The 131,208-nt window shown below is 38.1% G+C and overlaps 2 protein-coding genes across 18 annotated transcripts; one reads left to right on the top strand and one right to left on the bottom strand.

Annotated features, from left to right (window-relative positions):
* The first annotated feature begins 10,203 nt into the window (after positions 1-10,203).
* On the top strand, positions 10,204-58,334 carry EZH2 (enhancer of zeste 2 polycomb repressive complex 2 subunit). 16 transcript variants are annotated; one of them, XM_021382287.1, is made up of 24 exons: positions 10,209-10,416; positions 11,942-12,007; positions 19,322-19,448; positions 23,098-23,147; positions 26,740-26,815; positions 28,659-28,782; positions 29,295-29,423; positions 32,099-32,215; positions 33,850-33,970; positions 35,894-36,034; positions 36,611-36,713; positions 37,210-37,373; positions 44,508-44,599; positions 45,568-45,808; positions 46,227-46,396; positions 46,762-46,856; positions 51,980-52,020; positions 53,091-53,216; positions 54,538-54,716; positions 55,384-55,479; positions 56,042-56,123; positions 56,881-56,961; positions 57,073-57,157; positions 57,915-58,334. In XM_021382287.1, exons 5-24 carry the CDS (start codon positions 26,778-26,780, stop codon positions 57,973-57,975), a joined length of 2,286 nt encoding a protein of 761 aa, XP_021237962.1. In that variant the 5' UTR covers positions 10,209-10,416; positions 11,942-12,007; positions 19,322-19,448; positions 23,098-23,147; positions 26,740-26,777; the 3' UTR covers positions 57,976-58,334. The 16 variants fall into 16 exon arrangements, with proteins under 16 accessions (XP_021237957.1, XP_021237959.1, XP_021237969.1 ...); XM_021382285.1 differs by having other exon boundaries at positions 19,322-19,484; XM_021382294.1 differs by lacking the exon at positions 26,740-26,815 and having other exon boundaries at positions 10,208-10,416.
* A 3,532-nt stretch (positions 58,335-61,866) lies between these two features.
* On the bottom strand, positions 61,867-114,918 carry CUL1 (cullin 1). Of its 2 annotated transcripts, XM_021382299.1 has the most exons (23): positions 113,973-114,918; positions 103,792-104,078; positions 92,912-93,086; positions 91,692-91,859; positions 90,575-90,625; positions 89,423-89,513; positions 88,504-88,667; positions 83,607-83,769; positions 80,385-80,515; positions 77,256-77,363; positions 77,062-77,168; positions 75,840-75,888; positions 75,219-75,350; positions 74,625-74,742; positions 73,663-73,739; positions 72,820-72,951; positions 71,546-71,638; positions 70,223-70,270; positions 70,063-70,145; positions 68,562-68,667; positions 67,251-67,364; positions 62,372-62,420; positions 61,867-62,294 (listed from the first exon to the last, which is right to left on the bottom strand). In XM_021382299.1, the coding sequence occupies exons 2-23, from the start codon at positions 103,929-103,931 to the stop codon at positions 62,287-62,289; spliced, it is 2,307 nt and encodes a 768-aa protein (XP_021237974.1). In that variant the 5' UTR covers positions 103,932-104,078; positions 113,973-114,918; the 3' UTR covers positions 61,867-62,286. The 2 variants fall into 2 exon arrangements, with proteins under 2 accessions (XP_021237974.1, XP_021237972.1); XM_021382297.1 differs by having other exon boundaries at positions 61,867-62,420; positions 113,973-114,757.
* Between the last annotated feature and the right edge of the window lie 16,290 nt (positions 114,919-131,208).

The raw sequence follows: 131,208 nt of genomic DNA, 5'->3' as shown, positions 1-131,208 counted from the left end.
TTATTTTTATTTTATTTTTATTTTATTTTTATTTTATTTTTATTTTATTTTTATTTTATTTTTATTTTATTTTTATTTTATTTTTATTTTATTTTATTTTTATCATTGCTTGTTATATTTTACTATTTAGAGTGTAGTGTAAAATACATTACTGGATATACATTGTGACCAAATTAATGTTTCAGTAGAAGCTCAGCATTTGCATTTTGTGATTGCTAACATTCTGCATTAGGGAATTATAGGAAAATTCTGTTCTGAAGGATAATTTTTTTTTTTATTCTACTTATAACCCAAAGTGAAAAATACCTAGAATGTTACCAATGAAGAGAGGATTCCTAGTACCTTTCTGTTAAAGGTACTTTGAAATGTGTACCCTTCTGAGGACTGTTGAAAGATCTGTTCTAATCAGTATGTTGTTATTCATTGAATTATAAGTGATATTTGACAATTTATCATCTGAACAACTGTTCATGCGCAGTAAAACATAAATAAAAGTTTGGGACCTGGATTAAGCGGTTGGACACCTTTTTGAAGTAATTTTATAACAGAATTGATGACTACTTTTGTATACTCTGCTCAATACATGAAAAATTGGACTTAAGCTTGTTTCATTTGGTGTATATTAATAAAATTTTTCATGGAAGTTGACTGTTGATTAAATTTTTAAGGGACTAAACATCTGAACCCTTACTATTACTTGTGTGCATAATGCTGCATATTAAATTTGCCTGAAAAGACCAATAGAAACTACGTGAACAGAAAATCCTCAATTATGTTAGAAGGATGAACGCTGTGCTACTGCCCCAAAAACCTACTTATAGTTTCTAGTGTAGTTTTCTAGTTGAAGTCATCTGCCAGCAAGCAAATTGTTCTATTTAGTAGCAACAATCTGACATTTTAAAGCTTGATTTACAACCGAGCTTGCAAGTAGACATGCCTTGAAAATTAATGTTTCAAATAGTTAGTTCCAAACTTCTCTTGTAAGTCTGCAGTGCGTAGTGAGTAAAGAAAAAAGCAGTTTGGAGAAGCAAGTGCAGACCTTGAGTAGTTGTTATTTGTTCATTCAGTATTCATTGCTTATAACCAATGGCGGTAAAAATGTTTACTTAGGATTAGCAGTGTAAGAATCTGTACAAAAGCATTTTATTTTCCACTTATGCTTCAGTTAGTCTCTAAAATTTTAGCCAACTCTATGTTTCAAAACATGACAAGCAATGGGTGTGTAAAGGAGTCAAGGCTTTCTTGAGCAATGCATGTAGAGTATAGAATATGCCAATTAACAAACTATCGTAAAATTTATTATTTTGTCTCAAACATCTGACCCTTCTCTAATCTTGTCTTTCCTGAGGAAAAACATCTAGAATTCACATTTACCTAAAGTGGGGAAAAAAAAAAAACCAAAAAAACCAAAGCCTGTACATGCACTACTCACAGAGTAGCAGCGGAAGGGATCCTGTTAGTTGAATGAACTAAATTTCAAAGTCTAAACTTTATCACTAGATGGTGAATTGGACCCAAGTTTGAAAAATGCTCAGACATAGTCCCATACACCCTCAGCAATTGTGTGAGTGACACTGATCTGAGTGGTGCTGATGACACAACAGAAGGAAGGGATGCTTGAAAAGTGGGCCCACAAGAATCTAATGAGGTTCAGCAAGGCCAAGTGCAAGGTGTTGCACTTGATTTGGGGGCAATCCCACATATGTATACAGACTGGAAGAGGAACTCATTGAGAGCAGCCCTGCAGAAAAGGACTTGGGGGTCCTGGTCAGTGAAAAGCTTGACATGAGCTAACAGTGTGTGCTTGCAGCCCAGAAAGCAAACCATATCCTGGGCCGCATCAAAAGAGGAGTGGACAGCAAGACAAGAGAGGTGATTGTCCGCATCTGCTCTGCCCTTGTGAGGCCCCATCTAGAGTACTGCAGCTAAGATTAGGGCCCCCAGCACAAGAAGGGTAAGGAGCCGCTGGAGGAGGTCCAGAGAAGGACCACAAAGGTGATCAAAGGGCTGAAGCACCTCTCCTATGAGGAAAAGTTGAGGGATCCAGGCTTCAGTCTGGAGAAGAAGAGGCTCCAGGGAGACCTCACTGTGGCCTTCCAGTACTTGAAGGGAGCTTCCAGCATTCTAGATTATTTCTTTATATACATATATCACACCTACTATTTGATTAGATTATAGCACCTAGTGTTCGACCTCATTTTCTTAATTGCCTGCAGCTAGAAAAGTGACAATAGAGAATGAATTATAAATGACATACTAGAGCAAGGTTTTATTCTGGTTTTGTTTGTGCTACATAAAGAAGTAAGCTTTTAGGATGCCAAAATTATTGCTAGGCTGGTTAACTACTTTGAAAAAAAAATAGTTGACAGATAGCCAAACCTGTTCCTTTGTAAAAGTGCAGTAAGACAAAAAAAAAGATTCCACTGTCAGGTAATTCTTCAGTTTATTTTTCACAACTAGATTTGCAACCAACTACATAAAGTTTGGATAACGTCACTGGTAACAAGAATCCTGGAAGAGGCAATAGTGTACCTCTCATGCATATCAACACTAGTGGGCTCAAAACAACCTACTTTGGAACAGGTTTGGAACTCAATGCATAGCTACATGTATGAACTGAAACCAGGTTTTGACATGTTATTGTTCCATTTTTAAATTTGTCTCCAAACTACATAACAAGTTTAGCTCTATTTTACATATATTAATATTCCAAACACTTGACTCATTAGTCTAATCAGAAAATGGAAAGACCACACAGATACGTGGATTGTTCAGCAACCCTGACCCCATTCATTCTTACACATGTAATAGCCCTGCCATTCACTCACGCATAAAAATGATCACAAAAGCAAACAATGGCATGTTCATTCACTTAATTAATTAGTCACTGTTTCATTCACTTGGTTGACTCAGTCTTTCATACTTAGAGCTTTAGAATGTCATCTCATTTTGCAGTGAGACACAGGAGTAGTGCCAATTAAAATTCACTTAAGACTCACATAGATTGAAAAAAAAAATCAGAATTACACTCTCAGTCTGATTGGTACTAAACCTCATGAAACAATCCCTCAATATAACCTGGAAATATTGTAAAATCTGAATGTAAATATTCAGTGCTGCACAAGTCTTGTCTGACCTTCTCTTCTTCTCTTTTTACTTTGTTTGCTTTGAAAGTAAAAATGAATTTCTGCCTTTGGTATTATGTATTTAACTAAGCATTACTGAGAACAAAATGTGGCCAGCTGCATGTGAATTTAAGTTTTAACACTTCTATTTTCATCAGCTATCAGTCTTCCATAAAGCACTTCTCAACATCAGTCTGAAAAGATACTCATTTATTTCAAAATTTTATTGGCTACAGTCCAGTACACGTAATTAGTAAATAATAAGTCTTAAGAGAAGGAAGTGTAATATAATATTTCAAAATTGTTACACCAGTGTCCTTTTTTATTCTATGATACAAGTTTGATACAAATTCAAACCAGTGATTTTTCCATTAGGCATCTGACTAGCATATTCACCTGGTCAAACATAAATTCACCAATTCATCTCATGACCAAATGATGCCTTAGTATATGATACTTTAATGTATAGGTATGTTTGTATTTGTATATACGTATGAAACTCTGCAATGGTGATTCTTACTGTCATAAAACATCAAAAAAACTTTTGTATCACCCTCTGATTTTAGAAACAGAACACCATTCTACCAGCAACAGCTTTCTGAGAACAGCAGGAGAGGTATTTCTGTTTTTACCATTTTGATCTTCACAAATATGTGTATGATAAAGAACCACACATTTGACAAAAAGACTGCTAACAAACTACAAATCCTTGAGGCTATTAAGTAAATTCATTTATACAAAGTCACAGCAGTGAATGAGTCTGCATAATAATTTTTGAAATTAGCATTTATTTGAGAATAAACCCTCACCCAAGGCTAAGACTGAAAAACAAAAAGCCAGGGGTATTGTAACACTTGCTTTCTGTTGGAAGGGAAAGGATGGGCATCTTGACTCGCTTCACTTTCTTTACACACGACAGACAAAGAACAGGAGCAGGGCACCGGCTTAATATGGTCCCTGACTTCACAGAATTTTTCTGCAACCAAGGCCCAAGAGATGAAATTTGGAATGTGCTATCATCTAAAAATCCTCCTGAATCACAAGAAACATAGCATATAAGCACTAGCACAACCTATAAGCACATTCAAATAGCATACATACTTCTACTGTGTATGTCTCCACAAAATGTGGTGAAGAACCTCTTATTTTAATGACTCAATTTGAAGTCTGTTTGTGAGTTTCAGTTTTTAACTTCCATTGTAAACTCTTTATCATGCATCTTAAACTGACTTTTTGACAACATAACTTAGTAATTCTGGAAAGATTTTAACAGATACTCAAATCCATCTACAAAATATAGATTTTCCCAGTTTTGTCCAGTAAATGATTTTTTTTTTTCAATTTTAATCAAGTTTATGTTGCTAAACAATACTTTCATTTTCAACTTTTATGAGATAACTAAGATGGAGTATATGAGTTCATGTGTATTTACACATATATATAATTATATAATTACCTTAATAAAAAATTTAGCTCGGGTCAACACCTTCTACTATTTTATACGTCACAATTATGCAATTCTGATATAGGACTGCACCTTTACAAAAAGAGAACTGAAGGTGGGCATATGAGAAAGAGAGAATAAGAAGGGGCAAATAAAGCATAATGTAGCAGTATACACATAGAAAATTCTCAAATACATAGGTTGCTCTGAAAGTAATGCCTCCTATTTATTTCCATGGAAACTACAACAAAGAGCACAATAACACTATTTAATAGAGCAAATTCTCAGCTACAAAACACTGTTTTTCAACACAGTCACTATCACTAACTATGTATTTTTGCCAGTGATGAACAAGAGCCAGTATGCCACATTTGAAAAATCTGTAAAAATGATTTGTCTTTCATGTTGCTGTCATCACTGCTGAAACGCACCACTCACTGCCTCCCTATGCTAGCATCCACTGGTCACCATGAATGTTCATCAAGCATTCATGAATGTTAGCAGGAACAATTTTTCCTGCATGGAGGATCTCAGTCACACACCTTTGCCTCATATGCATTTCCATGTCAGACGCCCTTTTGTCAGACTGCCTCTCTGCTGCCATCAATCACATGGCAACAAAATGTAATCAAATTTTTGTGGGACGATTCAACTTCTACTGCCATACTACCAACATCCGCCTCTGATATCTTAGGCCAACATAATAAAATAGGAGGTGTTACTTTCAGAGTAGCCCTCATAGAAGTGGAATACTCACAGCTCAGGCTTTTAATCCTGGATGTGGCTCAAAGGGAGACCATCTATTAACTCCCACTGAATGCCCACTTGAAGCTTTATATTTGCAGCTCTCTCCACCACTCTCTGGGCCCGGCCCTCCAGCAAGCTCCTTACCCAGCAAAGAGTGTACCTGTCCAAGCCACGGGCTGCCAGTTTCTCCAGGAGAATACTGTGGGAGACAGTGTCAAAGGCTTTGCTGAAATCTAGGTAGATCACATCAGCAGCTTTTTCCTCATCCACCAGGTGGGTCACTCAATCATAGAAGTGGATCAGATTTGTCAAGCAGGACCTGCCCTTCACAAACCCATGCTGGCTGGGCCTGATCCCCTGGTTGTCCTGCAAATGCCGCGTGATCTCCCTCAGGACAATCTGCTCCATAACCTTCCCTGGCACCGAGGGCAGGCTGACAGGCCTGTAGTTCCCCAGATACTCCTTGCGGCCCTTCTTGTAGATGGGAGTCACATTGGCAAGTCTCCAGGCTTCTGGGACCTCTCCAGTTGACCAGGAACGCTGATAGATGATGGAAAGCAACTTAGCCATCTCCTCCGCCAGCTCCCTCAGTACTCTTGGATGGATCTTGTCCGGCCCCATGGACTTGTGGCAGTCCAGGTGGAGTAGCAGATCTCTGATCATTTCCTCCTGAATCGTGAGGGTTTTATTCCACTCCCCATCTGAGACTTCCAGGTCAGAGAGTAGAGCACCCTGAGGATAACTGGTCTGGCTTTTAAAGACAGACGTAAAAAAGGCACTGAGAACCTCAGCCTTTTCATTGTCCTCAGTGACCACATTCCCAGCCATGTCCAGTAAAGAATGGAGATTCTCCTTGGTCCTCCTCTTACTGTTAATATATTTGTAAAAGTGTTTCTTGTTCCCTTTAATCCCAGCAGCCAAGCTCAGTTTGAGCTGGGCCTTTGCCTTTCTAATTTTCTCCCTGCACATGCTAACAGCCTCTTTGTACTCTCTCCAAGTTGCCTGTCCCTTCTTCCACAGGAGGTAAATTCTCTTTTTCTCCTTAGCCTCAGGAAAAGCTCCCTGTTCATCCACGCTGGTCTCCTTTCCCGCCAGTTCATCTTGCGGCTCAGGGGGACAGCCTGTTCCTGCGCCTTCAGGACTTCCCGAAGGAGCAACCAGCATTCCTGGACCCCTTTACTCTCCAAGACCGAATCCCAAGGGACCCTCCCTTACCAGCTTCCTGAACAATTCAAAGTCTGCCCTCTGGAAGTCCAAGGTAGCAGTTTTGCTGTCCCCTCTCCTGGTTCCACCAAGAACTGAATACTCTACCATTTCATGGTCGCTATGTCCAAGGCAGCCCCCAACCTCCACATCTCCCACTAGACCTTCCCTGTTTGTGAACAGTAGGACTTTACTCCTTTACAAATTCATTTAGGCTCCCGTTTTAGCTCTGTACATACATTTCCAAGTTTCCCTTGTCAAACCTTGTCAAATTCACATGGACTAAAGTTCAGGATTTGATCCGCAAAATACGTCAAGATACCTGCAAAAGTACAGATTAGAGTTAGGAATTGAATACTGAATATTGAATGTGAAGTACATCTTCCAGTGCAGACTTGGAACAGCATTACAAAGCTAAATAAATTCTGAACAGCCTACTGGATATCATTTTCAGTACAAAAGGCTTTACCTGTAGGGCAGCACAGTGGTAGTTGTAAAAAGGGCAGGGTGTGCATCCTCTTTCCCTCTCCACCACAGAACAATTGAGTTCAAAACCAGCTAGAACAGAACTTTCAAAGCTATGCGACTAATACATGAAGTCCACCAGACCGCACTGCAGAACGGATCCACCCAAAAGTTAAGCACTGCTTTGTTACAGCTAGATCTCCAAGTATAAATGGAAACAACATTATGATCAGCGAGTCAAAATGTAATTTATGAGAATGACAAACCCAGCCACCAAGATGCCTGCTCTGAGTGGCTAACAGTGGGGCAACCTGGCTGTACCTGTCTTAAACAAACAGGGTAGGCAATGGAAAAACTGGCCAATGCTTGTGCATATTTCAAGGTAAGGCAGTTCCCCAACTGTTTTTCTGGGTCTCCTGACAGATGGAAGAAACACCATGTGATTCTGACCGCAGGAGTCAGCAGATTATCAGGATAATAATTAAGATAGCAATGCATAAAGAATAATCTCTGTCTTGGAAATACTACCTTATTCGAGACATCAAAATCTTTAAAATAAATCAGTCAGCTATTGAATTTGCCTTGTAGCAGTGTACCTTTTTTTCTTCTCTGTATTCATATGCCACCTTTTTTTTTTAAAGTGACACACAAGTACATCTCAATGCAAGCAATCATGATTAGAAATATCCTATAACTTCATTAAACAACTATTGTGTCAAATCAATATTAGCAAACCAGCACTAACAAATCCTTATTCTACGGTTTTAGTCATACCTGAAAAACCTGAACAGTTATCTTTCATCCATGTACTGGGAGCATAGAAAAATCTCTTCAAGAAAGTTATTTGTAAAAATAAATATTTGTAAAAATATTTGTAAAAAAAAGAGGCAAAAAATTTCAACAATTCCAGAAGGATCCAAGCCAAATAAGATCCTTTCTTCCAGAGTCTAATTTTATTTTGATTGTTATGTAAAATATGTATTTCTTTAACATCAGCTACTTTTTTCAGAAGCCCTATTACATGCTGCCCCCAGAATTGACTCCTTTCAGAATAACTCATCAGAATACCAGATTTCATAATTATTTCAGAAACCTTTGTAATATTTTTTGCCCATAGATCTGGTCTGAATGCCTATTCATAAAGCAGATCAGTGTTCAGACATTCTTTAATCATGAAAATGCAATAGAAACAGAAAACTGTTTGGGTAGTTTACTCTGTGAAAACAGAAAGTCTATAAGGAGCTCATTGCAACATTAAACATCCATGTACAGAAAAAAAAAACCCAAAAAAAACAGCTGCCAAAATTCTCCAGGTTATTTGAAATAGCCTGAATGATCAGAAAATTGGCACTTAATGGAGATCCTCGCTGAGGATTCATCATTTTAAGAGTCAAGAACTAAAACTCAGTGTGGAAAGATTGTTTTCACACAGTGCAAAACAGAAAGAGTAGTTCCATTCAAAATATGTTTTATTTCCTAGTAAGCATTAGCTTCACATAGTAGCAGGTGAATAATTTTCTGTGCAAGACAGAAAAAGTGAAGTCTGTACTGCAGTCTAGTTCAGTGTTGGCTCTGCAACACATTTTTTCCACCTTGCGACTGACTGTACTACTTACTTTAGGTTACGCTACGCTTATTTAGCAATGAGGTGGTACACTTTTGACTAAAACCAGATCTCACGAAGCACAATTCTAACAATCAAAAAAACTATAAGTTCCAAGCCATGAAGAGACTGGGTAGCCATTTTGGTGGTGGCAGCCATCTTGGGGCAGAATAGATTTAAATAGCTGAATTTAAAGGAATGACTGATATTTTGCAAAGTTGACAATTTTAACATAATCTTGGAAAAGGTCATCTACTCTAGAAGAATCAGAGTATGGCAATATATCATTCTGCAACACGTAAACATAAGAAGAAACCATTTCTGTTCCACATTAAAAGAACTCTGAGCCTTATCTGGCCTATAATGCAGCTGAAAGATTTGGGCATGAGGCTGTGTTAGTGATCTTCTTTCATAACATTTTTATCACTCAGAACCTCATCATGGTGGACAGTGATCATTTTTGGGTTTTACACAAAGATGCCATAGGGTTGTTGAAGGTGTCATAAGCGATTTACAAGGGAAGGGGAAGGTGATACTCAGTAAAGACCAACATCGAGAACAGAAAGTGAGGGGAGAAGGCTCACAATCTGTTCTACCTCAGAAATAGTGCTCAACACAGGAGGCACAGGAAGAAGAGATGGTTACAAATGCAGATGAAAGGTCAAGGTGGGAAGCTTATCTTGGCAATTTTTTTTTCCCATCAGTGAAGAAAGGCTGGAGTGGCCAAACAGTGAGACAACAGAGGGCTAAAGTGGAATTAATTCTTGAACTTTAAAGCACAACCTTGACCAATGACTGAGTATGGGTCACAGAATAGAAATGAGGGAAAATGGTAGCAACCTTAAGAGGCTGGAGACAGCAGATCACTAGCAGCAGGATCCCAGCCTGATGCAGAGTGGACACCTTGCTGTTGCTGTGATTTACCACCATTGCCAAGATGAGACACAATGGGATTTTGACAGTGAAGAACCCATGCTGGATGCAGAACAGCAAGGCACCAAAGTTCGTGAGGAACAGCATGAAACAAAAAGGCAGATGCGTGCTAGGTTTGGGTGCACAAAGGTCAGATGACATGGCAGACGGGTGCATCATGTACTCTGGGAAGTGACTCAGCCAGGCAACACTCAGCACGGCGCGAGGCAGGGAAGGAGAGAGCCTGCCGCGGAAGCGACAGGCAGGGAGTGGGCCATGCTGAACTAAGCAGCTCCCGCCAGCACCATTTCCATCCCCGCCTGTCCCTTCCCGCCCGGTCGCCGCCGCGCCTCTCCCACAGTTCTCCGTCCCGTCCCCTCCCCTCTTTGCCGCGCGCGGAAGCAGCAGCGCGACTGTTAAAACCGTTACAGCTCCCACTTTCGAACTGATTCAAACTCGGCAGCACTGAGACGCAAGGCCCCTCCCCTCTCACGTCAGGCCCCTCGCCTCCTTCCTCTCCCCAGTCCCCATGAGGCGGCGGCCGGAGCACCTCAAACCCCGACCCCGCTGCCCACTCAGCTAGGCGGACGAGTAAAAAGAGCAAAAAACCGACTGCTCCAGCGAGCAGCGCGAGAACAAAGAGCTCCCCCACCCCTACTTCCCGCCAGCACGTGGGGCACGGACCCCCGCCCCTCGCCCCGCCCATCGTCGTCCCTGATTGGTGCGGGGCGCTCCGTCCGCGTTCGTCCAATCGGGGCGGCGCTCGGCCCTCGCCAATGAACGTGATACCGATTGGGCCCCTGTATTTGGCGCTCGGTCCGGGAGGGTGAATCCGGCAGCCGAAGGCAAAGGGGAGGACGAGCAGGCGAGCGAAGCGGAGCTGGTGGTGGTGGCACGAGATTGGAGCGAAGGGACGGGTGAGCGGGTGGCGGCGGGACCACGACCACAACCACCATACGGGCTGCGGGCCGGGAACGGTTATTTATAACCGGCTCCCTTTGTCATGAGTGGGTGGGGGGGGCAGACAGGGAGGGCGCGACCGCCTCGGCCCCGAGCGGCACGCCGCGCCTGAAGGAAGGGGATAGGGCGGGGGGCGGCAGGAAGCTACGCGCTCGCTCTGCAGCCGTTGACAGCTGAGGGAGCAGCGCGGAGCCGGTAGTGCCTTTTGTCTGAGTTGGCTCTGTCCATCCTGGCCGCGCCGCGCTCGACGGAGCGGAGCCTTGGGGCGGGGGGGCGACTGGCGCCGTGCGGGAGAAAGAGCGGGTAAAAGCCGGCTGCTTCCTCTCCTCCCTCTCCTCCTCCCCGTTCCTGCCGGCCTCCTGTGGCGGCGGCTGCCTCTGGCGCGGTTTCAGTGAGGGGGCGGCGGGGAGATTCATGTGTTTAACGTATGGCAGGTGAGGTCTCGGTGAGTCCGAAACGCGAAGAGGAGTCTGTCCTGTCCACCACAGGCCCCCGAGAGAGAAGCACGGTGCAGAAGTTCTTACGCGGCGGTAGCTCCCGCCCAGGGGTGCGAGTAGGTTCGCGGCAGCCCCGTGTGCCCGCGGTGTCCCGGAAGCGGAGCGCGCCCACTCCCGCCCTCGCACGTTGCTGTCCCGCCGGCCAGCCTGCGACGGAGCGCTCCAGCCCCCGGGCTAGCTTCACGGGCACCGAGAGCGGGAGAGTGCGGAGGGCGAGGCGGGGGTCAATCTGTTCAGCCACCGCTCAGCTCCTGGCGCTCCGGAGTGCCGCACCAAAGTTCGGAGGGAGCTGAAACTGCTGAGTTGGAGACCTAATGTCACCAAACGCGGGTGTGCAGGGCGATCTCTGAAGTCGGCGTGTTTTGGGAGGTGTGAAAGGGACAGAGTTGTGCTGGAGTAACAGGCATGTGTGTGATCAGACAAAGGTGATGAAATCGGTGTATTGTAGCGTCGTATGTGTATCTGGTGTTAACCAGTATAGTGATCCGAAAATTATTAGGAATAGGCAAAAAGAAAAGCAGTCTCAGCACAATGCAGCAAGAACGGAATAATGAACCTGTACCTGGCTCAAGTTACTTTTTCGAAGTTACGAAACGCTATTTCGTTGGAACTAGGGACTTCTATGTTGTTTTTTTTTAATTTAAATTATCGAGCTGGAAGTTCAAATTTTTTGTCTCTCAGTAAAAGCATGTAACAATTTGAAAAAGTCTGTTTAATTGTTGCAGAATAGGTTTGTCTTTGCGCAAGTCCAGCAATTGCAGATCCAACTGTTCTGTATTTCAGTAAAAGACTTTACTGTTTTTTTTTTTAGTACAAGCTTAACTTCTAAATTGAGATTTCCTCATATATAAGTCCTTTCTCTCATTTTCTTTCTTCCTCCTTCCCTACTGCCCCCCCTGTTTTTTATTTATTTTTTTAGGGGTTGGCACATTCAGGTTCTTTGTGATGTGTAAAAATTAAAAGGTCATTCTTTGTTTGTCCCCAGTGTCTGTATCAAATTGAGAGTCCGGGGAATGTTTATTTGTGATAACAATAATGCATCTTCAGAAGGGTGAGTATTACCTGTCCACAGTGTATGATAGCTGCTCTTGCTTTAGATTAGATCATTAAAATATAAATAAGATTTACAGTATCTTTCAGAAAACATGCTTCCAGTACTTTAGGAGATATTATTCAAAAGTTTTATGCAATGCGTCAAGTGTTTTTTAACTTTTAGAGCTAGTGCTTTATCACTTATGTACTTTACGTTTATTACTTCAAAATGTTGTTTCTTGTTACAGAGTATTCATTTTAAAAAGAGAGTGAGATAAAGTACCTTTTTGTTTTCCCTCTGTTGAGAGAAATCTGTGACAGTAAAATATTTATGAGATGTCAACAACTACTGTCTTCTGGAACTTTGTAAGAATTCAAGGTTGTAATTCAGGAGAAAAAATGGAAAAATATTTTTTAAGACTTTTTTTAATATGTAATGTTGTCAAAAGAACATTGGATGTCTTTGCTCAGTTTAAAATCGAATGAAGCAATAGTCTGTAAGCTTAGGCTGGAGACTTGAAATTCAAACTTTTTTGTTTTCCATGTGATATTTTTTTCCTTTCTACCTAGAATTGCCAAGAAGTTGAAATATGGTAGGTGATTTTGTTGAAAATATGCCTTCTAATGGGTTTATGTTTGTTTTGTGATATTGTGGCATTCATAGGTGAAATGTAAATATACTTCAGCTTATCTGCAAAGAAACTTTGGCTTAGTAAGCAGGGGATTCTTGTAGTACATTAGTGAGTGCACTAATTGTATATATGGAGAGTGCAAGCTAACTGCTACTTTCTGTGAAGCAACATATGTCAGAATAAGCTACATGTAGCATCTAGTGCACTCCAACAGTAGTGGTAGAAGTTGGTACATTTCAAAGATCCTCTGGAAGTTAGTTTAAAAACAAACAAAAACCTTTCCTTGTCACCATTCTTAAGAACATTGTGCTTCTTTAGCTGTATATATCATAAGTACACTTCAATAAATTCACAGCTATATCATTAGAGTTGAAGAACAATTTTAAAACACAGTGTTATGTTCATTTGATGAAACAGGGAAAGTTACTTTTCAAAATGGCTGTAATACTGACAGACAGCAAATTTAACAAATGCTTGCTCTATGTTGTGCTGGAGCAAAAGTATTGTGGAAAACTTTAGTGATGGATATAATCTGCATGTTCTGTTCTTCAGTTAGCTACGATTCATTGTAGCTGACTTGAAGAAGTACCTGAAATTTCAGGGGGAATAACATTTTTCTCAGCAAGGATGCTGAGAATCTCAAGATCAAAACCTGTCAGTTTTTGCTAAACAAGAAAAATTCAGAAGTTTACTGAAACAAGTAGATACTTACAGAATTATGCGTCCAAGGAAAATTCAGGTGACCAGATTAAAAATAAAAAAATTATAAACAATTTGAGAAAATGGACTATGTACTGTGAATACTCAATGAATTTGTGAGGTGTTTGTATAGCATTTACGTGAGAAAACTATGACTGCTCTTAAGAAAAGCTATTGGATAGTAACGAGAGGATTATTTTTAATAGTAATGTTTTTTAACAATAATATTGCAACCACCCTTGTAGTTGGATCATAGTATGAAGGTGGAGAGTGCTGCCGAGCAGCTATGTTGCCTGTGTCTCCAAATGTATTTATACATGTATCTGTACATTTAGCATCAACGTATATGACTTGCACAGACGTTCTGGAATGACTAAATTAGTCTTTAAATGGATAACTTACTTCGTGGTGTTCATCATAGTTCAGATGATAATTTCAGTTAAGCCTGTACGTTTGGGGAAAGGAAGATGAGACAGAAAAGCTTCGTATAAAATAGATGCAAAACAGGGAGAGACCTTTTTGGGGAACAACAAAGATGTTTGCTCAACTTGGCTGATTGCTTGGGTTTGCTTTTAAGTATGTGCCCATGACTTCTGTTGAGTTAAAGATTAAAAGGAAAACAAAAAAGAATTATTAAATAAGTATTTGACCTGTTCTAAGAGATATCAGCTAAAGACTTTGGGATGTATTGCTAACTATGTGTGAGGTAGAACTAAAGTGAAATTTGTTGGAGGAGGAAGTAAATTCTGATGAGGCCCAAACAAAAAGCAGTGATGTTTTCTAAAAACACAACAGTAGAAATGCAATTTTCTATAACTGACAATAGCAGGTAATTTGATTGTTACAAGCTTGTTTTATCTGTACATCTAGATTTCCATTAACTGTGGTCTTGTTCTGGGTCATCAATGAACGTAAGAAAGCTACTTCCAAAACTGGAGTAGATAGCTTGAATTCTTTAAGTAAACTTAGATAGAGGCAACTCTGAAAAATAGTGAAAATTCAGTACTATATGCAAATAATAACCTTATATTTTAAACTTAATTATAAAAATTGGTGAAAAAGAGGGATTTTTAAATATATAGCTAATTATTTAACTGTTGACTTCTAAATTGATTACCACTTTAAAAAAAAAAAAAAGGAGAGATAAAGATGCTTTAGTTATTCTTCCTGTGTCCATAAAAATGTGGAAAAAAAAATAGGTTGTTGTGTGTCAGGCCCTCGTTTAGGCTATCTGGCTGAAATGTGTGTATAGAGTGTTTCAGTGATTGTACCTCTCAGTTCAGTGGGTGAAGAACACTTATCTTCTTGGAAAGATTTATAATGCTTACTTTGTTCCATTTAATGGTAAAATCAATAGTACTTATAAGGTGAGATGACCATGCGGAAATCTAGTTATATACTATGTGTGTCCTAAATGTGGATAAAAGTAATGATATGGTGATATGAGTGGATCAGTGCAATATTTGCAATTGCTTGAAAATATGGCACAGTATTTCTAAAACTTCTGATTTGGATATATAAAATTATATTTACAAATGAGGTAAATCTGACAGAATATACTGTCATAATTCTGTATGCAAAGTAAAGACTTCTTCTGCGTGCTATTGCAAGGAATACTTCAGAATTTTTCTTTTGTTATATATGCGTATGGTACCTGCTTAGATTACGTTGTATGCAAACATAGCAGTCCATGTCCTGGACTTTCTATGATGTGTTGTAAATTTACAGGAAAAAAAAAATCTTCACAGGAGTGTCTGATTGATTTATACTTCGTTAAACTAGAACCATCTCTGTTTCTTTTGTCATTTTTTGTTGCATCCGTTTTTTTCTCTTATTCTGCCTTTTATACGGTTGGTTTCTCCTGCCATGCATTCAGCTTTTCACAGCCTACATGTTCAGTTTATCTCTTTAAAGTTGTTGAAAGGAAAGAAACTCGGATCTTAATAGTAAAAAATGTAATTTCTTATAAATGCATCCACACAAATGTATTTATATATACAAGGGAAGCTCTGACAGTAATACGTCCTATTTTATTGTGTTAGCTCATGATATCCGAGGAAGATGATGGTGGTCTGGCAGTAGAGGTTGAACCTTCCTGCCAGTATTCCGTTACATTTTGTTGCTGTGCGACAGATGGCAGCAAAGGGGCAGTCTGACAAAATGATGTCTGACATGGAAATGCATATGAGGCAAACGTATGTGATTGAATTCCTCCATGCAGAAAAATTGCACCCACTGACATTCATAGATGCTTGATGAACATTTATGGAGACCAAGCAGTGGATGTTAGCACAGTGAGACAGTAGGCGGTAAATTTCAACAAAATTTAAGGTTAACTACTGATGGATTAATCATCCTATGTGTACTTTCAGAGATGCTGTATGCTATTCCCGGTTATTTTGAGGACTTCAAAATGAGAGGTGATTAAATGACCCTCTTGGTTGCTTTCATTGCTTGAAGCTTGTTTAGGGACTATTTTAGACAACTTTACTAAATGTACTAAATACAAATTCAGCCCCAACATTTACATACTTCCCTACAGTAAATTCTGTATGAACTTAGTGCATACATAGAAATCTAATAATCATTTTGAAATTTTCAGCTTTTTGCTTATGCAGAAAAAGTAGTATGTTATAGCTGTCGAACTGCTTAATTGTTGTGTGGCAGGGCTTTTTCAGTATGGAGTGTTGTTTGTGTGTGTGAGTTGAAAAACTCTTAGATATTTTAGTCTTTAGAGTAAAAAAAGGTGTATCCACAAAACAAGGTAGGGTGGAATAGTCCCTGCGCTTCATTCATACCCTAAATTATTTTGCCTGTGTAGACATGCCTTAAGCGCTGCAAGTGCTATTTCTTCTGCCAGATTTATCCAGGATATCAAAAAGCTTTACATTTTAAGAGATGGAGGTGTTAAACAACAGAGTCTGTGGATGAGTGTGAGTAGGGAAATGTGGAGGTGTGCATTTGTAGAACTAAAAGTTTGTCAAAGACTTTACTATATTCTGACAAATAGCCACACGTGGTCTTGTGCAAGAGACGTGGCATGGTTTTAATGGTGACTTGTAAAGAGTATCATCAAAATCAGGCCTGAAACTTAGTTCTGTTCTACTGTTTGGAGTTTAAAAATGTTTAAAATGTTTTTTGATCCAGATAGATTTGTAGGCACAAATGAGACTATTTAAAAGCATTGTTCATGTAAATATCCAAACAAATAAACAGTTGGATTACCTGCTACATGGTGTTTTGCTGATGTTGCCCAAACTGAAGTAAGTTTTCAGTTAGAGCCAATTTTGGTTTCACCTTTAATATAAATTACTTGGATATAATTTCCTGTTTTCTGCTCTCCCTTCTCTTTACGTCTCCAAATGGACAAGTACATAAACTTGTCATTTTTATTTCCAAAACAGTATTCTTCAGAAAGTGTCAAATGTTTTAGAATAAAATAATAAGGGGAATTTGGGAACTTTATCACTGAAATGGTTTCTACTTTCATGATATTTGATAATTACACTTTGTCTGTTCTTGTTTGCTTGTTTCTCTGCTGCTGAAACTGTCCGGATACAGAGAAAGAAATTAATTTTTGAAGGGAAGCTTTAGAAGCTATAGGTTTGCATGGGCAAATAGATTCAGCAATCTAGTAAAGAATCTTATATGAGGACTGCTTCTAAAGTAATGCTTCCTATTTTATGTTGGTCACGACATAAGAGGTGGGTGTTGGTGGTAGATGTTGAACCAATATTTCATTACATTTTTTTTATGTAGATGTTTCTTTTTTTACTTATTTTTTGAATGAGACTCTTGAGAAGTACCTGTGCCATTGTTTCTTGGTTAGTAACTGTGGTGAATGGAGGACACCTGTAAAATGAGATGATATAAATGTAGATCTAAATGCAGTATACTACCAGTAAAAGTTCACAAACTACTACCCTTCTTTATGATTGGTAGAAAATGTGAAATTAGCTTGATTTCTTGTACAGTTCTGTTCTTGGATTTTATTCAAGTATTTCACGTTCATTCAACTTAGTAAGAAATATTTAAAAATGATAGGGGTGTTTTGTCAAGACCAGGTGAGTTCTTGCCTTTTGCTTTGTTTGCCTCTTTTAATGTTTTTGAATTATATTGATTGCATGTTAAGGACCACAGAGCAGTTCTGGATAAGTTTTATGAAGCATTTATAGAAGTTTTTCTCTCTTTCTTTGAGAAGTACTCTGAGAGAAAAGAGTGATCTGTATCTCTGCCTGGTCAGTTTACAATGATGGTAGAAACTCCTGAAAAGAGTATTCAAGCAATATGGCTTTAAACTGTGTGAATGAACTATTAGAGAAGAAAACAAGATATAAAATACCATGGGAGCCAAATTAATACACTTAAAAAAAATTATGTGGAGAAAATGATTGAAGAAAATGTGATCACTAGGATTGTTGTGTTTCCTTCCTGTCTTGATTTACTCTGCAAGGTATTTCAAGTAATAAATGGTATGAGTTTCAGTATGAATTGAGTACACTTGCAGAATTATCTGCAGTCTTAGGTGTTTAGCACTCTGGGGAGTTGAAAATTGAATCTATAAGGCCATAACTTCACAGTGTGGTTAGATGGGGACAGTGGGCATGGATGTCTCACTTTTCTTCAGTACAGAGTCCTGTTTTTAGCCAGAGGACTTTCTCACTTTTGTCAGCATCTGGCACAAAAATGCTGGTGCCATCTGAGGGGAAATGATAGCACAGATACAGTAACAAGTGGCAGGTAAGTGTTTCTTTTTGTAGGTAGCAATGCTGGCAGAATGTCATAGTGACACCTAGAAGTCCATGCCTCTCCTTCTGCGTACAGCTTTTGTATGGGATAATGTTTGCTCAGTAATGAGAAATAGTGTTTGAAGAGATCCATCCAAGTGTTAAAAACAAGTTAGAAAGGAAGCTAAAGAACCTATCTATTAAAAGATCTATTAAAAAAAATCTATCTATTAAAGATGGATGTGCTCCAAGCAAGCATGTGGATGGAAACAGGGATTGCTACCAAATCTGGACATTGGATCCCAACAAGATCTAGGGGTGCAATGTAAAGCAATTTATGTAATTATGTTACAGAGCTGGAACAGAGAGCAAGTATATCAGTGAGTCTTCTGAATTGCAGCTAACTGCAGTGGCGTTATATGGTTAGAGGTATACTGCTGTTTGACAAGTTTGCATGTTTTTCATGACCTTTTTTTGTGTTTTTTTTCCATAAAATGTGAATTCATTCTGCAGTGTTTCATAATGCCAGAGCACTTGCAGATCTTCGAATCCATTGCAGAAGCAATAAATAACTTAGTTATACCTAAGCAGTCTCACAGTTGATTTATGTGTGCTATTTGTGTCAGGAATGATTTAAGGAATATATGGAGAATGATGCTGTCAGGCATGTTCTCATAGAAGGGCAAAAAATCAGCCATTCAGAGAAAATGATTACACTGATGAGCTCATTTTCAAGGTCTTACCTGTGCTATAGTGAGTTAGTAAACATTCCATCTAATTTTAGTTTGAGGATACTGTAAACAAAAAAGTCATTAAAGTTATTTATTTAGTTCAGCATATGGTTTTGAGTTGTGTAGACTAGGACACAAAATTTAACAGCATGAAGAAATGGGGGAACAGTGGGCTATCAGTTCTTACAGAAGAATGTCACTTGATTGGATTAAGTATATTATGAAACTCTTAGTTCAGTGATAGTTGTTCATGTAATTGTAAGAAAAAAGGGTGTGTGCAATTTTTTTCTATATGATGACTATCTGGGTCAAGGTAGCATGTGATGGCTGCCAAAAGAGTGAATCTGCCACAGTGTGGTGATTTTATTTATTTTTTAAGTGTCTTTTGAAGGAGGGATGAGATGTAGGGGATTGTTTCTAACAAAGAAATTTGAAAAAGGGAGGAACTGGCTTAACAAGGAAGAGTAATTAACTTAAAAACTTGAAATTAAATGTAAAACTGATGGTTTCTGAAAAACTTGTAACTATGTTCTCCAAACTACAGAATGTTTCTGAAGATGTAAGGATTGATAGATGCAGCAGAAGGATGCTAGTTACTCTAGCTTAAGACTGAATACAATAGGACTGGAAAGATTCTGGAAGTGAAAACAGAAAAATCAGTTGCTGACAAGGTGAGAATAAGCTTCTGGATGAGTAATTCCTTACAGGTAAGTGTAAGGGAGTGGGAAATTTTTGAAGTAGTGAAGAAAAATATGATTTGGACTTGAAATACTTGCTTAAAGAACATAGAAAAAAAAAAAGTGAATTATCTTGGATATCCTAAAGTATCAACAGGAACTATCAGCCCAAGGGGCTACTGAGATAGTAACAAGTGAGAGCCTGTTGTCTTCGTACATTAATTCAGACAGTAAACAATTGTTTCTTGAAGAACTTGCAAAGTTACTACTTTGCTATGTTCTAATTTAAGGAAAAGTGGTCTTTAGCTTAGCTTTGAGAGGAGCACTGCATCTAAAGTTCTTTATTTTAATGTTGGTAAGTTTATGGAGAATGTATAGTATTGTAGTTACATTACATTCTTAATTAGTGAAGTGCTTTTCTAATTTGTCTTTTTAAGATTTTCAAAAAGAGAAACTGAAGGTTCCGATTGTACTGTTAAGTGGAGAAGGCCTCATTCAAATTTACAAACACAACAGGACTGTAGTGGGAAGAAGTGCATGAAGTAGCTAGTTGTGGAGTTGTTAAAGGAGACTATAACATAAGGGGTGTTTATACTAATTAGAGCAACCAGTGATTATACACTGAAGTAGAGCTCAGTTTGATTAAGCTCTTAAGCATTTTAATTCAGAAATTATTGTTCCCATTATAGTACTAGTGTTTTCCAAATTCAACTTGTAGTTGATTGAAATATCAAGAATTTTAGAGAGTAGTGGTGATTGTTTTCATCTTCTGAAATGCTAAATCAGAATTTAAAAGGCAATCAAGCTCTATAGCATCAGCTGTAAAAGTGTTGTGGCCCTTGGTTTTGAGATGGCAGGCCTACTACAGAATTCTTTCACATAATATTTTAGGTTGGTAGGGAAACATGGAAATTATCTGATCCTGTCTGCCTCTCAGACAGTGCCAACACTGAAATTGAATCGGGCTATTCAGTCCTGAAATTTCTGTCTTTTCCAGGCCACTTTTTAAATGTTTTCAAGAACGGAGATCCCAGAATCTCTCTGCTTAGTGTATTTCTCTGCTGGGCTGTACTCAAAGTGAATAATTTTATCTCTGTATTTAAGTGAAATCATTGCTGAGACTTGCCTGTTGCCTCTTGTACTCCCATTTAGCATAGATGAGCATTCTCAGTAGAAAGGGTAGAACACTACTTAACTTCTGTGATCATCTGCATTTAGCTCTGATTTGTGTAGGAGAGCACACTGATCATGGTATTGAATCTTTTATGCATTTGCTGAAATTCTCGAAATGACTCTTCCAATTTTGATAAGGTCCAGAAAAGGCAAAAGCACTTGAAAGATTCTATTTAGGAGGTTGTATTCCTACATGTGGTTTTCTTAAATAATTTTTGAGAGTTGATAGAACTATCATCTTGAAGACTTAGATTTGTACTGGTAATAGGTAGTGAAAAATTAACTGTTGGTTTGAAAGTATGTGTGTATGTATACACACAGACGAACGCACACCATTACCTATTTTTTATATATATATATGTATATATATGTATATTTCTGTGTGTGAGGCAGAACTGAACTATAAAACCCCGGGGTCCTTCTTAACCTCAGTTAAAGTGCTGGCAGTCAAAGGGGAAGCATCTCTACTTGGAGATTACCTCCTTTGGGAGTTTTCCAGTGAGCCTTATGCTTGGTAAGCTCTTCCTTTTTTATTACGGAATTGTGACCACTGCCTGTCTTGGGTGATCTGAGAACTGGTCAGTGGCAGCTATATCCTCTGCCTTATACAACACAAAATGTGCTTCTTGAAAACAAATCACTTAGAAGTAGATCACCATGTTAACTGATTCGATTGTGCAAGGACTTGGGAGGAAAAACAAGATTACACGGTGTGAATATGTATGCTGTATGTGGTATGGAAGAGAAGTGTTCTGTTCTAATGCAGGATGATAAGATGCTCTGGCAGATTGCTGATATTGACAAGAGCAGCTTTACTTTGTTCCCTTAGCCCTGGTTGCATGGCTCTTCTTCCCTCCCAGTTTGGGTGCTAATCAGGTCAGCATGAATAACTTTGACTCTTTGGTCCAATTAGGAAACTGTATTTTGAGGGGAGAACAAGTCTGATTTAGCTTAACAGATCGCCATAATAAAATTTACCATATTTGCCATGTAAATTCTATCTGAGATGCAGAAGTATCTATACAGATGATGAAAAGAGGAGGGGTATGCTTTTAAGGTCCTATTCCTCTTCCCAGTCCTAGCCAAGAAGTACATTAGGATATATTTTTTATCAGCTTCTAAAAACAAGTAGGTAAGCGAGTGTGCTCAGCTTAAGTTAAGTTGAAATGCTCGTAAAAATTAAATCATGTTAGGCAGCTGTTAATACACTAGTAACTTGATTATGCCTGTGTCAGGAAGGAGAGAGGGCACTGGCCTCAAATTTGACAACTTTCAAGCTATTGTTGCATCAAAAAACAATACTGTGATAACAGATTGCTGATTTTAAAGGGATTTCACTTTATCTTAGTGTTGTAAGTACTAACTGCAAGTAACTAACTGTATCATAATAAATAAGAACTTACTTGCGGTGAGAATGGTCATAATAAATGTAGGCCTGTTTGTAGAAGCAGACTTCCTGCCCTTGGTGATGCTGTACTATCTGGAAGATCTGTCTGTGACTGTCATTGGTCTGTCTTGCATTAAGGCTGATGCTAAAATGTCTTGGTACCCACACTACTATTGAAACACAAGCTGTTAATTCTGCTTGTAAGCTGGGGTGTTCTGGCATAAAGGGAGAGTGAGAATAAATATTCTGAGAGTTGGATACTTGCGTAAAGGCAGACATTTCCTTCTCAGTTTAAGGTTATGACACTGGTATATCTGAAGCTGTTGATTGTTCTTGTCCTTACATTAAGTTTGTTAAACTTAATCATTTTTTTCTGTTGGTGATAGCTTGTCTAACAGTTTCCATCTCTTGAGAAATCAAGTACATTCTTGCAGAACGTGGAATCCTGTTAGAGTTGGTCATGAATGTTACTAACCTACATCACTCACAGCCACTGGTGTTCCAAAGAATGAGGAAGAACAAGTGAGCTTTTGAGAGTTAGGCGGATAGCAAAGATTCATGAATTGATCTAGTTCTTTATTGCACTCTTTCATGGTATCTAAGAGGTTAAGCCTTATAATTCTGCTGGCATTTATGTGGCCAAAGAATGGCACAGCTGGCATGGGTGGCTTACTGAATATTTCCTCTTTCTAACTGGTAAGAATAATTTTAATGTTCTGATACATCTGTGTGGCAGAGAGATGTCTTTATGGACCTCCCTGTTGAAAGCAGGGCTGGCCTGATCTCCTGCCCTGTTCTTTGCCTCTTGTTTCTGCCTCAGTCTTGCCCTCTTTCCTTAGTGTTGATTCAAGTATTTCTGTGGCTACTGAACAAGCCTGTTTGCAGAATTGATTTTGTTGAAAATTTGTACTTAAAAATGAAGTGTGCTTATGGGCTGTTCAGACAGATTTATTTTTTTTTCCCCCCGACCTAGTTTGTTTAATAGAATTGTAAGTACTTAAGTTCTCACAATAGAGAAGGTTGAGCAGAGGTGGAAGTGAGCGATGTAGGGCCTCTGATACTGTGGATATATGTTTTTTCTAGGAGAAACTGATGCCAAACTGTCTGAAGATGGCTTAACTTTAAAATAACAGGTAATGTTAGCCACATGTCTTAAATGAAGTATTCTTAATGATGTAGAACTTCAGCACAGAAAATAGCATGAAGTATGTTTTAAAGCATAGATATGTATTTCTTGGTTAAAAATAAGTTGAGCTGCACTGTACACTTAAAATACTGTTTCTATAATATAGAAAAAAAAAACCTCTACGGTGTATTCTCAGCTACCTCTGTGACTAATTCTATGAAGTGTGAACATGCTGTATTTGGATATTGTTAATGAACTTGCTAATTTTTCTGTTGCTGTACTTACCTAAGAGATTTTTTGTTGGTGTGGTTTAGCGGCTGAAGTACGCAAGGTGACAGTGGTCTTGAGAGTATTTTTCTTTCCATGGAAATGAGTGTGCAAGTTTACTTAGGTAAATTTGAAAGAGATTTCTTTTCTCCAGGAAATCTAGAAAGTAGAGCAACAAGCAACTGCAAAAGTTCTAGGCATATTTTTGTTTTCTGTTTGTAGCACAGGTGCAAAGGCTGTTCATGTGCTAGGAGCGTCTTGTTCCCTCACCCTCTTCTCTTGCATAACTTAACATGGAGGCAGTTAGCAACTCTGAAATGGCAGCAGTGAACAAATTTTCTTGCTTTGCCCAAGAGTAAGACTGTTTCTTGACCACAGTTTTTCATCGATCTGTGCATTAATAAAATATTGGAATAAATGAAGGAGACAAATACTTGCCCTGCAGATTACAGCAGTAATTTATAATTAAATTTGATACAATTTTTTTTTGAAGTCTGGCATTATGTGTGTGTTTTACTGATGGTTTATTTTCATGTGCTTGATAATTGTAATAAGAGTTTCCAGTAAACTGCTTACCTTTTGAATAGATTCATTAAAAAGTATTTGCTTGTTCTTCATTTAGAGTATGTGAAGTAAAATACTAAGGAGTACATTTCCAAGAGTTTCAAGTAATAAAGTTTGGCTAACATAGCTGGTAAATGCATAGCTGCAGTTTAGCAATCATTTGACAGTATTTAAATGTTGTTACTTAGTGCTATAACAAATCCTGCAATTGAAACATGATTTGAGTGTTGTTTGTATTTTTTATTAGATGATTTTTGGAAGTCGAACATTCTGGGAAGATAGACATTTAGAATACATTGATTTTGGTACTTTACCTTTGGTTTTGTTTAATTTTTTAGAAAGGTGGGCTTTTTTTTTAATGTTTATGGAGAAGTCATCTTAATGCTTTTTCTCTTCTGTTACTAAAATTCTGCTTTTTGAGCTGAATGTGGAAGTTGTACTAAACAGTTTTGTTTTATTTTAATTTGAGGAAAAGCATGTGAAGTGTGCTTAGACTGAGGGACAAATACTGTCTGGATCTGCTAACCACTTATGGTTAAATAGCCAGTCTGCTATTCCAGAGCAAACCAGTGTGTGAAAGCTGTGCTTCTTTATGGTATAATTGTGTGCGCTATTTTTTTCTCAACATTGATCAGAGTTCTTAACAATTCCTGCCTGATTTATAGTCATGAACAAATTGCTCCCATGAAGTTACCGTTGTGGGTAGAATCACAGAATGGCTTGGGTTGGAAGGATTGTCTAGTTGATACCCAGGGCCCCATCATCGAGCAAATTGTTTTAGAAAAACAAAACAAACAACAAAAAAAAAGCCAACAATTGTAAAAGTGAAGTTTTTACTTATTTTTGGTCAATTTCATCCAGCTTACCATCCATGCCTTCAAAAAGAGTGGCTACAATTCAGCAGGCGCTGTTTGGAAGGTTGGGCTGATTGTAAACTGCTGTTGCTGCTGAGGAAATCACTTGAATCAGTATCTTCATTGTGTAGTATTGAATCTAAATGGACTATCACTTCAGATGCCATTAAATTTGTTAATGAAGCCAGCTCAGATGCATGCTTTGAGCTTACTAGTGCATCCAGTCAAGAGAACTTAATGAAAGTATGTCGCAGTATTCATGTTATCAGTGAAGTAGAAGAGATCTAGAAGTGTGATGCAGTTTTCTGAGTAGGGCTGTGCAGTTCTGTAAGTTCCCCTAGAATGTGAGGTACTTAAGAGCAACTGTGAATGCATGCACAAGTGGCTTTATGTGAGGTTCTCAAAGTCCTATGTTCCCCAAACAGAATTATTTTATTCTTTCGTTACTGCAGGCAACAGAAACATTATAGAAACAGAAACAAGTAATAACTTGTTTGTTCACTGGTTTGCATCAGGCTGCACGTACATTTTCTCTGTTGGGTTTTACATTCTCTTTCCCCTCACACTTTCAACATCGAAGCTGTTGGTTAAGAGTGCTCTGAAGTGCAGTACATTATCACTTATATACATACATTTAAAGTAGATGAATAACTTTTTCAGTTTAGATTAACTCACTGCAAAGACCTGAGAAGTTGTGCTATGCACAGTATGTTTTAATTTTTAAATATTTCTCAATTTTGGAGCAGTCAGAAGATGATGTAATTTGTTATATTTGAAATATTGTGTAATATTAAGCGTAATTATAGAACTAATAATAGCTTTTTAAAAGAGCAGACCCTTGCATTTATTCCCCATGCTTTCCAATTTGAAAATTGTTATTTTTCTGAGATTTGACAGGGTAGCCAGAGGAGCTTAAATATAGTTCCTGACAGCAGTATGACTGCTTGAATAGACTGCCTGATTTATAGAGTTGTCTATGTGCTTGTCTATTACTGATGGATATTACCAAAGTGACCAAAGAAAAATGGGATGTTGTTTTTAAATAAGGCTATTCTTATATTCTATAGGCAAAACAGTAGCAATATGAAATAGTATTTTTTCCTGTACTTCATTGTCTCTTGTGAATTGCAGATACATTGTAAACACCTTAGTTGCTGACGGGTAGTAGTTGCCTGACTTAAGCTAATGCAATTTCTTTAAAACTTTCAGTAAAGCCTATGGATCTTGTACGTAATTTAATTATGAAATGCATAACAGAGTTTATTTAAAACACAAGCATGCATATCCTAGGACACTAGTTTCTTGTTGCCTTTCATTTCCAGCATGAGTGGAAACTTAAAAACAAAACAAAACAAAAAAACAGCTATGCATTTCTTTGTTTTCTTGGAAGGTGTTTTTTCTGTCAGTGTTTCGGTGAGTTCACTATGATCTCGTTCCTAATACCATAGTTCAGGAAGAGATGTTATTAGTTTTAGTTTGATAGTTCTCTGCCTCAAATTATGTCCTTCTTCTCGTTAGTGTAACTATCTAATGGCTAATCCTCCACACACTTAGTTATTCTGTAAAATCATTATAGCTCAGGCAGTTTGTAATATTACAAGAAATGGAATAGATGGCAGTGGAGCTGGAGAGAAGGGTGTAGAAATGCTTGGCTGTATGGAGCAGGCAGTATGGGTCACTTGAGTTCTGCAGCATTGCTGTCTTGGGAGGACTGGCTGGGTTATGATCAGTACTGGGCCCAAGGACTTAAGGATTTGCATTTAGATGAAAAACATGCATTTCCTTGCTTTTCCTGGCATGATGATGGTTGACCAGTCTGGAGTGAGATAGTTTGTCTGTCCTTGACTGGCCAAGTGGAAATTAGAATTTCTTGGAGATGACTTGCTGCATTTCTTAGCCTTCCCTGTTTTGCAGAGGACACATGGAGTTCTGACAAGGTTTTCCTCATTAGTATGAGACCATATAAGATCAAGCAAGATTACGTCTGGAGGTGAGCTTTCTCTAGAGACAGTATAACTGCTTTGGAGTTATGCTTTCTTTCTCGTATCTATTTTGGAAATGATATAAACTGCCCATAAATAATAACTGAGTTGACTGCATAGTTTGCCTTATAGATAAAAATTTTCAGGACTTAGACTGTTAAATGGTTTCTGTAGACTTTTTGTATAAAGAGGATGAAGAAATAGGAAAGAAAGATTTGAAGCAATAGAAATAGCTAGCAGAATCCAGAAAGGATAATCAGACAGAAGGAGGAGATGACCTGGGGGCTGTCTGAATTGGACCATTACACAAAAACAGTCCAATATCATTTTTTAATTTGTTAAATGGAAACTTTAACATTATACTGTCTAAAGATAGGCTTCCTTCTGTAAGAATTCATCTGACTCATTTTCTTCATTTCCTACCCATGACCCAGCATAGGCTATCCTTCTCTATGCAACTAATTATCCCAGTTTCTGAAGCATAGTTTCTTAAATGCATAGATTTTTTTTTTGCAGACCTTTTAGTTAGTGTTAATAAAATGCCACTCACAATTCCTGTAGTCCTAATATAAAAGTGGCAGACCAGCTGTACTGTGAGAATTAACTCTGTCCTGTATGAAAATGCTTTTTCTTACAGCCTGCCCTCCCCATTGTTTTTCATATTCTCCTGAGATTGAGAACAAAAAAAAACCCAACAACAACAAAAACCAAACAAGAAAACCCAGTCAATTCTTTCCTCTTATGTGTTGAAACCCTGTTGTTCTACCTTTGAGATGTTCAGCTGCCCAGAAGTATACAAATGTGGCTCACTTGTTTTGAAAGACTTCTGCTAAAAGCCAATATTAATTGAAAAGGCTTTCTCACTGTTTTTCAAGGTTAATATTATACAAGCCTGTATCTGTAACGCTTTGCATTTTTCTTAGCTGTAATTTTTGTATAACATATACGTGTGTACGCTTCCTTTTCACTCATGTTTTTTGTCTTGCTCTGGACTTAGCATTTAAAAGGACATCTCTAGGCTCTTTTTTTACACTTATTTGACTTAACCGCACTGTGTGTATCCCACTTATCTTTGCAGATTAACATTATTACTTTATCTAGAAGAACTTTTTCATAAGCAATATTGTATTTTTTATTTTCTGTCATTTGTTATTTGCTACCTTCCAAACCAAGTTAGTTATCTGTGTTGTACCCCACACGGCAGCTCCTTCAAGAAAAATGTTCTTGTAAGTCTCATTGTTTTCAGATGAGTGACCAGAGTGTGCAGTGTGTTTATTTTCTTGTCAAGTATGAAGTATTTCAATTATTTTCCTTCCCATTTTATTATATCATTTAACAATTATGTTAATTACTGGAAAACTGATTATGCTAGATTTGTTTTTGTCTCTTGGGTTTTAAACTGTAGTTTTGGGATTTTCTGAGACTGTGTTTCAGGTATGTGAAAGAATTATGGGAATTCTATTTTGTGTTTTTTTTGTTGTTGTTAATCTAATTGTATGTGGTTTCCATATAGATCTATTTTTGATGGGTAGGGCTTACGTGGCAGTTTAATTTTCTTTAAGAAAACAGTAAGTAGCAGTTAGTAGTGCTTACCAAATATTGAATGGCCCGTTAATATGTAACTAAAATTACTTTTTTTCAGTGTCTATCACTTAAGTATGAGGGGGTTGTTGGTTGTTGTTTGGACTGGGATGGTACTCAAAGTGTCCGACTGGAAATAAAAAAAAAAAAAAAAAAGGATATAATAGATATTAAATAAATATCTCTGTCCTGCCTTTTCCATCACTCTAACTTCCTTAGTAAGCAGACAGGCTGGGTTTGGTAGTACTAATATGACACTGTCTCTTACAGGTTAATCATGGGTCAAACAGGAAAAAAATCGGAGAAAGGACCAATTTGTTGGCGAAAACGTGTAAAATCAGAATATATGAGACTGAGACAGCTCAAGAGATTCCGACGTGCAGATGAAGTAAAGGTATGGGATGTTTTGATTCTCTTGTTTAACAACTATTATCAGAATCAATTTTTTTAAGTATTGAGTGACTCTCAAAGTTGTCCTGCATTTAACACCTGCAATAACAATTTCATGAAATATTTTGTCAGCATGCTGAAAACTCATCATAACACACCTGCTTATAAGACTAGAGTTATATTTGTATGTGATTGAATCAAGCATGCTAAGTATCAGAAGAGACTGAAGAGCAAGTATGGCAACTTGTTTAGCCACGTACTCTTTTCTAATTCCATTTAGAACTTAATTCTGTGGTAAACCTCTAGATCTCTAAATGTGAGAACTTCTTTTCAGTCAAAGGAAGTGATAATGAAATCTTCTGAACCTGACCGACGTTTAAACGAAGTTGGAGCAGTTCAATGTTGAGGGCTTTTTAAAAACTGCTTATGATTTTAGTAAATGTTGTGATTCCTTAAGATTTTAGCAGGTGAGTCTTCAGCTTATTTACAATGTTCACAATTGTGATTAATTTTTAGAGTATGTTTAATTCTAATCGTCAGAAGATACTGGAAAGAACTGAAATATTAAACCAAGAATGGAAACAACGTCGGATACAACCTGTACACATCATGACTTCTGTGAGCTCTTTGCGCGGGACCAGGGAGGTTGGTTAACATGTGTTGTGGTAATTCCACGTACAAGGTTGTTAGCATGTTTTTGTTTCAGTACCTGGAAAGTTGGCTGTCATTTCTTTTCCAGCTTTACATGACTTCTCAGCTAAATATTTTTCTTACAAGTAAAGGAATAATTTATTTGTCTGTTAGATGACTTTTATCTGGAAAGCAATAAATAAATAGGCTGCATAGCTTTGAGCAACACACAAGTCTGAAACTTATTGGGATTGTACTTCAGCATCATTTAATCTTTTTGGCTCGCTGATATTGGAAGTCTAAGCTTGCTCCTTGTTGGAGTTGATCTCCAGTTGTACAAATAAGTAGATACTTTAGTTCTTATTGAGTTAAAACATGTGAAAGCTGTGATTGCAGCTAGTTGAATAAATCTACTTGATATTAAGTAAGGTCATTTAAACATGTATGTTCTGAAAGGAGCCAATTCTGATGACAACCAGCTTGAGTGTTCAAATTGGCATGTTAGTAGCTCCTCTCCAACTTCCACTTTTAGGTGGAGGTTTAATTTATCTTATGTTAGTTGCACTTCTTCAAACTAAGACAGTTTGAGAGTGCTTCATGTGTAATAATCTGAAAAGCTAACTCCTTTTCAATAGGATGAGAATGAAGATTTCACTGTGAACAGGTTTAAAAAAAATCAAACAAAACCACAACATCTTCCTATTGAAGGAAATCTTTTAGACTTACATTTCCATAATTTTTTAGAGGGAAGCTGGTGTTGTGTATAACAGGGAGGTGCATTTGTGTGCTTGACTATTTTCTTTTAAACATGCTTGAATACGCAATTACTCAACACCTAGCTGTACACCTATTATATAGCACTGTAGGATCAGCACTTCTTGAAAATGGATAGGTATTCATACTTTTTTTATAGTAAAAGATCATGTTTCACCATCCCTCTTCTTAATTTTTTTTGTAGCCTGGCTCGCTACTTTATGTTAATACCCTATGTGAATTGGTGAAGCACACTAATTACTGTATTCAAATGCAGCCTGTCTTACGAATCAGAAAAACTTCCATGCTTGATCTAAGATTGCAATAATTTATAGTGGAGTGGTTTAAAAGATAATTTAAACATCTTTTTCTTAATATGCTTAATTTCTTCATAGTTATAGAGGACGCTGGCTGGTTTTGTTACTTGACTGAAAGATTTTGAGAAACTTCATGATTTTGATTAAGACTGTGGTGACACAGGTTTTCTCCAGTGGTTAGTCCAGTGAGTGTCAACCAGAAACCTTAATACATTCCATGGTAGACTAATAAATATCAAGCTGAGTTCCATACCTAAACAAGGGGAACAGAACTGAGACACAGTCCTAAATGTGGTTAATCATTTTAACATATCTTTGGAACTAGAAGTCTCAGGTGGACAACAAGCTAAAAGTAATTATTTTTTGCTTTTGTATTTTTCTCTAAGGTGAAAAATTTGCTAGAAGACTGCTAGATAGAAAATAAAACATTTACCTGAAGTTAGGTGTAAAAGCACCATCATAATATGGTATTTTGAGTATTGGTATACATGTTAGAAATCTAACTTAATTCCCTACAGATCTTAAATCTTAAACAAAAACCAAACAAACCAGGAAACAACAACAACAACAAAATCTAGCTTATATCATTCTACTAGGTACTGTCTCTATGTACTGTATGTTACATTACTTGGTATATCTCTTTAAAAATGTGAAGCTCTGTTCATCTTTCCCTTCTGGAAGGGAGAAAAATCTTGTCTTCACTTCCATTTTTCCTTTCAGGTAGCTGTGAGAGCTATTCTAAACATAGTTTACCTAACTCCAAATCTTCTTTGTACTTTCCGTACCATTGTATTTTCCCATCTGCTTTTGTTTGTAACTTTTTTTGGAGATTTTCCATATTGTTCCTGAAATATTTGAGAAGAGCTGATCTATTATCTGTTGAATAGATTGAAGAGTAACCCAAAAGTTATTTGTATTTCTGTGACATGTCTGGCCTTTGGAGACTGCGTAAGTCTCCAGAAATAAAGGAATCTCACAGCTGAAAAGGATGTCCTGAGTTGCATATTAAGAGAATCTTTTTTTTCTCTATTCTTTGTAAACAATAGGCATAATTGAAGATTTGAGGATAGGATAAAGATAAGCAGTCAATAACAGGGAAGCAGGGCAGGAGGTAACAAGAAACATGGAGCATCTGTTTCTGTAATGTGTCTTGATGGCATTATAATATTTTATTTTTTAACATAATCATATATGATTTCTGCAGTGAATTGATCAAAAGCTGAAGGAATTCAACTACCACTCTGATGGATGGAGTAAATAGTCTAAAACCAGTGTAACAGCAATAAGTACTAAATCTCTTCTGAAATACCAGAAATAGCTTATACTGTAGGTTGAATATTCTGAGTAAAATACTAAATACCTTAAAACAGCTGTTCTACTATTATGTGGAAGAAAGAAAAAATACCATGATCTATTAATAAAGGTACTAAACCAGAAATAATTTCTGCATCTTTTTTCCTTCTAAACCTATTCTTCTTATTATGCCCTGAAAATCTGATTCACTTTTCAAAGGTGGACCTCGCTAATTTTGATAAACACTTGTTTGTTGTAGAGTGTACTTTCTTGACTTTTCTTTCCTGAAGTTGCTATTGTAAGTGTAACTTCAACCTCTTATTTCAGTGCTCTGTTACCAGTGACATAGATTTTCCAAAACAAGTAATCCCACTAAAGACTCTCAATGCTGTTGCTTCTGTGCCTATAATGTATTCTTGGTCGCCCCTTCAACAAAATTTTATGGTAAGTTTAAAAAGGTGGTGTGGGAAGAAATACAGGTGAAAAGGGAAGAGCTTAGTTTTAGAAACAAAACATGAGTAAAAGGTATAATTAGTTGCAAACTAAGCCTGTATTTTCAGTGGTCCTCAGTATCTCTAAAACTGCTTTAAAGAGAGCCTCAATGTATTTCAAGTGACCAGTTGTATTGTATCACATTTTAAAATGTATCTACATTTTAAAAATGTAGATTTGAGTGTTCATGAAGAAACATTGAGAAACATTTTCTGAGAGATATCAGTACTCTTATCTAAGACAGTTGAAGAACATTCAACATGACAGTTGAATAAAAAGAATTTAATCCTGAATTAGTCTTCTTATGTAATGGTGATCTTAGCAACCGGAATATAGCCTTTTCTTATAATTAGCTTTTTTGTATATGCATGCCTTCATGTTAATTTTCTGATACAGAAGTTTGACTTATTTGAAAAGGTAAACTTATTAAAAATCTTTATCACAGTATTTTGTACACAGTGGCTTTTGCGGAAATGGTTATTACATTAATCACAGCAAAGTGATTTAAATAACCATTTTTATCAGTATGTTCAGAGTTCCTCCGCTTCTTTCTTTTTTTTTTTCTACTTGCTTTCAATTTGTCAGTATCAGGGTATTCTGCACTGCTTAAGAATCATGATCAGCAGGAAAGTTTGTGTTTATTTTTGTAACAATAGAAGGTTCTTTTGAAATACTGGAAGATGCAGCTGAGTATCAAGGTCTGTAAATTCTACTGATAAAGCTCTGGAGTTTTAATGTGTCTTTATAGACAAAACAAAACTGACAGTGGCATATGCATTAAATTGTAAGGCATATTTCTGTGCTGTTTAGACAACTTGAATTTAGAGTGTTTCTGTATCATGTTTCCTTATCTCTAACAGAGAAGTGAAAGGGTTATTTCTATTGCCTATTACCATGGAAGGGAAGCAAGGAAGGGAAAATGAATTTACCAATGTAAGCTTTCCAAAGCTAGGTAGCTTATTGTGCTTCTACAGTAGAAGCGTTGTTGTAACACAGTGCTAAGCTAAATGCTAGGTTTTATTGTCCTTCTGCTAGGTGTTAATGGCCTTCCAATACTTGAAGGGAGCGTATAAACAGGAGGGGGAATGATTGTACACGAGGGTGGATAGCAATAGGACAAGGGGGAATGGTTTTAAACTGAGACAGGGGGAGGTGTAGGTTAGATATTAGGAGGAAGTTTTTCTCACAGAGGGTAGTGACGCACTGGAACAAGTTGCCCAGGGGGGTTGTGGATGCCCCGTTCCTGGAGGCATTCAAGGCCAGGCTGGATGTGGCTCTGGGCAGCCTGGCCTAGTGGTTGGTGACCCTGTACTCAGCAGGGAGGCTGAAACTAGATGTTCTTTTAAGTCCTTTCCAACCCAGGCCATTCTATGATTGTCAGTGCTTTGAGCTAGTCACAACTGGTACAAAATAATGTTAAATAAGGGTAGGAGGTTTGGTTTATTTAGTTAAGTGTGAATATGCTCAAATGGTGAAGCCAGTTTAACTGTGAAATCTAGATGCATGCAGATTGTGAAAACAGCAGTGCTGACACTGCCAATTGGACGTGCAATTTAAAATTGTTTGATCATATCTGTTGTTACTAGGTGGAGGATGAAACTGTTCTACATAACATTCCATACATGGGAGATGAAGTGCTTGACCAGGATGGTACTTTTATTGAAGAGCTGATAAAGAACTATGATGGGAAAGTACACGGAGATAGAGGTGAGCCCAAACACTTAGTTATAGTGATCAATTCTTCCCACATAAATAATTGTTGTCAGTTTTGTTTATTAAGGCCTGATGCTTGCCTGTTGCAGCAGTATTTCTAGAATTCCTTCTCTATGTAAGTATCGGATTTAACAGAGTCTCTTTTAATCTATTGATTTTTGTAAGGCTATAGAGTATTTAAATAATAGCATGGAGAAATTGAATGCATAGTTTTTTCTTTCCCAAGGCCATAAAATGTTTCTTCATAATTCTTAGGTTTAACATAGAGAATTTTCTGGTCTTCAGTGTTCAGAGCTTTGAAATGTAATGGTATAATGTCCTTATGTAGGCCCTATCTTACGGAAAGTGGCAGGAGAAGCATGCAGAAGGTTATGACAATATTTACAAATGCAATTCTGTAGAACAACATTTTTGGTTTTCTTCTCTTGCGTTCAAGGTGTAAATACCTACTTTATTGGTTATCACAAATTATTTGCTGTTTTAAAAATATCTGTTCTATAAATCAGGTTGAACAAAACTGGTACGTATGCTGTATGCATATGTATTCACAGGTGCTGTTTTTCCTTGAATCAGTAGATCTGCCAACTGTGTATCCACTCAAAATGACTTACGCAAGCCTAAACATTTTGTATCACTTATGAAAGTTAAGCCTGCAATTCAATAGAAAATACTTGATACTATACCAGTCTTGCTGATTTACTCTGGGCCTTTGGATAGCTGGTGTCTTTATATTTTTTGAAGAACATAGTGAGTTTTTGCCTTTGGATATTTTTATGAATTTACTGGTGGTTGGTTGTCTTGTCAGAGAGCTGACTAGGTCAAAATGTTAAAATTACTAGTAAATGTATTCTGTTACTGATTTCACCTATTATTAAATGAGTCTATCTTTAAAATTAATATTTTTTCACTGTCTTAATTGCCATCATGAAATTAGAACTTACTGTTATTAGGGGTCCTTTGTAACTGTATCTCAAAAGTTGAAAGAAGGCCTTTCATTTTCCCAGTATCTTGTTGTTTTTCATTTTAGCCATATGCAAAGAACTTAAATGCCATGGAAATCTGTAACCCAGAGACACTCTCATATTATAGGAGCTAGAATTATAAAATATTTCTGTAATTGTATTTCTGATAGGAAAATTCATACTAACCTGTGTGTATATTGAGAGTTCTGTTTAAAACATCCAGGTGATGTAGCTGGATCCATTGTTTACATAGGAATAAATCCATTAGCTTCTTACAAGTTATATGTACGCCTTCTGTTTGAGTTCAAAAGTATGGTGATGAACAGTACAGTTACCACATGGTTCAGTTGTTTTTTCAAAAGTAACATCATTAAGTACAGTTTTTCCCTTTCTTCAAAATTACGTTTTTGTCCATCTGTACTGCCCTGTGAATTTCTGAGCTAATAAACAGATACACAACATTGTATCTTTTGCTTTTCTCTCTTTTTTTTTTTTTTTTGTTTATAACTGAAGTTTGTTTTTTTTTAAACACCCATCTTTAACGGGAGAAGTAGATGCTGTGGAACTACCAACCAAAAATATCTTTGGGGATTCTCTAACTATCTAAGGGTAGCTTCATAGTCTGGCAATGCATGCAAACAGACTAGCTTAACCTAACCATACTGGAATTAGAATTCTGGTATAAAACCTGTTAAGCAATCTAGTTAGTAAGGCTACTCTTTTCTTAAGGAAAACTTAACAAATTTTTATCCTCTTCTTCCTAGTTGTCAGTTTAAAAAATAGAGATCAAGTGTTTTTAACTATTCTTCGTTCATACATTGAAACGAAGTAGAAAAAACACAAAAATGTTTTCTATAAATTACAGGTTTTACTGTAATGCGAGTGTAGAGAGGATTAAAAATACTTCATGTGCGCCATGTGTTTTTTGTTCACTCCCAATTTTGCTGAATTTCAGAATGTGGATTTATCAATGATGAAATATTTGTTGAGCTGGTCAATGCACTTGGTCAATATAGTGATGATGAAGATGATGATGGAGATGACAATCCTGATGAAAGAGATGACAAGCAAAAAGATCGGGAAGGTAACAGGATGGGTATGTCTGTCTGCAGACTTTAAAAATAAGACCAGAAAACTCTCTTCTTTAATCACTGGATAAATTTGTTCAAATCCTTCTACTAAATAGTTTTCAGATCTGAAGTAACATTATTTTCTTCATCATTTCCTTTGCCATTTAGTTCAAGAATTGTACAGAGAATACTACAAAAATGCTTTTGCTAGTTTTCTTTCTCTGTGACTTGAGACAGTCAAATGCTCACAAATCAGTCGGGCATATAAATATAGATCAGTCTAATAAATACTTTAGTACTCCTCAGAAAATTGAATAATACTATTCTTAAGTAGGCAGAGTTCTGAATTGCCATCTCCATCTGCTGGTGAAATAGTGATTTCTCCAAATTTTATTAGTGCAGTTCTGTCAGCAAGGAAGATCACTTTAAGCAATTTACTTTAAATTCTTGGTAATTTAGAAATAAAAAACTTTGTTTCTTTTATTAGGATTTTGGTGAAGTCCCTCTCTCTCTCTGAACGCCTCTTTGTTGTAGCAAAGGAGCAGAAAAAATAATTTATTTTGCTTTTGTTTTGTTTTCCAAATGTTTTCCTGCTTTGACAGAGAAAGAAAGTCACCCACCTCGGAGGTTTCCATCTGACAAGATATTTGAAGCCATTTCCTCAATGTTTCCAGATAAGGGTACAGCAGAAGAATTGAAAGAGAAGTAAGGGTATTTCATGTATTGCTGGTTTGCATTATGAAACAAAGATTCTATGACTTCATTAAATGCTTGTTGATAAGGAATCTTCTCCCACCTTCTTAAGAAGCTTCTAGCTTCTGTAGCGTTGTATAACTTGTGCAAGTGGTATTCAAAGGGAGTTAGATGTTCTCTCTAGTTGAGTGAAACAGTGAAGAGAGGTTTATTAGTCTTTCAAAGTAATGAAAAGTGAGTGCTTGCATGTGATTAATAATGTCATTTGTTAGTGAGTAATATATAAGTGAAGGTGATGTTCAAGAAAGTAAATGCATGCCTTGCTAGCAACTTTATATTAATGAGTATGGAATTAATAACTTGTCACACTATTTGCTGATGAACAGACACTTACCTTTCCTACAATTTTTAAAAATTTGTTTCTGAAAACACATAGTAACTTTTGACTGCAGTATCACTTTGGTTTTTATTATACTGAATAAAAAAACTTGTATTTCTTTCTCTTAAGATACAAAGAACTCACTGAACAGCAGCTTCCAGGAGCTCTTCCTCCTGAATGCACACCAAACATAGATGGACCAAATGCTAAATCGGTTCAGAGGGAGCAAAGCCTACATTCTTTTCATACACTCTTCTGTAGGCGCTGTTTTAAATATGATTGCTTTTTACATCGTAAGTACAATTGTATTGTCCTTGTATCTCTTTCTGTTTGCAAGCCAGAAAACTTAAAAGAGCCATGAGATACAGTACAGAAAGAAAGAGGAAAAATAAAAACAGTCATATCACTAAAGTTTACAAAAGAGGCCTGTCCATGTTGATGTTACTTTATGGTGAAAACTATCTCTTAGAACATTGAATGTACCTGTTAAGGTGGTTTGTTATCCTTTTTGCATTTATCAATTCTTGTAGAATTCCTGGTTCAAACCAGCCTGTGATGTTATTTCTCTTCATATGGTCTTCAAAAAAACTGCCTTTTTTTTCCTACTACAATTACACTTCTGCAGTTTCTACAGAGCAACTGAGAACTGAACATAATTCTCCATAAGAAATATCTGGTTATTTGCAGACTTGCTTCATCTTCCATGAGGGAAGAGGAATATCCAGTTCTCTTAGGTTACTTTCTAGCCATGTGATTTGAAGAATAGTTTCAGACATTTGAATTTTAGCAACTTTGATATCCTTTCCACTGAATTCCTTCCACGTTGCCCCATTCTTCTGGGGAATTTAATGAGAACTTCAGCAATTACACAAGTTTTCATTTGCAAACAGTGAAGAGTAAGATTCTGTACTTCTTTGTGAGACTGTTCTTTCTCTGAGAATAGAGTCAAGTGTAAAGGGAAGCCTAACAGTCAAAGATGAAGTGGTTTGGTCTTGTAGTTGAATACTGTAATGCCCTCTATTCAAAATTCATTTTCTCTTTTGACTTAGCTGCTCCTATGTGTATTAGACAGTATACGTGCATGTTTATCTGGAAATCTTTGTGCTTTGTCAGCAGTTCCTCATCCAGCACACATGCATTCTGCCTGTATTTGTACTTCCTTCTGAAGGCTTTGTGCAGGTTTTTGGTATGCCTTATTTGTCTTTTGGTTTAAAGAGGAACTGGAGTTATTCTTAGATGGGGAGGGAGGGGGAAGTTTCTAGTTTCATCAGTGTTTGTGGCTTCTGGAGTTGGGTCAGTTAGTTTCACTTTCTCCCTGTATTCCATTGGCAGGTCTTGCTTGAAACTACATTCAGAGAAGCTCTTTGTCCAGCCATCTTCAACATTGTGTGTCCTGTTAAGCTGTAGGTATTGTTTAAAAGTGTCTTAGTTGCCTGGGTGACTCACTTCAAGAAGTGCTCGGTGTGGACCCTTGGTCTGTAGGACAGGGAGGTGAAGCTGTGTGCTACCTCTTGGCATACCCATTAGTCTGGAGCTTTTGGTAGTGTCAGTAGTCTACCAGGGAGTTTGAATGTCAGTCTAGTTTTCCTGTTTCAAAAGCATTTTGGTTTTTAAGTCAACAAGAAAGGAATGTTCAGATGTAGTGAGAAAAAAAACTTGTTGCAGTAACACTTCAGAAGGCTTTAGATATTTCTGCAGTAGTGTTGGGGTTTTTTTGGCCATTTTTCTCGCTATTTTTTTTAACTTGGAAGAGTTTTCTACTGTTTATGTAGATATGTCTTTATATAGATTTACCTTTTCTAGTTATTTTTGAAGCTTTTTAGAAGAAGGACTGAACAAATGTACATCCATAAGTCCATTGGCCCTGCAGGGATGCACCTACGAGTGCTGAGAGAGTTGGCAAATATGCGAGGCCACTTAATATTTGATCAGTTGTGGCAACTTGGAGAAGTGCCTGGAGAGTATAGAAAAGCAAATGTCACTTCTATCTTCAAGAAGCGCAGGAAGGAGGATGCAGAAAACTAACCCAGGTCAGCCTTTCCTTGATGTCTGGGAAGACAGAACAACTAATCCTGGTAGGTATTTGCAAGGCACGTGAAGTCAGGAATTCTCAGTATGGATTCATCAAGGAGAAGTCATGCTTAACCAACCTGATGAGTTTCTATAGTAAAATGACTGGCCTGGTAGATTAAGGAAGAACTGGATACTGTCCAGTGCCCTGTGGGGCATCTTTGTTAATGATCTGGATGATGGAGTAGAGTGCACCTTTGTGGTTGATAGTGGGGGAAGTGGCTGAATCATGCATCTAGCTAGAGGGAAATCACAGGCTGGAGAAGTGGGCCAACAGGAACTTCATGCAGTTCAGCAAAGAGAAACGCAAGGTCTTACATGTGGGGAGAAGTAACCCCAAGCACCAGGACAAGCTGACGGTCACACAGCTAGATAGCAGCTTGGCAGAAAAGGCACTGGGAGTTGTGGTGGACACTAAGTTAAGCATGAATCAGCAATGGGCCTTTGCTACAAGGAAAGCCTATGGTGTCCTGGGCTGCTTTAGGTGAAATATTGCTGGTAGATTGAGGAAGGTGGTCCTTCTCTCCCTCAGCCTTGATATCCAGTTCTGGGCTCCTGGTACAAGAGGTACATGGAAGTACCTCTTGAGGATGTTACCCCCTTGAGAGATGTTAGTGAAGAGTCATTAAGATGAAGAAGGAACTGGAGTATCTCTCTTATACGGAAATCCTGAGAGCTGGGAGTACTTCTGGAATAGAGAAGGCTCAAGGGAGGAGCTGAAACATGGAATGCAGGAGCCAGGCTCTTTCCCTTGTTGCGCAGTGATGGGGTAAGGAGAAACAAATGGGACAGGTTTCTCCTGAACTTTGAGAAGCAATTCTGTGTTGTGTGAGTGACTGAGCACTGCCACAGAGAGATTTTAGTTTCTCTCTTTGGAGAGCTTCAAAAAGCCATCTTGATGCGGTTATGGGCAGACTGCTGTAGGTGTCCCTGCTTGGTCTGGTTTAGGCCAGATAGCTGGAAGAGACATCTGGAGGCCCTCTGTGATTCATAGATTGCATTTTAATACTTGTTGCTATGGAGAGTCTGGTGTTACCAGTCCATGGTTTTATAGGAACCAACTCTGTGAGACTTCTTACCGTGAAGGCTGTGTTTATACCATTACTCATTTTGATGTATTCTTAAATGCTAGAAGCAGCCAACAATAAATCTGGAGTAATGTCATTAGTCAGCTGTAGGGTATCAGTTCTTACACTAGCAGCATAATTTAAATGGAAAGCATTGTGGTCTCTTATTCCATTGTTCATAACCTTCAGATGGCAAACAGTGTTTATGCTGAAGGACTGCCTTGTTGCTGGTGATTTTTAAGTCCTTTAAACAAGTCAGTATTCTTTCCAAAGTGTTGTATGCCCAAGGCATTGTTTTAAGCTCTGCCTTGAGCTTAAAAAGGACTAAACTTTAATCTCTTCAGATATTCTCTGCCTTTAGCTGTAAAAAGGAAAACCATTGTTTTCAGTATGGTGGCATTCCACAGTGAATTCTTCCGTTCACTGTGGAGCATTGTGTCAAGACAGTGTGAAGTTATCTGCAATGATTATGCTATTCATCAGAATTTATGTGGCATATTCATTGTTGCCAATTTAAAAAAATAAATAAAAAATTGATCATTGCGAAGAGATCTCTTGAAGCTCTCTTTATGCATTCACTATATAACTTACAGAGTACATACTTAGTGGAGTAAACTGCTATTTTAGTCACTATTCTGTAAAGACATACCCAAATCTCACCTCTACAATGATTAGTAGATACCTTCTGCTTTTTTTTTCTGTAGTAACACCAAAGAAAGAAGATTTTTGTGTATGTGACTAGAGGTGGGAGTTTATCTGTTAAGAGCTGAGAAAATTCAGCTGTATGACTTTTACTTTCTCTGAATTTTTAAGACTTGTAGACCAAATGCAGTGGATTCAGTGCTGGGAAATAAGAAACTCATCAAAAAAAAAGATTACGCTGATTATCAGAGGGCTACAATGACAGATTACAGTGTATCTGCAACAATTTGACTAACTTTTAAACAAAGTTGATAGCATTTCTGCCAGCACCATAATGAATTATCCGTATGTTCTCTACGTGCAATTGCCAAGCGCTACAGGATGATGTCCTGGCTTCTGTAGATGATACTTTGGATTAATCGTCTTGGAGATGTGGTGGGCTGTGGTAATCTGCTTTGAGAAGTAGGTTGAAAATTCTCTGGAGAAGGCATTGAGAATTTAAGATAAATGAATACAAGCATTGTGTTCATTCTAGTTTTGATCTTCTAACTCCCACTCTTGGGTTCTGGTTTTGTTAAGTTTATCCTTATTTTATATAGTTTCAGATCTTTATTCTAGAAAGTTTCAGTTAAATATTAGAAAATCTATCATTAGTTATTTAACATGTCAAGTCCCTTGATGAGCTGGCAATCCCTTTATGTGCAGGTGATGACATTACTGAAAAAACTTGTGTACCGACTTCATTTGCTGACAGCAAGGAATTATGCCTAAGTGTCTGGACTAACAAAGAAATTAGAAGAAGGAAAAATATCAGGTAGGGAGAATTTCCCAAATAGCTTGACTGTGAAGCAAATGTACATTTCAGGTTAAGCTATTATCCATGTACTCTCATGAAAATATGAGAATTGAGCCCATTGGGGATGAAACAAGTAATACATTGCAAAGATGAAAAACATGTTCAGTGGACCAGTTTTAGAATAAATTCAAGGAAATTGTTAAAGAAATATGGACTCTGGTTATTTTGGAAATTATACAATGTCATCCTCTGTTTCAGAAAAAATCAAATATTTGCAACATTCAGAATACAGCTATAAAAACAGTTTTATTTTTGTAGTGGTCCTTTCTTTTGTAGCAATCCTTCCAGATATCTCACAACAGTTGTGATAGATTCTGGTTGTAGTGGTCAGTATTATATTGTGTGTTTTTGAACAGTGGAATACAAGGCATGACTCTTAATTTAATTGTAAAATACAACAGTTTTTGTCTTTCTGGTTTAGAAAAGTCAAAGGATTTGTCTCTCTGGGTTACAAATAAAGTGAATTTTTTTTATTTAATGGGAGATAAATTTTTAATAGTTAAGCACTCATTTTAGGACCTCATAGACACTTGTAAATATATTCCTTTCTGCACATTGCAACAGCCTGACATAGATCACTGCCTACAGATATTTCACTGTGCTTTTGCATTTTTGCAAGATCCTTTTCCTTGAGGTATGAAAAGAGAATAAAACAAGTTGATGTTGAATTAATAAAATGATATACTATGCAAATTTTAAGATGCAGTGTTGAAAAATGTGGGTTCTTTTCCCCCCCCTCCATTTTTGAGTGGGAAGCTCCCATAATCTTGTTTCTTGAAAGCTGAAGGAGGGCGGGATAACTTAGCTTTAAATTGTAAGGTTTCTTCCTCATTTAACTTTTTCTACATACAGAAAATAAGAACATTTCAAGGATATATGAAACATATGTGATGCAACATGCTACATAAAAGTTTTTAAATGCGTGGGAAGAGTGGAAGAAATGCTAACAGCCACTATGCATAAATTACATTCCTATACTTGCTTGTAATCAGTTTTTACATATCTATGTCAGTATGTATTATACTGAAACCTTTTCAGTGTTTCCTGATTTATAAAATATATCTGTGGAGAAAAAGATGCAATATTTTGTTAAATACTTATATTCTTTTACACCTTTTTAAGCCTAGCCTTGGAAGAATACATTACTTCCCCAAGATCCCTATGTACTCTTGTCATTAATAGAGGCATAATATTGTGGAATTTGTCATGAGATTTCTACCACATCTTCCCTTATGGGAGTGAAGCATGTAGTGATGGTTTTAAGATGTCAAAGAAGCTCCCTTAAGAAGTACACACTAGCACTGACTCACCTTCCCTCCTGGTGCCAAATCAACATAGCTTGAAGAGCTATGTTGTAAACTAATAGCTTGGTGGATATTGCTTGAAAAGGGAATAACTTCTGTAGAAGTTCAGCCTTGAAGGCACAGTGATGGATTACTACAGCAAGAAATATCATGTAGAATCTAGAAATAAGTAGGAAAAGCTATGGTGGCGGTGTACTGAAGGAGAAAGATGTGAGTTCTGTTGATACAGAGGAGCCCCTCTTATGGATTTGTATGGGTTAAGAGGGGAGCTATTTGTTCTTTCAGTTCAAAAAATAGTACTTTGTATTCGCTAAGTGATGAAAAACATAACTGTAACTTACAGTTGCTTAGTTGTAACTGTGGTAAAAACTCCAACTTAAATGCTTGGGATTAAAGTATTTTCTGACAGAAGTCTCTTAGGCTTTCATGGAGTGTTATGGAACAGACAGCTAGTGCTGAGTCTTGTGTTTTGTTGTCTTTTTTTAAGCTCCAGTACACTGAATACTTTTTTTCTTGCAGTTGTATATGCTACTGTTACTACATTTATGGGGGAAAAGTATTTATTGGGGGACTTATATATATATATGTAGAATTGTGGAAAACTAAGGGTATTATTTTTGAAATCTCTTAATATAATTTCGGAACTTGAGTGTGCCAGTTCCTTTGTGACTAGCTGCAGATTTCACAGGTTTTGGGCTAGTAGGGGATTCTAGAGAGTTCCTAATGCTTACAGTGAAAATGTTTTATTGAGAGGCAAGTATCTAAGACAGAAGATCTGGTAGAGACAAGCTCTGGCAAAAATATGGCTGGGGGGCTTGGTCACTCTGTAAAAGTACTAACGTTGCATTTGTAATGTACCCAGTTCTGCATAATTCTAAGTCACTGTTCTGCAACTTGCAGAGAACTAACTGTGGCTGTTCTGATCACTAGTAACAGTCCGGAGCTAACTCCTTTTTACCTTGCAGCTTGCTTAGAGGAATTGAACTTCTACTACTTGTTAACTTAGTTTTGGTGCTGGTAACTAATAGAGTAAAAATGACCATAAGTCCTTCTCACTAGCTAAAATGAAAAATGGGTTATTCGCTTTGTTAAAGTGTGTGGAGTTCATTTTTTTGACAAGGCAAAAATTCAACATGGGATTCTTACAGCTTGAGAGATGATTATTCTTAGGAGAAGCTCTGAATAGTTCTGTTTTAACTTGGTAATGGTAATCAAGTTTGTTCTATTTGTTGAAAGGGAAATACAGCAAGTCCTTGGCACATGAAACAAATATGATATTCACTGATGTAAAGGGGCGTATGCACATTTACTCATCTACTTTCTGTGTAAGTCAAATATCAGTAGGTGGCATGTATCTTGAGGTTTTTCCATTTTTCTCATTCCTATGCTGTTCTTGGTAAGGTCCTGGTAAATCTTGTGTTTTCAATACTGTTTGAGTGCATTTTTTTACTTTTAAGATTTACAGATGTTATTTTCTTGCTTCAACAGCATTCCATGCAACTCCAAATACTTACAAAAGAAAGAATACAGAAACAGCATTAGATAATAAGCCCTGTGGACCACACTGTTATCAGCATCTGGTAAGATAATTTCAAATGAACTGTAAGAATTCACTAAAGCAGAATTACTTGTAAGTACACCAATCTTTGCTTAGTATTAGGATATGCTGTGTTTATGAACATGCTTGTCCCTGTGGCCCGCTTGCAGTCAAATGTGTCATCTTCAGTTTTTGTGGAAAAAAGTTTTAATCACTAAATGAATGAATAGGAATAATTTTTAACTCTGTTAGATGTAGTCTTCCATATTTGTAAGGAAGTGAGATCATTACCTGCTAATAATGTGTTGCTGCCAATGCGTCCAATCTAGTCAAAGAACTGGGTTTTACAGGCTTAACTCTCTCTTAAGTTACCTGTCAGCTAAAAATTGGACAGATTTAGTTTGCTGAAGGAGGGTTATATCCAGAATCTTGGTTTTTAAGGAACACATGATTTAAACTAATAAGGGGAAACAGTTTAAAAAAAAAAAAATCTCTCTCATACTTCACCTAAGTGAAACTACATGTCTAATCTTCTAATCTAAAAACTTCCTATCTATTATCGTACTCCTTTCCACTAAAAAGCAAATTACCATACTGATGGTCTTTTGAAAAATGCAGAATGCATATTGTTTAGGTGCCACGTGCAAAAAGAGTTCTTGTGCTTTGGAGGAACTCTGTGCAATATTCTCACTACTTCTGTCACCTTGGAAGATGGAAACTTACTACTGAATTATTTTTTACTTGGCAGCGAAAGTGAGAGTGGAAGTGAAATACTGATGTAAATACTTGGTAAATGTAGATTTACTCATAGTAACATCAGAAGCATCAGAAAACTTGAATGTGGAGAGACCTTATTTTGCATCAATGTTATGAGTAAATTAACTGGAATTTGTGTACATGATTAAAATTATAGAATAATGTAAGTTGGTACAGTGTGCAAGTATCCCCCACCTCAGGCCACAGGTGAAAATGTTTCTAAACTTTTACTGAAAATCAATGTCTTATTTTTAGGAAGGTGCAAAGGAGTTTGCAGCTGCCCTGACTGCTGAGCGTATAAAGACACCACCGAAGCGCCCAGGGGGTCGCCGAAGGGGAAGGCTTCCAAACAACACCAGCAGACCTAGCACACCGACAATAAACGTGTTGGAATCAAAAGACACAGACAGTGACAGAGAAGCTGGAACTGAAACTGGAGGAGAAAACAATGATAAAGAAGAAGAAGAAAAGAAAGATGAAACATCCAGTTCCTCTGGTAAGGCTAGTCAAAGCTTCTACTTAGCTGCAGTGCTTGAGAGCATGAATCCACCTTGTGCAATGCAATCTTAGGAACCATGTATTTGAAATATTTGGAAATTAGTGAAAAAGCAGAGTAACAATGAGTTTAATAGATCTCTGTTTAAAAAAAAAAAAAAAAAGCCCAGATTGTCTCAACTTAGTTTACAAGTGAGATCTGTAACTTTAATAGCCGATATTACCCAGTTCTGGACTTCTCCAAGAGCTACGTGGAAGTTACTCTTTTTTTGTAGTGCTTAAATAAATAAAACCAACAGAACTCTGGGCTTTTTTTAACTACAGTTGTTATAGGTTAATATGATGTTTTTAAAGGCTATAGAAACTTTCTGAAATACAACCTTACACTGATTCGTACTTTCAATGATTATTTATTACAGAAGCAAATTCTAGGTGTCAAACACCAATAAAGATGAAGCCAAATATTGAGCCTCCAGAGAATGTGGAATGGAGTGGTGCAGAAGCCTCAATGTTTAGAGTACTTATTGGCACCTACTATGACAACTTCTGTGCAATCGCCAGACTAATTGGGACCAAAACATGCAGACAGGTAAGGAGGGAAACAATTACTAAGGATGATAGTGTTTTACTTTTAAAACCTGAAATACAGAACTATTAGTATTAATTACTGAAAGACAAAAGGAATTTTCTTGGTTTTCCCAAGAATGTGATGATCCAGAATTCATGCTACAATTATATAGAGGTTAATTTAATTTAAAAACAGATTTAAAACTTACAAGAGGCTATAGCTAGAGTATCTCTTCTACAACAACAAAAAGAATTAACCTTAAATATACTGAAAGGAGGGATATAATCTGTAAGATGTTGATGGGAGGAAATAGTATTACTATAGAAAATGAGCAACTTTCTACAGTTAGAGATTTATCATGGATGTATTATGGTATCTCTTGTTAGGTGTATGAGTTTAGAGTAAAAGAATCTAGTATTATCGCTCCGGTCCCTGCTGAAGATGTTGATACTCCTCCCAGAAAGAAGAAAAGGAAACACAGGTAAATCTGTTACTAAATGACCTTAGCATAACTGAAAATTGGAAATAGAGGGGATCTGAACAGAAGCTGTTTTGAAGGAATAGTCATCCATATCCTTCCATTTCTTTTCAAAAAGAAAATTTGCAGCAGTAAAACAAAACTTTTTTTTTTTTAGGCAAAAACACTACCACATAGAGGATGGGAAATGTTATACTGGCCTCCCCTCCTCCCCCTAACTTCCTAAACAGACAGATTCTTGAAGGTTTACTGCTGCAAATAATCAAAGTTTAGTTTAGAAATACTCTTCCATATGGCTGGTTATAACATTCAAGTATTTCAATGGAATTTTGCATTGATAGATATTAAATGTACAAGCATTGTAGTGGTATTAGATAATGATGTATTATTTTTCAAATTAAACCTATGCTTTTTTACGTTGAAATGTATGGAATCATAAGATTCAAATGATCAGTAAGAAAAAAATATTGTAACTAACTCTAGGATAGCCTTTTTTTAATGGGAGATGGTAGGAATTCCCTTGTTACACCCAACTGCATTATCAACTAGAGCTTCAATTGAAGAAACAGGTTAATAGATTCTTAATTGCAGCTTCACTTTAAATAATAAGCTTCAATTAAGAACAAAATAAAGCCATGTGTTGAGCCAGAAAGACCTTCTAAAACCATTCCTGTTGAAATTTTAAACGTACTATCTACTGTCAGTGAAATGTAATTTTCTTTGAGAATCCTGAGATTCAAAAAACATAACTCATTGTTATGATCGTTTTTATTCCTAGGGATAAGAAAATAGGAGATAAATAAATAACTGACTGAAAGTTAGCAAGAACATTTATTTCTGTTTATTTTTTTCCATGTTTCTCATTTTTCCCTTCAATTTTCCTTATCTTCCCCATGTTCATTCTTCCTGTTCTTCCAGTAATTCCAGATATATTTATTATTTCCAGGCTTAATGAAATTCCTAATGTTGATTTAAAAACTGATGTTGGAGTAGAATGTTTCTGTTTTGTAGCACAGAAGCAGCTGATGTAAGCTAAGAAAAAAAAATCTAGTGAGCATCTGGACAAAATTGTCTGTTCTGACCAGAACTTATTGATTTAGTGTTTTTGGCACACTTTTCAAGATTTGGGGTATTTGCTGGGCTTGTTTTTTTTAAATCTGGAGTTAATAGCTACAGTGCAAGTTTAGAATATGCAGTTGGGAATTAGCTTGCTTTCAGGTTCATGCAAATTGCTATAAAAAATAATGCCACTGTATCTGTCTCTAAAGTGCAACTAAAAGGCTCAAGTGCACTTTGTATGATTGTATGGGTAGCACACTGACATTGTTTTTGGAGGTGTTTTGAGTCTTTTGTTTAAAATAAATGAAATCATATACCAGTATGTGGGGTTATTTGATCTTTTATTCTTACTAGCTGCAACAAATAGGTCTTGTATGCTAGTAATTTGGTTTTGAAATGCCTTCCAATTTTTTCTTTTACCTTTCAGTGAAGGGAGAAGATAATTTTTTTTCCTTTAATTTCATCGAATGTGGCAATTGAGCAATATTTGTTCTGTGTCCAAAAGCCTTTCAGAAAGGAAAACCTTTTTGCCTATATACATACTAGAGTAATCTGAGCACTGTGTAAAAATGTTGCACAACTTGATGACGGAAAACCACCTGAGAGTCTTTCTCTGTTTCTTATGCTGTTTGAGTTTATTCAATCCTGGAGTAAATCCATTTCTAGAAGCACCAGTGTCCTTTGCTTTGCTCTTCACTATTGCAAGAGTCTGATCTTTGAGTTTAACCTGTGCTCATGTGGTGCATAGCCTTTGAGGAAAGGCAGCATTCACTGAAGAGAAAAGCAGTTGCAGATGGCTTAGTTAATGGCCTTTTCTATCTGATTTGATAGCAGATTCTCTTAAGACTTTACTTCAGTTGTGCATGTAGGATCATAAAAATGACAGTTCTAACCTTGCAAGTGAAACTGCTACTATAAGCTGAATGGCACATCTTCCATGCCATCTTGTACCCATATAGGCACACTGAACAACTAGCTGGTATGACTGCACCCATCGTGGCTAGTAAATAATGTTCTCTTCCTCCATCCAATGTCTTTTTAGTTAGATAGCTGCAGTAAGACTGATCAAGAACAGGAAAAAATCTTTTAATATAGTGATTGGAGAGTCACTAAATGTTAGAGCTTGTCTTATCTAATAGAGATTAACTACACAGTTTGTGTCAATAATCTTCGGCTGGATGAATAAGGATTTTGCATAGGAAGCAGGCAATAGAAAAACCTGAATGAACAAAAAATGCAGAAGGATGAGCATATGCTGGAAGAAGGGTACTTCGTTCATTCTCTTTTGTATATCTGTTCTTATAGCTGACTTACATACTTGCTTTAACTAATTGGCACATTTTCCTGTGGATTTATGAGAATCTGATTGTAGTGTCATATAATCAGTTGCTGATTGATTTCTTTCCCTCTCCTTTCTCATCTTCTATTCAGATGTGAGTTTACTTAGTAAACTTTATTTGAAAGTATTTTTTTCTCCACATTTCTCCTCTTTCATCGTGCTCTCCCTGCCTTTCTCCAGACTGCTGCATGTCCCTGAGCAGCTTTATGCAATTCTGCATAGTGTTTACAGTATAAAAATGTATGGAAGCAGAGAAGAACAATATTTTTGACAACTGGTGTCACAGTGCTTCTGGAAATGCTTGTTTCTTAAACTGGCTATCATGCAGATGTCACCACCAGATGTATACAAATCCATCTATTTGCTTGGGAATCTGCCACTGAGTTTACAATTTATTTTTTCCTGAAACCTCCAATTGCAAGTTCTTTCTCAACTGTCTTCTTGCCTTCATATCATAGTGCGTGAGATCAGATCTTCTATTCTGATAGAGATAGCAAATTAGAGGGTTGATGCAAGACATCGGTCTACTTCTGATATGGTACTTAGATTTCAACTTTGTGGACTAGTAAGGGGAACTTACAGCTCTTCCTGGCAGTCCTTGAAAGTTACAAGAAAATGAATGTAGTATTTGATTTTGCCAGTCAAGCTTGTCTAATTGGTGAGTGTTGGCAGGTTCATGCTGCCATCTACCATTTCCCTCAAGATAAGATCACACTGCATGCATGTCTTGTTCATTTCTTGCCAGAGTCTCTTACTCTGGCAACAGTCCCTGTTACAAGAGTGGCAAAGCTGATGCCTTTGTCATTGTGACTTCCATACTGAATTCTCTACTGATCTTGAGTTGTTAGTATTCTGAACTTCTGGTTGATGATGACCTTTGTCATATTCGTGTGGCCATGTCAATATAATCCACTTTCCCATAAAACCAAAAGGTCCCAGCTGGCAACTATTCAGCAAGTGGCATTTTACACTAAAGTATTAGGATAGTGCTTAGCTTGAAATAAATATTCATACTAATTGCTAATGAAATAATGTTTTAAGGAATGTATTCACAGAAAGCTTTGAAGGGTTTGTCATGCTTTCTGTGAAAGATTTGTTTAAAAGTTTTGTATTTGTTACACTTGCCAAAAGCCAGCCAGTAAATAAGTTTGATGTACATTAGAGTAATTTAAGCCAAAATTGCGCTCATTTCAATGGCTTCTTTGAAAGAGTCAGTGTTCATAAATTTATGCTGGCACCTTTTTTCTTTTTTTCTTTCCTGTCCTCTTCTACAGCAAGCCACTCTTGATAAGAATGTCATCTACTAACTATAGTGTTTTGTAATTCTGATGGATAGTCTTTGGTTCTGTGCCCTGTCCTCAACTTCAGTAGCCTGGATAAGTCTACCACTGGGTACGGCAGGGAAGGTGCAGCACAGCACTGAATTAAAGTAGAAATTGAGATAATGTGTTTACAAAATCAAGTACTACGTAAAAATTCTGAATTGAGGAGGTACAGCAGGAGATTCTTTTTTTTTTTCAGAACACAGACTTCTGAGTGTTGGCATTTGTTGAAAGGCTATGCTTAGCTCTAAGTGTTCTGTGCTGAGGATATTTTGGACCAGGATAATAAGTAAAACTACACAAAAGAAAGGCCAGTAGGTGCAGCTAGCATCATACTTAATAGTTATTTGGCCAGAGAGTGAGGGTTGTTCTATATTCTCTTGCTATTGCTATATGATGTACTAATATACTGCAAATATTAACTTTTAAAATCTGAACTCCAAATATTTTTTTAATATTACTGAAATTCAAGTGCTAATGAAAATGCATGTAATTGAACAAAACCTAAGAAACATCAATTTCTACTTTAAAGCTACTGAAATTTTCTGTCTAGCATGTGTTTGTTACCTAAGGTCAGACAGATACTTTTGCTCGATTATATGTTCCCTGCCCCTGAAACTTGCAATCTGTAAAATAAAGGAGTAATCATAACTTGCAAATACAGTGAGCTATGTTGTGGTAAGCAAAAGTATGCTATATTCCAGCAAATGTACATTCCACCTTCTCCCAGCCTCTGTCCCGAAGCAAACTTGCAAAGGCACTGCTTAGGCAGTGTGAGAAAGAAAGAGAATGCTGAAGGACAGCTCTAAGGATGTAAGAGAGCTGTATAGGCGTATAAAGTTTGAAGCAGAAGGGAAATGGCTTAGCACTGCGATCCTGCTGGAGGCTGGCAGATAAAGGGTAATACCTGGCTGTGATCTTGAGGAGTCTGCTGGTGACGTGTTGAGTCTCCAGTCCTGTGAAACAAACAGCTGTCAGAATTTCACTCCTTTATTTAGATGTGCCCCTGCATATTTGCAATTTAGTATACTTCCTTTTTCTGCTGCCTGCTCCAGAGCACTCCCCTTTGCTGGTTTTCCTTAAAAGCCAGCTGAATTTAAGCCCAGGACCGGGTAGGTGCTGCTTGTCTGTATAATGTTAGGACTAGTGCAATGCTGCAGTGGGCGAGGGTGTGTGGGGGGGTGTGGGGGAATGATTAGCCTGCGGAGTGTTGATACAGTCAGCTCCAAGAGACTGGAACAGAGTGTTTCTGCTGCAACAAATTCTGTGGGTCTAGCAGACACTTATGTTACCAGAAACTTGCCCATTTTAAATCAGGCGTGGGTACAAGATGCAGAGGAATTTCCCAGCCCACTGCAGGTGGAGTTCCTGTCAACTTTCTTGTGTTTGTTTTGTGTTTTTTGCAGGTTGTGGGCTGCTCATTGCAGAAAGATACAGCTGAAAAAGGGTTAGCATCTTTCCATTCAATTTATGTCCTGAACTTTTAAGATCCTACTATTGTTTTCTTGTTTGGGTTTTTTTTTGTTTGCTTGTTTGTTTCTAATGTTAGGCCACTATATACTTTCCATAGGGAGCTAGAGATCATAGGGGGAGTAAAAAGAGAAAAAGCAAGCTCACACTAGAGATATAGTAGAGGTAAAAGGTACTATTTGATTTATATAACTGATTGGAAATAGTCTGTAAAACATGGAAGGAGGCTAAATTGACAACTTTTAGCATGTGCTCATGAAGTATGGAAAACGGTATTAGGAGCTGTGGTAAAAAGCAGCATTTGTCTTTCAAAAGAAACTTTTAAAAATTCATTGAGAACAGTTTGGGGCTTGTAACAACATAAGAAATCGTTTCTTTCCCCTTTCTGGTTGCTGACTGATGGTTTTTGCAAACGCAACAAAAGCTCGGTATTGTTAATAGGAAACATAGTCTGTATAGCACCAAATTCTCCTCACTGCTGTATAGATAAAGCTAGACTTTGCCCCAATAGTCCCTTCTAGCCTGTAAGATGTTGGCTTTGTCTGGATTAGAAAATTGGCTTTGGAAAGCTTACTATTATAATGGACAGGTATTATTTTGCCCACATACCTGTTTTAAAGTTAACTGTTTGTTCCTCTAGTGTAAAAATGACTTGGCATTTGAGCAAATTTACTTTGCTGAATAAAAAGTGTTACTCTAGTACGTGTTTACACAGGAAATTATACTGTTGTAGTTTCATTTTTTGGTTTTCCACAGTAGACAGGGTTCAGCTCTGAATACACTTAAGTAGCTGAGTAATGGGAAGAATAAAATGAATGAAGAAGCAAGCAACTAGTAGTGTCAAGCACCTTACTAATATTACATTTTTTTCTAAACACATATCTCCCTTCTTTCCCCTCCCACCACTGATGGTAGAACTGGGTTTGTTTGGTTTGGGGCTTTCTTAATTAAGGGACTTCAAGGGAATTTCTGCTTTAAAGAATGAAGGGAACTGCATGTTGTTTGTTTGCACCTTTCACTGTTAAAAATGTTGCAATTTTTATTCAGATGGTTCATCAAATCATGTTTACAACTATCAGCCATGTGATCATCCACGCCAGCCTTGTGACAGCTCGTGCCCTTGCGTTATTGCTCAAAACTTCTGTGAGAAGTTTTGTCAGTGCAGCTCAGAATGTAAGTAAAAATAGAAAACTTACATAAAAATTTTTCTGTTTCAGTATCTCTGCTAGCTCTCTGTCCCCTCTGCAGACAGTATTTGTGAGAGCAGTAAATAGTGTCAGTTGAAAAGGAAGCACATGTTCAATTTAACATGGCCCTCTTAATTAGTCATTGAACAAAGTCAAAAGCAGTCTTGATGATTAGACTTGAGGAAGTCTGAAGTAAAATTGGAGGTGTTTAAGAGGCTTGGGACTCCTCTGTCTACTAGTAGATGTTTTAATTTCCCTCTCTTTGCTGGACAGTTTGAAGAACATCTCTCAATCTCCTTTACTTTTGCTTGCCTCCTGAATTCATGAAGGGAGAAAATAAATTGTCCTCATTTCCCATTTTTGCCACTGAATAAAAACACGAAGGCTTGGCTTTCTGTGGTCTGTAGTAAAAGCAGTGTTTTTCCAAGCAGACACAGAATAGCTTTTGCTGCAGAAAGATCTCTAATGAGTTTCTCAGACTTCTGCTTATTAATGGCTGTCATAAGTATGTTTATCCATATGATGATTTATTGTGTAAGACGGTTCTGTCTCAGACCCTTCACCTTTTAATGATTTGAGACTGAGTTCCTGCTTACATCCCACCCCTGCATCTCTCCTAGCTAGACTGCCACTATATGTGTTTTGAGCATAATTCTTTTTTTGCTCCAAATCTAGCTTAGCATTTCTCAGTTCAGAACTACAACCGGCCAGTTGCTTGGAGGTCTTCTACTCCCTCTCTGCTGTGCTGAGCCTAATAACAAGTCCTTGTAAAATGTCAGTGCTTGACAAATTGAATTCTGTGAATCAGTATTTCCTGATGTGAGTCTTTCACATTGGTATTTTTCCAGCCATTCCTGACCACAGCTGGTCCTGCAGCTCAGTCTTTGCAGCAGGCATTGGCAGTGACTCTGCGGGGTCCATGCAGGTCCATTAGGGAAAAACTCCTCTGAAATTGTGGTCAGGCACTTGAACACGCTGCTCAGAGAGGTGGTTGAGTCACCATTCCTGCCAGGTGTCCAAGAAATGTGGAGATGTGCCACTGAGGGACATGGTTTAGTGGGGAAATATTGGGGGTAGGTGGATGATTGGACTGGATTGGATGATCTTAAGAGGTCTCTTCCCACCTTAATGATTCTGTGAATTTATAGTAATTTATAATGTCCTATAAAGAGATCAATGGCTATGCTTGTTTTTAATTACTATTTTTGTTTATTTTTTTAATATTCTGATATGCTGTAATCTATACTGTTTTATTTTTTACTTGGTACTTTTTCATACTTGCCCTTTTTTCATCTATTCTTTTGTAGGCCAAAACAGGTTTCCTGGATGTCGTTGTAAAGCACAATGCAACACTAAGCAGTGTCCATGTTACCTAGCTGTTCGTGAATGTGATCCTGATCTCTGTTTAACTTGTGGAGCAGCTGACCACTGGGACAGCAAAAATGTTTCTTGCAAGAACTGCAGCATTCAGAGAGGATCCAAAAAAGTATGTAGATAGTTACAGAACTATGTGCCTATTGCCTTTAGTCTTTCTGGAAGTGTTTTCATGTTTTCATACCAGAGAATAGAATTTCTAAAAAAAAAATCAAATAAAGCAAAAAAAAAAAAAGTGATGGTGGTGACAACTACAAAACTCTCCAAACAATCAAGAAAAAGCATTTTTAGTGATTTTTCTATAATACTGTGGAAGGATATTTCTTCTTTCTCCTGTTCAGGCTCCACTTGTGATTTGCAGATATGCTGCAATTTTGAAGTGTAACTAGCCTCTGGTTCAGTATAAGAAAACTTCACTCAGACATCGATACTGGCTATTTCATTGCTCAGTTGTTGATTGTAATGCACTTAACTTGTATAAAGTTTACCAAGTGTCTCTGTAAAGCCTGTTCGGCTCTGTTCACTTATTTTAAAAACAAATACATACATTCTTAATTTTACCCTGTAGCATCTTCTGACAAACTAGTCAGTCAAACAGTGAGCTAATCAGCATTATGCTCTCATCAGCAAACCTTTCTAGTCTGAAGTTCTTAATGTCTGTTTGTGCTTGTCAGTTAAAAGAATCCTTGAGTTGAGGTGGGGAGGGAAAGTCAATCCAAGCCAACTGTGTCTAAGTTTGTTTTTTTGTTTGTTTGTTTTTTTCCCTTCACCTCCCACAGCACTTACTATTGGCACCTTCAGATGTGGCAGGCTGGGGAATTTTCATCAAAGATCCTGTACAGAAGAATGAATTCATCTCTGAATACTGTGGTGAGGTAAAGGACACCACTGGTTATGTATGAACTTAATTGGTAAAATTCTATGCTGGACTGGGACAAAGAGATTGCCTCTAACTTCATGTCATTCTCTAGAGAGAGAGAGGTGTCTGGCTAAGTATATAGCTACTGCTGTTAGGGGCTCCAAACCCAGGAGTTAGATGGTTGAAATGTCACCAAAAATTGAGGTTCTTGTGAGAATGAGTACTGGAGTGCCATTTTTATCTCTGGTGTAATTTTCACTAAAATTCAGTAGGCACTTCCATTAAATGATATTCCGTGGTAATAAAAAGAAATTGAGTACTAAATGATTTATGCAGAAAGATGAAAAACAATTCTGTCTTTCTTCCTACTCTGAAAGAACTTAGACATGCTAAAAGCAAGCTATGATTGTTTGATAAACCTAGAATACTTGCTGAAAACAATATTTAAGTTTGGGATTATTTTCAGAGCCAGAAAACTAAACTAAAAAAAAACTTTTTCAGAATGTCTTGTTTCCTGAGCTGTAAGCTGTTACAGTTACAAAAGGGGAGAAGTGGTTTACAAAAACTCTTTCTTTCAGATTATTTCTCAGGATGAGGCAGACAGAAGAGGAAAAGTATATGACAAGTACATGTGCAGCTTTCTATTTAACTTGAATAATGGTATGTATTTACTAGTCACAACCCTTAAAGCATAACTAAAATGTTCACAGTATTCTTCAGCCCTGTTTTTTGCTGTCAGTGGGTAAGCAGTTATTCCTGTTCCGTATCTTTTCACAGCGATTTGCTCATTCCTAGTACTGAGAGCAGAGGGGTTTTATGTAAATGATATTCAAGGAGATATCAGTGAAAGAGCCTATTAGACAAGGCAACTACAAATGAGTTGAGTAGAAATAGTATTCCATGGAGTAAAATTACAAGCATTAGTAAATTAGCCTGAAAAGTGAATCTTGCTAGGTATTATTTAAAATAATTTCACTGTGACTTAAATAGCAGTAAGTTGTGAAGGTCATTTTGTGTGGGGAGAAAAAAGTTGCACAGATGGGCAGCTACTGCTTGCAGAAAAAAATGACTATACTGTGTTGGTTATGGAATACAAGAAGAGACTTGAAAGAAAAAGACTGCCTTCTGTAAATGTTGGCTTAATTTATTTATTGAACTTGCTCTTGTGGAATAAGGGCAGAGAAGCTTCATATGGGAGCTACCGTAGTAGGAGATAAATGGACTGCAGAGGGTGGGGTAGTAGAAGCATTCTGAGTTGCAGAACAATAAAGTTACTGTATAGAGATGTCCCAGCTCTTCAGTGTAGAAAGTTGAGCAGTTATCTTTTCCAGCTGCTAAAATCTAAGCATATTAATCATTAAACAAATAGAAACTGTTTGTGGATGACCTTCCTATCGCTTACGGTTTTTACTCCTAGATTTTGTGGTTGATGCAACACGCAAGGGAAACAAGATTAGATTTGCAAACCATTCAGTAAATCCCAACTGCTATGCAAAAGGTATGTTTTAGATCTAGTTTTCATTTAACAATATATAAAATGTTGTGGGAATATAATTAGAATATACATTTTATCAGTATTTGTTAACATGAGTTTGTTTCTTTTTAACAGTTATGATGGTTAATGGTGATCACAGAATAGGAATATTTGCTAAAAGAGCCATTCAGACCGGTGAAGAACTCTTTTTTGACTACAGGTTGGTAGATGTTTCCTCTTACTTCTTCCTATGACATATTTAATGAGTTAACTGTATTTCTGAGCAGAGCCAAATGAGTTACTGTACCTGCTTTCTTGTAACGTCAGGTCTCAGCACCTGAGAGCAGTGAGAGGCAGTCCTCTGGCTATTGTTTTTAATTAAGCAAAGCATTTGGCCAAGAGCCTCGTGAACTTGGAATAGTGGCTTATATCGATAAAGGAAATGTATCTTAGAAAGGGAGGCAGACTTGCATAATGTTTCTGTGCAGATAGGTGTAAAACTTTCTCCGGTACTTCCCTAAGTAAGTAGTATAGGTTGTCTCTATTATTCAGAAATGGGCAAGGAAAACTCGTTTTATAACAGAGAAGTGCTTACTAAGATAATCGTGCTAGAAGAGAACTTACCTGTCCAGTGAAAACAATACTACATAAGTCAATCTTAAGAAATGCAATTAATTTCCATTAGCTAAACTGAACTTAAGCACTGTGAGGTACAAGATGAAAAGAGTGAAACTTCATGGACTTCTTACCCCTTTTTGGCTCAAGCTCCTCTAATAGCATTTATTTCTTGAATGTTCAGTATTGTTCTGCATTTGCAAATTTACACAGGAAGTAAAGGCTTCAGGGGTAAGGAAACCATGGGAAACCTGAGCATATTCTAGACTGTGCTGTGTTATGTCAGAACAATGAAGCTGAAATGCTCCATGCTCCTGCTCCAGTTATACTGGTTTTCATTTTTGTTCTTATTTTTATTTCAGATATAGCCAAGCTGATGCCCTTAAGTATGTGGGTATAGAAAGAGAAATGGAAATCCCTTGACACCAGCTACCTCTTCTTATAAACATACAGCTGCCTTATCTTCAGGAATTTCTAGTACTGTGGGCAATTTAAAAAAAAAAAAAAAAAAAACTATTTGAAATTCTGTGTTTGCAAAGTACTGTAACAGTAATTTATAGTAATCAATTTAAAAAAAAACTTTTTATTGCCTTCTCACCAGCTGCAGTGTTTTGTACCTATGACCTTTTGCAATAATGTGGTGTGGTGCATTTTTCAATCTTGAATAAATGATACTTGAACTTCTTCATTTTTATGGGAATGGAGTTGAAATTCTGTGTTAGCCAGTTGAGGAAGCAAACTGAAGACTTAATTTCTGAATAAAGGCAGTCCATACTTGCCTACTTCTGTTCAACTGTAATTGTTATTCCTCTATGTCTGCTCTGCCTTATCAGCCCTAATGGGGGGTCAGTCAGTAGCAGATGGATTTAAAAATGGATGGAGTGAGTGTATTCAAAAAAAAAAAAAAAAAGTGGAAGGGAGGTTGGGAGGAAGTGGGTAGTTGTGACGATGTGTGAACACAGCTTCCCAAATAGGTGCTATGATTTTCTCTACTCCCTTCATTCTGTAGAAATAACACAGACATCTAAGACTCCACTTGTGTCATTTGGTAAGGGAACAGACACTGGTGCTCCAGTAAATGCCACCCTGAATGGGGCATCTCTCAAGCTGTAAACAGAATAATAGGACTAATTATGTATATACCTCATCTGCATCAAACCAGTCTGAGACCATTTATCCTTTGTATTGCTTAGCTGTAAGCAACAACTATTTTGCTTTTAGTGGTGCAGATTACTGTCTCATATTACAAAATTTCCATCTAAACTGCTTTAGGGTGCAGCTACTGCACTGATAAAGAGTATGCTTCCTTCTTTTCTGTAGCTCCCCCTTAGATACTGAAAGGCTGCTATCAGGTCACCTTGCAGCCTTCTCCAGGCTGAAGAGCCCCAGCTCTCTCAGCCTCTCCTCATAGGAGAGGTGTTCCACTCCATGGATCATTTCTGTGGCCCTTCTCTGGAAGCACTCCAGCAGGTCTGTCTCTGATGCCTCACCAGTGCAGAGCAGAGCAAGATCACCTCCCTCAACCTCCTGGCCATGATGCTTTTGATGCAGCCTAGGATACAGTTGGCTTTCTGGGCTGTGAGGGCACACTGCTGTCTCATGTCCAGCTTACTATCCACTAGCACCCCCTGGTCTTCTTCAGCTGTGCTATGCTCAATCCTTTCATCCCCCAGCTTGTATTGGTAATGAGGGTTGCCTGAACCCAGGTGAAGATATTCCACCTGGATTTGTGGCTCAAGCCTGTCTCCGTCCCTCTGGTGTGTTGACCACACCCCACAGCTTGGTGTCATCAGCAAACTTGCTGAGGGTGCACTTGACTCCCGTGTCAGTGTCACTGATGAAGGTATTAAAGAGTATTGGCACCAGCACTGGCCCCTGAGGGACACTACTTGTCATCAGTCTCCATCCAGACATAAAGCCATTGACCACCACTGTGGCCTTTATTTGTTGAGGAGTGTGTTAAGTTGTGAGGGTTTTTCTTTCTCTAATCACTTGTAACAAGGGTGACCCAACAAGACAGCTTATCTCCTTCTGCAAAAGTCAAAAGTTTACTTCTCCCTGCTTAGGTAAAGCATGCCAGTTGCCTAGAGCTAAGTTGACAGCAACTGTGATTTAAGAAGAGCTCTGCACAGTACGCTATATAAACCATACAAAGCAATCCTGCTTTAACCAGTGATGGCTTTGAGAGGCAACTTGCAGCACTGTAGTTCTGGCCTTCCACAGGTGATTAGCATTTGGCATGCCCTCTAGCACCATGCTACTCTTACATTCTACTACAAAAAACATCTTAAAAACTTAAAAAGGCATTTCAAAAACTGAACAGCAAAGCATTTCTATTAACCATGCAGGCAGTCTTTGGTGCAATTTAAGTTCTTTCAGTACAAGAATAACAAGCTTGCAAAAGCTCAAGTGCAATAAGGCATTTTCTCAATTTTCCAAATACTTTAGGATCACATCTAATACTCCCCCATTCAAGCTGCAACTTCTTGACGAAATCAAAGATTTCTGTAGGTCAGAGCCTAATTGTAACCATAAAAATTAGCTTCCCTCTGAGAAGCAGTATCAACAAAAAAATCCTAGCTTCCCTTTCCTGCATGCCACACACGCACACAGAAAAAGGTAAGTCACCATGCCTAAAGGGGAAAAAATGGTTTGGCTGCAGAAGCAAAGGTCCTTTCTCCATCAAGGATGAAAAAGATAAGACAGAAGTGGGAGGATGGTAGCTTTTTGCTTGTAACATGTGTAACGTGTAAACTAGTATTTATTTCACATGTATATGTTGAACACTCAACATAAGAGTGGAATGAAACTTGGTCAATCAATATTTATGTATAACAACACTCATTTTATTTTCATCACTAGTAGTATTTATTAAGTGTTAGTCTTTAGGAACACACAGTTTTCTGACCAATGAAATGGGCAGCCTTAACCTTATTCAAGGCAGTAGAAGGTTGTTCAAGGTTGGAAAAGATTTCCAATATCATCCAGTTCAACCGTCCACATACTGCCAATATTGCCCATTAAACCACATCACTAAGTACCACATCTACACATTTCTTGAACAACTCCAGGGACAGTGACTCAAGTGCCTCACTGGGCAGCTGGTTCCAGTGCCTGACTACTCCTTCGGAGAACTAGTCCTATCACTAGTTAGGCAGAAGAGGCCAACCCCAACCTCACCACAACCTCCTTTCAGGGAGTCCTAGAGAGCAATAAGGTCCCTCTTGAGGTGGCTCTCCTGAGCCTCCTCAGGAGAGACTAAGCAATCCTAAAGTCTCTCCTCCAGAGAAACTAAGTAATCCCCCTTCCCTCACCTACTCCCCTTAAGACTTGTGTTTCAGACCCTTCACCAGCTTTGTTGCCTTTCTTTGGACATGCTCCAGTGTCACTATGCCTTTCTTGTAAGGAGGGGCCCAGAACTGAACACAGTACTCAAGGTGTGTCATCATCAGTGCTGAGTACAGCGAGATGAACACCTTCCTAGTCCTGCTAGCTACCCTATTTCTGATAAAAGGGTGCTACTGGCCTTCCTGCCCCCACCCCCCACCCCCACAATGATTTTCCTTCACACAGCCTTCCAGCCACTTTGCCCCAAGCCTGTAGGCATTGTATGGGGGTGTTGTGACTAAAGTGCAGGCCCCAGCACTTGGTTGTATTGAACTTCATCTCCTTGGCCTCAGCTCATCAATCTAGATCCCGCTGTAGGGCTTTCCTATCCAGAAGCAGAGGACCACTTACCCTCAACTTCTTGTTCTTACTGAATGTGTACTCAATTCCCCCATCCCGATCATCAATAAAGATATTAAACAAGACCTAATACTTATCCTGAGGAACACCCACTCATCACCAGGCCCCAGGTGGAATTAACACCATTCACCAAAACTCTTTGTGTCCAGCCCTCCAGACACTTTATCCAGCAGAGTATACCTGTCCAAGCCCTGGGCTGCCAGCCTTTCCAGGAGAATACTGTGGGAGACTGTGGAAAGAGTGATGTGATATATCAAAAAAAATAGCTCAAATTTCACATGACCAAGGATGTCTGCATATATTTCACCTATTTTCTATTCTGCTATCTTTTGTGAAAGGACCACAATTTTCTTATTTTTTCAAAGCACATTTCCTCTTAAGTAGAAATAAGATTTATGTTTGATTACAGATGAAAGTTCATTTCTTCAGAACCAATATGCTTTAAATCACTGGAAAACAAGAGAAAGGAAAAGCAAAACAAATTTCTATAGCTTTCATAACCATTATTATACCTTTTATTTACATTTAGAAAGATAAATCATGAAACTTAATAAAACCAAATGCAACTTGTACAGAAATCTTTTAACTTTTTTTATTATTTATCACACATTAAAAAATGAAACACACTATACAAATGGTTTTTCATAGCAGATTACACATGGGTCCATTCAGACTTGCTCTCAAAGTGCTGCCAACATTTGTAAGTGCTGCCGGTGATGGCAGCTGTTTATCATATAGCCAATGTATTGATTTAAATGCAGTAGCATGCAACCCTTAAAGGAGAAGGGTCTGATTCCTCTCTGTTCTTAAATTAGGTTAAATGGCATTGGTGTCCATATTTACATACTTGAAATGTATCAATCCTGAGCAGTTCTGATGTAAATCTGAGACTGGCTGATGGGGAGTCCTGGTCTCAGTTATTAAAAAGGGAGGTCCAAATGGCAGCAGGGTGGCTGCTATGAAGTTCCGTTGCTTTCATTCTTTCCATCACATACCTATTTGTCGAGTGTCACACAGTCAGAAAATTGCTAATAAAAACATTAAGCCAAGTAACTGTAGGTGTCCTTCTCACCATCGACACGTTCCAAGTACTCCTTCTCAATCAAGATGTCAATGCATTTCTGTGGGGAGAAAAAAAGTAAGTGGAGAGACACTAGCAGAAGCCTTCTGGTTACTACAAGCTTTGAGCAATGTTTTGAAATGCATGCCAAGCAGAGGATGCCAGTTGGCTAAAAGCACAAAGGCAATTCACTCTCCTTTTTCTGACCACATCCAAGAAGAGGACTCCACTAATCCACTATACTGAATTATGCTTACTTGATGCCATTCCATGGTAGTGACTTGGAGATCAGTTGACTATTGTACTCACTGCTGTGCAACATAGTACTAAGACTGTATCTGTTTAACTTTTTATTTGCTGAGAGCTTACTAAAGATTGCTACTGTAGTAACCAGTTGCCTAGAATAACATGTCTGTATGCATCTTTCAGCACTGGTACCTGGTTTTATAATGGCTCTCCACTGCCTGTTCCTTGCTCCACCTGTCCCTCTGGGATGGAAAAAAACATTTCCAGCAACGCTAAACCAACCAATCACGAAACCATAATTAAATGTAATCTCCCCCCCAACGTTTTTATTATACGAGAGAATAGGAAACTAATATATTAACCAGGCCTGCAAGAGGTGGGGCTCACACAACTGTGAGAACAAGGTGGTAAGCACAGAGCAGGGGGCTACCACGTGCTGGCACTGATGCAGAAATACGACAGTTTGAGAAATCACAAAAGAAATCTGCATTTCTGCTTAAAATATTTACTGCTTAATTACAACTTTGAAAATCTGTCTCTACTCATTTCATCTTTTTAGAATCATAAAACATCCCAAGTTGGAAGAGACCCATAAGGATCATCGTGTCCAACTCCCGGCTCCACACAGGACCATCCAAAAATCAGACCATATGTCTGAGAGCATTGTCCAGACACTTCCTAATCTCTAGCAAGCTCAGTGCTGCGACCACTTCCCTCGTGAGGCCGTTCCAGTGCCCAGCCACCTCCTTGGTGAAGAATCTTCTCCTGATGTCCAACCTGAATTTCCCCTGTCACAGCTTCATTCTGTTCCCTCACGTTCTACTGCTGGTCACCAGAGAAGTGATCAGCGCCTCTCCCTCTGCTTCCCCTTTGTGAGGAAGCTCATCATGTCCCACAGGTCTCCCCTCAGTCCCTTCTTATCTAGGCTTAACAAACCAAGGGACTTCAGCCACTCCTCAAACAGCTTCCCCCTCTAGACCCATCACCATCTTTGTAGCCCTCATTTGGGCACTTTCTAATAGTCTTCTGTCCTTTTTGTACTGTGGCACCCAAAGCTGCACGCAGTACCCAAGGTGAGGCTGCACCAGTGTAGTACAGAGCAGGACAAATCACTTCCCTCGACTGGCTACCAATGCTGTGCTTGATACACCCCACTATATGGTTGGCCTTCCTGGCTGCCTGGGCACACTGTTGAACTTGCTGTCAACCAAGACCCCCAAATCCCTCTCAGCAGGGCTGCTCTCCAGCATACATCTCATCCCCCCATCTGTATGAATAGCCAGAGTCACCCCTTCCCAGATGGGGAATCCACTACTTGCTCTTACTAAGCCTCATGCAGTAGGTGGCTACCCAGCTATCTAATTTTCTCTGCAAGGTCTCTCCACCACTGACAGAGGCAACAGCTTTTTCCAATTCAGTAACATCAGCAAACTTGCTCAAAACACCTTCTTGTCCTACATCCAAGTAATTTATGAAAACATTTAAGAGAACTGGCCCTAAAATGGACCATGGGGAACTCTGCTAGTGACTGTTTGTTACTGATGTAACCCCCTTTGGGCCCAGCCCATCAACCAGTTGCTCACACATCACACTGTTTTTGTCTAGCTGTATGCTGGACATTTTGTACAGAAGGATACCATTGAGAAACAGTATTGAAAACATTACTGAAATCTGAAGAGATAACATCAACTGGCTTCTCTTTGTCAACCAGATGACTGAACTTGTCATAAAAGGAAATTAAGTTAGTTAAATAGGACCTTTCCCTCATGAACTCATGTTGACTGCGACAAATGACGACATTGTTCTTCAGGTGTTTTTTGTAATTCCCAGCATAATTTTCTCCATAATTTTACTAGTCACTGAAGTGAGACTGACAGGGCTATAATTACCAGGATCTTCTTTCTTGCCCTTCTTGAAAACTGAAACAATGTTTGCCACCTTCCAGTCAACTGGGACCTCCCCAGATTCTTAAGACTGCTGGAAAGTAATTGAGACAGGTCTCACGATGATACCAGCCAGCACTCTGAGTACCCTGGGATGAATCCCATCAGGTCCAATAGACTTATATGCAACAATGCAGAGCAGAAAACCTCACACAAGTTCAGAGTTTGCTGGAAGTTGATTGTTCCCACAGTCACAGACTTCCAGCCCAACTGGAGCACCCGGGGTGCCAGAGCTCATCATTAGTGTTGGAGACAGAGGCAAAGAAGGCATTAAACTATGCTGTGACTATGCTCTGTTTGTAAGGTGACCATTCTCATCAAAATAACTAACCAATGTTCTTTATGGTCCTCCCCTTTTGCTGCTAACATATTTAGTTAGTATTGGCCAGCCTCAACTTGTAACTGAGCTTTGGCCATGTGAATTTTCTCTCTACAAAGGCAAGCAGCATCCCTGTAATATTCCTGTGTTACTTGACCTTGCTTCTAGTGACCATACACTTTCTTTTCCTGCCTAAGCTCTAGAAGAACCACCCTGTTCAGACAAGATGAAATTGAAAAGCACTAATGAACCCCAGTGCCTTCAAAAGTAGTTTCCCAGGGGACTTTACTATTTACCTGAGCTGCCTGAAATCTGCTCTCCCCATACCCAGGGGTTGAAGTTTTGGTGGCACTTTTCCTCCAGTCACCAAGGATTTAAAATTCAATCACTTCATGGTACTATGACAAAAATACCCACAAAGCACCACTTGACCCATGAGATCTTCTCTATTCACGAGCAACAGATCAAGGAGGGCACCCTTATTTGTCAGCTCCTGTACCAGGTAACTGTTTTCAAGATGTTTTAGGAATCTCCTGGACCTGTTTGTATTAGCTGTGTGGTGTTCTCAGTTAATGTCTGAGAAGCTGAAGTCCCCCATAAGGACAAGGGCAGTTAATCTAGAGGTCTCTCTTAGTTCTGTAAAGAATAATTAATTAGTGTTGTCGTAATGGCTGAGTGGTCTACAGTAGACTACCACAATGACATCTCCTTTATTTGCTTGTCCTTCAATCATGACCCAGAGGCTCTCAACCACGTCATTCCCAACTGACAGTTCTGTACAGTCCAGCCCCCTCATTACGCACAGCACCACCTCATCACCTCACTCACCCTGCCTGTCTTTTCTGAAGAGCCTTTAACTGTCCAGAGAATATCAGTCACAGTACTCTTCCCACCAGATTTCATTTATGCCAATGATGTTGTAGCTCTGGGACACAGCCAAGACTTCCAGCCCTTCCTGCTTGTTCGTCATGCTGCATGCCATTAGTGTAGATGCATTTCACATGTGCCTCATTGTACCCAGCACCTCATGAAGCAGAGTAAAGGATCTCATTACCATACAGTCCCTCTGAGTGGCAGTGGCATGCCATTCCATATTTTATCACCAGCAGGCTTGGTTTCATCCCTTTCCCACTTCAAATCTATCAGCCCTCTAACTCCTACACAAAAATCCCTTTCTCCCCTCTGAGAAAGGTGCATCCCATCAGGCACTAGCAGGCCCAGTGTTGTGCAGACCTTTTCATGATCAAGAAAAGAAAAATTTCACTGGTGGCACCAGCTTAAGAGCCACATATTGACATTCTGGGTCTGCCTGTTCCTTTCAATATTTATCTCTTCTACTGGAAGGACAGAGAAAAAAACACCTGTGCACCCAATCCTTAACCAATTGTCCCAAAGCCCTTAAGTCCCTTTTGATCACTGTTAGATTTGTCTTAGCTACTTCATCATAGCCAATGTGAAAAACCAATAATGGCTAATCAGAGGGCTGTACCAGCTGAGTGACTTTTCTAGTGATGATTCTTACCCAGGCCCAAGGAAAGCAGCAGACTTCTCTATGGGTTGAGACCAGGCAGCATATTAGGCCTTCTGCTCCACTCAGAAGGGAATCCTTTGTAACAACAGCCCCACCTTTTTTTTTTTTGATGGAGACTGTCATGATATCAAGGGGTAGGTTGATTTGCCTTAGGTGAGCTCTCCAACTCAGATGCATCTTCATTCACATAGTCATTTGCTTGTCCCTAATGTGTAAGGGCATCTGGGAAAGTGAGGTAGGCAGGGAAGGGAGTTCATCTGCTCCCCTAAGCAGTAACCTGCTTCCACTCCCCCATCTCTTAGATCTCCTCCTTTTCTTCTCGTGTGGGGAGGGTAGAGGAACCGTTATTTCTTGTATTGTTGAGTGGCTGATGAGTCCGTTTCAGGGGGGAGTACAATTCCACCATATCTCCTTTTCTGACTTCCTGATGCTCCTCAGCCTGCCCACATCCTCCCAAAGCTCTTCCAACAGGCTAAGCATCTCTTTAACCTGGATGCTTCTTCCACAGGTGTATCCACTGCTACCAACAGCCACTGGCTGAATACTTGAGCACACACTGTGCCCAAGACCTGGATGGCCACATGTTCCCTTGTGAGCTCTGAGTGGCCACATGAGACACAGAAGACACAGCTTTCTTCTGGATGGATGCCATGGTAGAGCTCCTCACAAACAGGTTACAGCCACTGCTGGAAAAAAACAGTGACAGCACCCACCCGCATGAACTACCATGCAAACTGCCATGCCATGCCTTGAAGATGTTTCTTTAGTTTCCCTTTTAAATTCAGAAGCATATATTTTTTAAATCCTCCTCACCACCAGGAACACAGGTTTAGAGCAATGATTCCCACATACCTTAATTACTGGAACTCGTGGCTTGAATCTTGAGGACAGCTGTGTTAGCACTTCTCCAAGAAGTTGCTGGTGTTTTAGAACCTTCCTCATTTTCATGATTCTTACAATAGCAGCCTGCACAGCAAAGTAAAAAAAAAAAAAAAAGATGCTTAGGAGCTTGTCCTGCATAAAGACATTTTATTTATTCAGTGAATCATGTCTGCTAGCACAATAGCATCATAACAAACAATTTCAGCAGGAAGTGGGGACAAGCTTACCTACTGTAGGGAAAGGCGATGGCAGATAACCAGTTCTAAATTACCCAAAAGGATGATGGTCACAATCCAGTTAAAGAAAGATAGATTTGTCTACACATCCTAAGGATTGGGGCTCATCAAATACTCTAAAAAGAGGGATCTCCAGGAAGAGATCCTTCCCTTGTGGGAAGCCAGCCCTTAAATTAGGCTTGGGGGGGGGGGGGTGGAACCTGAATTGCTTTCACCTGTGCTCCCAGGGCTGGCTGTGTCCCTTCACCAGGGGCTCAATCATTGGTTCAGGCCATGAACCAATCACACCTACAGAGTACCAGCTGCTCATATTGATTTTTTAGAACACAGATTTTACATAGAATACAGTCCTCAAGTATTTCTGACATAGGACTTTTGAGAACTACTTCACTTAATATCAGTAAGAACAATGGTTCCACCACCACCAAAAAAAAACTTGTATAACAGGAAATCTTACCTATGTATTTTACCTCATTACGACATTCTTTTAGTAGTACATTTATAATCTCAGGCAGGTGGTTCATACCCCACCTAAGCCTGTCAAGTGTTTAAGGGGCAGCTGGACAACAGCCACATTGATGTGCTTTAACTTTTGGTTACCTCTGAAGAGGAAAAGCAGCTGGGACTAGGTCTTCGAACGTCCCTTCCAACTGAACTACTCTATTCTATCTGCTTTATCTGCCTCCTCTACTACTTAAGTACTTCTAAATGAAGTGATAGAAAAATACCTTCAAGTTCATTCAACCCAGGTATTTCCAGTTTTCATTCAGAACAGAAGTCTGGTGAGTGTATGCATCCACAGAACCCAAATACCCACTAACATGTTGTTAAAACAATGTGGAGAACAGTATCATATTCTGTCTGTTTACATTTTCTATTACAGACTGAAAGGAACTTTAAAAGTGTTGTAATATATATTTTTAGCTCCAGCCTACTGCATTGGAATGCTACACTGCTTTTAGTACTCTGCAGTATGCTTCATTAAAGGATTATAAAGTTGAAATTCTGTGTGCATTGCGCAGCAGAATCCTGCAATGTAAGTCACCTGAATCAGTAGTTTCCTATCTTCCTCTATATTTTTGTGTGTAGTTTCTTGCTCCTGCTTCTGTTCAGTTTTCATTGGCACATTGATGTTTACCCTTAGCTTTTTGCTGCAAAGAAAACCAGAAGTTAATCAAATATATTAGCCTATTTTCAAAAGAAAAAACAAAACCCTCACCAAAATAACTTACATCACACTACCAGAATTTTACAAGGAAAGTAGACTTTGGCGCACCCAAAAGTTTTAGACAATATTACTCAAGTTAAAATAAATAGAAAAACAAATAAACAAAAACCTCAAACAATCTTTTTGGTTGTTGTTCATGTGTTTCATGACTTACTGAATGCACTGCACTCATCTGTTAGGTCAAATCAGAGCTGCACAGTTATACTGATTTGAATGATTTCTACTTTTAGTAAGAAGCTTCTAATCGGTGAACATGAAAAAGAAAGTAGAAATAAAATCACAATTTTAATTTATATTTGCATTGTGACAGTAGAGAAAATCATTTACTGCGTCATGGATAAAATCATTTATTCTATAAAACTGAATTTTGCTTTTCACACACTGAAAGAGTGCTCACAGCTGTGCCATTACCATATGCACCACATACCATCCTACATTACAAGTGGGGAATGAGCCACAGCACCAAGGCACTCAGGAGTGTGGTCAGCCAGCCACACTTGGAAGCACTGCAGTGGTGAGAAGATCCATTACTTATTTAGCATTATCTTATGAGTCAAAGCCGGAGAGCCTCCAGTCCATACAATGCAGCAACACTTGAGTGCCTCCATTATTATATTGGTGTAACTGACCAATGTGTATGCTCAAACCTTCAGTTATTGGGCAAAAGGGTAAAGCAGATGAAGGATGTACAAGGACAGGTTTTGAAGTGTCTCTTTCACTTGAGATTTCATCTTTGGGAAGAACTGAATTCCTCAATGAATGCACGTCTATGCTCTGGTTAGTACGGTAAAAAGTCACCAGAGTGGTGAGAGCAAGTTAAAATACACAAACATTGAAAACAACACCGGTTGAAGTAGGTAAGAAAAACTACTGAGAATCATGTTTAAGTTATCACAGCACTTGACACTCTGAAGTTCTAAAATGAGCCTGCTGATGTTCTCAAGTTATCTCTACTGAATGAATATTAAGTATTTGGCCTTTGATGATCACAAAATGTGAAGTATTTTGCTGACTGCAAGTCATGCACCTTGTAAATTATGCAAAAAAATATACAAGATTCAAGGAACAAAATGGAGATGTGAAAACACTGAAGTCTGACAGCCCTTATGACAAAATCAAAGTCAGATAGCTGAAATCTTCCCCATTTTCTTACTAGCCAACTGTTTCCTCTGAAGCTATATGGGGATCTATATTTGAATTGGCACTTGAATTCAGGAGTTTTCATTCCAGGTCTATCAAACTTTACTAAAATTTCAAAAGCAAACAAGATACTACACATACTATACAACAACAGTACGTAGCTGAAGTTTTTCCTTACTTTTTATAACCAAGATACAGCTTTATTAAAGTATCCGGCTTTAGCTCCACCTCATCAACATTTGCATTTTCATCTTCCAAAACCTGGAAGAAAATAAACATTAATCAGTACATTTTTGCCGACTGTTAAGCAGATCATAAAAAAAGCAAGAGGTACTTACAAGTAATTTTGATTTCAACAGTATCTGTAGAACTTGTGCCAAGATATCCTACAAAATTACAGAAAACATCAGCACCACCAGCCAGTTATCTCCTTTCTTTTGAATAAATTAAAATCCTTTATTAAGAATACACATTTACACTAAGAACTACTGAGTGCAGAACACCATAAAATGAGCCTGGAAAGCAATAAAAATGTAGTTCACAGAAAATAAAATGTAGTGAGCCTTCTTGGGTGTTAGGACATACTACCCTGCAGCTACCATTAAATTCTTTATAAAGACTAATTCCAAACAACAGATCTTCCCAGTTGCTCTATAGATCTGCTTGCAAATCACTCTTAAGTTTCAGAAATCATTTTTCTCCAAATCATTTAAGTGTAAGTACCATGACAAGCTTAAGCCTCTGTAAGCACCTTCTGTTTTCTGAATAGTATATTTTTCTTGTCTTCAGTACAATAGGGTGCTGGTCCTGGTTACTGTCACTAGTCAGTCACCCAGATGGCTACACTAGTCAATGTTCTCTGCAAGCCTGTAGAGCTGCCATTTTAGCACAGTCCAAGTCCTTCGGGTTTCATGTTGCTAGGTTTAATCTGTATGGAGTTTTATTCTGGTCCAACCACAATGTGCACTTATTCTATATATAGATATAAAATACATGTTTGCATCTATGTACAGAAATCTGCAAAAAAGCACCTATAATAAATGGCAACCCTGTGGAAGACTTCTGTATTTGCTATAAACCATCAACAGCAGTAACTTACTAGATTTGCATTTCTAAAATCAAAAAGTAAAAATCCACCTGACTAGGGATTGCCAGGCTTTCCAGAAGTCCCGGCAGACTTGATTCAGAACTACTAGGAAAAGACACAAATGCCAAATAAACCTTGAGCCACAAAAGCTACTTGGGAAGAAGAAGAGGTGAAGCTTTTCTACAGGAGACAGTGAGCTTATGACATACAGATTTTGATATGAGCATGTACATAACCCTTGAAATGTAGAGAATAGAAATGCTAAACACAATCATTTAGGAAAAATGCTGTTCCTCCTATAGTGCCATCTTATAATATTAAATATGCAGTGAAATATCAGAGGTCAGCATGAAGCTACACAATTCATTCTAGTGACAATGCAGACTAAGATTTACCAACAGACTAAGCAGTTAGTAATTACAGGAAAGTAAACCAATGAAGCACATCTGCACTTTCAGGACAGAAATCAACTCTGACTCCAAGCATGTCTAAACTCAATTTCTTACAATAGCAGGAAGAGTCCTGATGACAAAAAGACTATGAATAAGTGCAGTTAAATGTGCAAAGGCACTACCATTTTTATTTGAGTACTGTCTGTCAACTGCTGCACGGTGTAGGCATCTTCTGTGTTGTACTGCAGTAAAATTGCCATCTGGAATGTGGATGCCTACCAGATACAAAAATCAGAATATGAGAATATACACACATACTTACTGAACTTGAGCAGTTTGAAGTTCACCAGTGTAAAAGTACAGACTGAAATAATTGGACAACGGAAAATAGCCAACTAGTGCTGATCATTACACACACAATACAGATGTTACTTATACAACCAGAACTCTACCTCTTAGCATCATGTAAACATAAAGACTAATATTCTGAGTATTCAACTAGCTGCAGACACTTCATAATATCTTTTCCTCTATCACTCTGACTCTTATCTACTTATTCTTCATTAAATACCTACACAGACTACTGAATTAATCTTCACAACCCTACTAAATCTAGCGGAATAACGAAACCAAATTTAGAAGTGAGCAGCTATCAGTAGCTTATCAAACCTATCACCACTGAGTTTACATATGTTGATTATAAAAGTTCAGAGACTAAGATTATCTTGTTTCTTCTCACTGTTGTGAGCTCTCCTCCTATTTTTTTGAGAGAATGCACACAGAAAAGCATGACATACAAGAGGTCTTTCACAAAGAAGTTGCAGTTCTCTCACACAACCTAGCCCAAAAACCGTTTAAATTAGAAGTAATATAAGATTTCTAAGTCAAATTTATTTTAAACAGATTTTAAATAGTATTATAGTAAATAGATCAAAGATATAATAAAGGTTCTATTTATCATAACACCAAGAACTTTTTTTTAAAAAGCCAGCAGCATTATTCACACGAGTAAAGCAAATGAATGCTTAGTAGTTAAACATGTGTATACATAAATACACACACAATAATGCAACAATTAAGGAAATGAATGATTTAAAATACTTGATATATATTATTACATACAATTAATGAGTATTCTGACATACAAATGAAAGACCGCTCAATTCACTGTATTAACTAAAATTCATTTGTGTGGGGATACAGGTATTCTACATGAACTCTGCTACTTAATTAACTACATACTTCACTGTTTTAAACACATTTATGTACACAGTGATCCCTTTGTGAGGAAAACCAGTTATCCCCAAATGAGAAGTAAAGAGACCAAGCAGTTCATCCTGAACACATAAAAGCAGAGGAATAGATCATGAATGCATGTCTCCTATGCAATCACTGCAACCAGCTCTAAAAATGCAAGCATCACCAAGTGTTTCTATTGACACGACCCTATTCTTACCTGTAACGTGTATCTATTTTTGAAACAGTTGGTAACCAGTTCCCCTTTGGAAAGCTGATACAACCACGTTAATTTTCTTCCACTATGACGACTGGCATAAAATGCAGTAAATCTCTGATAGCTCCGTTCTAACTGTATAAAACAGAACAAGAAAACCAAGAACATTATTTTCCTTCACTCATTACTAGAACATGCTGTGGAACCAACACACAGGAATTAAATCTGATCACACTATACTGCCACATTGTCCAAAATCCAACACATTCACATTCTTCAGACTGCACAGTAAATTAATCTTAAATATTCACATTTTTTCAGACTGGATGGTAAGAATTGTTTTTAAAAGCGTCACTAACAAGAAAAGTCTAAACAAGAATGTAAATTTCATTCTTCCTTTTAAGGAATATGAGGCAAGATGAGAAGGGGATTTAACTACCATGATACTCCACTAACAGCAGTTAAACTCACATTTTAAACATCCCTGTCTTATCTATTTTCAGTAAGCACTCAATAGAAAACTAATGGTTACAGTATCCAAGCAATTTATTCGACACAACTGCCAAGAAAGTTTCTTACATAAAAGTATATTAAAAGATACGCTAACAAATCTTTCAATTACTACGTAATGTTTTGGAATTTCATTTCACCATCTTTCTAAAAGAGAACGAAGTTAAATATTTCATACAAATTCCTCCCACTACACATACAATGCTTCTGGACAAAAAGGAACCTTCCAATCCTCTCTGATACACCAAAAAAAAACAGATGGACACACTTATCCTGGTAACTTCCCTTCTTGTTTAGTAATTCCATTGCTCAGACGAACAAAGTTCAGCACCTTACCTCAGAGGGCAGAGCAAATGTGCAAGACTGCTGAAATGGCCATGATCCAGAACTTAGCACCTGTATGCTGAAATCCACTGGAATGGAGAAGAATGCACATTAGCAGGACGAACTGCATCATCCTTGCTTCCACTTGCTGCTTAAAGATGAAATTTGAGTTCTAACACAAGGACAGGAAATGATTCTGTCTTGCTCAAACTAACACAGTGAAAAAATCATTAAACAGTATCTTTTTTCTTTATTCAAACCATAGAACAAAGGACTTCATGCAAGATGATGGAACAAGTTGAACAGGTTTACGTTTTCTGTGACGGTCACTATTTTCTCTTCTCTTAGAAATTTTTAGCCTGTTTCTATCCCAACAGACTACTCGTCTAATGTACACATTTATGTGTATTGAAAATGCATCACATTACATGTCAGCAAGAACAAAAATCACACAATTATATTTGTAACACATTTTAGATACGTTAGTAGGTATAATACAAGGAAACTAAAAACTTAAGCTTGAAAATATCGTGACGTAATCCAACAATTATCAGTTTTTGAAAGGGTTTGTTTCAATGCACTTCAATTAACAGACTTTCTTTCAAAACAAAGCAATAAAGCTTCCTACCAACTTAAAACATAGCATCCTTTTTCCTTAATGTTTTTACCGAAGGTAGCTTAAGCTATGTTGTGCTCAAAAGCAAAACCATCTTTTCAATTAAAAAAGACAAGATTCAACTTGATTTTATTGTGTACTTAATCACAAGCTGCCAAAACTATGAAATGTTACTAGACGATAAAATATAGACCTAGAAGTCTAGGATAAAAATTTATCTTGGTCAAAACAATAACTCTAAACTTTGGGGATTATGATGTGACAATAAAGCATGACCCTCATATAATTAGCTTTTATATGTAGAAATAAAACACAACTAGAAGTACTCAAAAGTAACATAAGTAAACATATCACTTACAATCCAGTGGTTCTGAATTGGTTAGGTGCTTTTTAAATTGCTCATTCAAGTCCTTGCTTACACCAATATCTTGAAACATCCGCTGCAACTTCGACGTATACTCAAAACCACAAGCTTGCTATATTTAAAAAAAAAAGATATGTCAGCAAGATGCATTTTAACGAAGAATGAAAACAAAGAATTCCTAAAGGAGCCCATTTTCTTAAAAGAAAATGTACAAAGCTCAGTGTTTCCCTTATTCAAATCAACTAAACATGCTCTTCAACAGAAGCTGAAAACTGTTCAAAAATGGAAAAAGCACATAATGAAAGACTACCATAAGATCATTACATCTTATTTTGCTTGACCTTGTACTAACAAGGGTTAATTAAATCAAATTGTTCATTTGGATAACAATATCTAAGCCATTTACTGGATAAGAATACATTTAATTCCCACCTGACAAATGCGTACTCCGAGTTCACAGGAGTTTTTTATTTAAACTCAGAAATGGAAGAGAAAAATCATGAAATGAAAGTACGTACATCAGTGCATTCCAAGGCAGTGTGAAGACCTGCAATATGGTTGATCATGGGACAACCATGGGATACTCACTTTAAGTTTAGAGATCATGCTTGCCTCAGCATCGTCACTAGCACTGTTCTGATGTACAAGCCTTTTTGCAAGCATTTTAGCATAGAATTTTTGAAACACATCTTTATCCTCAATGTACTTGAAGACAACCATCTGGAAAAAGAAAAGTTGTAATAAAACAACACTTAAGTATATGTAGTGAAAAAACTAACAGCACCTGCTTCATTAGCATGTCAAATCTAGATGCAGTTTGTGGCTTTTTTATATATTTCTTGTGACTTCTTTTCCAAATGGATACAATTTAAAACGCAGTAACTGTGTAATCCACATCAACAGTCTAATATATTCATAAATATACATAGCCACAAATTATATAAGAGCATATGGCAGAAACTATCTATACGCATATATATAAAAAACTGAAGTTAGAAGAAATTCTCCCTACTCAATTTAAATACACTAAGCAGCTTGTATTAAAATAAAATACAACTAGCAAGTCTCACAGATATGAAGATTACTACTGAAAAGCTACTGAAATCAAGCACACAAAGGAAAAGGTTTAATCTCATCTGACTTATAACTGTCAAATATTACTGAATTTTCAGAGCTTAAACAGAAGAGAACTATTTACAGATATCTTACCACTTGATTGAGTGTATCTTCCAATTCTGCTTCTTCTGGATTCTTTGAGCTGCAATGAAAGAAGTGCATTTTCTTATGATTTTCCAAACTGCTACATTAAACCAACTTTAAGGAAGTACATGGAAATTTATTTCACAAATAAAGAAATACAAATTTAATACTTTAGGGATAAGTATCTTAAAAGATACTCTTTTAAGAGGAAACGGTGCAATGAACTGAACATTTTTTTCTTTACTTCACAAAACACACGTATGTAAGCATATAAAGTATGGGATTCTGAAACAGTACGTATAACTCCTGTACCATGCACCGCTTGGGACTTCCTGATAGTCTGATACTTCTCAGGATTTCTGGACTTAAATCTCTCTTTCTTTCTGCTTTCTTATCTGCTGCTAAATGCTACCATCACTTCTTATCAAAGATAATACAGTGAAAACTGCTCTGAGAGCTGGGTCTTGACTGGGTGACAGCTAATTTGGCATCACAGTGTTTTCCCCTACATTATGCTCACACATCAGGTATACCTCAAATCTACACTGCAGAAGGGAAAAATAAATCCTTTTCAGGAGGAAAAAAGATAGGAGATAGGAAAGGGAAGAGTGAGTAACTTTTCCTGGTTTTATTTCCAAACCTCCCTGCCAAAAACAGCTAGCTAACTTGTCAGTGACAAAACTGACATAAATCCAGTATGAACTGGACTGACACGAACTCACTTTATAAGCTGCTTAGTCATTTGAAGCCAAATACCTTAATTATGAACAATGAGAAATTAGAAGGAAGTTTTTGTCCTCCTCAATTTCTGCCCAGATGGAAGAAGATACAAAGAAAACGACAGGAAGAAAGCAAGAGCTTTAATGGAAGAGGGGAATATGCATCTTTTCTTTATGACACACATGAACAACTACTCAAATTTCAGGAAAACAAAACATCTAGAACAACAAACAAACAAGACCTAGAACTTAAAAAAAATAGAGCTTATAGTAATATAAGGAAAAAAGGTATTAGTTCTTCTGTTATTCCCTCCACTTCTTAAAGAAGTAAAATACATGTAATCTTCAGGAAATTCCCCACCAATTTTTATTTTTTATTTTTAAATCAGAATTTGGTGTAATCAAGTTTTCCTGAAATGTTAAATTCTGTTTCCAAAGGCACAGAATAAAGCTTCTAAATCCTTTTAAAATAAAAGCCAACCTGGAATAATAATTTGTCTTCAAAAACATACCTTTTCTTTAGTAAAGAATCACAGTATCGTGCCAGTAGCTCTGGAGATTTACTGGATGACTGAGCCATTTTTGTCACTGCATTATTATTTATAAATCGACCACAAGCCTATAAATCACAGAAGACAGTTAAATTTTTGGGAAACAAAACTGAGGATAGAAAATTGTTACCATACTCCAATATATATACACTTACTTTGTCTAGTGCAGCCACAAAACCGGCATCATTGTTGAATGCTGACATGACTAAAGCATTGTACTTCTTATGGACATCCAGCACTGTCTGTACATACATTTTTGGATCCTGTAATAAAGAGAGATTACTTTCTCCTTCCTCCAAAATGGAGTTATCTTTTATGGTGAAAATGCAGAGTGTTAGCCATTTACTAACATCATGAATAAGGTCTTTGACACAGTCCCCTGTAACATCCTTCTTGACAAATTGGAAAGACATGGAATTTGATGGGTAGATAATTCGATGGATGAGGAACTGGGTGCAAGACCATACCCAGAGAGCAGTGGTCATTGGCTTAATCTCTGGATAAAGATCGGTGACAAATGATGTCCAGAGGTCAGTACTGCGACCAGTGCTCTTTAACATCTTCATCAGTGACATTGACAGTGGGATTGAGTGCACCCTCAGCAAGCAAACTGCATCCAGAGGAGGGCCACAAGTACAATCCAAGGGATGGAATAACTCCCCTAACGAGGACAGGCTGAGAGAGTTGGAACTGTTCAGCCTGGAGAGCAGAAGGCTCTGGGGGTAACTGATAGCAGCCTTTCAGTATCTAAAGAGGGGCTATAAGAAGGAAAGGGACAGACTCTTCAGGCGGGTCTGTAGTAATAAGATAAGGGGAAATTGTTTCAAACTAGAACAGGGGAGATTTAGATTGGATATAAGGAAAATTTTTTATGATTGGAGTGGTGAGGCACAAAACAGGCTGCCTCACAGAGGTTGTGGAAGCCGTCCTTGAGGACATTCAAGGTCAGGCTAGATGAGACTCTAAGCAACCTGATCTAGCTGTAGATATCTTTGTTCATTGCAGAGGAGTTGGACTAGACGACCTTTAAGTGTGCCCTCCAATTCAGAAGATTTTATGATTTCATGTCTAAGTATGACTAAGCATTACACGCTGTTGGTACTAGTATCTATCCAGACTAGTTTACATTCTCCTGACTGACAGACATTACTGGAAACTTTCATTAACAGCAACTAGTCAAAAACCAAAATCACTTGTTCAGTCAGACATTTCCAAAAATATGATCTTAATTCCAATCAGACCTGAGAGATCCATACAATTATAAATTGGCTAGAAATCTTCAGTTTGTAGTTTTGAAGTTATAAGAACAAAGTTAAAATATCAGGAGGATGAGTGAAAATATTAAGGTTCACCAAGCACCACAATTTAAAACTGAAGGGCACTTGATGAAAGTAACGGCAAACAGGCTTAAAACAGATTATATATATATTATTACATGCAAAGTAGTAAACTTCTGTAAATTGCTGCCTCAGTAGATCTCTGGAAACACACAGTATAATGGGGACCAAAATAGATAAACAACATGAACAAAATGATTGTGCATTAAGTGCTCCTGTTAAATCCCTACCATAAGAATTCTAGATTCTAAGAACAAATGGCAAAAGATTGGTAAGGTTTTATCAGTTTCTTGAAGAACATTTTCTGTTGCCACTGAATTCAGATACAGATTACGTACACTGCCAAGCTAAGGCTTTGTTTGAGACAGAACTACAGATTATTGAATAACTTGTGGGCAAGAAATTGAAGAGAACTAGAGGACAAATGAAGAGCAGTCTCCTGAAGAGTGGTCTAATTAATACAGATAATAGAGTTTAGAACACAACTCATTCTGCAGTAAAAACCTAGAATAGGTTAGATGAGTTGAGCTGCTATGACTGTTTTGTCTCCACTGACTACAGAAAAGCTCAGATGTATGCTCAGCTGACTATCTGTTCATACACAGTACAGAAACTGAAGTTAGAATCAATCCTATCTAAATGTGGTAGAGGGCTAACAAAGCAATGACGAAAAGAGACACAGTAGAGTAAGGGATACTGGAAGAGGCAAGATGCTTCAAGGAAAACTAGTCAGAATTATGAAAATATACAAGAATAACATACAAAAAAGGAACAAGAAAGAGATAAAGTACATAATTAACAAACAAGAAAGTGTTATGATCAGGAAGAGTTTAAGTGGATGGAGTTGAAGGAATATATATAGATCTCAGGCTTCCTTTCTCTCAAAGATGAGCTAACTCCAGTAAAAAGGATCTTTCACTTCTTCTATGAACTTCAAGGCCCAGGTAAAAAGAAAGTCAAGAATGATAACCCCTGGAGGGGTGCATAACTATGGAACATGTTTGATTTCAAAATTTAAGGTGACATCTTTGAACGAAATTGAAGATTCCTGAAGTTACTTTGATTCAGAAAACATCAATATTGTTAAAAAGCTACCTACTTAGAACTACAGAAATTAACAGATGAACACAAACTTCAGACATGTAAAACACTTCCATTTGAAAATATAATTGTTACTGCTGTCCATACAGCCATTACAGACTATTGTTTCAATGTTAACTAGTGCTATTCTAAGTACTACTACTAGCACTATTTCAAGAGTATCTGAGACCAATTACTGATCAAAATGAAATCTGTCAGAAGCCAGAGTTTAATCCTGCTTTAAATAGAATATATACCTTTGGCAAATTTTAATCTTAATCTTGCTTTGTCGTGTTCTATTTTTATTTTTAAGAAGTGTCACATTGCCTACATTCAAAAAGGTTAACAAAGGTTTTAAACAACTTCTTAATGCTGCTGAGATTCAACCCTAAACTCTGCTTCTCCTTACCATTCCTAACGTTTTTAGGAACAGAACATAAAAAGAATGAAGCAATTCACCAGGATATTAAAAACAGAATTTCTTCAGTCTCATCCAAGCCAGAAGTCTATGCAATAGCGAAACAAAACACAAGCTGAAATAAAATACAAAATGCTTCTTATAACATGGACTTCAAATTATAATCATAGTTTAAGAAGTATTTACACAGCCAGCTTTACAAGCAGCATGAAGTCCTGATGGACAGCCAAAACTCATAAGGAAAAGAAGCCTCAGAAACAGAACAAAAACACAACAATGATATGGCTGTCGTTTTAAGCCTACTACAAATATGTGAGAATTGCCTAGTCCTCACAAGCGGAATGAGTGAGAAGAAAAACACATGAGGATTGGAAACTTGCATTTGAGGAGGGTTCTTGATATAAACTAGCAGTAATCATGTACAGACATATCTTTACAGGGATACTTGCGTTTAGAGCTGCTTCGCCACATTTCTCAATTGCAGCTAGACCCTGATTATGAATGTGAGTTTCCAACAGCTTTTTCAGCTCTCCAAGGCCATCCTGGATTCGAGATACAAGGTTATACATACGTCCCAAGTCTGAAAAACAAGGGAAGCCAGAATCTTATTTGTACTAGTTATTACTCCAATTTGTCATTTAAAAATTGCCAATACGAGTTAAATAATCAATACCAATGAAAATATTCATTCAATTTCTACTTTAAGAAAAGACCAAAAATTATCTAGTATAGTAAGTCTTTCCACTAACCTAGAAAGCTAAGACAGGTTCAAGAGAAAACAATCCGTTAAATACTAAAATGTTTTACCTTATTTAAGTTACAGAAATGTTTACTTCTTATTTCTAGTCTTCACACATTCAAAGAGAGAGGTGCAATGATTTAAAAATGGAATTAAAACACTCTTATTTGTGTGAAGTTTTGAATTCATATCACGAATTAAGACTTTCATTAGCATTATTGCCAGCTCTGCCAGAAATACAAGATTCTCCAGCTGACCACCATCCTTTAAAACTTATTGTGAATAGGACAGCTTTTAAGAGATATGTTAGTATAGAAAAGTCAGTAAGTGGTGTTACTTCTACTTGTGGTAACAATGGTGGAAATGGTAGGAAATGCAAGGCAAACAGGGACACTCCGATAACACCTTTGGCAGACAAACTCTTAATATCCTAAATTTCATCCAATGAAGCTCTGTGAATAAAGCTGTCTCTGACAGCAATGTTTAACTACCTGATTATTTATGGAAATAACTGTACCTCAAACTAAAAGAAAGGTTGTGAAAACCATCACCACAGTACAAAACTAGCAAAGGTGAAAAGACATTACACACAAATACTAAATCCTCATATTAAAACCTGTTCTCAGCCAAGATTTTCAAAATGAATTAGTAATTTTGGACATGGATATTAAAGGGGGTTTTGTTGTTCTTACTCTTAAGTGGGGCAGATGCTCTGGGCTACACAAAAATACTAGACGCTTTTAGTAATCTTGCCTTTATTGAACAGACACTTGAGTATACCAAATCAGTAACCGTAAAGTAATGAAGACATTGCACCTTACTGACTTGATCTTATAGTTTGTCAGCTATTTCGAGCTGTTTTAAGAACAGGACTTCTCTGGAATGTTTATGAGCAATTTATTACCACCTTTGGATTATTAAACATAATAGAGTCATCCAGTAGGTGTATTGCTGCCTAACACTGAAATACAACACATGACCATACCTTAAATAGCGAAGTAATGACACTTCTGTTCAAAACAGTTTCCAGATAATGCTTCTAGTTCTCTAGAACTTTTTCAAGTTTTCAAATTTTGGATTGACTGTTTTTGAAAACAAAACAGTTTTTCCCTCCAGAAAAAGAAAACCCCAACACATTCTCAGTTTGATGTTACACAAGAGTGTGTGTACCCACAGAATCTTAGGAGAGGAAAAACACGCATACATGCAGATGTAATGAGCTGCTGTCTTACCCACAAATAAGGAGTCACAGGTTTTTCTGTCAGGACAACTGTATTAGGTGAAGTATTGAAGAGACACTACAAAACCTGAGGTGCCATTTACAAGGTAATTCCTCCTAAATTACCTTACAGTCTGCTCCTGATAAACATAATTATTTCCTGTACATATCATACTTATGAGAATAGGTAACACATGAAAAACATGCCCTACAACCTTTCTAACTAGTTGCGCTACACAATTAAAAAGTTACAGAGCACCAGAAGGAGTGGCCAGCAATACAATAGGCTGAACATACTTTACACATAGAAGGACCTCTAAACAAGTATGCTTTCAAGAGCAAAGCAATAAAGATTGTATCAAGAATTACCAAGATTTTATTATGAGCTTAGGATAATTTACAATAGGCTATTTAAACATATCACAAATTTAGGTTCCGCGCTTTAAGAGTGAACAGACTGACAATTCACGATCAAAATTAGTGTTTCTACTCATGAGACTTCATGAAAATTAAATATGGTCAAGGAGCACTACTGAAAGTGAAGACCAGTAAGAGAAAAGGAAACAAAGAAAATTCAAGCATTTCTAAATGTCTAATTAATCTTAGAAACAAAGACTTAACAAGATAGTGCGTAAGATAGAAGGTACTGCTTTTCCCTTTTTTACCCCAGGAAGGTCTCCTAAGTCCAGTCAAGTTTTCTTGATTGGGCTATTTCTATTGTCAGAAGACACACTTATGAAGCCATTTCTCTACTCAGCATCTATTTATACAAAAAAAAATCTGTTCCCACTAAACACATTTGTTATTAACAAACAACATCTAAATTTCAAAAACTACTACAGGATAAAAATCTATTTACACTTGAAACAGTTAACTTCTGACCAAATCATGCCAAATTTTTATTTTGAAGTTTTTCTTTATCATCCTTTATTATCAACATAATTAAAGCAATTATTCATAGCTGGTCTTTAAGGTTGATACGTAGAGTCATAGCCACATACAATTTTCAAACCCAAAGTATCATCAGTAGTAACTCATAGTATCTCCTCAGTTTTGTCACTTCCTTAAAAGCAACATTTCCACTATAGATTTCCTATACAGTTTTAATTCCAATCCCCAAAAATCTGAAAGACCATTTTTCTTCATCATCTGCATAACACACAAGAATTAATTGCCCCTAGTTTAGACTGCTGTTTTGCGCTAAGCATTAAGTCAAATCAATACAACTGACAATTCCTTAGAGATTACCTAAACTCTGATAAACTTAATTCACTTTAGAGGAACTACTGAAGAAACTTTTATGCTGTTTGTTCTTTAGAAAGTAAAGACTTAACCCACTGAAGATTCATTCTCACAGCTAAAATTAGCTCATCTTAACTTGCATCCTTTCCTTGTGCACAGTTCTATTTTATATATTAGAAGCTCCTTATTTGCTTCATGAAAGCTTCAGATCCTGCTGGAAGGATAGCTTAAGTGCTTCTGAAGCTCTTCCAGTCATGCTAAGAGAACCAACATTAGTGCTGTTTTGCCTTAGTATTTAGACAACATCCTCAACCAATCCAATCTAATCTAATGCATCCTGTCATCAATTTAGTGTCTTTTCTCTTAATTTGCAAAAAAAAAAATCACATTTAGCCATCAACAGAATTTATGTTATTCACAAACAATCAGGTAGGAACTTTAAGCCTAAAAGCAGTGTCTGGATTGACCTACCTTCATTTTTATCAGCATCCAATAAATTCTGAAACTCTGTATGAAATATCTCCAGGTGTTTCTCAATAAGTACTTGCTCACACTTTCGTGCTAATTCATCTTGTGTGCTCTCATGGAGATATACTTGAACTCTACGCTGCTCCTCAAGAAGGCGAGCCTCAGCCTACAGAAGAGACAAACACGAAACCTGTATGAAAAGTCTAATAGCAGAAAACATGTATATTAAGTAAATTCATCTAGAAAACAAACAAAAACCAAACATCTCAACTAATTCTCATGGTCCACCTTGTAACAATCAGAAAGATCAACGTGCTGGAATGGTGTTACAGGAGTGTTTCCACAATTGAAGTAAAATACGATTATGTTGCCAGTTGATCTTGGCAAAGGCTACCCCAGCCCGTATAAGGTCACTGAACATTTGTTTCCGGGACACCTGTATAGGGCCCAATCAGGGTGTCCAGGAGGCAGCCTTTCTGGTCTTAATAACTGGGAGTACCTCGGCTCCTTCTACCATCCTAACACTGTGCCTTGTTCTTAGGCACTCTATCCCCCCCCAAATCTGCTACCAACTGGGCAGCCTGTTGGACAATGGCCCCCAAGGTCACCGGGGATTCAATAATGAAACTAAGGTTCCATAAAGGTGGGAGGGAGCCTGCTGTAGAAATCAAGTCCCTCATGCCTGCCGAAAATTTTGCCAAATCCAGGCGCTCAAACATTTCTTCGTATATCACCTCCCTCATGCCTAATTCACGAATATAGGTTTGAAGGTCCTCCATGGAAGACCATAAACCATGAGCAATGGCATATTAGTCATATTAGGCCAAGTAACACAGCATACCGCCATCAACCAATCTACTAATGAACGGTTTTCATCCTGGTGTTGAATGGCAGCATATAATCTTTGTCTAAGGGCAGGGTGTGAGGTGATGGACATCAGCTTAGAAATTTCTGGTCCATTAACGATGACACTCTCTGCCCGAGTCCCATAATCTTAAAAGCCAGGCCAGCTTCTCTAGGCTTTTGTCAGAATCGTTGTTCTAAGTCCATTAATTCGGTTGCCCTTTTGGGGCGAGTCGTTGTATGCAGTTGAGTTTGAGCAGGGGGCCATTGATCAGGGGGCACCCCTGCTGGTCTATCTTGTATTTTCTTTGTTTTCTGAGTTATTATAGGTTGGATCTCAAAGGGATCCATCTCAGAAGGAGCTTCGAGATCCGACAGTGAACCTTTGTTTTCTGAATCATCCAGATCCATTGATTTAGGAGCCTGGGTATTTTTTAATGCAATGTTGTGGACCTGTTTTATAGGAAAAGTCAGGGCTGATTTCTTTCCTGTTAATTTGCTAAGCTGTTGTTTTAATTTTTCAGTACAATCTCATAGCAGTTGATTTTCATTTTCTAAGGTATTGTTTGATAGTTCTGCTTGATTTAAGGCATTTAATAACGGCCATGCCACACACGGGATGCGGCTAGCTGGCACTCCTCTATAATGGATTAGATAAAGATATCTTGATTAAAATAATCCGCCATGCAGGACGGGGAATAAATATTTTTGCTAACCCACAGGGGACACCATTTCTCAATTATAACCACAAGTCCGTAGTAGGGCAATCCCAGAAATCCTGGGATATTTCCAGGAATAGTTTTACCTAGCAGGGTAATGTTCTCCCCCTTAACCAATTTAAAGATATTCCAAGGAAAGGACATTTTAATACTTTTAGTTTGGCTGGCTTACCAAAAGTAACAATCAGAAAGATCAATGCAGTGGAATGGCATTACAGGAGGTATAATAGCAAAAGGGACTAGCGCAAATGAATGGTGTTACAAAGGAAAAGGGCTCACCCATCTCTGAAGATCTAGGCTTGCAGGGAAAAACTCCATAAGGGAGAAATCTCTAACCAGAGATCCACCCACAGCAGCAGTCAGCCCTTAAATGAGGTCTAAGAGAGGTGGAGCCAGGCTCCACCCCTTCTGGTCACACAGGTGAATTACCTTCACTTGTGTTCTCACGGCTGACTGGATCCTTTCCCCAGGTGCTCAGTGGTTCAGGCTGTGATTCAACAGTTCCCCATACAAACCTTAACAGTTATTTTCTCTGGGAATCATAATGTGACTCCTGCCATGCTATTCACATATGGAATCAATGTCTATGTTGACAGTAACATTATATAATGCTAAAAAGGGTGGAGAATTACAGCAAAATTGTTTTCCCTTGTCCCTCTGAACAAGATATTTTCAGATGAAGTTCTGTTGTCAGAAAGAGAAGGCTAGCTACATTGGATACATGCAGTTTTAGCATCAGCAAGCTCTCCGGCTAGAGTTAGCATTGTTTAAAATAAACATGTTTTATGCCTGCACAAAACTGCAGTTTAACAGTATAACCATTGCAAATTTATTTGAAAGTTCTGTGTGAGAATGTATATGAGAAAAGCTTCCCGATAATCTGCAATCACTTAAACTGTATCGGTATTTAATTTAGCTTATCTTTGTACTGAACCAAAATTCTAAATGCCACTTGAGGAACTACTTTATTCTAAAATGTAATATAACAACAGTTACATAACAATAACACATTATTTAAATCAATGCCACCAAGATGTTATTTATCTCCAGTTAGAATTCAGTACACAAACTTTCAGTGAGAAAGTAAGGTATACTGATAGCATGCATTGTTAAAATATCCAAACAAAAAAAATAAGATTATAACATAAGACAGTTTTGTGTAAGTAAAAAAACATATGTTAAGAATTCCTGGTGCGCAGTGAAGATAAAACTGAGGGACAAGCCCATCTGAATTTTAAATTCACAGTTCTGATAACTTGCATAACCCCCATTAATCTCTCCAGTAGAGAATCCAGACAAGAGAAATCAGTCAAGACCTTTAGTCTCAATACTTCCCCTTTCCATAAGGTCACATCCCTTAGAATGTATAATTTAGGAAGATTTAGAAAGCTCTGATTGCATTTACTGTAGCGTCTAATATATATCTTGTTCATTTTAATAAATTAAATCCCAGTTTTAAATCCCAGATCAGTTCAAAGGAGATGCTAAGTCATTTTTGCTGTCTATATGTATGGTTATATATATACACACTATGGCTATACACACACAGACATACACACTATGTAGTAGTGTGACTGATCAGACTACATACTTCCTTGCTGAAGGTTTTCCCTGCCTTCCAACAGCTTTCTATACATTTTGAGCTTCAAAGTGATTTGCTTCTCTATGAATTTTTCAAGTTTTTAAGGTTGAGTTACTATTAAATTCATTCTACTTGCCACTAATCCCTTGTTCTTGAAATACCAATGACCTTCAGACAGCTTTTTACTGTGCTGAGGAACCCCACATGAGCCATTTGTTCACATTATGAATGACTGAAATTCCCTTACTCTTATATTTATTTATACCTGCAACTACATAAGATAGATAGCAGAGGATGAAAGTAAAGAAACTGAAAGGAAAAAAGCAAATGAATTCGATGAGAATCAAAATACAAATGTGCCTGGGAAAAACTGATTCTGCAGAACTATCCCAATGCACTTAAAACTGGATTCATTTTACAGTAGTATTTCTTGTACTTTTCCTCAAAAGATCTTTTTTTCTTTCCCACCAGTAAATCATTAACTAATGTAAAGAATCAGAAAATATTCCTTCTGCAGCAAAAAAGTTACACAAAGATATTATGGAAAGTGACATGACTGCTATGTGTAACTGCATACTGCATATTCAGAAAGCTCCATTTTTTTTAATTAGGCAAAGCAAAAAAAAAAATCAAGACAATTTAGAAAGTGAGGAGATGTACTTAGAAAAAAGATACATCTATGTAGATCGCTCTGATAGTAATGCCTCCTATTTATTTCCATGGAAACTAGAACAGCTACAAAGAGCATAACACTACTTGACAGCATTTTCTCAGCAACAAAACACTATTTTTCAATATAGTCATCACCATTAGTTATGCCTTTTCGCCAGCAATGAACAAGAGGAAGTGACCCACTGTCACTGCTGCCACTACTAAAAGGCACCTCCCATCACCTCACTGTACTAACATCCACTGTTTGGTCTCCAAAAACGTTCAGCAAACAACAATGAATATCAATGGGTACATTTTTTTCCACATGGAAGAATTCAATTCCGCACGTTCCCATGTCAGATGCCGTTTTGTCTGACTGCCCCTCTGCTGCCATCAGCTGCAGGGCAACAAAATATAATGGAATACTGGCAACATCTGCCTCTGATGTCACAGGCCAACATAAAACAGGAGGCATTACATTTGTCTAAGATGGAACACAATCTATCCCAAATTCAGTAGACTGACCCAATAACCAGGCTAGAAATTACTATTACTATTTGTTTATCCAGCTTGCGTTTAATCACCTTGTCTGGGATCCTCCAAACCAGAGACATCAAGAATTTAAATCCTGCCTCTGTTGATCAGAATTAATGCGTAAGGTTCAATACATGAAAATACTCTGAAAGAAGTAATGCTAATTAATGATCTAATTTAGATGTGGAGGCCAGCTTGCTCAGGAAGAGATTTCAATAATGTGCTAGCACACAAGCTCCTTGTACAGGAACAACAAGTTTGCAGGTCTAAAGCAAATAGTTATTCTGATGTCAAATTCTGAAACCTAACAAAAATTCATGCCTAACATCCTCTTCTGTTTTGCCCATTAAGAAATTCGCCAACTAAGAAATTCTTAAACTTTCACTGTGCTTACTGAAACTCACCAAGGAGACAAACTTCAGACCAGATTAAAAGCAAAACACAGAAGCAAATCACCTCACAGAACAAGCGCTGATTGAATTTGCTTCTGTAAAATAATTACCATTTTAAGAAACTGGTAATAAAAGTCAAGAATTTTTGTTACTTTACCTCTATGCAGAAAATAACCTACCTTCTTCATGTACTCTGTGACTGGGTTCTGTTGTAAGAATTCAGTACTTTCTCGCGTATAAAATCTCTCTGTGTCAGCAAGAAACTGAGATTCAAAGGATTCTTTATAGACAGTTAGTGTAGGTCCTTTTGCAAATGCATCATCTTCATTCAGCCCCAGTTCCACTACAAAAATGAGCAAACAATGACAAGACTGTCTTTTATGAAGTAGTCCCTTGCAAATACCTTCCAGTACCTGAAGGGGGTCTACAGGAAAGCAGGGGAGGGTCTGTTTATAAGGACACGTAACCACAGGACAAGGAGGAATTGCTTCAAACTGGAAGAAGGTAGATTTAGACTAGATAATAGGAAGAAATTCTTCACTGTGAGTAGTGAGACAGAAGAAGATGTAGAACAGTCTGCGCAGAGAGGTTGTGGATGCCCCCCCCGGAGGCGTTCACAACCAGGCTGGATGGGGCTTTGACCAACCTGGTGGGAGGTGTCCCTGCCTAAGTAGGAGACTGGAACTAGATGATCGTAAAGGTCCCTTCCAACCCTGTGAGTTGCAGGTTATGAGCATATATATTTTAAGCAATTGAACTATCATTATTCTGCATGGCAAAACACTCAACTTTATGCAAATAGAAAAAAATGAACACTGTTTCATCAACTATCATGTTTTTACCTTTCTAGTCTTTTCTCCTACAAAACTGATTCATAAGCAACCAATGCTCTTGTCTATCAGTTCTCTTTTCAATCTTGACAACTATTTTATTATTAACTGTAATTATGTGTCCAGCGTCTCTACATACATAAAGAGAAACTTGATATAACTACGTTTATTTTACTATACAAGTATTTACTGGACATCCAAGGAGGTTGGAGGCTACTTCTGAGCTCTGATAAAGAAAATAATGAAACTTTAAAGAAATCTCATTTACCATAAGATTGTACGACTCCGCTGATCAGCCTTGTATTGATAGTTTCACCATTTCTTTCCTTTTCAATCAATTTCAATACAGCATTTGTTACCTTAGGAAACAGAGAATAAAAGCAAGTCAAAAACAGAAAACTGCTGGTATGTCAAGAACAAGATTTAATCAGGAATGTATTCCTATATTCAAGACAAATTAAGCCCTTTAAGAACAAAATTTAAAGACACCCATACACATAAAATTTCTACAAACATTACTGCCAGTATGCTACACCTCTAAGTTCTACAATGTGACTACAGTACAATTAGTTGTGAGCCATAAGAGTATGAATATGCTTAGATTTGTGTTTGTTCCCTTTACTTCAATTTTTTCATTTTTTAAAAAACTTTAAGTACCTAAACCAAACTTCTGCATGTTTTATACCAAAAAAAAAAAAACTCCGCAATAGCAGAACTTTAACACCTATACTTTATGCAAAGAAAACTATTGTTCATGTTGATGAGTGAAGTGGTGTAACTACTTTTCTTCAGCTGAAATCCAATTTATACCTTCATAATATAATACCATTTTTTAATCGTGAAGTATTGGTAAAAAATAATAATAGGTAAATAAATACAATATTTCATTGCGATGTAACATCTTGTTTTATATTGAGCTGATAAACTAATTCAAAATATTTGGCTGACCTGAATTTCCCAGGCACCAGTATAAATTAAAAGGTTCACACTAATATGAGAAGAGATCAAAAATCCAGGCGTGTCAGTTATCTGTTTTCACTAATCTTGACTTTCTCCAATTTTAATACATCACTGCCAGCATGTATTCCTGCCTTTCCTGGAAACGTTAGAGCTTGCTGCTTCATTTAAGACTTTCTTCTTTAAGACTGGCTTTTTTTTTTTTTTTAAAAAAAAAAAAGAATACCAGGTGTCTTCTAAGCAAAGAGAGAACACAATCAGTTCAATACAAAAGTAATACCATTGGAAAAAAAAGACTTCAAGACAAACTTAATTCCTCCAAAATAATAACCTTTTCAACATCACAAAAAAGCAGCAGAAAGTTATATTTATTTTCTAGGGCTTTTTTGCACTCCAAATTCTCTCTGGAACATACAAAATTAATCCACTAACATAATGCTACAATTATATAATCTACTTATACCTGCTTATTTAATGGCCTGAATAAGCAGTCTCTCCAGGTCACCAAGGCAAGCTGGAAGTAAGAGAAGGGAGATGAAAAATGGAATAAAAAAAGTACTTATACACACACACACAAACTAACTTCTTATGAAAGCTGGTACAGTATGCAAAACACTCCAAATTTTCACGATTAAGTTGTATTACACAGATTTCTCATTTGATAAAATAAAATAGATTCACAGAAAAATGACAGTTTATTACTAACTCTACCTATAGTGTTCCTTCTTCTGACTGAGAGTGATCTCCCATCAGCTCTGAAAAATAACCAACTTTGCAACGTGACAATAGACTGCTTTTTTCTGTTGATGATTTTCAGGCTGGCATAATCTCTTAGCATGGGACTAGTGAAAGGCAGAACAATTGACAGGCAGTTAAATGAAGATAAAAGCTGATTTTCTATCCTATGTAAAGTTATTTTAGTGAAGCAGTATTTTATTGTTTACCTAAAATAACTTCTCTTTCCTAACGCATCACCAGCAAGGACAATCCTTACCCTTTACTTTCAGAAGGGGTTCTGTATCTTGGATAATTATGTTCTTCATTTTTTTCCTTTTTTCATTACTTTACAATTGGGAAGAAAAATTATCAATATCATAAATCAATTTTCCAGCCTGTTACTACAAGCCAAGCATTGACTGAATCTTAACAGCTTGGATGCTAGAGATTTGTAGAGAGGCACTGAAGTAAATGGTAAATACTGCAGTTCATTCTTTGTTCTCTATTTGAAGCACTTGACTGAATTGTAAGTGGAAAAATGAGTCCACGCAGATAACAGTATATACAGCAAGTATTCAAGGAAGCTCTAGACAGTTTAATATCAGTAGTCTCAATGGGTACAAGGTTGATTGAATCTAATGGAACATTTACATATACACTGAGTGGGTGGGGGAAAGGGAAGAGTGTCCTAAGAGGACACTGAAAGGCGCGAAACTTCTTTCAGCAAATTGTACAATGATGCCTACTTTAAAACTTCTGTGAACTTCCTACAAACACTAAATTTCATGGAGTGATGGTAAAGCAAAAACAACAGATGCCAGCAGATGGAATGAGCAGATCATTCACTTCAAAAAGTGACCTACCGAATAAATTTCATATATTCCTTTACGACCTTCATCACACTCACGACGAACCCAGTGTCGATTGAGGTAGGCACATATACCATTCAGTACTTTGCTTGAAAACCTATAATCTTCCCACTGTTGAGTGTAGAATTTCAACACACTTTCATCCATCAAATCTTCACCATCCTAAAAAAAATAAGTCTGCCAGTAGCGTAGGGTAATCTTAAAGTGCAGAGACATGTAAAGGTGTACAATAAGTCTACACTAAGCAATAATTTATAAGAAACATAGGGTTAGTTAATTTATTCTTGCAATAATAAAGCACAAAAAAAGGCTCTTCCTAAACAAACAAAAAATAGATAAATAAAAATAACACACAGAAAACCACCCACAAAAGGAAAGCATAGACAAAACTCCAGGAGACACTACTGCCTTCAAGAGAGCAAGACAGATCTGCACTGGAAACAGCTAGACTGATGAGTGTGGTTGGTAAAACATACCAGGAAACTAACATATTCAAAAAAATAACCTCTTACAAAATATAACACCCACTCCTACTGCTACTACTTGGGTGGGTGAAAGAAGTGAGCATAGATGATAGGTCCTTTCTAGGATTTTGTCAGGTAGTAAATGGAAATAGTTTGAATGGTCATGGGAATAAAACAGGAATGCATTCTGGATAAAACTGGCAGACAACTTTGTCTTGTAACTAATTTACACAGCTGCATACTTACAGGACTCCAAGAATTCTTTTATTGTTGCTCAAAATAAAAATCCTAAAAGTTAATACCTTAATATTGAACACCTTCCCAAAAATAACTAGAAATTGCTCTCTTAGAAAGCAGCTTGATGTATTGCTTTATAAATAGTTAGTAAATTACTGTCTAACATCAGGCATTTTCAGCATTACAGGCAACCATCTTCACAGGATTACTAACATGCTAGTTAACTGATTAGAAAGTCTGACTATTCTTGTTCAAGTTACAGGACAGCTTAAGATGGCATTTGATTTTACTATAATACCACATACACATCTCTTTTGCAGGATCAGGAAAATAAAGCTCATGCCAAGACAGAGGCTACAATATCTTCTAACAGTTAACAGAGAAAGTGTGATAAAACAGATCTCAAGTTCATTCAATTTACTTGCAATGACTGCATGCAGTTCTAGTTTTGTAGGTATGAGTTTTTTCCTCAACTTGGCCCATCTTACTACAAATACCAATCCGCGATCTTACCTTAAGGAGATTTGTCAAGTAGTTCTTCAGGAATTCTTTTAGTCGTTTGTAAAGTTCCAAACCAACAAACTGAGCACCTCCGGGTGTTTGACCTTTTTTCGATTTAGAAGGAGGTACTCCAGCTCCTCGTGCTTGATTAGACTGGTGTACACTAGTACAGTAGTTATAAACATGACTAACAAGAAAGTTAAGGAATATCTACGTGTGAGTATACGCCATTAAGAATACATGAAAAAAAAATGTTAATTTCAAGAAGCTGTTTTTATGTGGTCATAAATGACCTAACCATAATACATTACAAGACACATTAAACAACATAAAAAAAACCAAAACTAAGAAAAAATAATTTTAAGCAGAATGATCTGTAGGAGAATGTGTAGAACACTATGGAGTTTATGGCAAATACTGAAGCAAAGACTGAACTTACATAATGCTCTATTTAACAAGACCACCAAGAAAACAAAGCAGTACAGTTTGCTGACATTCTTCTGAAGTACTAACTTAGCAAGTTGAAATCACATTGATTGAAACACTTCATGCAAGAAAACAAAGTGGAAGAAACTGTACTCCATGAAGAAAGAAAGACTAACACTGAAATTCAACTGCGTAAGGACTTAGATGCTACAAGAAGTTACTCTGACTCACTCAATAAATTATTAGCCAACAAGAATAAAGGTGCTGAGCAGTTACACTTCTGTTGTGAGTCTGAGGGCAGCTGTCTGTGTGACATCCCTTGTTACAGAATAACGCTATAGTAAGTAATCCAGAAAGCCTAATACGGTTTTAACTTCTGTTTTAACTAACAAGCCGAGCTTTAACCACTAGACAGGCTTGGCCCGTGGTACGCTACACATTAGGAAATTAGTATATTGCTGAGATTTGACTTTTATCTTTCCCTTCTGAAAGATAAACACAATAAAATGAAAGACATCAACATGATTAAAAAGCAAGGGAATTAGAAACCCACATGATGTATTACAGTCACTGTAAGCAACAGACTTGCTTCTAGTTTTTAAACAATAAAGCCTAAGTAGAAAAATCTCAGAAAACATCCAGTTAACCCCTTTGCAATTTCTTTAAAAAAACAGAAAAGTTAGAATTTTAAACCGGGTTTCCCGCTTACAAGTGCATTCTGCATTCCAAGGAAAAAGGCTTGTAGTCTTTTTGACAAATTTGAAAGAAAGTTTGCTAAACTTTCAAGTACAAGTACATAGATATGGAACGTATCTCATTCTGTGCAAAAGGACAATGCTCTCTGACTAAGAATAACCATATTCTAAAAAGAACTTTTTTTTTTAACCTGTCACTTAATCTAGATGCCAGGTAATGACATCAACCAATAGTATGAAACCTTTATTTGTACTTAGTAACTGAAGCTTCATCACCATCTTATCTCTTACTAGGAACTTATTTCCTGAACATTAGTGATATATTTCAGCTCCTAGCTACTTGTTTGTTCAACTTCCCCAGCACTGCCACTACTACATCTACGCTTGTTTCAGAATTCCCCACTGAAGGGAGTAATGCTACACAGTGCATTTTTTTTCTCTGGGAATAAAACTCCCTCTTCTCACAAAGAAGAAAAGCAGGGCTTATTTCACGGCTTAACTCTAAAATACATAAGGTGCTCTGAATTGTATATGGGAAGTCCCTTCACAGTGACACAAGGAATTTAGGGCTTTGATTCATAAACACCCAGCTGGGGGGTCTTGCCTCCTCCTTCCCCTAGCTCTCCTAACCCAAGTGGCTTTGAGCAATCCTAAGAATAAAACTATTGTCCAGACAGTGGGTAATTCTTACAGGTTTTGTGAATACTGCCTGATGAAAATACTTTCTGCTCTTCTCCAACAATAACCCCAGCAGCCTTCAGAAAAACAAACAAGAAAACAACGTTAGAAGACAAATCTTTTTCTAACTCCATACACTTTGCTATTAAAAAAATCAAAACTTGTAAACACTGAGAAATACTTAATCTTTTATCCATTCCCAAGCAAAGCAATCTCAGAGCTGTAGAAAAAAAATATATCAGTAGTGGCTACCTTTATTCATTATTGCAGCTTGAGTATTGCTAATTGAAGTGTCCAAGATAGCACTTTGAGTGTTCTATTTTAGTTGTTCTGCACCTGTTATGTTGGACTGCCTGTATAGAAGGCAGCTTGTAAATGCAAAACTCTGGCACATTATACATAAAAGAATGAGCTCTCACACTTTTTTTTTTTTTTACCCCAGATCTGCATTCTTATCTGCTAAACCTAACTACTGACAGAAAGATTTACATACTCAGAGCCCAAGATGTCCAGCTCTGACTTTTGGCGGAGCATTATTATGGGATTGCTATGTTTGCTGAGCTGAGTGCGTGCACTGTCTTGTGCTTGCTCTACCCTGTGAAAAATGTACTGGGGGTTTTCTCAGAGCAAAGCTCCCATTAATTAATTTTTTTGGATGAGGAAAAGGCTGGGGTTCTCAATGTCTTTTTTACATCTGTCTTTACCGGTCAGACAATTATCCTCAGAGTACTACATCCCCTGAGCTGAAAGACAGGGATAGGAAGCAGAATAATCCCCCCACAATTCAGAAGGAAAAGGTTAGTGATCTGCTACTCCACCTGATTATCGTAAGTCCATGGGGCTGGAGGGGATACACCCAAGGGTACCAAGGGAGCTGGTGGAAGTGATTGCTAAGCTGCTTTCATCATTTACCAGGAGTCCTTGTCAATCAGGTAACTAAAAGCTTGCTAGTGTGACACACATCTACAAGAAGGGTCAGAAGGAGCATCATGAGAGCTACAGGCCTGTCAGCGTGACCTTGGTATCAGGGAAGGTCTGATTGGTCTGATCGATCTGAAGGAACAGATCGTCTTGACTGCAATCAAGTGGCACATGCAGGACAACCAGGAGATCGGGTCTAGCCAACATGAAAGGCAGGTCTTTCTTTACCAACCTGACTTCCTCCCGTGACCCACCCAGTGGATGAGGAAAGTCTGTGGCTGTAATCTACTTAGACTTCAGTAAAGCCTTTAACTCTGTCTCCCACAGTATCTTCCTGGAGAAGAAGGTAGCACATGGCTTGGTTCAGGTGTACTCTTCACTGGGAGAAATACTGGCTGGGTGGGCAGGCCCAGAGAGTGGTAGTAAACTGAGTTAATTCCAGCTGGTGATTGAACAACAGAAGTATTCCTCAGAGGTCAGTATTGGGGCCAGCCCTGTTTAATATCTTCACTGATGACCTGGACAAGGGGAGTTAGTGTACCCTAAGTATGCAGATGACATCAAGCTGGGAGGAAGTGTTGATCTGCATGATGGCAGGAAGGCCCTCCAGAGGGATCTGGATAGGCTGGATCAATGGGCTGAGGCCAACTATATGTGTTTTAACAAGACCAAGTGCCAGGTCTTGCATGTTCGTTACAACAACAACCCCATGCATCCCTACAGGCCTGAGGCAGAGTGGCTGGAAAGCTGCACAAAGGGAAAAGATCTGGGGGTGTTAGCTGACAGCCAGCTGCATGCCCAGGTGGCCAAGAAGCCCACTGGCATCCTGGCTTGTAACAGAAAAAATGTAGTCAGCAGAATTAGAACTAGGGAGGTGATTGTTCCTCTGTATTTGGACTGGTGAGGACACAACTCAACTACTGTGCTCAGTTCTGAGCTCCTCACTATAAGATGGACACAGAAGCCCTGGAGCGTGTCCAAAGAAGGGCAACAAAGCTGGAGAAGGGTGTGGAACACAAGTCTCATGAGGAGCAGCTGAGGGAACTGGGATTATTTAGTCTGGATAAGAGGAAGCTCAGGAGAGACCTTATAGCTCTTTACAACTGCCTGAAAGGAGGTTTTAGCAAAGTGGGGATCAGCCTCTTTTCCCAGGTTACTAGTGACAGGACAAGAGGTAATGGCCTCAAGCTGTGCAAGGGGAGGTTTAGAAGGAGTGGTGGAGTATTGGAACAGACTGCCCAGAGAGGTGGTGGAGTCACCATCCCTGGAGGTTTTCAAGAAAATGTAGATGTTGAACTGAGTGACACAGTCTAAAGAGGTCATAGGCATGGGCTGATGGTTGGACTAGGTGATATTATTGGTCCTTCCAACCTTAGCAGTTCTATGACTTTATATTCTGCTTGCAGCAAAGTACCTTTTAGGAAACATTTCTCTGGATATTTTCACATAGCGGTTCTCACACTATAACAAGGAGAGAAGTTAATTTACCAATGGCTTGCACTATAGTGGAATTGCACTCCTCCCCAGGCTTCTGTCTGCTGAACTTCATGCTTAATCTAGCAAACAGACAAACCACCTACAAGATGGTGATCAATCTCTAACTACCACCTCATCCTTATGGTGAAAGGAAATCAGATCTACCTATCTAAACTATAATTTGAGGTGGAAGACCAAAAAGAAGCTTGGAAATTTATACAGCATTGCGTGAATTAAGATGACAAATCTTTCAGAACTTTATTTTTTTCCTCTAAAGCACTTTAAAATATGACACAAGAAGCATGCAGAGACAAAAACTAGTTTTACTACCTTCAGTACAACATACACTGCTTTTGACAATCTTTACTTAAAAAGCGAGTAGGTCAAAAGAACAGTGTTCCCCACATTACTATTCCATAATGGATTTATGGCCCTATAGAACATCATTTCCACTGAAGGAAAACATTCTGACATAACAGTGCACCTAAGGGCTTCACCCTCATCCTTGCCACCTGCTTTTTCAGTAGCACAGGAGTTCATGCACACCACCATCAGTTTGGGCTGGGGAAGTGACTGCCATTACATTAACCATTTTCCATTTTCCCACATCATTTGCTGAGCAGTTCTGAACTTTTGTCAGCATGGAAACACACTCATTAGCATTGCATAAACTTTCTGAGCAAATACACCACCAAAACAGAAGCCTGAGAGTGCCATGGTCACCTTTAAACTAACTTCTGCCTCAGGAAAATGCTAAAGTACTCAGGATTTTTTCCTGAAGAAGCAAGTGTAAAGAGAAATTATAGGAGACAAGTATCAGTTCTGTAATTCAACAGAACAGGTAAACACTTGGACATTACACAGATGATGCAGACAACTCAGTTCCATAAGTCCCTAATTTTAAGCACTCATAACCTCAGAAGCCCCATTTTCTTTAAAATGGATTCCCCTTTCAGTGAGGCAGCTGGGTCCCCACAGCTTTTTCATATTGCTATGAAAAATTAGCATAGCTGGAATAAGACTGCTTGAGGAACAGATAAATAAAAGGAACTGAAGAGGAAGTAGAAATAATACAGCACAATGCTATACAGCAGAGAGAAATCACAATAAGGCTTTTGAAAAGGAGGAAGTATGCAAAAACAACAAAGCCGAACAACTTTCCAATCAGAGTTTCTATCACTGCTTCTATTCTCTTTCATGTAAAGATGAATTTTAGGCATAAATTTGCTATTTTGATTATAATTAACAGCAGTAGTTAACTATGTGCTGAGTACTCTGCCGTCTCAAGGGTAGGTCTATGGGAACAGTTTCAGACTGGCTACACTTGTCAAAAGTTTGAATTTTTGTTATTTATTCCAAACTTATTGAAAACTTTGACCAAAAAATTGTTTTGGACACTCATAAAGCCACCTCTAATAGAAGCAATATAGGTTATTATTTTTAAATAGAGAACTGTTTCACGTATTTTCTTCAGAAAGATTAAAGTAATTTCAGCATGGATGTATCCAATTTTATAGTCACCTCATGCATATCTAAAGTTTCTAAGAGAAGTGGACACATCTACATGACTTGAATTGCTTATTAACCAGATTAATAAAATTCCATACAAGTTTCTAAAATGATGAGGTTGCAAAAATCACATCACTTTTCAAAACAAGTGCTTTCAACTTGAACTTCAACTTTCTGAGGAGCTGAAATGGAAAAACAAAACGAAGTACCAAAAAATAACCAAACAAAAGACTCACAAAAATAAACATAAAACCAGAAGCCTCAATTCTTTTCAGGGAGGTATCAGCAAGAATCTCTTCTACATGTGTTTAGTTCATTCAGCAATGTAAGCTTACGGATACCCTACAAAGTTTAAACAAACCAAAAGGAGGAAGAAAAAGAATCACACATTTAAGTCTTTGTTCGATGCACTACTGCTCTGTTAAGCCATTCTCATTTTAGTTAGGGAAGAACTTAGGCAGAGAATAAAGAATCAGTCATGCATTTGCTATGAGAATTCAGGCATAAAACTCAGATACATTAATGCATGTCTGAGGTCTGAGAAACTTCCAGGAAAAGCTATTTGAAGAGTAGCAGGCAACATTTTGTTCCGCTCTGCATGGTATAAAGTCAAGAGAACAGCAGAGAAATACTGAAGTATAAGGAAAAAAGGCAATTTCAAACATAAATACCTATATAAAGTGGACAGTCTTCATTTCAGCATTTAAGAACTAACATAACTGAGGCTGTTTTTAGGTTTAATGTTCTTGAATTGACGGAAGTCTGTTTTCTACAGAATATTCTTGGATGCCATAGAAGTAAGTAGAACAGAAAGCAATCAGCATAGAGAAGAAAATTAAAGGAACTGATCACACTAGTATAAACATATTCTGAACTTCTTTCGAACCAAAGCAGCAACTTCTACAAGAATACATAAGACCATACAATTATACCTACATTTCTGCACAACAAGAAGTAGATGCTTCTAAATAAATAAACATATACCAGTACTTCTACCTTCACATTCCACATAAGCACTAACCGGGAAAAATGCTAATAAACATTGTACTGAACATAAATAGGATTAATAGTAGAGAGCAGAGGTTGCTTTGATGTATTCAGAGTGGCCTCAAACCATTTAACATTAAAATGAAAGAACAGCTTTGAATCAAGGAACCTCAAAAGGAAGTGGAACACCTTCTGAGCTTTAAGAGCTGCATGCCCTAACAACCCGGTATCTTTTTCTATGCAGAAAAAGAGTAACAGCCTGTTCATAGGAAAAAAGCATACTGTACTGCCTAGTAATATCAGATCCATGTGATCAGTAATAAAAGATTCCCACAACTCTAAAGTACTGCTGTTTATTAAAAACCTTACTAAAAGACAGGAGTTCTAGTAAAAGCCATTAGGACAAGGATTCCAACTGAAGCAATCACAGAGACTTTGGCAAATAGTCACCAAGCGAACAACATCATGATGCTGCTTGGGCAAAATGTTCAACTGATACTGACTATCCACTGGTAAGAACATGTTGAATGTATTTACGTATTCTATTTTATGAACAAGGAGATTATCCTAAGTCATCTGGCATTTTTAAAATGTTAATACACTGCACAATTATTTAAGGTTTCTCTTCCTGTTAATATCTGAGATGAAATGACTACCTCAAAAGACACATCACAATAACCTTTTGTGATATGCAATTACTTATATTTAATGGATAATCAATAACTATGTTGCCATTCTATAAATATAGTTCATCTTCTTTACTATTTATCTTTCCTGGATGAAGTTGATGCTTGCCATGTAATTCTGTGCTTGCTTGTAACACAGCCTGTCATTACTGCTACAGGAGTTACTAGGCTCTTCAGTACTAGAAATAGCCTAATTATCTGGGTAGGAGGCAAAAAAGCATCCAAATAAAGTACTTCATTTCCACTGGGGAGGGGCGGTGCCGGAAACAGTCCTTTGAGAGCAAGCACCATTTTAAAGGAATTTTCTTTCTAAATGGAAACTGTATGTTCTCAATAAGAGATAAAGAATACACATGAGAATGTAATTATAGTACAATTTATCAAAAGTTTGTAAGCAATGGTGGATAGGACTGGTTAGGTGCTCTGGCATATCAAAAATGAATCACATGAATATATGACAGTACTAAGAAACATTTGGTAGTGGTCTGATCTGACAAAAGAACGCTTAGAAATCAGAAGCACAAATTAATCTAGATTAGTAAATTTAGGGATGAGAATCTTTCGAACTACCATTCAGAAACAAGATTCCTTGGTTCACCTCTTCATAATTCTCAAATCTAGAAAACCTTTGGAATAATCACTTCACTGTATTACTTCTCCTGCTAGAAAAAAAAAAGGAGAAGAATACCATCTGAAAAATAAGCTCTAACCCACACTCAGAGATTGAATCCAGTATTTCACACAAGAGACTCTCGGAATAAAGAGAATGGATAGGAGATTGGACCTCCATCCTAACAGTCTGAGCTACCCAACTCTTTCTAAGATTCATTTGAAAAAAGCACAACAAAACTTGCACATCTCTAGTGAGTTCTGGCCAAAAATTCAATACCAGACAGAAGTAAGGGCAGTTGTGCTTACATGAATGGTTATCCTCCTTTTGTGAATTAAAGAGATCAAACATGTTATTTCAGAAGCAGTATCTTGTCCAAGAAAAAAAACACCAAAAAAACCACAGTGGGAGAGCACAGGCAGACAAAAAAGGATGAAGAAGTGACTACACTGTCCACTTCACAAAATTTCCAAGTTGGTGTTGCATGATCCAGCATTTTTTTTTTTTTTTTTTTTTTTTTTAAGTATAGGGTTGATCTTCAGACATTAAAGCTGCAGCTAAAACAAATCTGTTTTGCTTTCCAATCCACGTTCCTTCATAGTCAGAGTCTCCTGAAAATAAGTCTATCAATCTACTGGATTGAGGAAATGTTTCATACGTGGCATCTAAAAGGGAAGAAATCTTTAAAGCACCATTTTGGACATACGCACTTGATACAGGATGTAAGCACATTCTTATCATCACAGTTGTTTCAAATTAATCTGCAAATAGAAGTCAACCACCAGAATTATGCACTAAACAACTTCACTTATGAAAGAAGCAATACCCACCTTAGATTTCAGACCCAGCAACTCTCTTGAAGTAGTAACAAGAAGGAAATGAGCAGTTAATGTGCAACATACCCCTTCTACAGCTTCATTCCACAAACATTTGGGAATATCAGGTAGGGAAGAAAAAAGCAAATGTTTTAAGAGTAACATTATACTAAGTATGTAGGTCACCCCAAAAGTAATGCCTCTTATTTATCTCCATGGAAACTACAACAAAGAGCACAACAACACTATTCACATTCCCAGCTACAAAACACTACTTTTCAACATAATGACCACCATTAACTATGCATTTTCACTAGCTATGAACAACAGTCTGCATCCTAGGCTCCTAAAAATTCCCTCTATGACACACCTTTGCTTCATACACATTTCCATGTCAGACACCATTCTGTCAGACTGCCCCTCCACTGCTATTTGCCACACAGCAACAAAATACAATGGAATGTTGTCAGGAATTTTCAGCCTCTACTGCCATACCACCAACATATGCCACTGATATTGTGGGCCAATATAATAAAATAGGAGGCATTAGTTTCAGAGCAGCCTCATATTTAGTCTTCATCTGAACCTTTTGTTAGAATTCACAGAGGCATATTTTAAATGCACTCAGAAGAAAAAAAAAAACTCTCCCCAAGGTTCTATTATGTATGAAACTTTTCATAGACTTCTCTAGACCTCTTTCATTTGGTCAAGAGCAATACCAGAACTAGCACCACAAGGAATCAGTCACCTCAAGTCTTAGAAAAGTTCTGATCCTAAACCAAATGGTATTCCATCTTCCCATCTCTACTGAAGAAGTAATCTAGATGCTCAGACTGTTCAGGGCTTTTTTCCCCTCCTTAGGAGCACGGAGTCTGCAGGTACAGATAAGATTCTGTACCCACTCTGATAATGTAATCGCATGTACAGAAAACCAACTTCTCTGTCTTCTTACAAAATCCAGAGAATCACAGATCTAGCTACCTTATAGCCTCAAAGCTTGTCTTCTCAAATAAATTAATAGTGACTAAAACTTGATGCGCAATCCCAAATAAGTACCAACAAAAGCTTTAAACATGGTTGTATCTATCAGAATCAAAATTTATACCAAAAAACTCTAAAACATAAGAAAAATATCAGAGTTACTCAAAGTAAGAGAGGAAATATATTCAACTATCATTTCATTAATTGCATATGAATACATGTTTTGCTGTACTACAATCTTTTTAAGGAGCACTTACTCTGCTATATAATAGAAGGTTTGTAAAGCAAACATTCATCAGCAGATGCAAAATAGTGGACTAGTGAGAAGTTTTATCTTGCTGTGGTTCCTCACCAAATCAATTTATATAACTCTTCCTAGATAGGGCAAAAAAAGTAGGATTTCTCACTTTCCAAACAAAGTCTGGAAGTCAAACACTGAAGCTGTAATACAAGAGGAGGGATGTTTCTCCTTAAAATTAGTGAAATGTCTTTACACATTACCTGACAGAAACAAGTTGCCCAAAGTCTTCCAAATAGTAGATTAGAATACATATATAGCAACAATTCCCAGCATGGGAGATGATGGAAAATTTCAACAGTTCTTAGATTCAAGCTAGAAATTCAAGTGAAATACATTGTGCACATCCTCGCATCAGCTGGAGTGTTATAAAATCAACTCAGAATAAAGTACTATTCTGAGGTTAAGAAAGGAAAAATTTTCAAGGTAATTGGACATCATTGCAAATAAGACCTACAGCATAATGCCAAAAACTAACATAAAAAGGAGAAAAGTTTTTCTGTTTCTTTCACTGTATTGTTGACAGTGAATTAGACCTATTAATAGAATCACTTCAAATATCTGTTCTGTCAAAGATGATCCTAATCAGATCTGAAACTCAGAGGTATACATAATTATAGCTTTCCAAACAGATTGTTTTCACTTATCTGCCAGGCAAATTAAACAGAAAAGGCTAATCTTCAAAATAAAAATATATTCTTAGAAGTGATTAAGTCAAATACAAATACAAAGAAGTTTTTTTATATATTTAAACTCAAAATTATCTTATACTAACAATGGAAGTATTAATTGGTTTAGACAGTAGGATACGTGTAGAGTTCCATGTATCTGGATTTTGCCATGCTTTGTCTGGTGTAAACCTGTTGAATTCCAGCTCTTAGGTCGTCCCATATCTGGTCAAGACCAATCTGTTTAAGTCCATGTGGGTTCTGACTCCTATTAGATGACATTTTTATTTCCTGTTAAGTCTTCCAGTGCAGCAGTCTGAGATCTGGTTACTCCTCCATCAGGATCACAAGTAACATTCTACACTCAGTTGCAGTAAATCAGCAAGAGATTCTTTATATGTAAACAGCAATGCTTCCCAGGAAGATAATCTGCATAAGGAAAAAAGTATACATTATAAAACATTCCACTAGAGGAAAGAAGAAAACTAATGCTGTAATTCACACAGATGAGAAATTCATTATGAGATCTGAAATAGAAAAACAAAGAATTCTACAGTTTAGCAATGTGCTAAAAAATATGACTGGACAGATCTGGACGCTAACAAAGTCTGGACGTACCTCTAACAGTGTTGCTGACAATAAAAACATAATGCTAATAAGAAAACAAGCAACTGTTCAAAGTAGCAGATAGTACCCTACTGTTTCCCTTCTATACAACAAGGAAACTGCAGTGCTTCACATCAGCTCAATGTTTAGTTACAACTTATGGTTTAACAAACGTCATGACGGTTATCTAAGACAACATGAAGACACTGAATATCATTATTTTTCTTCTTTTATCACTAAGCCTTTCCAGATTTGAGGTTCTATCACAGGTAGTCTGAAAATCCAAGGTATTTTAGGAAGAATTTTGTATCTGCCAAATGCATGCCAACATGAATTTCTACGTCAAATAAATGCTCATACAAGCACTTCAGGAAAGTGGTGTTCAAGAGAATATGCAGTCAATAGCAGGAAGAAAACTGGGTGCACAGAATAAAGATATGCTTTTACATGAGTCCTCCACTGTAGCAATAAAATAAGGAGATTCCCTTAAGTGACAAAGCAGTTAACATGGTTAAAAAAATTAACAAGTAGCCAAGTTGTAATAAATAAGGATCATTTGACATTATAGATCATTCCCTGAAATGCTTTAACACATAGAAGAATGAAACATTAAGACCCTTTGTTACGCTTCTATAGAGAAAGAAACAGTGCCTTATGATAATGGAGCCTGTACCTGCCAAGGGTCATGTGCAACGTTTCGTAATTTCAAGGATAGGGTATACCAAAGCCTGATAAATCTTATTATTTGTTATTGATCTCTTCACAGTAGAATATAAAGATGTTCTTCCAGGATCTAAAATTTGACATCTGTACTATGTCACAGCTACTTCTAGACTGTTGCACATTCCGCTTGAGATTTCACAGTTTTCAAGACTAAATATTACATTATACCCTCCCTGTCCGCTCTCCTTGCAAATTATAGGGGGTGGGGAAGGGCTGGTAAGGGATGACAACATTCAGGTTTTTCAATCAATGATTCATTCTTTCCACAGTAACACAGAAGCTAACAAACCTCGTAGGCCTTTACTGTCCTTCATCTCTAAGCATTCAAATATCATGTTCAAAGTAAAAAAAAAAATTTAGAAGTATTTTGATTATGTCAATCTGTGCAACAAGTACTGCCTCATTTCAATCTGTTTCTAAAGCTAATTCTTCTCTTACATGAGCAACAATTAGTTGGAAGATTAGGAGGAGAAAAAACAGGAATACAAGCAATACATATCCTATAAAATATACACAACATTTAACTTGGCTGTTCCATGTTTCTATAATTATGGCAAACTAAGTATCAAAGACACACTGGAACAATGCACCATGATAAAGCATAAATCAAATAATATCTTATTTGTATTTTATGTCCTAAACAAGTGTGCCACAGAACTAGTAATGAAAGAATTTCACAGCTTTGCAATGAAAGACAGGAAGATCGAAGGTCCAAGAGTGGCTGTTCACCTCTTTTTGAGGCCACAGTTTGAACTGCATGTTGCACACCCACAAGCTTGGACAACAGTCCTAGCAACCCTATTGCACTGCAAGAGGAAGCAAGAAAATTAACTTCATCTCTAGAATCCAAGATAATAAACTTTTTAAGGCTGGTACCACTTGAACTCCCCTCATAAGCAAAAGACAACACGGCTAATGAACCTATAACTCTGTTACTCTATCAGTACCCGTAAAAGGTAACTGATCATTACTCTTTCTAATCTGTAAAAAGTAAATAGCCTAGAATTTCAATGTAGTTCAGTAAAGAGAAATAACATATATTTGTTCCAACTCCTACAAAATAATGTACAGAAGTTCACAACAGAAAATCAATCCCTTAATTAGCTAAGAGAAGGTGCTAAAACCATTATAACAACCCATTCAATGATGGCATTTTGCCACACTGCCCTCCCACTGCCAAATAAAATGAAATGTTGTAAGAAGTTTCAGTCTCTACTGCCATACCACTAACATAAACCACTAGACATCACGGGCCAACATAATAAAACAGGAGGCATTACTTTCAGAGCAGGCCTTCTATTTCTCCCAAAACTTTAGAACAGAGATGTGCTACTCCCCCTCATTTTCATTACTCGGGGAGGAACACACTTCATATGCAAGGCATCAGATCTCACTTGAAAACAGCATCTTGAGTTTTACTGACCTTCTAATAGCAAGCTGTATTTCTTTTAGCTATCCTATATGAGGAAAATAACATGCACGTTAGATAGGTCCTATAATAAAAAGAGCAGGGTTAATTTTCAGGAATCATATAAAAAAGCACACTGAAATTCACCTGATTTACAGCATCTCAAGCCATACGCTGGAATTACTACTTTATTTTGATGTCCCAATGCAACTTCTGCATTCACAGTTACACAGTCCATGCACTGTTCTCTCATAACCATTTATTTTTAGACAATAGTTTTAAAGACAGTTTACTTCAATAACTGAATAAATAATTATAGATGGAATCTGAAGCTGTTAGCTTCTTGACCCACTAAGAACATGCAGGCTTTTTCAACTGATCAAGAGCCCAGGGAGATTCATTTTTGTTGGGTTTGGTTGTTGTCAGGTTTGTGAGGATTTTTTTTTTACTGTTGTTAAGACACAGTAGTCACATAGAGCTTGAAGTCACTTAGACATTTGTAAGTATTTTATCCCCTGTCTAATTTCAAGTATAAGAACAGAAACATTACACCTAACAGTATGAGCTAAGGTGATCAGATTTAATCACATCAAATACAAACATGTTATGGAAGAGAAGCCAGTTTCAGTAATAAGCTAAGGTAAAATGACTGCCAATAAAATAAGCTCAAAGACTTAAATGTTATGACATTTCCAAAATGTACAAATGTATAACGAAGTCAAAATTTTACACCTGTACACACGAAATCCTTTTTCTAAGACTGAATGTAAGCTTGCCTGTACCAAAAATACGGCATAAGTTAATTTGGACACTTGTTGCAATTTGTCATCTTTGACGTAAATTAGTGCAGTAATCACATTCTCATAAACGGTCACTATAAGCAACTATCAGCCCTCTCTGGCCAAAGGACAAAGCATAAATGTTTAATCTTTGGCATCAAAAGACAAGAAAAAGTATTGAGTTTAGCACAACCACTCACTTGAAAACACAAGAAGAAAATCCTCATCAAGCTCTTTAATTCCCATTCTTTCCAACCTAACTTCTTGACCTTATTTCTTCCCACTCTCCTGTATTTCAGTAAGTCTGATTGAGAATTTCAACAGATGCTCTTGTACTCAGCAAAGAGCAACTAACAAAGAGGCTATCAGCAGTTCTGCTCCCTTACTCTCTACCATCTCTATACTGAGCCAAGATGGTGATTTACACAGGATAGGCAATACAGCTAAACAAGACAAAATATTTTCAAAAGACACAATCAGAAGGACATTAAACACTACCTTTATTCTAACACAAGTTATTTGCTTACTCCTGTACTTGTTTTAAAAACAATATAAGACATTGGGTGCTTATTTACATTCTAGCTACAATAAATTTAATTTGAATATAATTGAAGTGACCACAAAAGTGACCACATAGAACTATTCAGCAAGTTTTTGCCTTATAATAAGCAACCAAATGCAAGTCAATTGGTTTGTACCAAGCCTTACACTAAAAATCAAAAGTAAACCAAACCCTCCTCATAACTTAAGAAGTCTGTTTACTCTTATATATAACCCCACTTAACAAATACAGGCAATTCTACAGATACAAAACAGTTTAAGACTCCTCAAGTCATGCAGACACACATGTCAATATTAATGACCTATTAAGAAAAAGTTTCATGGTAGTCTTATTTACAAAATTGATGTAATTACAGTAAGAGACCACATCCCTAACACAAGTATACTTCTGAAGTAAACATGTCTTCTCTAATTTGAGGTCTCACATCTTTCTGTGCTGCAAACAAGATGCAGGATATTTTATTGTTGTTTTTTTGTTTTAAACTGAGCGTGCAGGGATAAGCCTTATAGCTTCTTAAAATACTGATCGCTTTCAGCTCTTGCATCATGGCAAAATGAAGGCAGCTGACATGAAGAAAAACAACACTGAGTGCAGAGAGCATCAAGTCAAGATATGAGCACATTGAAGAGGAGTAAGAAAGGCTCTGACAAAAAAGATGACCCTCAGAAACAGTTTATCTGTACTTCTGCTCTGTGACTTAAAATATGTATGGATGCAATCAGAATTTTAAAAAAAATACATACACATGCCTGGATGGACAACATGGATCAAGGTGTATTTATTGAATTAGTGAGGAAGATGGAGCCGATGGAAATGAGGAAGAGCAAGGTGTGAAAGCACGATGTCAAATATATGATATGCCAAGCAGAAGGCAGAACAATGTCCCTTGTTTTTCTTAGAAAGCAAAATCAGCTGTAGTTAAAGCAAGGAATCATATTGAATTTGATTTTGCAAGAATAAACACAGAAGGGTCTGAGAACTCTGAAACACCCTGGGCCAGTTTAGAGACACTAGTGACTCTGTGAGACCGATTCTCACAGAAAAAAATTTCTAAAAGCCTTTACCAGTCATCAAAAGTTTACCCAAAGCCAATTTAGTAAGTTAGAACACTAATCCTACAGATCTCCACCAATAAAATTTTTGTCTGCTTTTACAGTTCACTTCAGTCACAGAATCATAGAATCACTAAGGCTGGAAAAGACCTCTAAGGTCACCTAGTCCAACCACCCACCTACCACCAATGTTGCCCAATAAACCATGTTCCTTAGTACTACATCTGCATGTTTCCTGAAAAGCTCCAGGGACAGCAACTCAACCACTTCCCTGGGCAGACCATTCCAGTGCCTTGACCACTCCTTCAGAAAAGAGGCTTTTCCTAATATCCAACCTGAACCTCCCCTGGCACAATTTCAAGTCATTACATCTTGTCCTACCGCTAGTTACCTGGGAAAAGATGCTGATCCTCACTTCACTACAACCTCTTTTCAGGTGGTGCTCTCTACAACTAAGATCTCCCCTGAGCCTCTTCTTCTCCAGACTAAACAATCCCAGTTCCTTCAGCTCCTCCCTCACAAGGCTTATGTTCCAGACCCTTCACCAGCTTTGTCCCCCTTCTCTGAACACGCTCCAGGGCCTCAATATCTTTTGTGTAGTGAGGGGCCCAAAACTGAACACAGTACTCAAGATGTAGCCCCACCAGAACTGCATACGGGGAGACAATCACCTCCCTGTTCCTGCTGGTTATCTCTGTTTGAACATTCAGGACAATTCTCTAAGTGTCAGCACAAATTCCTCTCCATTATAGCACCATTTAGTGCACTAGTGCATACAATTCCGTACTGTTAAACATAAAAAGCAAATTTTCACTTGTGATAGTGTTTGCATAGAAAGTTTTCACATTGCTCTTAGAGATAAGAATCACCAGTGTCCAAGTAGTACTAATGTTTACAAGTGTCAGCCAGTCCAGACTAGAATCTCTTCCCGATAGCATACTAATTTCACAGCATCTTCCATCTTGGTACTTTTGAAAGAAAACAGCCTCATTAAAGTTGAAATAGGGATTCATACATGATTTTTCCCAGTTCAACTAAGATATCTAAACTGTGAAAACACAATCTTAATGGCAAAGAATTTATACTGCACAAAAAGAGGTTCATATAAATTCAGCTAAATTTCAGCTAATTTTTAATCACTTTTCATTTCCAATGGCTGCAACAGGCAAGGTTGGTACAAAAGTGAAACATCTTAACTGAAGCAGAAGTTAAAACTGATGCACACCTCTGACAGCCACACCTAAATCTTTTTTATCTCACACCATTAAGTCTTAAAGCTAAGCCTGCAGCTAATGAAATCAATTTTAATCGATTTACTTCAGCATATATGTTTTTGCATTTCATGCCTCCTACTAGTGATGGCATACCTACAAAGGCATGTTTTCAGAGACAACAAAATTTTGATAATAAATCTGGACAGTAAGAAGGAAGAAGACTGCTTCCTTAAAAAAACTGCAAGTTTTTCAATAAGCATTTTAAATTCCATAGTGAAATTTCTTCTTTGACAGCCCAGAACATGCTCATGGTATTACTACCATGAAAAACAAGACAGAAATAAAAGCACCTAACCAAACAGAAATGGTTTCTTATAATCCTTCTTCCTCCCTCCATTCCCATCCTCCCCAATTAAGTCCTCCAACCTTTAGATAAAGTTTCCAGATTTTTTTATTTTTAGATAAAATCCCAGAGTTTCCAATGCAGTGACATTGGAGTAAACAAAGAATTTACATATGAAATTAAATTACAGAGACAAGCAAAGTGAACCTCATAACTAACTACTCATAATGGAAAGAGTGCTTAAATCTAACTATGTTCCAATTCTACAGTTACATCTAAGTAAGGCTCTATGTTACAGCACTACAGAAGTGCGAATCAGCTCAAGACAACTTTGCTACTTAATTACTTAATTCTGTCTGTAAGAGGTCTGAACTAGGTTGCAAAGCAATCAATAGTCAACCTACCGTAGTCCTCCATTGAAAACCCTCCATCTCTTAGAACAAACACTTCCTTAAAAAAAAAAAACTACAAGTGAAAACTCAATAATTCTTTGTAACTTTCCAAGCACTAAATTTTCTTATGTTTGTCTTTTCCTTAAGGAAAATCTCACTTTAACAAGTAAGGGCAACTCAATGGTGTCAGTAACAACAATAAAAGTACTAAGTTTATCATCCTATATAGGTTACAACTTTCACCAAGGTCACTGCAGCACCTGCCTGCTCCCCCAGACACACCAAGTTAAAGCTGCACAGTGAGTACAAGGGCACAACCATCATCCAGCTACCTTATCTAATCCACTCCTGCCCTCAGCAAATTGGAAAATACTGGTTAAAAAGCACAATATGCATCAGTACTCATCTATACTGTACTGACAGTTCCCAATCTTCACATCAGTAATGCATATTTTTGATGTTAAAACAAGTGTGAGACATCTTTAAAACAACTTCATCTGCTAGGAAAATTTAAAAAAATAGTAAGTTTAAATGCCAAAGATTCCAGGTATAACCAATCCACATTACCACTGACTCCGATTATGTGACTCATCATTAAACTGGTCCCTACTGAAGTAAGTGTAACTATGCAGAACTAGACACTACTTGAGAAAATACTCAGATCTTAACATACAATTTGTAAGAAAACACTTTTTTAAGCTGAATACCTGAGATAACTTTTACAAAGTACCCAATATTATCTCCCTAACAGTATAGCTAGAACATACTACAGTACACTAAGATGGAGAATAAGTCAAATTCAAAAAAGCCACCCTCAGATCAGTATCCAAATTAGGGTATTCATTAATACAGCTTAAATTAATTTCAATGCTTTATACAATCACTGTGTAATTTTCTCATGCAGTGGATCACTATGGTGAAAGGAGGATAATTTAGTTAAACCAGCACAATCATTTTGTCACTCAAGCAGTGAAACGTGTATGCCTAATTTAGGTGCCTGAACTATTAACCATTCTCAGTATAGAATAGACAACTGAAAAAGTTTCCTCCAGAGGGGTAATTCAGCTATGAAGCCCAGTTCGGTTGCTCTGAGTTACTGTGAAGTTACTAGGATGTGTGTACTCACTCAGTTGAGAAAACAAGATCAAGTTGTCAACATTAGACACCAAACTTGGCTTCTAAAGTTAGGTGCAGAAATTACTCTCCAGATTCAGCGCATTCCCCACACTGCCACAGGACCTCAGTGTTTAGTGTTTAAATCATATTTCAAACACATCGCAACAGTACGATCGGTTACATCTCATAATCTTAAGAACCAAAGCAAACAAGACAGACATAAAATAAGAAATTTGGCAACAACTCCTGAGAAACAAGAGAAATCACAAAGCAGAGGGAAAAGACTATTTTACAGCAGTCACCAGCAGACACCAAGCGTCTGTGCAACAGACTCCTAACCATCACATGACAATACTACAGCAGCTCACTACAAGCGTATCTGTTGTAAAAACCATGTACCACGGTACCAAAGAAGTATCTTATTACTTCCTCGAAGTAAATGCATCCTAAACACACTCTGTATCTTCTAAGTACCAACTTACAGTATTACACTAATACAGTATTAAGAGCAGTATTTGGCATAATTTAAGTCACATAGACACTAGGTATTTCTGCTCCCCACGGAAAGCCTTTTGGCAGGACTAAAGAGGATGGTCTGAGACAGAAAATTTTTTTCTAGACTAGCATTGGGTTAAGAGTGTATTAAATTAATTATATACATGAACGCATTTATCGACAAAAAGTTGTTAAGGAACTCAGTAACAAACAAATGGAAACAAAAAAAGGTGAAACAAGTAAGTAATCTGTAATCTCCTAATGCTTACAGATAATCTAAGCTCACATTCCTTCCTTCTCAAAGGCACAGATGAAGGATTTAAACATAAAGCGCGGGAGACAGCCTACAAAGGAAAGGAATATGTCAAAGGGAAAAGAGTATTAGGTAAGAAAAAAAAGAAGATTTTTAAAGACAAGAAAGTAAGATCAGGAGGGCAAAAAAAAAATCATGGAGAAGGAAATAGTTACTGCAAGGAACAAAGCTGAAACAGGAAAGTTGATAAGGGAATGATGATGATTAAGAAATATAGCTTCAAAAGGAAATAAGGATAGGAAAAGACTCCCAGTAAGGACACAGCTTTCAGTGGCAGACAAAGTCACTGGGAAATGAAGGAGGTGATTAGCTGCAATGATAAAGAACTGCCATCTGGACGGAGGCAATAAATACATGAACAAACAAACAGATAAGAGGTTATCTGGGGGAGAACCTCTTCCTGGGAACACAACAGAAGGGAGCAACAAGAAAAAGCCTGGGTCACAGCCTTGATAGAGAGAAACCTGGAGAAGATGACAAGAAAGGAAATAAATACTTCAGAGATGACAATAAGGTGCTGGGGACACAAACATTTCTCTGGCTACAATCACACAGCTCCTAGACAGACCTGAGTGTCACTAGAGTTTTGCGATGGAGACAACAGGGTGAAAGGCAGCCGCATGGAGAAGGCAAAGAAGTGAAGGCAGGCAAACAATAACACTGGTGACGAGACAGGCTACAGGAAAAGCTCCAGGGGCCTCAGGATAGAAGAGAGGAGGCCTAGGATGAACACGGCCTGAGCATGTAGTCCTAGGGCCAATGGGAGGGTAGAGGAGGTGCGCGGCTGTGGGAAGAAGGGCCCGAAGGGCCAAGATCTGAGAGAGATGTAAGGCTGGAGCAACGACCGCGGCGGTCCAGGCCACGTGCCGGAAAGGGCTGTGAGGCGAGAGGGAGGCCGGGCCGACCTGGGGAGGGGAAAGGGCACGTCAGACAACAGACAGATCTTCGAGGGCAGGGCTGCCGGCAGCGCGGGCCCCTGCGGTCCGGAGTGGCTATGTAATTCTTGTGCGTAGTTAGAGGTCTCCCGCACCGGCCCGCAGCGTCGGGGCCGGAGCTCTGAACCCGCAAGACAACGACTCCCGCCGCCTCGACGGCTCTGGAACGCGGTGCACGCCTGGTAGAAGAAAGGCGGGCGGGCAGGTCGGCCAGGCCCAGCCTCTCCTGCTCCCGCTCCCCGCGGCATGACTCAGGGCTGGGCCACGCTCCACTAATTCCTCATCACTTCGGCCCGGCTGGGACGCCCGGCTCGGCCTGGCCCGGCCTAGCTCAGCTGCACCGCCAGCCAGACTGCGACACAGCACCGCGGCCTCCCGCACTCACCAGTATCGCACGTCCCGCAGAGTCAGGCCGCGTCCGCCCGCCCCTTCCGCCTCCGCCGGGCCCAGATCCGCCACCGCCTCCCCTCAGCACGGCTCGGAGAGCGAGAAGGCGCCGCCCCCAGGCTTGGCTCGGCCCACGGCGTAGAGAGGACCCGACCCGTGGGAAGGCACCGAGTCTGGACAGCCCGCGACCGCCTCTCCCCTCCCTGAAGGTGGGCGAGAGGCTGGCAGAGAACGCGGCACAACCTCTCCCCGTCTACGCCACCGGAAGAGATCAGCGTAGCTTGAGCTTTGCAGCCGGAACTAAAAATAACTGGCAGCCGCGGCGCCCGCTCGGGGTGGGGTTGCTCTTTGGTTGTGCTTGTATCCGCAAGCCTTCCTTCTCCGGCAACTCCGGCGGAAATGACAAAGGCAGGTGTGTGACTGTGCAGCAGGGCAGTAGAGCTAGCCCGCGTCTTCTCGCCTGCGCATCCTGCTGGCCCCCAGAGTTAGCTCACTGGTAGAGCCATCGGGTGCACTCATTTTCCAATCTTAAGTGCTAAAATTTATATCCATCCATGATGAAATCGCGGATGCTTTTGTATTTATTAGATACTGATTCTTAGCTTGTCCTAGACTACTGAATTACATGGTACCCAGTCTCAAAGCTCCAATGAATGCTGAAGTGCTAGGGAAGATCCATGTCTGGCTTTATTAAACTAAACTGAAAGACTCTCATCTGAATGGCATCAAGTGTCGTTAGCTTCAAGTAAACACTGAATTGAAAACTTAGATGGCAATTATAGACAGGTAGTCATAATGACCTAAATATAATTAGAAATCGTTCTGTAATTGTGAATTTCAGGGAAAAAAAAATCTCAGAAAACAACATTGTGGAGAGAATAGGGTAGAAATTCTTTGAAAGAAAAGTTTAATCATTTCATTTGTGAGCTGACTGGGAGATGTTTGAAGGTCTGACTGACAGATAAGTAGATAATGACCTAAATAATTATGTTTGTGATCTATGAACAAGTGTAACGTATGCAATTTTAATGCAAGATGATAAAATACAAACTGCTAGCTTTTACATCACTGTCATGTGGATTGCAAGAGGGGCAGTTAATTTTTAACAGCATTTATGCAAAATCATAACAAAATTAAGCCAGGTTATTAAAATTAAAATTAAGGTTTTGGAAAAGTAATGTTTTGGACTCTGTCCTGCCTTACAATTCCACAGTCCTCAGGAATAAATATTCATAGAACTGTGCTGCAAAGGAGAACAGTGGGATTAATGTATCCTCTGTATTTTGCATAGTCAGGGCTCTCTGTACTGTATCCTCCCAAACTATGCAGATTTTCCTTGCCAAGATGAAGTCAAATACTGATCTGAAGTACACCAGAAGACACTTAAAGCAACTTGCATGGAGTCATAAAAAAAACCTTTGTTCTTCACATTAGCATGAAGAATTCCGCCCAGAAAATGCAATAGCTTCATAGGAAAGAGGAGAGAAATGGGGAAGCAACAAAGAGAAACAAAATATTTCTTTGCTCTCCAAAATGTTTCACTTGCATGCTGGCTCCAGCTTTACACTATTTTCAAAAATTGGCCTTCTCAAAGTTTAAATTCAAAGCCCTTAGTCACTTAAGTGCTTGAAAATATATTTCCATCTGGTAATGCCTTCAGCACAGCCTAGTGAACTGGACACAAGCAAAACCATTGACATAGCTCTTCTAATGAAACAGCTCTGGTTTAGTACTTGAGAAGCACTGTCTGAGGAACAGGTGTAATGCAGAGCATGGACACATCAGTCGGTTGGATGGCATCACAATGCTTATATTAATTTTGCCCATGCAGACGTACTTTGTAAATGTCATTCTTAGGCATGACTAAGTTTCTGGCTTGCCAGTGTGGATTGCACTATAGTAGAGGCAGTGTTAGTCATCCTCTGTGTTGTATCACTGTGGCCAGCTCTGCATCATACAGTAAAGATGAGGAAGGGTGAAGGCAAACAAAATAGTCTGGGGGAGATAGAACCAAATCCAATGAACTGATAAGAGATAAGGATTGATTTTTCAGTCTTGGAAAGTACGTTTTAGCTATGTATTTTCAAATAGTTGTATTTACACAGAGGAAAAGCCATCACTAGTTTAAAATCCTAAGAGGGGAAGTGTTGTCGGGATACTTTTCATGTACACAGTGGATAAAGATGCCTTAATGCATGTTTTTTCCATCTTTCTTCATAACCAGAATACTTGGTACTCTATTGTGCATCCTCAAGTCCTAACAGGAGTTACAATTTCCAGTTATCTGGAATCTGTTCAGAGCAACCTTCAGTAGTCTTGTGTATCAAGAGTTTGTACCAGAACAGCATCTCATGCATTCTTGTGAACTGTATTATGATAATTACATGTTTTTACCTCCAAGAAGTGGCTTAAGTATTCTCCTACAGTTTTTGTTCTTAAACAAAAGCCATCAGAACCCTATGAAAAGTATTCTCTATTCCCTGGGTAAAGACACAAAGTTTCACCCCTTATCTAAACAAACTGCTTTCTCAGAAGTCTTATTACCTCTAGGACCTACAAGTGTTTTGTATTCAAATCTAGCATTAACAATTTCAAGGACAAATACAAGGAGTAACTCTCTTTATGAGATACTTAACAGTCATTTTCTTTTCCAGGAGAAACTTGGTGTGGATAATTGATTTTAGAAATTATTGCAGATCACATCAGATGTACATTTTCAGGTTTTTTTTTTTGTTTTTTTGTTTTGTTTTTTTTTTCTGGCTGAAACAACTCTCCATGTCCTTCTTTTCTTCCTTTTTTTTGTCCCCCTTTCCCTCCTAGGACTTCAGACATAAAGCATGTAATTTGACCTGGAACGAAATAGTTTGTCTATGAGTACTGGAAACTGAGTTTTGTTTTCTTTTCAGTCAGAGCATTGCAGAGATCTATACATTTGCCTTAGTTACCAGGACCAGGAGAATGTTCTTCTCGAGTAGCATTAGGCTTTGGCTATACTAGCATAAGCATTTCTCACCATATACTGTACTTTGTAGAAGTGAAAAAGAGTAGGAGAGATTCTCTTGCTATTATGCCCTGCAGCTGGGAGGTGGGACTTCCTGCCTCTAGAGGCAGGAAGGGTTCACATCTGCTAATTGTTGAAAATGACTAAGCTACACATATCATTTTTTCATAAATGTATTACATTCACCAGAGAAAGAAAGGATTGTCATGAGTGCTATGAGAAAAAAAAGTGTTATTGATGCTGACATAAGAAATACACACTGACCCTCACCATTTTTACTCATATGCAGTACCTCTACTGAAATACATAATATCCTCCTCTAGTGTCTTTCAATTTCCATGCTGTAGGGAAACTATTAGGTCACTGCTTGAGCTGGACACAATGTATTCTTATTTAGTATTAATATGTCTATCTGCATGAACTGCAGTTACATCACATGGAAAGGCAAATGTCTGGAGTTAACATGAAGTGTTCAGGCCCAGGTATCATATCAAAAGTTAGGTGCTGTAATGTGTGTGCCCATTGGCACCATGCAGATCAATTCTCAATTCCTGTTAGGTTTATTTTTTTTTTCATCTGGAAAAATAAAATAGTGTAAGCCTTGATCCTTTGACTCAAGCTTGGAAAGAATAATTTTGTTTAGTATCATGGAAATTTTGTTGAATCAGAGTATCAGACTGATGATCAAAAACTGCCCCCACTTCTGCACCATTTAAGGCTATCATTGAAGACAGTGCTATGCCAGTGAGGGAAATAATGTTAAATAGTACAAGTCATTCCCAAGACAACTAATCCCTGGAGAACAGCATATAAAAACATTTGAAAATAATTCTGATGACATTGAGGTTGGCAGGTAATACAGTTGCACTGTACACCCTTACTGTAAATGGATAATTCAAAACCTGTGAGGCTGTAGGCTGAAAATATTTCTTATCTAATTATTGGCACTAACTATGATATTGATTATTCCTTGTGTTTCCATGCTGTGTAAGATGACATAAAACTGGGACTCATTATGACTAAGATGGTCTAGACGATTTTTTGAACTTGCTTAGGCTTTTCTAGACCTTGCTGTGTTCAAGAAAGCATTTGAAATAAAAAAGATGAGAGCCCCTGTGTAATGAATTGTCTGAACCAGAAGATTTATAACATTTTAGAACACAAGTGAATAAAATGCTAAATACAGTGTAGTTTTCCAGGTGAACAGCTTTGATTTTATCTAATATTTAGTATCAATATAGTTGGTCAATTCCTGATGGTAGCTGATGCATTATTCCAGACAGTCCAGACAAGCCCTCCATCATTAGAGGTTCTACATACTCAAGCTGATTGTCTAGTACAAATGTGCTTGCCAATATGCCAGATACTACTGCTTTTTATCATAAATGTGAAAAACTTAATATTTTATTTAAAACATGCTGAATATGCCACTCAATATTGGAAGACCACATCAGGTTTCTTTTTAGGAATGGAAGACAGCTTGTTCAGGATGCCCTCTCTGAGGAATTGGAAGAGAGGAAGGTTATCAGTAGTAGTCAACATGGATTCAGCAAGGGGAAGTCATGCTTGAGCAACCTGTAGCTTTCTGAGATACCATCACTGGCTGGGTAGATGGGGGAGAGCAGTGGGTATTGTGTAACTTGAATTCAGCAAGGTATTTGACACTGTTTCCCACAACATCCTTGTAATGAAACTTAGAAAGTGTAGGATAGATGAGCGTCCAGTGAGATGGATTGAGAATTGGCTGACTGGTAGAGTTCAGAGAGTTGTCATCAGCGATGCAGAATCTAGTTGGAGGCTTGTAAGTAGCTGTGTTCCCCAGGGGTGAGTGCTAGGTCTGGTATTGCTCAACATCTTCATCGGCAACCTGGATGAAGGGATAGAGTCCACCCTCAGCAAGTTTGCTGATTATACAAAACTGGGAGGAGTGGCTGACACACTGGAAGGCTGTACTGCCATTCGACAAGACCCAGACAGACTGGAGAGTTGGGCAGAGAGGAACCTGATGAGGTTCAACAACAGCAAGTGAAGAGTCTTGCACCTGTGGGGAAATAACCGCATGTATGGTGTATCAATCCAGGGGAGGGGCTGACCTGCTGGAGAAGAGCTTTGCAGAGAAGAACCTGACTGTTCTGATTGGCAACAGGTTGGCCATGAGCCAGCAGTGTGCCTTTGCGGACAAGAAGGCAAATGGTATCCTGGGATGCATTAAAAAGAATGTGGCCAGCAGGCTGAGGGAGGTGATCTTTCCCTGCTACTCTGCCCTGGTGAATCCACATCTGGAATACTGTGTCCAGTTCTGGGCTCCCCGGTTCGAAAAAGACAGGGATCTCCTAGAATGAGTCTAGTGGAGGTTAACAAAGATGATTAAGGGCTGAGACACCTGGGACTCTTCAGTCTGGAGAAAAGAAGGCTGAGAGGGGATTTCATAACGGCTTATAAATATCTAAAGTGCGGGAGTCAAGTTGATGAGACTCTTTTTGGTGGTGAACAACAGTAGAACAAGGGGCACTGGGCAGAAACTGGAACACAGGAAGTTCTAAGATTCTAAGTTCCATGCTAATGCAATGAAGAACTTATTTACTGTTAGAGTGATGGAGCACTGGAACAGGCTGCCCAGAGAGGTTGTGGAGTCTCCTTCTCTGCAGATATTCAAGACCCACCTGAATGGCTACCTGTGTGACTCATTGTAGGCAACATGCTTTAGCAGCGACATTGGGCTTTATGATCTCCCTTCTGACTCCTGCAATTCTGTGATTACTGCAACTTTTATATCTCAACATCATTCCTTCTTGTTAGGACTTTGAGTATTTAAGTGTAAGGGGTCTTTTATGCTCCTTTTATGTCTCTCTGAGCTGGGAAAGTAATTTTCACAAACCTTGCAAATGAACTGGATAATATGCTGGTGCCCAACTGCCTTGTATTAGGGACACTGGCCAGACAGGTAAGAAGGCTTGTGTGATCTCCTTTGAGGACATGTGATAGCTTTTGGTTTTGTTTGTCATCTACGACATTTCTGCCCTTGAAAACACCAGGTGCTACTTGTAACTCTCATTAAATTCTTGCTGACACCCAGCCACCAAAGGCCCAAAATTGCTGTGCTAAAGTCTGACTGCACTAGGTGGCATCACCCATGTGTGCATCAGTGTGTATATCCACTTGGGTGTGAGGGAGTGCTGGGGCTGCTGCCTTCTCTGTTGCTTCCACAAGATGTTTTTTTTTTTTTTGTAATTGAAGTGTTTGTTAATGCACTGATGTCATTCAATTGGTATTCAGTGGCACCTAAAACAAATTGCTTCTCTGCTTCCAAAGATACGGGATTCATTGGGGTGAGGGAAAAAAGGTTTCCTTAATAAATCTTTCAATAACAGGATCCTAACAAGTATAGCTTTGCTTTAGTGTAGCTGGAGGTTTTTGAAATGCCCTGCTTTTACACTGGAAACATTACGTTCCACAGCTTTTCAAAACAGAGTTAGGCTTATTGCTCCATATTTGTGCAGCTGAGCCATAGGTGGGCTGAATTCTAGTGGTGCTGAGCAAATATACGTTTCCACGTGTGCTCTTGGTGTTCATCAGTGGAAGTGCTTTATCTAAGTGCCAAGTATTTATTTCTTTGGGTGTTAAAATTTGATGTTTTTAATAAAAGCATAGAATATTTGTAAGGTAAGATTATTCTTCTGTCACTTTATAAAAATATGTATTTTTTTTGTGGTGTGTTCATTACATTTAGTTGCCTTTCTCTTCTGAATGTCACCAATGGAAAATGCAAACTTTACGAAGCAAATTTTTAAAGCAGTTCATAGGTGACTTCATAAGAAGACTTTGACCCCTGTTTAGGTTATGTGAAGAAATCAAGCACAGAAATTGAATGCACAGTGCCTGTAGCATGCGTAGCCTCAATTTCTATAAAGAATAAAATACCAGAAGTATTTACAAAAATGTTATTTTCTACAGAAAGCAATCATCTACTCAGAATAAAGCAAGCAATGCATCAAAATAGACTAGCAACAACAAAAAAAAGAGCAGTTACAGCTAACTGGGTATGTTATTATTTCATTTTATAACACTCACACAAGAAACTAAGAACAACTCAGTGGTAGTCTTCTAGAACTGTAATCAGTTCTCTTCACAATACCTCTATGCTGAAGGGAATTATTATATTTTGGAGGTGGAAATAGAGGCCCTGAAAGACTTTAGTAGCCTTTTTTTTTTTTTTTTTTTTTTTTTTTTAATGTCTGAAGTTGAAGATACTTATGCAGTGAGATTTTCTAATTTTTTCTTGCTTTTATCAGAAGCTAGGTTTATACATGCTATTACTGGTAGCATCCAAACTTTTATTTGCAAGTCGAAATAGGTGAACTCATTTTAAAAATCTAGCATGAACCAGTTATCTCACAGAAACAGGAACATGCCCTCCATCGTTGTCCCATTGTGCTTGCAGAAGTCAAGGACTCCTCTGTAACACATAAGACAGAGTACAAAGGAATAGCTTGAACAAGACACCATGTTGCTGAAATACAGTGATGTAAATCCCACCTCCCCTGTCAAGCAAATGCAACTCTTCCAGCCCAAACTAGCCTTGGAAAATGGGGTCAAAACCCATATCTCTTTTGTTTCTATCATTGCACAAAAATGAAAGTCACCATATATATTTTATTTTCCCCTTCTCTCCATTTTCTTTTGTCTTTCTCTATGAAATTGTTTTTCATGTCATTTAATGCATTTGTTCCCTCCCTGCACACAAACGGTTTTTAATCCTAAATTTTTCAAAGACTAAATGACATTTCCTACTTAAAAAAGAAGAAAAACAACCTGACAAAAAAACTTCTTGCTGGATTTTTCTCATTGATTTTTTCTGGACACTTTTCATTCCTGAACATTTCTTCTTAGATATTTCATTTCTCATGGATTTTTTTTTCACATTTGCTCACTTGTATTTTTCTTTCCCTGTGCATTTTTGTTAAATATTTCTTATCCTCTGAAATTTCCTTACTTCTATTTTTTGTTTGGTTTATCTCATGAGCTTTACTTTTGAGAATCATGAGTGATACCACACAAAACATGACAGAAAATGTTGAAAAACAATTCTTGCAGCACACACACAAAAAAAGAAAATATCACTGATGTGAAGAGGGTCAGGGTATATTTTCCATTGATCAAAAATTCTTTCATCTTCGAGAACACGATATGTGGCAGTTGAGGCATGGACTCTGTGGTCAGTGCAGAACGAAGACCTTTATACTACGTGCTCACAACCTTTTACACCCGCGCAACAACCCCTGGGTCACGTGTATGAGCCAGGTGCCTTGTGCGTGTTTACGTCTGGCACAAGTAGCTGCTGACCTTGTTTACTCATCCCAAGGTCTTCTGCTCATCAAAGCAAGAATGTCTTAGTTTTCATATGGTCCCACACTCCCATGGAAGATAAGCATTACACAGAATGTAATGGATGTGCTTATTGATGCCTTTGATGAATCAGTTTAATATCCATAGCTGCATTTTTACAGTTATGGTTGTTACAAGAAAAATCTATTCCTGTACTTGATATTCACTTAGACTTTATAAGCTAATATAAGGCTGCTCTCTCTTACAGAAAGTTACACCCAAACAAATGGATAACAAGTGTTACAAAGCTGAATCGATGATAGTACTCTGCTGTTTCTCATTTTAGTAGCCTAAGGAAAGAGAAAAGTTGGCTGATATTCCAAGATACTGAGGACCCATGGCCCTCCACAACTTAAATACAGCAACCAGACTAAGTGGAAAACAAAACAACTTTATTAGAGTAGCTTAAGTTAGGCCATTGTTTTTCAAATCTTAATCTGAAAGAGTGAACTACAAATTGCATAGAAAACCTGGGAAGCAGTCATTCGGATCTGGGATTCTCAGCTTTCAATCATGGTTGGTATGTGGGTTTTTAATGGCATGGCAAATAATTTTGAATACAGCATGCTCACATCTTCATATGGTGTCTCTGATCTAAGTTCTGTTTTAGTATGCAGAAATATCATTGCAGACTCTAAAGGAGTATGGCAAAGGCTGATGAGGATGCAGCTGGACCTGTTTTCAGTTCAGTTCTGTATCATCTGGGAGTTATGCATATATAAAGACCACAATGACATTGCCTGCCTGGACCAATAACTCCTTCAAATACCTTCCCAGATATGAAATATCTGTAATGAAATGATGATGTCTATTTATGAATGGAAGAACTGAGGGCCAGAAGAGCAGGATGACAGGCTTTGGCTTTAACCCAAGTTGCTGGACCCATTTGTTCTTCTGCTGTGGGAAAGTTCCTTAGGCAGTCTGGGTGTAGGAGTCCTAGTGACAAGACACACAAGGAAGCAGAGAGGGATGCTGAGGACTTTCCCACATGTGATGTCTCAGCTCCAGGAAGAGAGGCGTCACCGCAGCAGGATTCAGCAGGCCTGTATGAAGGCTGCCCAGGAGCAGCAGGTAAGAGGCATGGGAAGTTCTCCTCACCTTTGCTCTGAGGGTGAACACATCACAACACCTGCACTGGGTGCCTGTTTTGTTTCTGGCAGAAAACACAATTACACAAGGTACTAAAGATGTTTTATGTATGTGTGTTTCATGCAATTTTTAGCTAGTACTTTTGTCCCCACAGAGACCCACTACAGTGTACTGAACAGGCTGCAGCTGCAGTCAGTTACTGGCTTCCTGGAGGCACAGCACAGACTGATCCATTCTTGACTGTTTCCTCATAGATGCTAACATATCAACAAGCCCATGTTTTGAAAGGTTTGCAGACAAGATTATTTTTTTTTGAAAAATGATTCTTAAAATGTTACTAGGTCTAGCACTGACAGCAAATGAATACTTAAAAAAAAATCAAATGAGATGTTAAAAAAACAATTTCAGCTATCATTTTCATGGATTTTTTTTTAAAGAGTTGAATTAAACCATGTTATCTCACTAAGAAGCAACTCAATTCTATTCCTATTATGGAGAAATTTTTGGGTGTAACCATGTCTTTTCATGCAACTAAAAAAATTCAGAAAGGGGGGAAAAATATTTGCAGCCCTCAAGCTTTCCATTAAGAAATTTTATCGAATAATTTGCAATGTTTGCCTAGCAAATCATATAGCTTATTCACCCAGTCAATTATACAACCTTGGTAAATCCTGTCCTTAACATGAAGAGTACACAAGAAGATGCTAAAAGAAATGTGGGCTTGTTAATTGCAGGGTGGCATCCTGGAAGTATATTATTAAATTTCTTGCTCTGGAATAAAAGGAGCAACGTCTTTCCTCCCCTGTGACTAATTTATTGGCTTTGCGACAGTCGGCAGGAAGTTCTGCTTACTAATACTACTCGGCAGAGCAAACATGCGGCTTCAAAACGAAGCTGCATCAGAGCCAGATGTCTCGTCCCGACAGCGGGCAGCTAGAACGCTACATGCAGCGCCCAGCCGCCTTTTCTCGCCGCCTTCCCCGCCGTAGTGGTCCGGCGTCGCCCGAGGCTGCTCCCTGGCGGCGGTGTCTGGCAGGCTCAGGCAGGAGGAGAGCAGCCGAAGCGCCTGTGCTGGGTCTTTAGGAAAGTAACACGGATTTTTTTAGCGCCGACAAAATCTCAAGACAGAACCTGTACCTCAGCTGACTCGTTCCTGTCCCTTCACCTTTCCACATTATGTTTAATTGCAGTTTATAGTGTCAGACAGAACAACAAATGGTAAAACTGAGTTTCCTTCTCTTAGCTATTATTCAGCACAGGACCATGTTTTGGACATGTCTGGCCATAAAATGGCAAATGAAGTAAGCGGCAGCTGAAGAGTTTAAATGAAGCAATAGGTCTGATGCAAATAACTTACTTCAGCTGCTTCTGACAAATTTAAAAGTAAAACTCATCTGTGTCAAAAAAAAAAATAAAAGTCTCTGTGTGATCTCTAGAAGTGGGCAAGACTTGCCTAGGTTGCAGTTTCTGTCAGAGTAAAAGCTGGTTTTGTAATTCTGCAGCATGACTGTTACATTCTCCAGAACAGTGTCCCACAAAGTGCTGATTATTTCATTGCTGATGATGACTGCACATTACTTCTGGCTAGAAGATCAGCTACTTACTGGACGAAATTGTCCATTCTGTGTCCATATTTTGTACCTATCTACTTTTATATATGCATTTGTGCAGAAACGTACACAAGCAAATAGTACATACACATACAAAAGCATTTACAGAAAGAGATTTCTTTAGTTTTAGCCAACATAATGAAGCCATTTTACAGAAAAGAAATAGGAATAAATACTCTGTTGTGATCACATTACAAAGCTCGGGTGACTTTTTCTTGGAGATCTCTAGGATCTTCCATGTACTGCATATCTTCACCTCTCTGTAGCAAGGACATCATCAAGCAAGGGAATATCTTACCTGGCTTCTCAGATTCATGCATTAACTAGGCAGTATACATAGGATGCAATGGCTCTCTGTTGCACAGTGCTGTTGGGGTTTGGTGTGTCTAGGCAAGCCCAACATATCTAGTCCTGCCAGCATCAAAGACAGACCTTTGACTTCCAGAGGGACCAAGGCCCAGCTACACTGCATAACAGCTCTGTGCTGTTACAGTATAAGTGGCTGTACAAATGAAGAGAAGCAGCCAAGCTGACGAGAGAAACTCATGAGTTGCAGTTTATGCATTGATTGAGTTTAGGCATGCTGCAGATTAGCTTGAAGCTGTGCAAGTGCCAGGAGTAACTCATGTTTAAACTAGCAAGCCTTCTGTAAAAATATTGCAAAAAATGCTTACTATAAGTAGCTTTTTGTCATCAGCTGGGAGCTAAAGTGACTTATTAACCCTACCACATATTAGAATAATAGCCATTAGATTGTGGGTTAAATCACGAAGTATTTGCCCAGGGGGGTTTTCTCATGCGCTGCAGATGAAATTTAAATGAAAGTTGAAGGGTGGATACACACTGTTTACAACCTTTTCTGGAATTTCATTGAACAGTTTAACAGTAACAATAACCTGATTCCTTCTACCCAGGCCCATCTTTTCAGCCTGAAAGGAACAATTTACATGCAAGTTATCTTTACAGAACTGACAGAAGAGAAAGCACTTCCAGCCAGCTGATACAATCAGGACACAATATCCTTTCAATTTCTTGAAAGGCAGAAAGCAAATTACTTTTGTGCTTTAGATCTATTCTTCAAAATCTTCCTTTTTCCTTCCATTTGCAACTCATTCTCATGGTAAAGCATTAAGGGGACAAGTTTTATGTGGTGAGTCCTGCTGTATCTGTCTGTGATAGCAGTGACTGTGGTTCTGTAATTTCCCTGAGGTTGGCTTGGCCAGAACAGAGAAGAACTTCCTTTCTGAGTCTGTCCCACTAACAGAAGGGCTGTTTTGCAGGAACCAAAATGAAAAAAATAGCCTGTATGTATTTCTGAACGTTTGTAAGTATAGACAAGCATTTAGAAATTATTAAGAGATAAATATATATAGAAAGAAGCCATTTTAATGACATAATTGATCTTGCCTTACTCAGTGAACATATCATGTCTGTTAAAGTCAGCAGTTTCCTAGAAATACTTGCGTATTTACATAACAACTGTTCAGAATTTTTGGTGCAATAAGCAGGATTTCAGCTGTGCCTTTGTAATGATTACAGTAGGGAAAGTTATGTTTCCAATGCTTTCAGTAATAATAAAAACTACTACTAATTATACTTCAAAGTTAATCTCATATGTCTATGTTAGTGGTATAATTGTAGGAAAAACAAACAAAATCCCAAACATTCCAAAGCCAGTTAAAAGTATTCAAGGATAAACAGGTACATACCTGAGAGCTAAAACTGATAGTTTTTCTGCAGTTTATTAGCTGCTCATCTTGAGTTTGTGCTACCTGATTTTAATGCAGATAACAACCCCAGCTAGCTCTTAACCTCTATCCTGTAAATTCTCTTAACTCTTTCTGGGCAGACAGAAAACCATTTGAATGTAAAAGAAGTTTGGCATCTTTAAAAGCTATTAGATAAAAGCTGCAAGGGAAATAGTTGAATTTAACAGGAGCTACAGTTTCTATTGTGTGATAAATCACACAAAAAGGTCATTCACTTATTATAATTGCTCAATAATTCACTCATCAACTACATCCACTTTTCACAACAAAATATTTAGTTAATGAGATGGGAACAATACCTCCTGATGGATTACAGTGCTTTGCAGAAATATAGTATACTGCACTTGTCTAAACTTGCATGATTTGAAATAATTTACAGACTTCAGAAATTTGGTATTGCGGAATAACTATAGCACAGACTTTAAGGACTATCTCTACACCTAAAAAATAAGTATCCATACAGCAGCAGGCTATGAGTTTAATCCCTCACGCTTGTATGTGTGATCCCCTGAGTCCCAGGTCCCAGTGGTGATGCTGTCTATAACACAACACGTAAGAATCTGGATGACTTTGATACACTCTAGAATTATGAAATTTTCATAGTAAAGTTAAATTATTAAAGTTAAAATTTATATATAATTAAATTATTAAAATTATTAAAATGCTGTTATGGAGTCCAGGTGCATATTTACCTTTCACAATTCATAAGGACTTTTTAACTCTCAGTACCATGCTCTTAATCAAGGACGTTGAACCCTGACTGCATTCTTATCATGCTTTTGTTGTTAATAACCATGCTCTGGATCAAAATAAGCCCTCAGCTACCACCATCCAAAATCCGTGAAGAAAACTCTCTAACCCCAATGTGGCGTTAGAAAGCGGGATTCCTTTATTCCTCACTATATGTACTGGGCCGCTAAACAAATCAAGAACACGCTCTCTGAGTTCAAGTTCTACATTTAGTCAGTTAAGACGTACATATGCAATACGTTGGCATACATATTCATTCTTTTCCAAGAACGCATTAATATATGCTAATGTCCTTCTGGGCATGTGTGGTAGAGGCCTCTGGTGGTCTTAGACCACTTTCTTCCTCCTCATTTTTCCATCACCAGCTTCATCATGGTGACTTCTGGCCAATCTTTTAGCTGTTTTTCCCCAGTTTGGCAAGTTTCCATTGCTTGTTATGTCATAACAAACAACTTTCTATCTTGGTGCGCTATAACTCAAAACAATGTATGTGAAATCAAGAAAAAAAGTCCTTGCATCTGGTGGATGCAAAGATGAAAGTAGTCTATTGTGACTTCAGTGCTTCTGTGAAGCTGGATCATTGAGAAAAACAAGGTTTTCACACAACAAGCAAAACTAAACTGGAAAGTTTTAGAACTATCACTCATTGATTCCTTTTGCTAAACTGATATATTGGTCCTTAAACTAATATACTGATCCCTATTGCTAAACCAGTCTATATCACTACACCTAGACACATTTGCTCCCCTTGTTAGATTTGCACACTTTGAACTTGTACTTGGGAAACTGCTTGCAATTGTTCTGAGGAGATGTGGGAGAAAGTTACAGTTTAGCTCTGCTTTATCATTAAAGTCAGTAGATGTACTACACCTAGACACATTTGCTCCCCTTGTTAGATTTGCACACTTTGAACTTGTACTTGGGAAACTGCTTGCAATTGTTCTGAGGAGATGTGGGAGAAAGTTACAGTTTAGCTCTGCTTTATCATTAAAGTCAGTAGATGTACTTAAACCTATGCTTTAAGATGAATTTTCAGAATTACAATAATTAGTTCCCATTGCTCTGCTACATCTTCATCAATGACATCGACAATGGGTTCAAGTGCACCCTCAGCAAGTTTGCCGATGACACCAAGCTGAGTGGTGCAGCTGACATATTAGAAGGAAGGGACACCATCCAGAAGGACCTCAACAAACTCAAAAGGTGGGCCTGTGTGAACCTCATGAGGTTCAACATAGCAAAGTGCAAGGTTTTGCACTTGGGTTGGAGTAATCCCAGATGCGTATACAGACTGGGAGAAGAACCATCCACAACCTCTCTGGGCACTCTGATCCAGCACCTCACCACTTTATCTGCGAAGAACTTTCCCCTGACATCTAATCTAAACCTTCTCTCCTTGAGCTTAAAACCATTCCCCCTTGTCCTATCACTATCTACCCAAGTAAAAAGTTGATTCCCCTCCTTTTTATAATCCTCTTTTAAATACTGGAAGACTGCAATGAGGTCTCCTCACAGCTTTCTCTTCTCCAGGCTGAACAAGCCCAGCTCCCTCAGTCAGTCTTCATAGAGTAGGTGCTCCAGCCCTCTGATCATCTTCATGGTCCTCCTCTGGACCCTCTCCAACAACTCCACATCTTTCCTGTACTGGGGGCCCCAGACCTGGATGCAGTACTCCAGATGGGGCCTCATGAGGGCAGAGTAGAGAAGGACAGTCACCTCCCTGTCCCTGCTGGCCATCCCTCTTCTGATGGAGCCCAAGATACCATTGGCTTTCCAAGCTGCAAGAGCACACTGCTGGCTCATGTTCAGTTTTTCATCCACCAGGACCCCCAGGTCCTTCTCCGCAGGGCTACTCTCAAGGAGTTCTTCTCCCAGTCTGTATACGCATCTGGGATTACTCCAACCCAAGTGCAAAACCTTGCACTTTGCTATGTTGAACCTCATGAGGTTCACACAGGCCCACCTTTTGAGTTTGTTGAGGTCCTTCTGGATGGTGTCCCTTCCTTCTAATATGTCAGCTGCACCACTCAGCTTGGTGTCATCGGCAAACTTGCTGAGGGTGCACTTGAACCCATTGTCGATGTCATTGATGAAGATGTTGAAGAGCACTGGTCCTAAGACAGACCTCTGGGGGACACCACTCATCACTGGCCCCCACCCGGACGTAGTGCCATTCACCACAACCCTCTATCTACGGCCTTCCAACCAATTCCTTAGCCACCGAATAGTCCACCCCTCAAATCTGCTTCTCCCCAAGTTAGAGATAAGGATGCGGTGGGGGACTACGTCAAAGGCCGTGCACAAAGTTCATATTCCGTATAAACCCATGGTTTATATATAGCATCAACTACAAAAGTGGGCCTCCCCTGCCCACTTTCTTATTCTGATGGACGGAGAGCTCTTGTAGTCTCAGAAAGGCACCCTTAAAAAGTAGTCAGTGTTCTTCCACTCCTTTGTCTCTAAGTACAGCTTCCGAGGATATCTCATCCAATAATTCCTCAAACAGCCTGAAGTTCACTCTCCAAAAGTTCAGGGTCCTGACCCCATTCTTTGCCCATGTTCCTCAAAATCACAAACTCAACCAGGGCATGGTTGCTGCAGCCTAGGCTACCTCCAATATTAATGCCTTTAATGATCTCCTCTGCACTGGTGAGCACAAGATCCAGCAGCACTTCAACTCTGGTCAGTCTATCCAATACTTGAACCAGAAAGTTAACATGCATACACTCCAGGAGATTCCTGGATCTCTTGCAGCTCGCTGTATGGTTTTCCCAGCAGACATCCAAGTGGTTAAAATCTCCAATCAAGATGAGCACCTGCAAGTACAATGCCTCCTGCAGCTGAAGTAAGAAGGCCTCATCAGCACGCTCCCTTTGATCAGGTGGCCTGTAGTAGATCCCTACCACCAGGTGCCCCTTATTAGTCCCATCCCTAATTCTAACCCACAGGCTCTCAACCTGCTCCTTGCCATTTTCTCAGAGGGAGTTCATCACAGTGTATCCAGTCTTTAACCTAGAGGGCAACTCCCCCACCCTTCCTACCTAGCCTATCCCTTCAAAAAAGTGATACCCCTCTATAGTGGGGACTTCCAGTTATGGAAGTCATCCCACCATATTTCCAAGATAGCATCCAGATAATAATTTTTCCATTGTTTCCTAGATGATCACAGGCTTCTCTGAGCTACTTCATTGCTGCCTGCCTGAACTATCAGTAATGGGTAGCAATTGGAGTGGTGAACCAGATCTGGAAGGTTTCTAGTTATGTCCTTGATCTGGGCCCTGGGGATCACCTGATCACCTCCCTGTGAGTCAGGTCCGGTCTGCATATGGGGCCCTCCATTCCCCTGAGAAGGGAATCACATACGACAATAACCCTTCTGTCTTTTCTGGTAGAGGCAGCCTGGAGATGCAGAATTGACCGTGTCGCCCTTGGCAATGTCTTAGGCAAACCTTCTCCCACCTCCTTGCTCACCTCCCCTTCAATGTCCAGTGCCTCAAACCTATTACTCAGGGGCACGTGGGGAAGTGAGGTTGGTAGAGAAGGGGTTTTCTCATGATGTCGATGGGACTGTCTTCCAACTCTCCCCAAAACTCAGGTCACCTCCCTCTGCCTGACAAGTGATGGGGCATG

The sequence above is a fragment of the Numida meleagris genome, unplaced genomic scaffold (genome assembly GCF_002078875.1).
Source record: "Numida meleagris isolate 19003 breed g44 Domestic line unplaced genomic scaffold, NumMel1.0 unplaced_Scaffold202, whole genome shotgun sequence".
Classification (NCBI taxonomy): domain Eukaryota; kingdom Metazoa; phylum Chordata; class Aves; order Galliformes; family Numididae; genus Numida; species Numida meleagris.
Note: the sequence above shows the minus strand (reverse complement) of the source record. Positions and strands in the feature narration are given on the sequence as shown.

Excerpts from the sequence above, each read along its gene's own strand:
- EZH2 (XM_021382280.1), top strand. Across the intron at positions 46,397-46,761 it reads GGACCAAAACATGCAGACAG|GTGTATGAGTTTAGAGTAAA; the intron begins GTAAGGAGGGAA and ends ATCTCTTGTTAG. Across the intron at positions 54,717-55,383 it reads TTCAGAGAGGATCCAAAAAA|CACTTACTATTGGCACCTTC; the intron begins GTATGTAGATAG and ends CACCTCCCACAG.
- CUL1 (XM_021382297.1), bottom strand. The coding sequence starts at position 103,931 with ATGTCATCTAATAGGAGTCAGAACCCACATGGACTTAAACAGATTGGT. Across the intron at positions 91,860-92,911 it reads ACTTGACAAATCTCCTTAAG|GATGGTGAAGATTTGATGGA; the intron begins GTAAGATCGCGG and ends TATTTTTTTTAG. Across the intron at positions 70,271-71,545 it reads ACAGTACTCAAATAAAAATG|GATATCTTGGCACAAGTTCT; the intron begins GTAGTGCCTTTG and ends GTAATTTTGTAG.